The sequence below is a fragment of the Lissotriton vulgaris genome, chromosome 10, assembly GCF_964263255.1.
Source record: "Lissotriton vulgaris chromosome 10, aLisVul1.2, whole genome shotgun sequence".
In the NCBI taxonomy this organism is placed as follows: domain Eukaryota; kingdom Metazoa; phylum Chordata; class Amphibia; order Caudata; family Salamandridae; genus Lissotriton; species Lissotriton vulgaris.
In genome coordinates, this window is record NC_141698.1 from 47,173,338 (window position 1) to 47,293,276 (window position 119,939).

The 119,939-nt window shown below is 43.0% G+C and overlaps 1 protein-coding gene across 1 annotated transcript; it reads right to left on the bottom strand.

The window, feature by feature from the left end:
* Positions 1–13,544: 13,544 nt before the first annotated feature.
* LOC147684562 (metalloproteinase inhibitor 1-like) lies at positions 13,545–71,760 on the bottom strand. Its single transcript, XM_086942365.1, has 5 exons — positions 71,634–71,760; positions 58,254–58,342; positions 41,029–41,143; positions 20,013–20,134; positions 13,545–13,694 (listed from the first exon to the last, which is right to left on the bottom strand). Exons 1-5 carry the CDS (start codon positions 71,758–71,760, stop codon positions 13,545–13,547), a joined length of 603 nt encoding a protein of 200 aa, XP_086798491.1.
* Positions 71,761–119,939: the final 48,179 nt, after the last annotated feature.

Here is a 119,939-nt window from a genome sequence, read left to right on the forward strand (position 1 = left end):
TAGCTCTCCGCTCTTTCAGATACAAGGTGCTCTGCCAGCACTCTCTGTATAAAGATGGTGAACTAAGTGGGCCATAATTGATCTTTGGACAATGTACTTTACTCTCTGGTCTATTGTTGGAACGCAGCCGAGCCTGTAAACGATTGTGCGTGTATTATTTCTGTTTTACCACTGAGCACGGACAGATGTAAGGCCTGCACCTCTCAGATTTCATTGGTTTCGTTTCGTGTAATTGTATATTTTTGTCATCTTGCTTTGAGTTTTCAATCTTAAAAGCCGTGGTATTATTTATTTCAATACACAGTGTGCAGACTTTGAGGTGTGTTATGCAATCCTTTCTGGGTCATTGCTGGGCGGGGCATTCGAACTATTGTGCAATTGTTGTACGCTCAGGTCGGCTTTTCTCACAGAGCACAACTGGATACAAAGCGCCTATTTACTTCAGTTAGGTAACCTTGTTTGCACAATTTTTAATGAATCCAGAGGAAGCAGTCTGATGCACACTGCAAAGTATTTAGGGCATCCTTGCCCCTAGGGAACAGGGTCATTGATTGTGTCACTGTATCATTGTTTCGCGACTGCCCAACAGGAACATTGCGATGCATTGGGACACTTGTGCCTTTCTAGCTAGTCTTTCTGATTGCAAGTGTCATCTAAGAGAGGAAAAACACACCCACAGCCTCTGGCGGGATTTGCTTCATCCTCTTTGGCAAAGCAGTGTTGACCCTGAGAAGGTACCGTAGCATCAGCTGGGCTTGAGGCCAGGACCAGGGCTGCACCCTTTAGTGTTTCACACCATTCTACTCAGCTGACCAGGTGAGCCTGGGGTGTATGAGCCAGGGTGCCATGACCTTCCCTGCCAATGACCAGACCATCTAGAAAGAGCTCATCCAAGAAAAGAAAGAGAGGCGCAGAAGAACACATGGTTGGTCCCCACCCAGACAGAGGCGGTTATTTGGAGATTAGCAGACAATGTGCACTGCCATGTTTGTAGTGGAGTCTGCCTAACTGACAGTCCGCCGGCTGTCATGTTTCTGCTGGCAGACACCTGAGCCCGACTACCCGGCAGACATTTGGCTATTGATGTAAATACCTCAGACCATCTTCTCTATTTAGAGTGGAAATTCTGACATGCTTGTGAAAAGGTTGGTCTGGCATATGCTGTCCACTATTCTAGTGGGCACCTTGCACCAGTCCAAACGAACCTTATTGATGGTAGGTTAAAGACAACCTTTATTGAAAGCTATCCTAGAGGTAGCTGTGGAGAGCAGTCTTCAGGGTATGTAAAGCAGCTTGTTTTACCAGTCTATAATCTTGTGAATGACCAAATGAAAGGAGAACCACACCAGGTATATATGTAAAATATATGTATTTATTTCAAACACATCCCACTAGTCTCTTTAAGAAGCTAGAGGCAAAAGTACATATGGAAACAGCACCCAGCAAATTAGCACAATATACGATGAGCCCTAGGGGCGTACCAAACCATATATTTAGAACGTGGTATAAGAACCACAACTTGACTAGACACAAGGCCTAGAGCCTTTGGAAGTGCTGGGGCCACAAGGAACCACCCAAGGTAGTGACACAGGGGACCGTGAAGAGTCTAAACACAGCCGCCGATCACCATTAACTTCTATGGGGAAAGTTGTGGTTGGAAATTTGAAGATAAAGGACACGTAGGAGAGGACTTTGAGCAAACCCCTTTAGACTTAAGGGGTTCTAGGGCCAAAACCCACAGGAGCACCAGAGTACTCGAGTTACCTCACCCAGGGAAGCCGGATACATAGGTGCCTTTTGGTATCAGGAATCATCGTCATTTCCAATGGCGATCTGCTGCAAAGTGCTGCTGCCGAAGAAGTGGAAAGTGTCCGGCGTGATCCAAGCCTTGATCGAAGATGTGAAGAACCTGAAAGCAGAGGGGACAGAGTCTGGGTCACTAGCCAGTGACCAGGGGCACAATAGTCGAATGCCCACCGATGTTGGGTGATTTCAGGTGAAGAAGGTGAAATTGGACTCTTGAGCCACGAGGACCAGGAAGCGTTGATGGCAACCAGGTTCTGAAATCGAGCTGTTCCACAAAGGATGTTGAGACTGCGGTGTTGGTGCCTGGATTGGATCCAACAAGCCTTGGCAACAGTAACCCATACAGGAATCAAAGAAATGCTTCAATGCAGACCAGTAAGGTCTGAGGGACTTACCACTCAGTGGGGAGTCAGAGCACGTCTGGAGCAACCAGGGAAGCTCAGGGAAAATCAGAGTTGCCTTCACAAGGACTACCAGTCAATGGACCAGGGATCGCGAAGGAGCCTTGAGTGGAAATGCAAGAAGTGGGCTCAAGGAACACTCCTGGAGAGTAGGCCCACAATTTTCGGTGCAAATGGTGCTGGGGGCTTGGGCTACAAGTAACCCAAAGCACAACTTCACGAGACGTCGAGAAGTCAATGCACTAGCAAATGTGCATGGTTTCCAGGAGTTCCAGTTTCCACGTCACTCACGAGGGCTGCGGGTCTCAGCTTTGCTGGGGACTCGGGTTGGCCTCTGAGAAGTCTGGAAATCCTCTTCCTGTGTTGCAGATACTTCAGAGTCCGACTGGAGTTTCGGAAATGCAGACTAGCAAGATGCTCTGTTGGTGCCTGCCAAGCAGGGGAGTCACTCCTTCACCTCAAAGGAGATTCTTCTGTCCTCTGGTTTTTAGTAGATAGTCGAAGTTCCAGGATTCAGTTTCAGAGTTTTGTCCAGGTGTGATCTAAAGTCCTGTTGCCAGGGGTTCCTTACTTATACTAAAGAAAGGGGTTGGACATACTCTGGGGATCCACCTCTGGGAGGGTCTGAAAAGAGTGGTGGCTACACCTATTTCCTTTGCCCAGTTTCATGCCAGAGCAAGGGCTGGTAGCCCCTGCAAACGTTTTGAACTGGACCATGCACAGGGACGCTAAATGTGCCCCCAGTGCTGACTTCAAAGAACTCTCAGAGTGCACCCACCCAGCCCAAATACACTGAAGCCTGTCTGGGAGGTGGTTACACCTCCCTGTGACAGGAAACCTATTGTCCTCCCTGCCGGAGTTTCGGTCAGCAGAAGGGGGCAGCATCCATTTTGTGACGCCAGGGCTCTTTTAAACTATTACCGGTTAGACCAGTTAGTACATGTCTCTCACTCTTGAAGGGTGGAATTCTACCCCCACTGCCAGGACTGGCAGCGGGGTAGAATTCCAAAGTGTTTGACACCAAAATACAACATTTTTCCATTTAGCCATTCTAAATTTAGCATTTATCACAAGGTTATAATGCACTAAAGAGTACATGGTGTGGCTGCATCACTGAACAGCCCCATAGAATAGATTCCGAAGGCTGCAGAGGGGTCCTGCTCATGCATGGGCACCCTCTCATACAAAACTAAGCACCCTGCCTTCAGGATTGATAAGGCCTGCCATAGGGGTGACTGATAGGTTTCTATGTGCAGTGATTTTGGGTAGATGTAGGTAACCTATATCTTAGTAAGGGGTGCCTGCACCACCTTGCCCAGGCTGCTGTAGCAGTCCTGCAGTGTCATTTTAGAAGGCTTCCCAGGGTGACATAATACATGCTGCAGCCCCTGGTAGGCCTCTGGGGTACCTTTGCCCTGAGTACCGGGTGTACCATTTACTAGGGACTCACAAGGGTACCCCAGTAACCAACTGGAATGTACCTAAAGTACTTGCAATCAATTAAGAGAGGAAAGCAGATAGGCTGGGGTCCTGAATAGCAGGATCCCAGCCAAACTAAGTCAAAAACCATCAAAACACCAGGAAAAAAGTCGGGGCAACCATGTATTCACATTCAACCTTCCTACAATGCTTTTTTTTTCCTTTTCAGGGCTGCCAGGAACATTCTGGTGTTCCAGACACAGGAAAATAAGAATGACCCCCAGATGTGCATTCTGAATATCGAAATCAGAATATCAATGGCACAGAATATCGAGAGCATAGTATAGAATCTGAAATATAACCAGGTACGTATAGAGTTTCTAGACCTAACTCCACATACAATTAACTTAACAATATATATATCTTCAAGATTCATAAATCTGAAGTTAAGAATAGTAAACCTATACTTCCATATAAGCGCTTACCTTTCAAAATTATGTCTCTCAATTTGCTATCGATAATATTCTTGTAGGTCAATACTCTGGGGTTCATTTTTTAGTAGTGCAAACTGAGCCCCACACCTTAGAGAAAACTCGCAGGGTGTCAGAGCTTTTAGTTTTTTTAAAACACAAACTTCCACTTTGGGATTATATTTTTGGAAAACAAATATATTTGTAGAAAGAGGCTGCATGAAACATATTGGCTGCTCAACAAACGTATCGTGCCTACAGAGGAGCCGGCGTGATGTTGTCTCCTCTGAAAACATGGAGATCTCTGCCAAGTTGGTGGAGATGACAAAATATGGTGGGTAGGTATCAGCCAGGAAAGGATTTAAGAGGTTATAACGTCCACCACCCTGACAAAATTCTGACCACTAATCCTAACATGGTAAAATTGACTAGCTCCTTATTGGCCTTCCTAACTTTCTAGTAAGGTTCATGGTAGGAAAATACACCAATGGCATGGAAGAGTGAAATGCCACTTTGGACTGCAGCATAACATAGCTTCCAGCATACTTGTCCAGTCTGACTTTTGCAGTTTTTAAACCTCCTAGCAAACATGTCAAAATAATCATTTTTGAGAGGTAAGGACTCTACATTTAAATACTAATTCAACCCTAAGTATGGCCTATAGCCCATAAGGTAGGGTGCCTAGTATTTAACTGTGGTACATACAAGAATTTAGACTTGGTATGTCTCCACAGTGTGCATAGATGCCCTGGGTATGCCCCAGATGAGTTAGAATAGTAATTTAGCCCCCAGTCACTTTCCAGCACCTGCCCTCTGTATGCCTCCAGAGGAGTTAGAATAGCAGATTAGACCTCAGTCACGGTCCAGCACCTGCCCTGAGGTGTGCCCCTCAGTGGAGTTAGAATTGTAATTTGCCTTGATCAGTCACTGCCCAGCAAGTGCCCTGAGGTTTGTCCCTGCTGGAGTTAGAATACAAATGTGCCCCGGTCACTGTCCAGCACCTGCCCTGTCACTGTCCATCACCTGGCCTGAGGTAGTAATTTTGCCCCCTGTCACTGTCTAGCACCTGACCCGAGGGACGCCCCTAGAGCCCTAGAGGAGTTAGAATAGAAATGTCGACCCCGTCACTGACTAGCACCTGCCCTGAGTTATGCCCCTGGTGGAGTTAGAATAATAATTCAGTCCCTAGTCACTGTCCAGCACCTGCCCTGAGGTATGCCCCTTGTGGAGTTTAAATAGTAATGTTGCCCCCTGTGACTATCCCGCACTTGCCCAGAGTTATGCTCCTTGCGGAGTTAGAATAGATTTTGCCCCCCCCCCCTGTCACTGTCCAGCATCTGCTCTCAGACAAAGGTACATTTCAAAACATATGTATTTTCATGTACTTCTTTGAAAAACAAAAAATGGTTACCAAATCCTGGTAAATTTCAGAATTAAAATACTTTAAAAAGTTTCATATAATGCCCTGCATTAATAGACTTCCAGTTAATGCACCGTAAATAAGTTATGTGTGAATCTGTCAGTAATCTGAAAATTTAGAAAAAGATAACATATTATATGTTTATCGAATTTAACTAGTTCATTTTAAATGTGTTTTGTGTTAACGTGGTCCTCACTTCGACTGATAAATGGCAGTGTCTCCACAGCAAACTGCTGTCTTCTCAGAGTCTCCCAGTAGCATGTGTTCAGAAGGAGACCCAGTGTACCACTGATCACAAAATGGGGACTATTTATTTTATATGTTTTTACTGGTAAACCATCATTCAAACAAACAAAAAAATTTGGGAAATGTGTATTTTAACGTGGGATTGATTCTGACAGAATGTGGATTTTTTCATTTGGTGGACAATAACATCTATTAGACTTCCTCATGTACAGTGACAGCATTTTTACTTGTGAGTTAGCTGCACTCTTAGGTTTAAATAAAGGAATGACAAATTTGGAAATGGGATAATTAGAATGTGTTTATTTAAGTTGATTTGTTACAGGTCGATTAATAATGTTTATACCTAAAATGTTTTGAGTAATATTTATGCTCTGGATTATTTTATCATTTAAAACAAAGGTCCTTACATTTTGATTTTAAAAATACATTTCTACGTATAGTTTAATGGTGCGTTGAAACAGGGATACGTGGTAATGGTATGCGAGGTAATGGTACTTTTAAAGTATCCCTATATTTATGAATGGCGGTGACATGCCTGGTTTAGACGTGAGTTGTACTGCGAAACACTTGGTTGAGACCATGCTGTAATGTCCTGCGTGGTAAAGTCATTTGTTTTTCCATCATACATCCACCTTACCAGATAATACCAGTGAATTTGAATTTATTTTATTGTACAGTTAATAAAAACTCACAATATTAAGCAATAGATAAAAAAGACTTAAAACCAGTTTTTCACATTAGTAAAATCACAGTGAGTCTATAGTAAATTAGTGAGTCTTTTCCTGTTGGCTAGGCGTTTACTTGTTGTTCTATAATACCAGTGGATGTGCAGGCCAGCTTCTTCTTTGTCGACAACCTCATTAGGGAATGTGGTCCGCGGGAGGCAGTCAAATTATTTTGCAATTTTAATTTAGTCTACCTTGCCTAGAGGGATCTACAGCATTGATTTCAACACTTGGTGATTGCCCCAGAGGAACAGTAGGTTAGATTATGCAATGTCTTTATTATAGTCACCTTTCTCAGTGGGATGCTGCTTAATTAAGGCAGAGTGGGTTTAATGACTCCAAGGTGTGGCTAAGCGTATTGGCCAACCATTTGCTGAAATGAATCAGGGACAGGCGCCAGGAATACTCACCATCCAATTATCTCTTAATCCAACCTTTTGCACCTCTTAAGCAAAAGGAGCATGCATAATCTAGAATTATATTCCCAGACACCTCTGTATGAGCATGCATTATAAGAAGTGTCAGTGGAGATTGAATGAGCTTGCTGGAAAGGGAGATCCTTGTGAACTTTTGGCACCTCACAATAAAGAAGCAACCCACCTGTAGGTTTTGTCCGAGCATGGTGTATGGCTGGCAATAGTTTTTTGGTGAAGGGTCTCACTCATACCAAAAGGACAGGAGCACTTTCACTAACAAGCATCCACCCCAAGATCATCTTGGATGTCTCAATTTAGTGGGTGATTTGCTGCCAGGCTAGCAAAAGCAGAGTTACCCATCTCTATAGAACACATTCACATACATACCAACCGGAGTATTACAAACCAAATACCCTTCCTAACCGTACTTATAGGAGGGTATTGAATCAATCAATCAATCAGGGGTTTATATAGTGCAGCAAGTTACCTCTGAGGGTCGCAAGGTACTGATGGTGATAGAGGGGGGCTGCTGATCCGTCTGGGGGCAGAGGTTCAGCCAAAGACCCAGGTCTTGAGATCTTTCCTGAATTGGGTAGGCAACAGGAATGCCTGAGATGGAGAGGGAGGGTGTTCCAGGTATTTGTGGCAAGGTGGGAGAAGGATGTTCCTCCAGTTTTAGGTTTTGTCGATGCGTGGAACGGTGGCCAGGGCCAATTGGGCAGAGCAGAGGTGTCTGACTGGTAGGTGTAATGAGAGGCAGTGGTTCAGGTATACAGGTCCTGCATCATGGAGTGGGGTGGTAGTCCCCGGGGCTGGGTGGCCCCTTTGGACCTCCCATTACATTACACAAATTGCCCCCGGGGGCTAATTAACAACGAAGCGCAGGAGCCCGTGAGTAGTTTTTTTTTATTTCGGACAAAATTTGCGATAGGTGCGCGAATCTTGCAGATTTTTTTTTTAATGCTTTTTTGGCCTGGCTGTCCTTGTGGGATCCCCTGAGCAGGCCTAGGGGGTCAGGGTGTTTCTGCCCTGTCCCCTTGTTTGCATTTTGCGCATTTGTTTTAATGTTTTCTTGTGCCTCGGTTCTACCGAGGCACAAGAAAACTTGGCAACTGTGGCAGGAATCCCTCCTAGTTTGAATTGGCAGAATCATAGAAAATAAGGAAAAATCATACCTTTTTTGGTGCTTCCCATTTCCTTTTTCCATCTTCTACCCCATCATCCAGGTCCCTCCTTTGGTGCACCGACTCCACCATGACACCAAATGACTCCACTTTCAAAGATATCTGTGGTAAGCTTCTTGAACAATTGTCCTATGTATTGTGTATTGACAATTGTTATTGCTTGTGTACTTCTGCATTGCTCTTAAATGCAAAATGCTTCTTAGGTGTAATGCAGTAGTGTTAATCTTCCTTCCCATCAGGTAAAATGAACACATCTGTATCGAAACTTAAAAAAATATATTGTTGAGGAGCTTGTGGGTATTTAGCTTGTGGTGCCTGTGGGTGTGCATTGATAGGGTGTGTATGAGCTCTGGCACATGGTCCAGAAACAGATGGGCTGAGAAAATAGGATTATGCAGCATACACCACTCTGGGATGCAGAAATACTTAGGACCATGAGCAAATATTAGGGCTTTGATAAATGGGACCTCATAGGGATATCCCGGGTGGGAGATTTGTGGGTGAGGGGCGATATGCGATCATTTGAACTTCTTCAGCAAGAGTATGAACTATCCAATACAGGAACGTTCCACTATATGCAAATTAACACGCACTGCAGGCAGCAATTCCTAGGGGCGCAGCGCTACCAAAGTCTTCTCTGTTAGAAGATAGAATCCTTATACATCATATGGATAAGAAGGCCATATCCCTGATGTATCAGAAACTGGTAAATAACTGTCCAGGCCCTCCCACCAAACTCAGAGAAAAATGGCAGACAGATATCGGGGAATTAGATGAAGATGATTGGCAGGACACTCCATCATCACCCAAGGAAGTGGCTATATTGAGTAGATTCAGGTTGATGCCACTAAAAATACTTCACAGAATATATTACTCATGCACCAGCCTAGTCAAAATGGGCATAACAAAGGAAGCCACCTATGGGAAGGTTTGCGGACAGGGGGGAACATACTACCACATGGTGTGGGAATGCCCCCAGATACAACAGTACTAGATTACCATAATCCAGAAAATGTCAGAAATAGTAGGGGTGGCTCAGACTCCTGATCCAGCCCTATTATCTCCTCAACATATGGGAGCCAGCAGACCTTAGTGAAAAAAATAGGATCTGGGTCACACAGGGACTCATAATAGCAAAGCATAACATTGTTCAACACTGGGCGAGGTCGGTAGTGCAGTGCCTTTGAGATTGGGAGAGAGACCTCGAATGGTGTATAGAAGCCGAAAAAAAGGTATATGTAGGCAGAGGATGCCCCAAAAAGTGGGAACAGATCTGGACCATGTGGAATATGTATCGTGGTAATCTGTGTGCAATCCCGAGTGGGGGGATACTGAAGAAAGGACACTGGAAGAATTTCCATAGCAACAAGGATGTAAGCCAATACTTGGTCGGGAGGGGGGGTAATCAAAAGTAAAACAAGGGTCTTGCCCTAGAACATGGAACGGGTACAAATGATTATAACAGGATCTATGTATTGTGAACATTGTTTTGTGACCTGTCACACTTAATACAATAATTGCAGTATTAACGGACGGGGTTGAGTTGAAGGAAGGTCTAAGCAGGCGTTGATTCCGAGAACGCCCGTACAGGTCCCGCCGGTCTTAATGAAAAATACGAAAGCGTGTTGAGATTTATTCTCCCACCCCCCGGGCATATAAAGACTTCAACATATACGCTGCCGGTTGGCTAGCAAGAGGTGACATCGTTTGTACCAAAGTTGCTCGTATTATGGTTCTGTAAGAACTGGATTTTAAAAGACTACTCGACAGATCTCATATAGAGTTGATTCCCTGGAACCCCTGACGAAGGGACCAGAGTGTCCCGAAATGCATTGGGTGGACATGAATTTGCTGAATATCATTATGTTTTGATCTAAAATGTGATGCGTTTATGTAAAAAAATGTTTTGGTAAAGACAAGTTTGAAGTAACATGCAATGAAATAAATGTATGTAATGAAGAAAATGAATAATTTGTAAAGTGTTTAAATTTGATTAAGTAGTGCAGGTTGTAGTCCCTACCACCAGTTTGGGGTAAGGCCACTTACATTGTAATTGATCAATGCTTAGCAGGTATTAATACAACTGTGCACACACAGCAAGGTACACTGATTTACTTGGGGTTCAGAGTGCAACACCCACCCACACCGTTTTTTTTTTTTTTTTTTAGAAAGTTGCCATTTTTCTGCCCTTACTATTTAGTGCCTGTTACTAGGTCACATGACCGGCGGCAGTTGGCACTTTGTCTTTGGTTATTCCTCCAAGGCAGTTACAAAACAGAGGGATTATGTTTGCCTGGATGAGGGGGTAGAACCGGGCACAGCCTCACTTGCAAGTGAATTGGCTGTGCTCTGCTTTCACACAAAACACTTGTAATCACTGTATTGTTCATGCAGCTAGCTTTGAGCCAGAGCTTCAGAGGCAGGAAACTACTAGAACTCAAAACCAAAATCTCTTTCCGCTTCTCCTCCTCCAAAAAAGACTCCAGGTATTACAATAGGACAGTAAGACCCACTCATGAGTTCACTTTCTGAGAACTGCCTGCCTGCTGCTGAGGCCTGCTGCATACTCCACAAGACTGCTTGGCTGCGCCTGGAAGGACTGCTTTGCTGCATGAAGTCTGTCTAAATCCCTCAGTGGATTTTACTGCTGTCTGAGTTCTGTTTCACCACTTGAACCCATGACTACCACATTGACTCCAATGGCTAGTGGGATGGCCTACTTATCAGAGCCTTGGGGAAAGAAAGGCTATAACCATCTGAGCCCTCTCCTGGACCTGGCCTGGATGAGTCCTAACTTCCCCAAGTGGTGCCCAGTCCTTGGCAAGATAGCCAAAATGCAAACTTTGGACTTTCATTTTTTGGCTAAAAACTGCTTTGAGAACCAAGAGGAGAACGGAGCCAACTTGCTCCTCTATCCACCCAAGATATATCGCTGCTCCACCTGACTTCGTGTCAGATCCTGCTACATTATTCTCCACAGCAGAACATCCTGTTAAGCGGACCTTTCCCAAAAAATGAGTGGGCCTCATGGAACTCTTATCAAATACATCTGCAAGCCTTGACTGTTTGAACGATGAAATCTTCAACATGACATTGCTCAGCGACATCCCGACAATGACACTCTTTTCAGGTAATGCCTGCAACCTTGCCCTGCTAAACTTTTCCTTCTCAGAAACATTTTCATCAAATTTCTTCTACGTCTAAAGGTAGGCACCAACATGGCCCAAGCCACTTCTTGTATTTGACTCGCACCCCACCGCAGTTGGCCATATTTTTTTACTTTGACCCGCTCTCGTACAACAAGATGTCTGCAGTTGGTGCTTTGATCTTTTAGATTTTTGTCTTTTTGTTCAAATATTTTTTTGAAATGTAATCTATTTTTCTTGGTGCAGGATGTTTCTTGTGTAATATTTAACACATTGCCTCTCAGTCAAGCCTCATTGCTTTTGGGCCAAGCTACCAAAAGGTTGGGCACAAGTTAATTCAGAGACTTTTGTGGTTCACCTTTACAGGCACTGTGGCTACTGCTTTAGCAGGTTAACATCCCTCTTATCATCAACCCAACTTCTCATGTCTCTGTATTGGTATGTTTTGTTAAGTAGATTTGTAGAGGGTGCTAGACGCCAGGAGGGTATCCTGACACTGGTTTAAAATGAACTGAACTGTCTTTTAAATTAATTTAGGTAGGATGAAACTTTTATTTGCTTTAATGGGGTACCATGCAGAGGCTAAGAAGCTTCAATATTGGCATATGCTTTCACAATGGAGGGCTTGAGGCAGAACAGGTAATGAGAAAACAGAACACCGTCCTAGTTCTTGCTCTTTCAATTGCTGTAAATTTCATACATTATCACAGATGAACTAATTTCAAGAGGGCAAGTCAATTTGGCAAAACGCTTACCAAGACAATGAACTATGTAAAAGACTTGGAGCCTCATTTGCGAGGCACCTAGTGGCACTTTTGCATTGCCGGAACATCCATTTGTGACTCTCCGGTGGCGCAATGACCCGCAGCATATTTACAAGGCATGGCTTTTCATAGTCTTGTAAATATGTACCCCTTTCCTACAGAAAACTGCATGAAAGGAGCGTTTCATGGGTATTGCTGTGGATGTTCCCACGCAACACCCATGGAATCTTAAGCTTTCCCAGATTTCAGAGGAATTGCAAAACTGGGAATGCGTCAGATTCTAACGCCACCCCAGGGTGTCATTAGGGAGACACAATGAAGAGAAATATCCTTATGTCATTTCCCCTCTATTTTTTATCTTTCAAAGTGTGCAGCATCCTGAAGCACACATAGAAAGAGGTAAGCACCTCTCATGGTTGTTTTTGTGCAGGAAGGTGTCCCTTCCTCCACAAAAACAAACACCCGTACAAACAGACACCCTTGCTCCATGGCGCAAGGGTGCCTTCATTGGCGCATGGCAGCCCATTGTGTACCAGAACAGGGGGAAAGGGCAGGAATGCACCATATTTGATAGATATGACTCATTCCTGCCCTTTGCTTTTGACACAGGGCAGTGCAGCAAGGTTCCTTGCTGCACTGCCCTGCACTTAAACCTTGTAATTGAGGCCCTTGGGTTGTTAATAGAGATATAGAAGACTATTTGTCATCTAGCAGGAGGGCAAAAGTTAGAACCTCTGCGACCCTGAAAAATTTAGAGAGTAGCCACCAAGTTTCATGCAACTCTCTAGTGAAATAAAAAATAGACATATTCAGAAAAATCAACTGTAATTACCCTGATACCCTGGACGTTTTCTCCCAGGGTGTGAAGTAAATTTTTATTTTTCCTGTTTGAGACCTCTAGGCTTTTCTTGACAGTCTGGAATGGAAAAAAATACCTTAGATCACATGCTCAAAATAGGCAGCATGTTCATCTGGGCATTGGTGTAAGGTTTCAGCTAGTGGAGCCAAAGAAGGCTCCACTGATGGAAACATGACAGTCCACCTGACCTTAAGTAATGTGGGCGGTAGATCAGTTTGAAAACAGGGCCGTCCACTGCCTGCGTGTCGGTCTATCCTGTTTGCCAAACTCTAAATGAGGCTCATTACTCCTATGTTGATTAATTATAAGGAGTGACTCTTGTTTTCATTCCAAAAGACTTCTTTTATTGCTTAATTTTACTGGAAGTTGTATAAAGTGGGAACCAGGTTCCAAAGTGCTTTATGAAACAAGTTGCATAGCTAAAACTTTGCAATGTGAGCTGTGGACAGTAAATGTGTACAAGTACTGAAAGGATCAGAAATGCGGCAAACAGTCTGCAAAGTACAAAGGTATATTACAGCGGGCATCCAGAATAGTAGTTCACCCACTTTCTTCTGACTACTTTACTCAGATGTAAGAGCTGCCTTTGTTTCCTGATTATTCGTCATCTGCAAGATGGATGGTGTAGAAGGGCTTCAACCATCAGTGGGTTGTTAAACATCAAGATGGCTTCTCTGGTCAGCTCGTCCTATTTAATATTCTTCCATACGCATTCGTCGCTAGTCTTAGTGACGCAGACCTGGTTCTTTTTCTGATTCTCAGCATCACCGCCTTCATACTGCTCAACTATGCATGTCTTTGGCTCTGATGAACAAGGTTGAGAATAGCACGTCACAATCTGTTGAAGATATAAAAAAAAAATAGCCTGGTCACCCAACAAGCACAAAAGTAGCCAAAAGTAGTGTAAAGGTTTTAAAATGTACTTTATAGCAAAGGTGATGAAGAAACTTCAAGCAAAGTTAATGCCAAAGTTGGCTTTAATTAGAAAATATAAAAATAATACTTTTGTCTTATTAGAATATTTAAAAAATGGGTCCTCACTCTACAAAATGAGGCTATCAAAAGAGCCGGAGCTGGTCTGTAGTACAAGTGCCCAAAAATCATGGAATCAAGACATGAGTTTTGAGATCATTTACCTAAAGATCCACCTGAAAAAAGAGCTAATTACGTTCAATAACTAAGAAATGTGCAATGGAGTTGTGGCTCTGAAATCATGTGATTCATTTTCAAAGTGGCAGGAGATCATTTAGACCTAGGAAAAAGTGTTAAAACGCTTTATGTCCATGTTTGCATTGATTCCCGTTTGGAGATGAGCATCAATCCCAATCTCGGTCTGCCTGGGCAGTCACACCCAGGATTTGCATTTGTGGAAAACACTGTGTCATGGAGTTTATAGATCAAGTAGATGCAAAAGTCGTGTGCACATAGTAATCCTCAGTTTTTACTCCTAGGTGTAAATGTGCTGCAAAGAACTGGTGCCTCCCATCACAAATTAGATTCCCTCCATGCTGTTTTTTGAAGCCGTAATTTACTCGCAAGTGTAAATAACGGACAAAGAGGCACGCCGTTGTGATTAAGACACAGTGCTCAATATGAAGTGATGAGGATTGAGCTTGCTATGGTGATGAAGATACTGCAGGAATATTTATTTATTTATGGAGTTTTTTAAAGTGCAAATTTATACCGAGGGCTAGGGTGACCAACCGTCTATAAATTACACGGACAGTCCGTAATTTCGGCCGTCGGTCCGTTGTCCATGAAGGATTCTTTAACGGACGTCATTTGTCCGTAATTTTAACCGGCACCGGTCGGACCTCCCTAAAGCCGGCACAGCTTCCACCCACCTCCCTTCTTGACTCCGATGCTGTTGAGGTCGGGTGTAACACCTCTGATGCAATACCAAAGCTCAGATACCCAGCAGCATTGGAGAGGCACAGCGGGATGGCAACCCTCTAAGCATGGGCGAATTTTCCGAATCTGGCGTTTGCGAATTTGCGTATTTGCGAACTCACAATCCGCAAAATCTGCGAATTCTCGCGAATTTGCGGATTCTTTTGTTTTTATAGTGTTCACAAGGGTTTCTGCCAGTTTGCGAGGATTTTGTACCAGTTCGCAATTGCGAACTTACTTGTCGGCACGCAACAGTCGTGACTATGTTGTTTCTACGTCTGGTTCATCATCACAGGTTCACAGCACCCTCTGTTTCAACACTGCCACCCTCTGTTTCACCCAAGCCACCCTCTGGTATATCAATGCCACCCTCTGGTTCATCATCATCACTGTAGATTATGGGGGGAAAAAGCAAGCACACCTGCCCTGCTTCAACTGACATAAATTAATTTGGGGTTGATTTATTAATGTGTCACTGTTTTTAAATTCCAGTCTGGCACCTGCTTCCTTATCTGTAATTTGCTTTCTGTTGCAGTGCAATTTTTTTTCCAAGACCTTTGTGGCCTACTTGTAGCTATTCTATGATCGGCTGTGAGGGTCAGAGCAGGGTCATACAATTGTTGCAACTAGCAACTGAACTCTGGAGGGGCACCAGTCAGGAAGCACTACAGGGAATGGTTACTAATGATGAATTTGAACTTTTGCACCTGCTGCGTGATTTCAGTTTAGCAAAACTCGTTTTTCTGCAGAGCAGCAACTGTAATGCCCCAAAAAAACTTACTTGTGACAGTTGATTTCTAATCCAAAAGTGATCCAAAGAAAGTCAAAAGGCCTCAAATCCAAATAAGTGCAGGCAAATGTCAACCTGAGGAGTTATTCTGATAAAAATCATCATTTTCAGAAGGTCTATGCTGCTTGCTAGTGGATTTCTTGTGCAGAATTGCAAATTTTGTAATTTCGAGAGTGCGAGATTGTTGCTGCACGCCGCACCTACATGTTCGCAATTGCGAGCTTACGCCGCACGCCGCAAAATTGTATCACCAAGAAAAAAAAATCCGCTGCGTGCGAATTTGCGGATTTTGGGTAAATTCGCGAGCGTTCGCGGATTGCGAATTTACCGAAAATCCGCAAAATCCGCGAGCGGAACGGATTTTCCGCCCATGCTTACAACCCTCACACCTTCAGCCCTTGCTGAGCTGTTAAGAGGTGCTTGAAGGTGACTGAGAGGGAGGGGCGGCAGCTTCAGGAGCAGAGGCCTCTATTCAGATGCAAACAGCCCTGAATGCTTCATGTCTCTGCAATTTAGAGGGCCTCATACATTCCCTTTCTGCCCAGGGCCCCAAACATCCTAGAACCGGCCCTGATTATACCAAGGCAGCAAGTGGTTCTCTTCACAGAGATTAATTACTGTCACTAAATTGTAAACAAACCTGGGTTCTTCAAACATTCAGTCTTTAATGTAATAAAGAAATGGCACAATCGCACCCACACTGATTAACAAAGTATGGAGGACAATCAGTTAAATCAGTTCTCTTGGAGTATCTCCTGTAAGTATTGCACATCACAGTGGGGAATGGCAAAACTAACATTTTGGATAGAACCTGTCTTCTCGTTGTCTAGTCCAGGAAGGGGTGAGGAGCCCTACCCCACCCTGGAAGAGACCAAGATGATACTAGAATACTGCATGCCCACCCCTGTTCCCACCTGGTGGATCCTGTTTCCCCTCCAGTGAAGGCTCCTGCCCCCCCCAAAGTGATGGCTCCTGTCCCCCCATGTGGTGGCTCCTATTTCCCCCGCCTGTGATGGCTCCTGTCCCCCCTGTGGTGAAACTTGTCTCTAGCCTAGGTGTCTTCTGTCCCAGTCCTGGAATGGCTCCTGCAGCGAGGGTGACGTTCTTGATGGGCCTCTTCTCAAAAAGGCTCAGCTCAAAATTAATACAAAAAGGTGGGCTAGTGAGTAAGTTAAGGGATGGGTGGATGGCTGGATGAATTAGTGAAAGGGTGAATGGATGAATAAAAGATTGAATAGATGGATAATGAGAGAGGATGGATTGATGAGTGACTGGAAAAGAGGATAGGTAAATAGCTGGATGTATGGGTGGAAGGGTAGCTGGATGGGTAAAAGGGTGGATGGATGAGTGAAAGGATAGATGAATGAAAAGGTGATTGGGTGGATGGATGAGTGAAACGATGGATGGATTGATGAACTGATAAGTGCAAGGGTGAATGGATGGACGGATGAGTGAAAGGGTGGATGTAAAGATGGATGAGTGAGTGAAAGGGAGGGTAGATGGACAAAAGGATGAATAGATGAGTGAAGGAGTGAAAGGATGAGAGAAAAACTGGATGAGTGATAGGGTCAATGGTTGGATTCATGAGTGGATGAGTAGATGGATGGGTGGGTGGATGGATGGAAGGAAGGATTGCTAAGTGAAAGGGTCGATTGAGAGAGAAAGGGAGGATGGATGGATGACTGAAAGGGTGGATGGGTGGGAGGATGAGTGACTGGGTGGATGGATGAGTAAGTGAAAGGATGGCTGGATGGGTAAAAGGGTAAATGGCTGGATGGATGAGTGAATGGATGGATGGGTAGAAGAGTGGATGGATGAGTGTACAGATGGATAGAGTGAAAGGGCGGATGGATGGATTATGGATGGATGAGTGAAAGGATGGATGGAGGGATGGACGAGTGAAATGATAGATGGAAGGATGCATGATGGATAGGTTTGCAAATGGTTGAATATGTTTGGATATGGCTGGGATTACTTATATACTATTGCGTGACCTCTGATGTGTCTGTAAAACGTATCCAATTGTCCTGAAGTTTTGTCCCGAATTTGTGCCCTGAATGTTGGTCCTTTGTCCTGAATTTTTACACTCACTGTCCTAAATTTGCACCAATGCCAGTTGGTCACCCTGCCAAGGGCATCAGAGGGCTTTACATAGAAGATAGCGGACACAAAATTTACACATGGGGTGGATGCCGTTACATATCGACTATGTGGAAAAACAAGGTCCAGGCAATTACATGTGTTTCAAATAAAATAGAAGCAGGTACAGGAGAGACAGACTTTAACATCAAGAGATGTGCTTTGGTGTGATGTGAGCATAGATAAAGGCTAACTAGGGCTAACTAGGGCATAAATATAATCTGTGGTGTTGGCGGGAGTGTGCATGAAGCATATAAGCACAGTATACTACATAGTTGAATGCCAACAATTCGAACCTCGGATACGAGGGGCGTGACTTATCTAAAAAAGTAATGAAATAGAATCTGTTGTATAAAATAATCCAAAGTGCAGCACATTTATCTGAAGCACTGTGGGCTCATTGCTGTTCCAATGAATTGGAGTTAGCAGATCGTCTGATACCAGCTTAGGGTTAATAGTGTTTGATGCTAAAAAAAAAATCAGGGTATATTCGTTGGCCCCAGTTGCTAGTCTGGTTCCATCGACCAAATTGCTTGAAAGACTCGTCCTGCACAGCAGGAGAAAGCGGGGTATCATCCAGCGTGACAATAGACAAGAGGGGTTACTCTTGGGAAGTCTAGAGGCATCAGAGGATATTATTCATACAGAATATTCATACAGAAAACAAAGCTTTGCTTTCCTCCACTAATGGTGCATGAGGCATTACAGTATCCTCTGGAAACCATATATATACTAGAGATATAGCCCTCCCCAGTTTTGAAGCCATTAAGTATGAGGGGCCGATTCACAGAACTAACTTAAGACAAAATCCTAAACTTACTAATTTTGGTATTCACAGAAGTTAGGATTTTGTATTAAGTTTGTCTTAAGATAGACTTAAGACAGACTTAGGACAAAATCCTAACTTAAGTCTGTCTTAAATTTGTCTAAAGACAAACTTAAGACAAAATCCTAACTTCTGTGAATACCAAAAGTAGTAAGTTTAGGATTTTGTCTTAAGTTAGTTCTGTGAATCGGGCCCACAGTTATTATGCATGGATGAATTTGTTTCTCCATTTTCGGTTTTCATTTCCTTCTCCCCATTTCTCCTCTTCAGGTAGCAACCAGGTGCGTTGGGCCCCTTTCTATCCTGATGATGACCTGATAAATTACAAAAGGTCGAAATGCTCTAAACAAAATACCACCTGAAAAATATATTAATTGCGCAACGATATATACATGAAATTTTGATTTATATCTTCATTCATACACAATACTGCATCAATATTTATTTTTGCCGCTATTTTATTTTTATCTGTATCAACTTGTGCCACCCACATGAATTTCACAAGCACTGTGTCTTCACTTTGTACCTCAAGCACTTTTCCTTTAAACAGTATTTTATGTACCTATTCATTGAAAATAAGATAACAATTTATTGTTATAGATACAAGCATTACCCTGGCCCTTCTGGGTCTATGGGTGGCACCTGTGGTATATACTCTTAGGGAGATTTTCTAAAGTGCAGACAAGTTCAGCTCACTATAGAATGGATCCAGAGCCAGATTCCAGAAATGGTTAGAACATTAAAAGATCCTATAGGGAAATAGTTCTGGTCAAGTGCAGAGAACAACATTATTGATATTCGAACAATTGAGGTAAAGAGATTTGCATTTCATTCAGAATATTCTCTTGCATGTCCTATGTTTCGTCCTCTTAGTCCATTCTCTTTCCCTGATTCTCTCTCAATCCAGGTATTCTGTTCCCCTCCATATTCCTTTGGCTAATATTTTTTGTCCCCTGCTCCCTCTTCTGGTAAGCAGCTGGGGCAGTGAAGGTAAGAGCGGAGGGGCCAGGTGAGAGGGGATTTCGAGGACGATGAAGGGGGAACATTTAAAAAAAAATGATTTTTCCTGTTCATTGTCTGTCAAAACCCCCCGTAAATGGCTCCACCGCCCCACAGCTCTTACCTGCATGGGCCGCGACTGCTGGTAAGACGGATGTATGATGTTACCACGCGATCAAAAAGATCGCGTTACATCACAACGCAGCTTTTACAACACAAGTCGTTACCACGACTTGCGCTGTAGGGTGCTGGATTTAGGAATAGTTTAATTTACTATTCCAACTCCAGCCTACGTAGATTAGGAAAGGTGTTAGAATAGTAAATCTACTCATTCTTAGTCTAGAGCACCCTCCAGTGCAAGTTGTGGTAACGACTTGCGTTTCAAAATCTGTGTTGTGATGGTACTGCAGTGTTTTGACCGCGTTGTAAAGGTTGTTTACCGGTAAGACTCCAATTTGCTGTGCTACTTATTTGGTGCCCTGGACAGGATCCATAACCCAAGGCACACTTACTTTACAGTGACATCCTTCGAGGTAGGCTCCCTTTACACCTTGGATTTGCTTGGAAGACAGCGCACTCCAGCGCATACTGTCACTGCAGCCACTCACTCTGAGGAGGCCATTGTCAATGGAAGCTGGTCAGAGAGAGCAGAGAAAAGACAAAAGCTACCATTAGCATTCATTAGAGTAATCACTCCCACTAACAGTGTGTCAACAGGTGAGCTGTAAGTTTCTTCAATGCATTTAATTGCAGGTGGAATCTAATGTATTAACACTACTTCAATGGAAATACCCTGGTACATTGCTTCCTCTGGTTAGCACAGGGCTCCTCCACAGGTTGCGAACACATGACGTTTCCTAAATGTGAGCAGTTGGACATCTAGTTCCATGGTGCAGCTACTAACATCCTGCAGGGCCTTGAATGCAGTTTCGGGCCAACAATAGCTGTGAAGAGCCACATTAGTAATTCATATGCACTCTTGTGAGGACCAACACAACCAGGGAAAACGATTTGAATGAAATCCGGCTGTGGACTCTATTGCTTAAGGTGAGAATGCACAACCCACTCCACAAGCATACAGACTCTGAACACACCAACAACAGTAGCGTGCAGTCTTCTTTAAAAGGGAAGAGGTGTGGCGCAGCGGCTAGGACAGCTGACTCTTGAACCCGGGGGCTCACAGTTCGATCCCCGGTGGCAGATTAGCACAGCACCATGTGACTCTGGGCAATAGCTCGCTTAATCTTCCAGACGGCCCCCAGTGCCTTGACACCTTTGGGTAATTGTTTGCGCTTTACAAATCCTGGACATTTGCAAAAACAACTTAAATGACAGCAGAACAATAAAACTACTTCAGTTCAGTCTTCCTTTTTATGTACCTATAACCTCAGAAATGCTACTGGGGCTCCAACTCTAGCCTTAGGGAATACATAGCTATGAGTCCAGCTGATGTCTTATATTACATCCATGATACAAAAGGAGATGATGGACGGAGCGTTTGAGCAAATCAAACACTCACCCCAGTCAACTGATCTGGGTTTAATCCATCACCATTCTTTAGCTCACTCTGCCACCCCAGTTCAGACACGGCCATATGCAAATCAGTCTGACCCTGTGCCTCATGGGAACAGTCCAGCCCGAACTGCCAAGCCATGTCTTCCCTAGACCGGAAACAAGCATCCTTGGACCGGTTTCAGATTCATAATCCTCATCAGGCAGGCTATCTTGAATCCAGTGGCAAAATGAGCAAGGGACTTACGTCTGAGTATACCCTGCCAACTTAGGGCGAACAAAGCGATACAAAAGGGGATGGAGCGTTTGAGCAAATCAAACACTCACCCTCAGTCAACTGATCTGGGTGTAATCCATCACCAATCTTTAGCTCACTCTGCCACCCCAGTTCAGACATGGCCATATGCAAATCAGTCCCTGTGTCTCATGGGAACAGTCCAGCCCGAATTGCCAAGCCATGTCTTCCCTGGACCGGAAACAAGCATCCTGGGACCGGTTTCGGGTAGGACAACCTGTCAAATGCAAAGTGCGACACCGACCCAATCCCCATGAGTGACCCTCGATCCCCAGAAGGCAAGTGGGGCAATGTGTGTCATTGCTGCGGATGTCAGCTAATGGACATGCAAACACATTTTGCATTAGCAATGTCGCCATGCGAATTGCATCACACATCACAACTCATTCGCCCAAAGTGATTGTTGCACCCATGTGTAATGTTGTGGGCCATAAGGCACACATACATATTAATTAACCACACAGACCCCATACTTGTATGGGAGAACTGGCCTAGGGTATGTGTGTCCCGCACCATCTGTTTCCAGGGTCCCATGTCCAGTGACACCTCTGCTGGGTGGCTGTGGGGTGGGGTGGGGACAAGCCAGCCCTCTGGGAGTGACTGGTACATCAGAACAACTAGAACAGTGACCAGCTACACTGTGAAGGTATGAGAGAGAGTGACCTTTGAGTCAAGTTTCCACACACATGGTATGTCCAAGAAAATGAGAGCGAAATTACATACATAATCAAGCCTCATGGCCAGCATGGACTGAAATGAGGGCAGGAGTCAAAACGGACAAAGTTTGCTTGCACCTTACCAATGTTGTGTAATGAAACATCCATCCTGTGAGTATCGCTTGAATATCCCTTGATATCTGACTTGTGTCTCTTGGCCAGGGTCCGACTTGCGATGGGCAAGTGACATAGGCAGACAGTCAGGGGTGTCCATTGTCTGCAAATCAGACATAGTTGTAATGACTAGCCCTCTCAACACACGTACTGGTGTGGCATGCAGTGTGCCTAGTTGCCATTGCCTGTAAATGTTCCCACACATGTCATAGGAGTGCACATGTGGAACAAACAAACAGAGCTCTGACCGACATCATCGGTCATTGTCAGCCATCTGGGCATGTATACACAATCCATGTGCATTATGCCTTATTCAGGTGAGCATTGCAATGTCTGGCACGATATTTCCACACACACTCATGCAGGACTGACCCTATAACATCCACATGTCTCTGTCTACCTTACTGTATATCCATGTTGAGTTGTCCAGATGACACACACTGCCCTCATCCCATAATGTTGTTTTGTATTGTGGGACTAGAGCTTGCGCTTGTGCAGTGACAGCAGCTACATGCAACTCGGCACTGATGATGCAAAAAGTGCTGGGTCATCTAACCACAGGGCAACTAATCGTTGATGTAGCAGTGTACCATATGCCATACACATCGACCTCTTTGGATGTTGTAGTGTCAGTATGTCGAGTGAGTGATGAAAAACAATGTCTGAATGGAGGTCACTTGTGCAATTCACTTGACCATGAGTCCAGTCAAAGTTGTGGTTGTGTGAGTCTCTGGGTAAGCTGTTCACCACATCTCATCTATACTGTCTCCGACCTAAGGACAATGGAAGGCATTGAAATCATCATGAAATTTAGGGGCACATTAGGATGGCCATCCTATCGTGAACTGGGACTGCCCGCCATAAGGGCGGGGTCCTGTGGGGGCCATTAGGATGCGCCCACCACAGTGGCGGACACATCCTGCATTCCTGACATTGTGGCAGGCGGTGCACTCAGCACCGCCTGCCACAATGCAAGGAAGGCATGTTGTGCACTTCCATGCACAACATGGCAGGCACCGCGTGGTGCCTGCCATGTTGTGCATGGAACTGCAAGGGGGTACCATAGGTAGCCCCCATGTGCACCTCCCACCCCCCAGAATTCCTGAAGGTCCGCTATGGTCCCCAATGTCAAAAAACGCTGCCTGCATACAAATATGGATGGCGGTGTCTACCAGACACTGCCACCATATAAACAGCTTTTCCGCCCAGTAGGCAATCGGGCGGATTGCAAAACTGGCGGACAGTCTTCCCATTCGCTGGGGTCCCCCCGCCATGGTAATGTGGTGGGGGAAAATGAGAAGCGGGGGAGGTTTTTGGCGGATTGCCACTGCCATATGGGCGGTGGCAATCCGCCCGTTATCCTAATGTGCCCCTAAGTTTCGATCGCCTCACACTACGGAACCCATGTGCCCATTTGGATCTCCATTTGAAGCCCAAAATAATATATCTGCCTGATTTGTCTGCTACACTGAAGGTTATGGCTGCACTGCATTCCGTTGCTACTGGGTCTTACCTGTACACTGTGGCCAGCGCCGGCAGCATGTCACAGCCAATGTTCAGCACGGTGTTGCATGACATCCTTTCAGCATTGATACTTTACAAGGTCGGACATGTCCACTTTCAGAGGAGGGATGACTTGGCTGCTGTGAAGGGGGAATACTATGACCTGGGAGGCATTTCAAATGTTGTGGGAGCCATTAATGGCACCCACATTGCCCTTGTTCTGCCACAGGCAAGTGAACACATCTATAGGAACCGCAAACACTACCACTCCATCAAACTGCAAGTGGCATGCCAGGCGGATCAGATAATTCCACACGTGTGTGCTAAGTATCCTGGGTCAGCACATGACTCTCACATCTTGCAGAACAGCACCATACACCAAATGATGGCCAATCTGCAGCCCAAGTAGGACTGGCTTGTTGGTGAGTGGGCTGTGCCAATGACTGTGATGTATGTGTGACATGCTGCTCTCCGCACTTATTCAGATCACACTGTTTGCCTGTTTGTCTCACAACTGGGTGACTCGGCATTCCAATTGTCCGTGATTGCTGTCCCCACTGCGGAATCCAAAAATGCCGGGGGTAGGCCAATACAATAATGCACATGGTAGGAGATATCCAGTGGTGGAGCACACTTTTGGACTGCTCAAGTCAAGATTTTGGTGCCTGGACAAGACTGGTGGTGCACTCATGTATTCACCACAGAAGGCATGCCAGACAGTAGTCGACTGCTGCATGCAACACACCCTGGCCCTGTGCAGCAGAATCCCCCTGAATCTGGATGATGATGAACAGCAGCAGCCCCCCGCTCCCAACCCACAATTGCCCGGTGATGATGAAAGTGGTGAGGAAGAACGCCTTGACCAGCATGAACAGCTCATCTTCAGTTGAGAATAAGGTAAAAATGAGCAACTATAACTGTGTCTGCATGCCTTGCTGTCGTCTCACAGATTTGATATTTGTTGCTGGGATTTTGTACACATACAGGACTATGCGCAGGATTAGAGAACTTTGCCAGGCAGGGAATGAGCCCCCAGAAGCACCCTGAAGCACAGGAACCAATTGTTATGGTGCCCCACTAGCTCTCCTACTCACTCAGAGGTATTCAGGTGCCTGTACATGAGTGGATAAATTGAAGACCAGAAACGCTTCGAAATGTGCATTTTTGACTAGTGTCGAAACATCCTACGTATGTGCCACAACAAGCTGAGAATGCATGAGTACAAAAGCAGTTACCATAGTGACACAGCCATATCACATCAAGCTAGATGTAACATCAATAATCCATCTGGACGGAGACCCACGAGCATATCCCCCACCCCTTGCATAAAGGAGTTCAATGGGATGTCCCTGGTCTCTGGGCTTTGTCAGTAGACCCCATTCCTCAGCCTATATATACATGGTGAAATGTACCTCCCATGTGCTGAGTCGCTCTCATCATTGGATGGATCACTCTCCAGGTGTGGGGCAACTAGCCCGCCACCCCATGACATCTAAAAGGCACCCGTGTCCCCTAGCAGCTGTGACACTTAGTTGAGTCGGGCTGTTAGGCCCAGAACAGAACAGAATGACAAGAGACAATGTTTTCCGATCTCAGGCAGATTTTACAGCCAGTACTCCGGGACCACGCAGACTACAAGCTCTGAGAACACTTCTCATGTGACAGACATATACTTAGGGACGTGCAAAACAACTACACCATGTAATATTCCTGTGCTACAGCTGCATAATGTGAGCCGGGCTCATGCAGGTCGACAATGTCCACGAAGGTTAGATGACCGCCTCTCCTTGCTCAGTTCCGTTGTACCAAGCGAAACAGACCACCGAGCTCAGCAGAGTCAAAGCTAATGCAGACATTGCAAAAGTTAGAGAGCTGAATGACAATTCCTGTCAGTAGGCGTTAAAAAGGCAAAAGGATATAGAATTAGTCACAAACATTTCCCATTGCTGTTAAGTAGTTACGAATCCAAGAAGGCTCAGGCAGCTTCATAGGCTATCAGTAGCAAAAGACGGTCCAAATCATCTTCAGCAAAAAGTACCAACATCCAATCCAGCAGTATGAAGGAACAGATGTGACCCTCGCACCACGATGTTGAGAGGAGCATCGCATGGCAACCTGGGAGAGGTTCGATGTAGGCATGGCACAGGAGCCATTGCGCAAATGCACAGGCGCAGCTGTCAGCCTGTCTGACAGATTGAAAGGCATCCCACAAATGCGTATCACCAAAGCAGTCCTGGTAGTGGACCAACAAAGGACTGATCCACAGCTCCTGATCCAGGGCAGCAAAGGAAAACATCCACGGACCACTGAAAGAGGCATCTGAGGCAGTAGAACACAGGTTGCACACAGTTGATATATGCATAGGGGAAGGTTAGCCTAAATCTGATGCAAAGCACAGCTAATGGGTGACATCCGAAGAGAAGCTGCATGCTTTTACAGTAAAGTTGCAACTGATGGGGTTTGTGCTGGACCACTGGACGGTCAAACATGGCGTGAGAGCTATCTCAGAACTATCGTTCAGCTGTACAGCCAAAATAATGATCTGAAACAGCTAAATGCAGTATGTAAATTGGAGGAATGACACCCGGTACGACACAGGAAATAGCATGAAACGAAGAGACAAGGCCAGAGCCCACAAGTTCGAAAAAAATGTGCAATGGCCTTCAGTGTCAGACGCTATCAATAATTTGTATGTCGGTTCCCTGAGAAAAAGGTGGGAGTGCTGTGCTCAGCAGTGGCTGAACTGCACGGGACGGTCAAAACACCTGGAATTCGAATGTCTCCAGGCTGATGCGGGAGTGCTTGCACACTGATTGAAGTCTGCTTTTGCTGTGGGAATATGAGGCCACAAATGAATAACCACAATCGCATATGGGGGAGTGAGGAGAACATTGCTACAGCAAGGAACACAGCATGCAACAGTTCCCATCTACGTGCTGCCTGCCCTGTGACCAGCAGTTGTGCTGATTCAGGGAAAGGTAACTTCGGTTGGTACATAGATTTAGCATGGGTATGTTCTCATGGACTGGTGTTCATGTGGTTCAACACGCATGAATCGGACGTCACATATAAATCCCTGTGCAACAGTATTTGAGTGTATGAATGCAACAATGTCACTATCGTCCACATGACAGGATGTGTTGTGATGCTGGCTTTTGTGGGCACGCTGCTCAGGATTTCATTGGTCCGCACTACGTAATCTGACAACTGCTGTCATATCCATATTGATGTTGTTGGGGGATGGGAGAACACTGCTTCACCTCCCAGCACAGTTCATCCCTTAACATTCAGGTAAATGCAGTTCAGTCATAATGATTACTTGCCATTCGACTGCAGTCTTTCACCTGAGTTGGACAGGGGGAGGTACAGAGATCCGGGTGGATTGTGGCAGTTTCCTCAGCAGACACGACCACAATGTATCTAACCCCTCCTGATGTAGGAGGATCACGCAACACACATGTGTCTAGGGATTGACAGCACTGACCTGCATCTGGCTGTGGTGACTCACTTTTTACAGAAAAACATGTGACCATTACAACTGCAGTGCATTTACCAGGATGCTGATGGGTAAACTGTGCTGGGAGGCGAAGTTGTGTGCTCCCACCCCCCTTCTGTCCATGTTGATGATGTTGGCCCTGTGTTAACTAATATGCATCTTGTACAGTGTTGCCTAGGATAGTGATTTTCCTGTACTGCTATCATATGTCAAACCACTGTCTTCTCCTTGTGGCGTTCCAGGTTCCTCTACTCTGTCAATGGAGTGTCGCATTCAAGTCTCATGATACATTGCAATGTGAGTTAACATGCTACTTACCATGATAGATATTCCTCTTGTCAAAAAGGCATACAGGTGTGATTAGTGTTTATTTGTAAATGAGTGACAGGTGAGGGTTGAAGTTGAAAGTGATGGGACATGGATGGTTTGGGTAGAACACACAATGGTGGGATTCCACAGTCCAATAGTACTCACCCATCCTTGTGGCAATGTGGGGTCAGATTTACAACAAAGTCAATTTTCGGTGTGACACTGGTGACATCAACGTTGGCTCCGAGAACTGGTACGGCACAGTGCTTTGTTACGTGATCCTTACTGGTAATTTTTCAGACGCCACCTCTGCCGTTTGGCCTGAGGGGAACCTGCTGCATGATAGGAGGTGTCTGAGTATTCGCTGTGATGTGACTCACCACTCTCTGTGGCTGCTGCTGATGTGCTGTGACTATCATCCGGCTGGCCACGGCGGTTGGACAGCTTTTTGTGCTGCATGCATGTCCCTCAGGACACCCACAAGCTGGCCCATGTATTTGGCAACTTGTCCCAAACGGGCGTCCATGGACCTCTGCAGCAGGTCGTGAAGGACCTGGCCAATCTGTTCCTTGTTCTGCGGGTATACACCAAGGATAGTTTGCATGAAGGACTGGGCCTCTGTCTCATTGTCAACCTGTCACTGTCCCCCTGTTTTCCTGCCACCTGCCCTGCTGCCAAGGACCTGTGGCGGTGTCTGGTGCTGCCGCTTCAAACTGTTCCCGGCATCCCGAGGCTGCCTGGTGGTATTGACTGCAACTGGCACAGGGACAGTGTTGGAGGCAGCAGTGGTGATGGTAGAGGTGGCTGCTACACAGGTCAGTGCTGCAGGGCTCAGGGTTGTTGTTGCAGCTGTTGTGGGAGTTGTGGTGGTGGGGAGGACAGTGAGGGCTGGAGATTTTGCTTTGCAGTGACATGTGACTTCATCAATGACACTGTCATTCATGTGAACTCTCAATGGTATTTACTGTGTGCGCACTGGCTGCAACTTATGCAGTTTGACTAAGTTGGCTCACTTATGCAAGTTGTGCTGGTCAGATAGCTTCCTGCTGTTTGAGAAGGGAGACAGAGGGCCTTGTGGAGGTTGTGGTCTCACTGCCAGGCCCGAAAACTCAATCCCGAGTAAGATGGCTACCTACCTGTTCAGTGTAGCAGAGGAAGAACATGCTAGCCTTATGGGACATCCATGTATACAATGTGCATTGTACATGAGGTTGATTTTGTAGGGCAATTGAGGATCACTTGTTGTGCACAACAGTACATTACAGTGGGGTGTGGTCATTTTGTTTGTACTTACCAGCCTCCACTCCCCCCTAGATTCCTGTGAGACTCTCGGGATGCAGAATGGCAAGCAACTTTTCCTCCCATTCAGGGAAGGTTACTGGTGGTATGTGACGGCAGCTACCAATTCTATGGGCCGGCTCGTGGTTCCTCTGGCGCCGATGCTTGACCCGGGCCTTGAGGTTGACCCACAGCCTTTTGCAGTCACGCAGTGTGCTTAGGGTGGTGCCTACAGCATTGACTTTATTGTAGATCATTGTACACATCTGTCTTTTGCGCATAAGTGAGGTGTGTTGGACCAGGCTCCCATACAAATGTGTTTCTACCCTTATTATCTTGTCTACCATCACTTTCAACTCAGTGTCAGTGAATTTGGACATTTTCCTTTTGGCCATGGTACAAAGGTGAGAAAGGGGCAGGGAGTGGTGGAGTGTGTCAGGTGTGTGGGTGGGAAGTTGTGTTGTGTGGAGATGGGTGTTTGTGATGTTGTGCTGTGTGCGTAAATGGTGTCCTCTGTCTTTGTGTTGGCTTCTGGTGTGCAAAGGATGCTGGTCCAGGAAGGGGTTGTTTTTATGCTGTGGTATGTGGGTGTGTCAACATGTGTGATGTCCTCCAGGTGTTTCTTTCATGCTGGGCATGGCTTACATTGCCAGTGGACTTTTGGGGTGTATCATTGTCTCCTGTGCAATGTGATTGTGGGCAGCGTCGAGTGCAGGCACACTTTGTGCATCGCAGTTCAGTATGTTACTGCTGCCTTTCATTTGGCTCTGTGTGCGTACAAGGAAATCGGTATGCAATGCTCCGTCCTTCAGCTCTGCAGCTTCATCGTAATTGGCCATGCGGCCTTTTCAGTCTCTTGAAATGCTTCCCCATCTGCCACGGTTGGATTTGCAACTTTTCCGGGCATGGAGGACCGTCATTTGTGTGTTCCATCCTTCGTGGTAGGATTTTCTGTGCATTGCGGAGTTGCCGACGGTCATGCGGGTGGATTTTTGGCGCGAGCACGGCGGACGGGCGCCTTTTCCATCCGGCATCGTAATGGGCCCCTAAATCCTAAACTCAGGTGAAGTTCATGCCATAAAACAGACGTTTTGTAAGACGTCATAATCCATTTGCATCTCTTGTTGGCTCTGTCTGCCAGCTTGCCCTTAACATTACTGGCAACACAATGCCTAACATGAGAGGGAGGAAACCCCTGAGGATTGTCAAGTACAACATCTGTGAGTGGACTGATTCTGTGACCCTTTCCTAATTCAATGAATGGGTTTTCAGAACACTCAGATAAGACAGCCTGTGCAGGTGCCTGAACCCACTCATGGCTCAGAGGAGATCTCATCTGTATTTCAGTGGGGTGCACAGCTGAGGAAGAAACTCCCAATGTTGGATTATGGGTGCATGCACTCAGAAAATGAAGTTCCACCCTCTGCCAAAATGCTGGACCTGGCATGTCTGGGAAGGATTTTGGGATTAGCCAGGTCTCACCACCAAAGACTGCCTGCTTTGTCACTTAACACTCTGTCCTGGGCTCACTGAAAGGAGATCGTTGGCTACAGGACTGTAAGCACCAGTCTTCTGCTGATGTGCACAGCTCGACTAAATGGGGTTTAGGTATTGCAAGATAAGTTTGAATGTCAGTAGGAAACTTTCCGCCAGTAGCTGCATAAATTGTCCTGAGGAAGAGGGCGGTATCTTCTGTCTCTCCGTTAGAACTGGAATTAGTTTTTTTTTTTTTTTGAGGAATGATAGCTGAGCTGGGGGGAACTCCCTTAACAGGAGTCTAAAGGACCAGTCCAGGACATCGGCAGACTCTTGTTTGAAAAGGCAGCTGCAGAACTTTGGATAAAACTATAGACGTGTTACTCCTGGAAGACTAGGTCAACCTGCCAAACCTTATTCCAGCTTTCGCCAGCTTCAATTTAAATTTTCCTTCTCTGATCTTTTTTGGTGGGAAACGTGCAGCTGGATCACTTGCCAAATAGCCGTTATTCCAGAGCCTTTTCACATGACAGCTTGCCATGTTAAAAAAATATGAATATCAGAAAAGCTTCTAAGTTTAATGGTACAGAAATTCCAATGGGACCTCCTGCCAACTTCTCCCTGACTCTGTTCACTAGCGGGTCAGTCAGAGTGAGTGTCATTTTTTCAAAATATTCCTCATTTCCAAGGAGCTTTTTTCAATGCTTTTTTTTAGCACTGGTTTGCGATTTTTTATAATATATGAAGCATGAATACTGGCATAGGCAATCTAACTGTGTTTTTTGATAACATCTAGCCCACGTGACATTTTGTGATTAATTGTTTGGATTATTCCTCTAACAGATGGGCATTATGTATCTATTACTGTCAGTATCATGAGCTAGCCCACATTGGCGTTATAAAATGTGCTTTCTGACAATTTACGATCATTACAATTGGGGTCGGCAGAATTGTATTGTTATCCATGTATCTGCGAAAACGTGTGCTCACATTTTCAAATGAAACTTTATTGTTTTGAAAGTTGGACTCACAATGCAACATAGTAACTTGTCTATGTCGTTTGATCACGTGCACGGAAGTTTTTTTAATCAAGCACTTTAAATAGAATGGCCGCCAAAGTAAATTTACTCGTGAGCAAGAAGTTCATACTTCGAAACGCGTAGGGTTTGTTTTTTCGTGTGCCTAATAAATACAGCATTGAGCACCATTGGGGCCCCGGTTCCGGTTTTTGGGAAACGTACTCTGTGAGATACCTGGAGTGTCACATTTGGAGGGGGTGGTGATCTCACCGAGAGCCCGCCGCAAGGAGTGGCTTAAGCACGCTAAATCAAGTGTGTTTTATTTTTATATACATCATCCAATTCTCTCTTTATATTTTGACTTTTTTCCTATTCTTTGTTTGTGCTTTATCTAATGTGGTTTAGGTCTCTTGTGCTTCTATTGATAGAATCAGCATTAGGCACATTTCTGTAAATGTACAAGTTATTAGGAATGCATTTGTTCTGGAGAAGCCATTTTCTTCCAAGCTACCAAGGATGATTCTAGTGTTTCTCAGAGAAACCAGTTTGTATTTGTGGGTCAAAGTGTTTGGTCCTTGTGGAATCCTAGTCACACCACAAGTCAAGATTTGAGACTAAAGCACCTACCTTAGCACTGTAGTGTTTCCTTGGGGCCCAGAAGGACATGGTTATAACATTCTACAATATAAGTAAGGACTAGAAATGCAACAGCACCTTTCCCTTTGCAATAGAAGAGGTTTCTTACACACTTGAGGAGGAGGAACACATTGCAAGGCTCTGAAAATGATGCTGTTACATAAATATTGTGCCAAACATAGCCTTTGTTGTGAATATAGGGATTTGTGAATTTCAGACTGCGAATGCGAAATTTGAAAGCAGAGATTTCAGCTTGTTCATCTTTGGTGCAGAGACAAAAATCGACATGAAAATATTGACATGCATGAATATCGAGGTAAAAATATTGTTAGTGTTAAATATCGAAGGTAAGTAATATCAATGTAAACAATATCGAATTTCTTGTATCGAGGTAAAATATCGATGTATTATCAATTTAATTTTTTTGATTTTGTTAATGTTACATTTTTATTTTTTGTTAGTTTTTGTAAATTTATAATGTTTAAATAAAAATATTTTGTTTAAATAACTCATTTTTATTGGTTTTCATATTTATTTTAGGAGCAGGATGTTGGGTTTATAAGGGATATGGGGCCCGATGTAGGTGTCCATTTACCGACTGGTAACGGCTGATTTCGGCCGTTACCGACCGGTAAATGGTCATTTGAGATGTAGGGGCCCTTTTTTACCGAATCAGTAAATTTACCGAATCGGTAAAATACTGAATCGGTAGTATTACCGATTTGGTAATATTGAGATGTAGGTGGGACTCTTCTGAGTCCCACAGGCCTTACCGAATCGGTATTTTACCTCCCAATCCAATTGGGTGGTAAAATACCGATTCCAGGTGTGCATGCACATGTGTGCATGCACACCAATGGCATGTGACAGACAGACATGCCCTTAGGGCATGTCTGTGTGCCTCATGTCCCACATGCCTAAAATCGGGGTGCTAGAGGGTGTCAAAGTGACACCCCCTGCACCCTTGCAACAATCGTTATTTACTGAATCAGTAAATACTGATTCGGTAATGCCCATTGATTCCTATGGGCTTCAATGCCCATAGCAATCAATGAGCATTACCAAATCGGTATTTACCAATTCGGTAAATACCGATTCTTACAGAATCGGTAATTCAATTACCGATTCTATCTACATCTCCCCCCTTCTATTTTACCGATTCATAAATACCGAATCGGTAAAATTCGGTATTTATGAATCGGTAAAATATACTTACCTACATCTGGCCCATGGATGGGTAGTAATTTAAAAAATGTTGTTTAAAGTTTAATATACGTTAATAATTAGTATATATTTTAGGAGTGGATGTTGGGTTTATAGGTGATAAGAGTGGGTAGTAATTTAAAAATGCTGTTTAAAATTTAATATATTTGAATAAATTGTATATATTTTAGGAGCGGGAAACGGGATATGGTTCGGTACTGAATTAAAACTATGGTGGGTATTAATCATGATTAGTGATATTAAATACATTTTTGCTGTGGTATATAGAGTTTTTATGGTATTTAGTTTTGTTTTATTGAAGAATATTTGTGTAAAATAAAATTAAAAAAAATGTTTTTAAATATTTTTAAAAAAACTAAATTAAATTGTTTTCTAAATTATAATTTTAAATTCAGTTACATGAACATTATTATTATTAATTTAATACATTTTACGAAATAAAAAATGGTTAAACTTATTTATTAGTTTAAAATGATATTAAAACTTTGTTGAAAATTATGTTAAGGATTATTAATTATATTAAAATATTATTTTTGATACAAATTAAAAAAAAATAGAAAATTATAAATTGCATTTGTGGCAAAATTATAACTGGTAATTTAGTAAAACATTAGGAATTTTGTAAATCTAATAATGTATTTAAAATAATCATTATTTTTTATTTTTTTTTATAAAAATTGTTTAAGGAATTGAATTGTATAAAAATCTATTATTATGTGTTTGAAAATAGTGTGAAGGATTATGAATTATAATAGAATATTGTTTTTGATTTTTTTTAATGTAATATAATTTTTGAAAGACAAATTACATTTAATAATGTATTTTTATTTAATCGTTATTATTTATTAATTTGAAAGATCGAAAATGGGGTATTAATATTTTATTTAGACTTTATTTTTATTTGGAGAGTTGGAATACTAAATAATTATGGTTTACTATCTAGTACTTTTACCGCGTTTAGTTGGATTTGGAGTTAGAATAGTAAATTATTATGGTTTACTATACAGCACATTTCCCGTGTTTAGTTAGATTTGGAATTAGAATAGCAGATTATTATGGTTTACTATCCAGCACTTTCCCTGAAATTAGTTGGATTTGGAGTTAGAATAGCGGATTATTATGGTATACTATCCAGCACTTTGCCTGAGTTTTATTGTATTTAGAGTTAGAATAGCAAATTATTATGGTTTACTATCAAGCACTTACCCTGACTTTAGTTGGATTTGGAGTTAGAATAGTAAATTAATATGGTTCACTATCCAACACGTTCACTGAGTTTAATTCGATTTGGAGTTAGAATTGTAAATTTTTATGGTTTACTATCCGGCACTTTCCCCGAGTTTAGTTGGATTTGGAGTTAGAGTAGTAAATAATTATGGTTTACTATCCAGCACATTCCCCGAGAATGTATTATAATTTTTAAAATCATTTAATAATTTGTATATATGTTGTTATAATTTATTATAAATATTTTGGATATATTAAATAATTAAATATTTGGATACAGTGTTTATTCAGTCTTAAATGGCATTTCCGATATTATTTATATATATTTTAGCGATATTTGTGTAGTCAATATTAGTGTGAACGATTTTTTTGTTGTGTTTCTTTATGATTTAATGTTATTGATATTTTTGTTATCTATATTTTTGCTGCCAATATTTTTGCAATCAAAATTTAATTAGGCAATATTTTTTATCAATATTTGTGTAATTTCTTGTTTAAGTATAGGGTATCGAAATGTCTGTTTACAATATTTTTACCTCAATATTTTCGTAGGTCGCTGTTTTGTCGTTGATATTTTATCAGTGATCCATAGCTTTGCAAGCATTAGAACACTTGCCATTTAATGGAGGCGGGGACTGAAAAGTAGGTGGTTTCCTTTGTCCAATATTTTGAAACTAGTCTTCTCAACTTCTGACATATAGCTGCAAATCACTAAGCCGTTTACAAATCTTTTATCTGCGGATGGTGGCTAGATACGTTTATTTAGCTGCAGCGACAAAGCAGTTCTCTTCCCTTCCTTCTGGAAAGGGGCGACCACTCGGTCCCCCCGAACGTATGGCGGAGTACCACGATCCCCCCGGGAAGCCATCTTGGGCGGGAAGCGAGTCTCGGCTGGTATGCCCGAAGCGGCGTAGCCGGGGTGCGCTTTTTCCCGCCCTAGAGTGGGCTGGCCTAGACACTGACGCGGCTGGCCACGCCCTTGGGGCAGGCAGGGGCGGGTTTACGCCCGCCCTGAAGACGGATAAAAGGAGAAGCAAGACCAGAAGGCATCCTCTTGTTCCTGTGCTCTGAAGCTGCACCTCCTCGCTGCACGTGAGCTCGAGACGGAACGAAGAGCCAATTTTGAGCGTTGTAATCGTTCTTGTTTGTTTTTCAGATACTCTGTTGGAGAATGCCGAAGAAGGCGGGAAAGCGCATGACTACTGACCAGATGCTGCGCGTTCTCATGAAGGAGGTGACCGACCTAAAGAGGCGGATGGATAAAGACGAGGAAGGGGGGCCGAAACGTCCTTTGGCTGGAGCAGCCCCGGGAGGGAAAAACAAGAGGCCCAGGAGGGGAGCAGCTGGGGGAGACATCCCGGGTGGTCACCCCCGTGTCCAGGGAAGATATGCCGCCCGAGCTGGCAGCACAACTAGCAGCGTGGTTGGGTGAAGGTAGCGAGGGCGCCACGGCTGTCGAAGCGCAGGTGCTGATGAAGCAACTGCGTGAGAAACGGGAAGCAGCGAAGGTGTCCACGCCGGCTGCAGCAGTAGACAAGCCACAGGGGATGAGTTCGACCGCAGAGGCAGCGTCTGGTTCAGGTAAGCGGCCATTGCCGATTGCGAGGGACGAGTCAGCACCCTCTCGTAGGGAAAAGTTGGGTCAACATGTTCCTTTGGCTATTAAAGAGAAGATTTGGGCAGGGGAATATGTAAACATCTTCTCGTTGCTTACTGACAATTATGAGATGGAGCATGTTAAGGGCCAGAAGGACCTCATGCATCCGAGTGTTTGGCGCGCAAAAATGGCCGCCTTTAAGGTAAATGAAAACATTGGCAATTGGGGCAAAGCGTGGGGGATTTTTACGTCAATCTTGGGGGAACGAAGGCCCGATTTGCTACCCGAATTGCCGACTTATCAGTCACGAATCATGGGGTACTCGACATCACACGAGGGTAATCATTGGTTTTGCTATGATAATCTTTTTAGAAAGGCTAAAGAACATGATAAAAACTTAACTTGGGATTGTTATGATTCTGTGTCATGGTCTAAAATGAAGGATACTGGTATGTTGAAATTGCCATTAGTAGGGAGTAACGTTGGCGAATGCTCCCGCCAGTATGCGGGGACGCCCTTTCGATCAGGTGCAGGTACCGACAATTACTCGAGGCCTGCCGGCAATACGGGAAAAAGGGGGGTTTGTTGGAATTTCAACAGGGGTAAATGTACTAGGCCCCAGGGATCGTGCAAATTTAGACACGAATGTAGTGGGTGTGGGCAATCATCCCATCCTGAGTCCACGTGCAGAGCCAAAACGGGTGATAACGGGGGTAGAGGAGGCGCCAAACAGGTCTAACATAGTCCGAGGGGCACCTTTACCTACCCCGATTGATACCTTGGCAATGATTCCCTGGCTCAGTGAATACCCGGATCGTACTTCTGCTGGGGTGTTGCGGAACGGGTTTTCGTATGGTTTCCGCATCCCAGTGGGGGACTTTCAGGGTGTGGAGAGATGTAAAAATCAGCTTTCGGTCCTGCAGCATACGACCGTGGTACAGGATAAGATCCGGAAGGAGGTTACTAGAGGACGAGTCGCCGGCCCGTTTAGTGTACCCCCGGTGCATAACTTTGTTTGTTCTCCTTTAGGAGTGGTCCCCAAGAAGGACCCGGGTGAGTTCCGGCTGATACATAATTTATCAGCTCCACGTGGTCTTTCCGTAAACGAAGCGATAGACCCGGAAGTATGTTCGGTGCGGTACGCATCCTTCGATGAGGCCGTAGCCATTTTGAATCGCCTGGGGCCCGGGGCGCTGATGGCAAAATCTGATATCGAGTCAGCGTTCCGGTTGCTCCCGGTACATCCAGACGATCAGCGTCTCCTGGGTTTCATGTTTCAGGGTCATTATTACATGGATAGGTGTATGCCGATGGGGTGCTCTATATCTTGTGCTTATTTCGAAAAATTCAGTAGTTTTCTACAATGGGTCTTCACAAAGAAGACGGGTTTCCAACATGTCATGCATTACCTCGATGATTTTTTGTTCCTGGGGGCAGCCGGGGATCCGGAATGTGGTCAGGCCTTGGCCGAATTTTGTGTCTTGATGAATCAGTTTGGCGTGCCATTGGCACCAGGTAAGACTGTGGGTCCTTCTACTTGCCTCGAGTTTCTGGGGATCGAGTTAGACTCCGGAGAAGGTTGTTTTCGTTTACCAGCTGACAAAGTGTTAAAGTTCCGGGCATCCCTGCAAATGTGTATATGTGGATCTAAGGTTAAGCTGCATCAATTGCAGCAGTTAGTGGGTCAGTTGAATTTTGCCCTGAGGGTTATACCAATGGCCCGTCCCTTTTCCCGTTCAATTGCTCAAGCCATGGTCGGCCTGAAGGAGGGCCATCATCGCACAAGGCTCTCGGCTGAGGTACGCCAGGACATGCGCATTTGGTTGGCATTTCTGGCGGATTTCAATGGTCGAGTCGTCTGGAACAAACCGGCCGTGTCCTCTGAGGAGCTGGGGCTGTGGACAGATTCGGCAGGGAGCATAGGTTTTGGTGCCATTTTCGGCACAAGATGGTCTGCACAAAAGTGGCCGGCATGGTGGCATGACAACGGACTGACGAGTAACATCGCTTTCCTGGAACTTTTCCCCATTTTGGTGGCCCCGAGAACTTGGCCCGAAGGGTTCAAAGATCACTCTGTGGTATTTTGGTCTGACAATATGACCGTGGTCGAGTGTATCAATAGCCAGGCAGCACGATGCAAATTGATTTTGAGACTGCTCAAGGAAATTGTTTTACTGTGTATGCAATTGAATGTGCTATTCAAAGCAAGACATGTCCCGGGGGTAATGAACCAGGCGGCTGATGCACTGTCTCGTTTTCGTATGCAGGCTTTCTGGGGTTTTCTTCCCACAGCGGACCCGGAGCCGGCACCCTTTCCCGAAGCTCTCTGGTCTCTCGGTGCCCCGAACTTCGTAACCTCGTGGGAGAGAGTTTAGCACCCAGGACGAGGAAGGCATATGAAGGGGCGTTCCGGTCCTATTTAGCCTTTTTGGGGACTGATAGAGAGGGGCTTTGGGGCCACGAGGAATGGGTGGTGAATTTTCTGATGTCCTTACATCTGGCCGGGAAATCGGTGGCCACGGCTCAGAGGCATCGGGTGCCATTTCCTTCGTTGCTAGGGCTCATGGGATCCAGGACCCGACAGCGTCTTTCGTTGTACAAAAAGCGCTACGTGGGTGGTAACGCCTTGAGGGTCGCAGAGTAGATGAGAGGCGCCCGATAGGTTTGGATAGGTTGGCCCTGTTGTTATCCACACTCCCTGCTACATGTTCATCTCAGTATGAGACAGTGTTATTCCGAGCCGCTTTTACGCTGGCATTTCATGGGGCGATGCGGGTAAGCGAACTAGTGGCGAGGAACAAGCAGGATGTGACAGGAGGTTTGTGCCAGGAGCACGTTCAGATCAGAGGGGAGACAATGACTGTCTCATTTGTCAGGTCCAAGACCGATCAGAGTGGGATGGGTGACTGCATAATTATACGCAGGATTCCCGGGTCCTCCATGTGTCCGGTAAAGTGTTTAGAAGATTACCTAGCACGAAGGGTGGCATCATGGGGGGGGGACCTTGTTGAGACACGCTGACGCCACCCCACTGACAAAATTTCAGTTTCAGCGGGTGCTTGCGATGTCGATTGCCGCTGCGGGCTTGAACCCGGGCGAGTTTGGGACCCATTCCTTTCGGATAGGGGCTGCTACAGAAGCTACAGCCAGGGGTTTGAATGTGGAACAAGTTAAACGGGTGGGGCGTTGGTCCTCCAATTGTTATAAAAGGTATGTGCGGTTGCACATGTTGTGAAGCTGTAACGATGTACTCACGCTTCTTGTTTTTGTTTGGTTTTCAGTTGCGCAAGCCTACGAGGCGGGGCGGACTATGCAGTCGACCCAACACCAGGCCAGCTGTCAGACATCACCGGCTGTGAAAAAGGAGGTGTGGGTCGTGGGCCACTCATACGTGAGGCGTGCCGCGGACGTATTCAAGGCAGGTGACATGATTCACGTAGCTGGGGAATACGGGTACAGGGTGTCCTTCTACGGAAGAGGCGGTCTCTGTATTGACCAGTTTCAATCATTTTTCGAGGGTTTGTTAGGGCGGACGAGGTCACCGCCGTCTATAGTCATAGTACATCTTGGGGGCAATGATTTGGTCACCACTGGTAGACGACTTCTCCTCGAGGCGATGCTTTCCACTGTAAGTTGGTTAGCGCGGAGAGTTCCAGGGTGCACAATTGCGTGGTCCCATATGATCCCACGAAAGGTGTGGCGGGGGGCTATTTCTGTTCCCGCTTTGAATCATTCTGTTAGAAAGCTTAATAACAAAGTCGGTAGATTGTTCCGTTCCAAAACACTGCATTATATCTCGCATGGGTGTATTAATGATGACAGTATGTATTTGGGGGATGGTGTGCATTTGTCTCGGGTGGGGAATGAGGTACTCATAGGAGACTTCTTAGCATGGCTGAAAACGTTATAACATGACCTCTAGGTAGGAGTTTTGTGGGGGGTCCGGATAGCCGGTCAACTATCCGGCCTGTGGCGGTAAGGTCATGATCGGTGAGCACTAATTGGAAGATCCCTATGAGTGGGCGTCACCCAACACGGATGGGAGCGCTCGGGGGAGGTGGCCATTGGCCCCTCAACGGGGAGGCGGTCCCTTCTAAGGATGGGTCGCCGAAAGAAAAGGAAAGGCGGTCAAGGCCCCTTCCTGGGTAGGAGGGGTTACAGCCCCCTCCTGGGGAATTTCCCGGGGCCAGGACGTCTGCGACGGCAGATGTGGTAAGTTGTGTGGGGTTCGGGGGGGGGGTCTACGCTACCTTCTAGATACCTCACACGAGTCCTCGTACGACCTCTAAGTGGCGTCGAGTTTTAGTGGGGCCCCCGTCAAGTCAAGGGAAATTGGTAATTGCACTTGAGGTACGCCTCTGGGCCGCCCCTCACAAGTGAGGGCGATATTTCTGGGTTAGGGATCTTGACACCGGTTACGACCTTGCCGTTGGCCCTTAAACGTTAGGATGTACAATTTCAAAATTTCAAGTAAATGTTTTGTAGGATGTTAGTTCGGCTAGGAGAACCTTTGTATTAGAGAATCTGTTAAGGTTAGCCAAACATCGCAATGTGGTAATGAAATTGTACATTAATATGAAACTGTTGATTTAATGTTTTAATTTTGTTTCATATTTTAATAAATACGGCCGGGAGGGTCACTCCCTCCCTCTTCCAAAAACTTCAGAACTGTTTCCGGTTTCCCATCCTTTGGGGATTGTGTTGAGAGGGGGTGGCGGGGATCTCAGCCATATAAAATAAAGCGGGAATTATCTGAATTATTGATGTATATGAGACAACTCTTGGACCACATGCTCACTAGACTAGCAAACTGTATTGCCGCCAAGACCCCTTGTATCTCCAAATTATTTTTTCGAAGTCTTGGATGTCCTTCAATCTACTAATAACACTTTAGTAAGCTTTGTGTTGCACATATGTTATTATTGGTGCTAGCAAACCTGTTTGCATGTTGGATGAACATGAGAGGTGTGTGGTCAAGGGTGCACAGGGGTGTACAAGATGGGTGCAGATGTTTCAGACTGGCTTCTGGGGAACATCCCAATAGAACAGGTGCAGAAAATGAAAAGGTTATTTCTTAAAAACAGCTTAACGCTACAATCTTCAGCACCACACCAGAGATTCCTGACCTGAGATCAAGTACTCAACTTTGAACCCATTGGGATCGTGATTGTATTCGCATGTGGTCCCGTTCATCGTATCGATAAATGTCTGTGACTTCAATGCCTGAGCACCTTTCAGTACCTAGAATAAGAGGTGAATAATACGGTTGGAGTTATTTGCACATTAACTGTATGCATTAACACATTATTTGCATACAGTAAAGTCATAAATCTCTTTTTTCAGTTTTGATTACCTTTATTTTTTATATTGAGACATATGCGGTTGTTCCAGTGGTTTGAAGCGGTGAGCAAAAATCAGTAGAACAGGCAGCAACACTGGCTCATTTCTCTGGACACCTGAACATGTTGCAATATCATTTGATAAACCCTTGCCCTGGCTACAGAGGCTTAATATTCAACCATTTCTCATCTCCAAATGTCTTCCCCAGTACTCACACCTCCAAAGTGCCCACTCCATGAGTCTCCTGTCTACCTGATTCAGTTCCTTGTTCCATCCAAAGCCTGATGTTCACTTTCATTTCTTCAGGTCATTCTCCACAAGAAGTAGGATTTATGTGGTATTTTCAGTAATTGACCAACTCTTATAAGACCTTAAACCTGGCACACTTCTAATAAAAGGAAGTACCTTCTTGCATTTACGAGTTTTATGTTTGCAGGCACAATGTTCTGCTAAATGCAGTGTACACACTCAGCAGTTGTGTGATGCTCTGGCACCATTTGCATCCTTTGAGTGGTTTTGCAAGGCAGAGAGGCGTGTTACTGGTGAGTCAGAAGTATAGAAATGCGGCCTCATTGTGCCTAAAAGCACAAGACCGTGCAACACCAACTTCAAGATGGCTACCCTGTTCCTTTGCAAGCTGTTACTGATTGTGGAATGCTTTATAGGTATTTGCATGATTAGGTTTGCATTTCCATGACCTTTTTTTAAAGTAATAGTCATACTTAACAAAATGTTTATGTTGGGTTGGAAATGTGTGGTGTTGTTGGCACCATCTACATGAACGCACATACAACCCCCCACTAATGATCACAATGTAATCCTATTAATTTAATCTACCACATAGAAACTGGATTGAACGCACAGAATGGTGTGCTTGAGCACACACGAGTGAACCCAAATTATGGACTTACCACTATAGTCGGGATACGGTGCAGAGTGCTGCCCAGCATAAATATTGTCAACAAGTCAGTATTGGTAGGCAGCGTATATATATATATATATAAATGACAGCTAGTCTTTCTCCAGGTAAGGACAAAAGAACGAGACATCTCCGGGATAAACTGCAGCTGACTTTTATTAATTCCAGCGCTCTGTGTACAGCAACCTTGAAACGCAAGGCAGACGTGTTTCGCATAAATAGCTTCCTCAGTGCCCGTTTCAAAGTTAAAACAATGTCCTGGGGGTCTGCTGATGTTTAAGCTGATATTGTGACCACGCCCAGTCAGGTGGTTACTTGCCCCTCCTCCACCTGCGGGGTTGCAGGACATCTCGCGCTCCACCTCCCGGCTGCTGCATCTTGGGAGTTGGAGTCCTCCATGAGTGCCTATACAGTGATAGGGTCTCTCAGGCAACAGGTGAAGCCCCAAACCAGGTTGGATGGTGGGCCCCACTCCTTCGCAGTTCCTTTGAGGTGTGTAAGTCAGTTCCAGTCTCCCTTTTCAGGCAAAAGCTTTGCCTCCTCTCTCCCCTTGTGCTGGTAACCTCCGTTTGGAAATGTAGAGCGTCGGGGGGGGGGGGGGTATCGCGGTGTAGACAATACTTCAACCAAAGGTTGCAGGTGTCCCACGATACTGCCAGAACGAGAGGGCATCTCGCTAAAGCCAGCCCCTGCAAGCTGGCAAAAGACGACAGCTAGTCTTTCTCCAGGTAAGGACAAAAGAAAGAGACATCTCCGGGATAAACTGCAGCTGACTTTTATTCGTTCCAGCGCTCTGTGTACAGCAACCTTGAAACGCAAGGCAGACGCGTTTCTCATAAATAGCTTCCTCAGTGCCCGTTTCAAAGTTAAAACAATGTCCTGGGGGTCTGCTGATGTTTAAGCTGATATTGTGGCCATGCCCAGTCAGGTGGTTACTTGCCCCTCCTCCACCCACGGGGTTGCAGGACATCTCGCGCTCCACCTCCCGGCTGCTGTATCTTGGGAGTTGGAGTCCTCCATGAGTGCCTATACAGTGATAGGGTCTCTCAGGCAAGAGGTGAAGCCCCAAACCAGGTTGGATGGTGGGCCCCACTCCTTTGCAGTTCCTTTGAGGGGTGTAAGTCAGTTCCAGTCTCCCTTTTCAGGCAAAAGCTTTGCCTCCTCTCTCCCCTTGTGCCGGTAACCTCCGTTTGGAAATGTAGAGCGTCGGGGGGGGGGGGGGGGGGTATCGCGGTGTAGACAATACTTCAACCCACTAATGATCACAATGTAATCCTATTAATTTAATCTACCACATAGAAACTGGATTGAACGCACAGAATGGTTTGCTTGAGCACACAAGAGTGAACCCAAATTATGGACTTACCACTATAGTCGGGATCCGGTGCAGAGTGCTGCCCAGCATAAATATTGTCAACAAGTCAGTATTGGTAGGCAGCGTATATATATATATGTATATATATTCACTGAAAAAAACCATAGGTTTCACACCAGTTATAGTTAGGTGGAAATTTTACTCGCATAAAACCATTGAAATTCCCACTTTATAGTTAGTTGGACTCACTATAACTTGCGCGTGCAATGAACTGCTGATGACGTCACATATTACATCACCGATGACAACATCCTTGTGACAAAGTAGCAGACCTCCTATCAGCATAAAATAACCTTTGACACACATATTCAAAAATAGAAACTAACATTTTCTTAAAAAAGGAGAAACCAATACCAATTACAACAACTTATTAGGTAATTCGAACATCTACATGCACATCCACTCATTCACCAACAGTTCTATATAGTCACTTATGCATGTACTTACTCATCATATGTACTCATACACCTATACATCCTGTTACACACTAATACTCATCCATATAGTTACTCACACACAAATTCACACATGCAAATAAACTATCAAAAAACCATTTACTTGATTATACTGCTATATGCACACCACTACACATACTTCTACAGAAACGGAAACATATTTACTCTCTTAAACAATCAATTATAAAAACACATACTCACTAACCCACCCATACACAAAATCATCCACCCATACAGTCTTGCACACATGCTGTCTTCAAAATACATACAAATAGTGAGTCACTCATTCATGCATCTGTGCTCTAAGTAATATCCCCCACCGAACCATACAGACAGTGATACTGATACTCAAAAAAACAACTAATAATCCATATACACACTCATGTAGCTACTCACCAGCCCATGCAGCCACTTATACACAAAGTGAGACACAGATACAGATATTTAAATATGTAAACATCACTCGCTAATATATGTATTCACTAAGATACATTTAATAAGTCGGTTAACCAATCAATTTTACACCAAAAAAAAACATCCATTTAGACATTTATTTACCCATTTATTCTTCCATCAACCTTTAGATATACATATATAAAAAATATTTATTTTTCAGAAAGAACACATTCACTGGATGATGTCGTCAGTGATGTCATTTGAGATGTCATCAGTGATGTCATGAGTGATGTCACTAACCATGTCATGAGTGATGTAATATGTGACGTCATCAGCAGTGCATTGCACGCGCAAGTTATAGTGAGTCCAACTAACTATAACGTGGGAATTTCAATGGTTTTATGCGAGTAAAATTCCCACCTAACTATAACTGGTGTGAAACCTATGGTTATTTCAGTGAATGTAATAGGTTTTTTAAATGCTAATTCCTAACTATAACTGGTGTGAAACCTATGGTTTTTTCAGTGAATATATATATATATATATATATATATATATATATATATAAAATTTCTATGGCAAAATGAACCCCCTCATTTTGTTCCTTTTCAAATTAAATGTATTAAGTGTTACCACTTTATTCCAATCAAGATGACTTCAGGTGTGCCATACTTTTGTCATAAGTAAGACTGTTTGCGTTCTAGTTATTCTTTAGAACACTCTGGGACATTCTGTCATTGGGCTATAGTTGGGCTACATCTGGCTGATATTTGGGCTACATTTGGGCTCTTTTGTCTCTGGTGGCCATCTTGGGAGACTGCGTATCAGAATTTTTTTAAGGAAATATAAGAGGATTTGAGAAGTCACTCAAAATGTGCCCTAATTTTTCTTTCTTCAGCACTAATCATAATTTCTACGGCAAAATGAACCCCCTCATTTCGTTCCTTTGCAAATTAAATGTTTTAAGTGTTAACACTTTATTCCAATCAAGATGACTTCAGGTGTGCCATACTTTTGTCATAAGTAAGACTGTTAGCGCTCTAGTTGTTCTTTAGAACACTCTGGGACATTCTGTCATTGGGCTATAGTTGGGCTACATCTGGCTGATATTTGGGCTACATTTGTTTTTTTTTGTCTCTGGTGGCCATCTTTGGGCTACATTGGGCTACATTTGGGCTCTAACATATATATAGCCCAATGTAGCCCAATATATATTTTTGCAAAGTTAATTTTCGTAAAAACCACTGGAGCATATATCTTGAGACATAGCAAAGGCACATCGGGGTACCAGTCCCTACAATTTTGCCAAGTTTGGTGGAAATCCATTCAGCCGTTCGGGCTAAAAGTGAGTTTGACCGCCCTATGGAAATTAACATGGAGAAAACACGTTTTGGGACCCCCCTTTTATCTCGGCCTCGCTTGACGAATCTCCCCCACATTTTCAGGGAAGGAGCGGAGCGGGCCACGAACTTTGAGAAATTTGCCAAGGTTCGTCCACCGGCGCCAAAGTTATTCCCAATATAATGTTGCGGATTTCCTATGGAAAGTAGATCCTAACTATAACTACCTACTGGCGACCGCCAGTAGGTAATATATATCACAACACCCAATACAGCGTTGGAAAGGGTAGTTGCAGCAGAAGGACATAGGCTATGCAGACTCCCACCATATACATTTAAAAGATAAAAGAACCGTGCCAGCAAAGTAGTCCCTTGTGGGCGTGTCTGCGTTGTGCCGTGGGCGTGTGCTAGGGGCATGACAAATGCTGGGGGCGTGTGGTACGTTCCGCCCTTCATGCCATGTCTCATATTGTGTGCTAATCCCACCCTGCTCCCTTTAAATACCCCTGCGCCCCATAATCATAGCCCACCCTTACTCCTTAAAATACCCCAACACCCTTAAACACTAACCGATCTTAACCCCATAAATATACCCTGTACCCCAAAACCCAAACCTATCCCTAAACCCTAAAAATACCCCTGTACCCCAAAACCCTAACCTACCCCTGAACCCTAAAATATCCCTGTACCCCAAAACCCAAACCTAGCCCTGAACCCTTAAAATACCCCTGTACACCAAAACCCAAACCTACCCCTGAACCCTAAAAATACCCCTGTACCCCAAAACCCAAACCAAGCCCTGAACCCTAAAAATACCCCTATACCCCTAAACCCAAACCTAGTACTGAACCCTAAAAATAACCCTGTACCCCAAAACTCAAACCTACCTCTGAACCCTTAAAATTCCCCTGTACCCCAAAACCCAAACCTACCCCTGAACCCTTAAAATTCCCCTGTACCCCAAAACCCAAACCTACCCCTGAACCCTAAAAATACCCCTATACCCCAAAACCCAAACCTAGCCCTAAACCCTGAAACTACCCCTGTACCCCATAACCCAAAACTCTATCTGAACCCTTAAAATACCCAAACACCCCAAAACATATACCTCAGTACTCCAAAACATATACCCCTATACCCATACTTACTTTATCCAAACATTTAAAAAAAACATGCTTTTACCATTCATGCATTTACAATGAATTTCGTTGTAAATGTATGCATGGTAAAAGCATATAAAATGTAATGCCATGCTTTACAATGGCATTGCGGTGTCATGGTACTTTCGTAATGAAAGTATGTGGAGTGATGGTATGCGGAAAGAAAGTTGCGGAATAATGGGCAGTTACCCTCCCCCGGTAAGTACATTGGTGGCACGGCGGGCCACATCTCCAGCAACATACTCATATATTTTCACCACCCATTTGAAAAATGCACAGGTCTCTCTCATTGATGGCCAGCACCGACATACAGTTTTAGACACACCTCCCGCCACAAGTTCTAGAATTGCGAACTTTAGAGCTGGGGAGCTACGTTAGAATCTCGGCATCAGCTCAACATCCTGTGATTCCAGGCAAAACACTTTGTCTCCCCGTACCTACCACAAATGAATGTGTTCTTTTGTAATGTAAATTGTGCTCATGCCATGTTGTCGAGTTTGCGCTATATAATATTGCAAGGAAAAATAAAGTAGGGAAACTCAAGATCACACACTACTGAACGCGCACTCTTAAGTGCATCAGCTGTGCATTGTGAATCGGAGCGTTTCACAGGCCTGTCACAGATAAGAAATGCTATCAAAACGAAATCCTGCAAAACCAAATACTACTGGCTGGCAGCAATTCATACCCGGACAACGTCGGGACGGGCTGCTAGTATATATATATTACCTACTGGCGGTCGCCAGTAGGTATATATAGTTAGGATTTTTTTGAATAGGGATTTCTGAAAATTCTATGTTGAATAACTTTGGCGTTGATGGACGGAATTGGTTGAAATTTTCAGGAAAATTGCAAATTTTGTTTCTGAGCGTCCCCTAAAAGTTTGGGGGGGTTTCCTGAAGTGGGGGCCGAGAAAAAAGGGGGGTCCCAAAACGTGTTTTTAACATTGAGTTTTCCATAGGGCGGTTGGACTCACTTTTAGCTTGAACGGCAGAATGGATTTCTATGAAACTTGGCAAAATTGTAGGGAATGGTAGTCCGATGTGCCTTTGCTAGGAGTCAAGATATGTGCTCTAGTGGATTTTGAGTAATTTAGGTTAAAAAAAATATATATATCTGTAAGCGCGCCCCGGTACGCGCACCGGGGAGAGCACCGGGCGCGCCACGCGACTTGCGCATGGAAAGCTGATTGGCTCTCGGGTGTCTGTAAACATTCAAAACAGTCCGGAGCGGCCGCCATCTTGTGTCTGGGTAGGATCGAGACACAAGAGGTGGCCAAAACAAAGGGGAAAATGACCATAAGGGGGCAGAGTAGATCCTCCCAGAACCCCTAGGTTTGATGTGGGGGCTTTAAAAGGGCCCTGCGGGGCAAAAAAAAACATTTTTTTTTTTGCGGGGGGGGGGGGCGCCCGGTACGCGCTCCGGGAAGCGGTCCGGGGAGCTTACTATGGGGAAAAAAGAAAGATAGACTTTACAAATATTGTATGTTTATTGATTGTTCTTTTTGTTGTTTTTTTTTTGTTTTTATTTATTTAAGTAGCAACATGACGGTACCAATACAGAGTCTAAAAATTAATATACACCGTCTCCTTTGTAGATATCTTGCATGTTGTTTCAGAAGTTATTGTGGTATATGGAATTCATACCATAGTCTGTCAGTAAAGCAGAAACAATATGGAGGCAGGCGATGATAAAGAGATGTTAAATACACATTGGAGATAATATAGTTGGAGAAAGGAAGTAACTATGAGCAAACTTACTATGTAATACAAAAAAGTTGCACAGTATATTTTAAGTCTCACTTTATATTATATCTTTTTGGGTACTATTTCATAATTTTCATATAAAAAAGAATAATGTCTAAAACAATTTTAACTTTTAAAATTATTGTTCTGATTTGTCAAAATCTAAAAGAATTTGTAACATTAATTCATCTGGTATGTCCTCCTTATCATTTCATGATTCACATTCTTCAACACATTGAATTAATTCTTGGTCTACAGAGTCATCCAAAAAGTCTATTTCTTCATTTTCTTCCTTAGGAATGTTTTCAATCTTAATTTCAAATGAAATATTATTTTCTTTTTGTTGAGCTTCCATTTTCTTGCTGTAAATTTCATTAAAAAAAAAATATCAGTAGAGATAGGGCACTGTTGGGTTTAAGTTCCGACAGGTACTTGTGAGTTTTTAACAGTGAAGTTATCTTTGGGCACTGTATGGTTTCAGGCAGGAAGTAGAACTATTAAAAAGTGCCTGTGATGAAGCCTGAGTAAATTCATAATTATACCACAGAAGCCTAACTCAATCAATATTTTAAATAATTAAGCCTTTCTCAATGACTAACTCTTATAGAGGGACAGTATATAACTCTCAAAACGTTTTCCTCAATTAATTTAAAGTGCATAACATAGTTCTCCTTTCAAATTGTTAAATTAACATCTTACCTTTCAAAAAGAAGTTTAAGTTGTCAGTGAAAATGCTCTTGAAATGTACTTCAGGAAGTAGTAGTCAAAATGGCTGTGTTTCTCTCTCTTTCTTTATATATATATTCAGGTACATAACCAATCAAATGTCATGAAATAATAGTAGAAAATGAAAGTAACATTTTAATTGGTTGTCAATTCTAACACTTCATATGTTTTTGTCATGTAATTTACCTCAGGATATCTAGTCAGGCATACAGCATAAATGTCTCAATGGAATTCTATCAAATTTGGGTAAATGGTAGGGACTGCTATGTAGTAGGGCTTAGTCTATATTTGATGAAAGTGTCTCCAGTGGTTTTTCTGTAAATTACTTTCCCACCTTTTTTAGCGAGTGCTTACCGGTGCGCGCCCCGGTACGCGTACCGGCAGCGTTACGGGAGTCCTTCATTTTGAGTTACGGTAGAATTGAGACACAAGATGGAGGGCGAACAATGTTCGGAATGGGTAGAAGGGGGCACGGTAGACACTTCCTGACCCTCTAGGTTTTCTGAGGGGGGCTTAGGACGCTCAAATAGGCAAAAAAATAAAAGAAAATTAAAAAAATTTAAATTCGCGGGGGGAGCGCCCGGTTCGCGCACCGGTAAGCGTACCGGGGAGCGTACTGTGCTGAAAAATAGTGAAAAAAGTTAGAAAACGATAAACGTTTTGAATGATCAGAGGTAGGGTAGCTCTGAAAAGAGTAATTGGGTTCTGTGGCTCATTTAGGTACCTACAAGTAGGTTCAAATGCACAGTCTTAAATTCAGGAGGAATATTCCATTCCCCTCATCTGAGAAGTGCACACCTTCTTCTCTGTAGATGTCTTGCATGCTGTAACATAAGTTATTGTTGTATATTGAACCCATTCTAAAGTCTCTCATGTAAGCAGAAACAGATTTATTCACACGTTTCCGTGCTTTCTCAAATTGTGGACAAATTGGTTGGACCAGTTCCATTTCTGTCTTTGGCATATATTGGAATATACCAAAGGCAGTTTGGGGAAAAAGTGTCAACAAAAGATGAAAGGTGTCCTTTAAAAGCATTTCCAGACCAACCCCAGTCATAGTGCCCAAATCATTTCCACCACAGTGCACTATTAAGAGGTCAGGGTTTGGCAGATGCATAAAAAATTATATTAAAAATATATAAAATATATTTTTCTTTAAAAGAAGAATACATTTCACAGCTTTTGATATCTGCTATTAAAAAAACATTGAAATTCACTGAAAAAACCATAGGTTATAGACCATATATAGTTAGGGATTAGCATTTACAAAACCTTATTTTACTCACACAAAACCATTGAAATTCGCATATATAGTTATTTGCCCTAACTATATATCGCGCACCAGCAATCCACTGATGATGATGTCACATATTACATCATTCATGACATGGTCAGTGACATCACTGATGACATCACTGTTGACAACTCAAATGACATCACTGATGACATCATTCATGTGATAATACGATGAACCTCTTAAGACTCTAATATAACCTTAGATACACTCAGTGTAAACAGACACTCACAGATTGTCACTCATCCATGGAGTTACTCATACACCTAGTCAGTCATGCAAAGAATCAATCACACCTCCATTTCCTCAACTATACAGTTATACACACCTTACTTATTCAAACATATTCTAACACATATTTACTCTCTTATACAATCACTGATACAAGCGTTCAATGATCCATGCAGCCACTCACACATTCACTGGCTCTTATACACAGTAATTTATATATGTCAACTCTCACATGAACTGTCTTTTACATATGTACTTACTTTGACATGTAGCACTGAGATATCCATTCACTCACCAATACACTCATGCACACAGTCAACCACCCATACAGCTGTTTCCACATGCAGTTTTGAACCAATACATCTAGTGAATCAACTGTTCACACATCTATGCACAGAGTCACACACCTCCCAGCCACCCACACACACACACTCACTCTCCCATACAAATACGTGGGCAACCAATCAATAACCCATATAGTTACTCATATAGCTACTGCTCAAGACATTCAGCAGTTTACAGAACAACAGATATAATGATGCACAAATTAAAACAGTTTAGTCACTAACCCATGCTCTCAGTGAGACACATTTAATCACTCTCTCATACAGTCAGTCATGCACCTACTAAATCCTTCATCCACACACTTATACATCCACTCATTCTTCAATATGTAAGACATATTTTAACTTTACAGAAACATACAGTCACTGGATGATGTCATCAGTGATGTCACTGACCATGTCATGAATGATGTAATATGTGACATCATCAGCAGGGGATTGCGGGTGCACGATATATAGTTAGTGCAACTAACTATATATGCGAATTTCAATGGTTTTGTGTGAGTAAAATAAGGTTTTGTAAATGCTAATCCCTAACTATATATGGTCTATAACCTATGGTTTTTTCAGTGAATTTTCAAGGTTTTGTAAATGCTAATTCCTAACTATATATGGTCTATAACCTATGGTTTTTTCAGTGAATATATATATATATATATTTTTACATACACAGACACGCACACTGCTTACCACCCCTGACTTGTTGAAATTCTTCACGTCGGGCAGCACTCTGCACCGGAACCCAAGGATAGTGGATGGTGGTGAGTGAGATGAACAATACATATTTATACATGCAATTATAAATAAAAAAATGTGTGTCTTATATATATTCATATATATATTCATATATTTACAGTTCTGGCCATCTGATCATTGGAGCAGATTTAATTTTTTTTACAGGAAACCAATCTGGACTCCTCTAGAAAAGATAAGTCAAATCCAGAACCACAAGATTTATGTCATTTTTGAATGCAGAATATGTTTTAGTAGATCTTAGCAAGTAAATAATCTGGCAGTTAAATGATACACTTGCTACTCCAAGGGTTTTTAATTCAGCTGCTCGAACTGCAGAGATTCTTCAGATAATTCCACTATAATTTTGTAAATTTTGACCTTCCATTGCCAGGTGGTTATTTAAGAAAAGATTACTACTGGAATGGGTAGAATCTATGTGTATCTTTAGTAAGGAGTCTTTCCTATTCAATTATGGAACAGCAGGGCTATTTATGCATTTAAACTCACCTTGTGGGGTGAATCATCACTGACATTGCTATTGTGAGAAAAATAAGGAAATACATTTAATAAATGCAAACAAAGTTATGTAAAATACAGGCTTTGGTCGCAGGCTCACCTCAGAGTAAAAACAGGGCTGGTAGTGAAAGGTCCTTCCTCTGCCAGCCTATCTGAGAAAGCTTTCTGTCAACAAAGGCAACAGGCCTCCTATGAATCAAAACTTAAGGTCTGCCCATTAAAAAATGAGGCAGGTGGACTCAAGAACTGGTGGACAGGGGACTCTGTGTGTTTGAGCCATTGCTGTATGCTTTGGTGAGTGGAAGCACAAGGCCATCAAGACATTGAAAAGGTGAGTGGAAACAAAACATGTCTGGCAGTTTACCAGATTAGTTGACTGACCCAAAGCCCTTCTATGCAAGGGTATATGTATGTGTTAGTTAGGTGAGAGCTTTGTATATCTTTGTTTTCACCCATCACACCGTAAAGCATGGAGGAAGCAATGACTTTACCCATTGGCTCTTGTCAGACACTATTTGTCCTCTTCACTTGCACACATTTGTGTACATTCACCTAAAAGAAAAGCGTTTCAGTGTTTGTGCTGGTGGGCCAATACTTGATTTTGCCAACATTCTTTCCTTTCCATTTTTTAGCCATACTTTAAATTCTGTCGTCATCTTTGTGTGTTTAAACTATGCCTTCTCGTTAACGTAATTCAAAACCATTACCATCTTTACATTAAACCAATAAGAACCATATTTTTCTCTGACATCCATTAAAGGCTTTTTAATCCTATTCTAACTATGCCTGCCTGATCTGTGGTTTCTCTACCTTTTTTCACATATAAGCAACAGATACTTATTATTATTTAGAATTTGTATACAAAGCATTTGACTGCCATGTCTTTTAGTCTCTTTGTATTTTACATAAAGTCCAAGCAACTGCAAAGTGCCACCAGGGTACTTGCTCCTTCATTTCACTCCATGCAGACTTGTTTTTCAGTATTTTCTTTACAGTTAACTTAACTGTTCTAATATGGCCATATTAGAACAATAGATCAAAAATGGCAACCATGCATCCCACTGCATGTGTATGCAACTTTCATGCCCCATGTATGTGCATGTGTCTACACAGGCATGTGCATCGGCATCCAACTCTAGAATGAGTTTTCTTTATTAGAAACCCATTGCAAGATCACCAGCTGAGAGTGCACATGCTTCCAGCGGTTGGCACAAATTATTTCCAAAGTCAATAGCTCGGCCTTTTAAAGCCAAGAGGTATTGGCTTTTCTAAATCCTGTTTTATATGCTGGTATTGACAGAATAAAAGGACCTTGATGTAGTGCTTTGAATCCAAATGTTCCACTCTAAATTTTTAAATGTTGGCTGTTTTTTTGCTGCCCGTCACCACCGACAAACCCTTGAAGAAGGTAGTTTTTTTTGCCAAAGGACAAAGTACATTTCTAGAAACCTTCCTGGCAGCGGTTCCTGTGAATGCTACAAGCATCTGTCGGCTCGAAGGGCATTTCTAAATTTGGCAGTCGCGACCTCCACCAGGGCAATGGAGTATTTTACTTCATTGCATGGCGGAGGACAGCCCGATTGACAAAATTTAAATTGGGCCCGTAGTTTTCCATTATATGTGCACCCCAGTCAAATAGAGGGCTTCTTTATTCTAACTCCAAGAGGTTTAGTAAGATATTATCAGCAACAGGGACTTGCCAGCTGCTTACACACACGTATCGTGCTTTAGAATGGCCACACTGAACTACATCTGAGTTTTGATTGCTTGCTTCCATTTAGTGCAGGAATTTACTGTAACTCCTTCACCGGAAAGTGTCAGGTCATTCTTACGTGTAAAGTGCTACTCTTGTAGTGCCTCCGACCAGTAACCCAGTTGATCGGGAAAGAAGACAACTTTGAACCAGTAAGAAACATACGGTGGACTGCAGACCACCAGGACGTGATCAATGAGAGGATAGACCACTTCCTGGATAAATTGATACAAGGTTGCAATGAGCCATTGACTGCAATATCATGGGAAAATACAGTGGATGAACTAAGAGAAAACCTATTCATAAATAAAATCCCAGAGCCAAATAACGCCATAACGAAAACCCAACCCATTATTGAACACAAGCAAATCATAGTGAAAATAAAATGTAAATTAAATAACCTTCTGCGAAGACACAACTACGATGACACCGAATACACATCTCTCTGAGAGAAGGTATTGATTACTTGCAAGGAGGACAGGAAAGGAAGAGTCACCCTCCAGAGGTTGAAAGAAGACCAACCCTGGACAACTGTTCATGAAATTATAAAAATCAAAAGGTCAAAGGAGATTTTGGAATTGTGTAGACAAATATGCCATACCTGCCAGAATGGCTGACAGCCTCTCAGGCTTTTCCACCAAAATCCAATCTATGCAATACACAGACTAAATGATTCTCCTTGTCCAAACCCCGCAGGGTCTCCAGAGGCTCTTTGTCTCACTGGCCTAGTACTCCAAGAAAAACACTTTAACACCTTGGCTGCTAAGGCAATTCCCCTCCTGTGCTGACATTCCATGAATTCCTCTATTCATGACGAGCTCAGCTCGTCATAAGCACAGCTCCAGTGTGCCTCATGACGAGCTGAGCTCGTCATGAGCATGGAAGGGGATCAACATCGCAAAAACTAAGGTGATGATGGTATTGAGACAACGAGCAAGAAAATGCGTCTGGTACATCGAAGGAAAACCTATAGAGGTAGTGGTGGCATATAGGTACCTGGGAGTCTGGATAGATCACAGAGGAAGATTGCACCACATATTACAGCAACACAAGGAGCAGGCCACTGCCTAGACAGGGCTTTCTTAAGAATAAGGAAATCCCTGTACTCTCCGGATTTATCGCCGCTAATTCATGTAATCACCATCGCACACAAACACAACATGAACATCATCTCCTACACCGACGACACCTAACTGATACTCTCCCTCACCAAAGACCCATGCACCGACAAAACCAACTTCCAGGAGGGAATGAAAGAGGTCACAGAATTGTTGAAGCACAGCTGTCTGAAGCTCAACTCGCACAAGACAGAGCTTCTCATCCTCGGGCAATCCCCATCCGCCTGGGACGACTCCTGGTGGCCCACGATGCTGGGCACCCCACCGACACCCACGGACCACGCACGCAACCTGGGATTTATCCTGGACTCCTCCCTTACGATGACCAAGCAAGTCAACGCAGTCTCGTCCTCATGTTTCAACACCCTGCGTATGCTCCGAAACATCTTCCGGTGAATCCCCACCGAAACCAGAAAGACGGTCACCCAGGGCCTCGTCGCCAGCCGACTGGACTACGGGAACGCCCTATACGCAGGAACCACAGCCAAACTTCAGAAACGCCTTCAGCGCATACAGAAGAGTCTCCGCACGACTTATCCCTGACATCCCTCGCCACAGCCACATATCCGCCCACCTGAGAAACCTGCACTGGCTCCCCGTCAGCAAGAGGATCACATTCAGGCTGCTCACCCAGGCACACAAAGCGCTCCACAACATGGGCCCGAAAAACTCAACAACCGCCTCTCATTCTATACCCCCACCTGCCAGCTCCCCTCCACCAGCCTCGCCATCGCCACCGTCCCACGGATTCGCAGAACCACCACCGGAGGAAGATCGTTCTCCTACCTGGTAGCCAAGACATGGAACTCCCTTCCGGCACACCTACGACTGACCCAGGACCATCTCACCTTCAGGAAACACCTCAAGACCTGGTTATTCGAGCAATAGCGACACCCCCACCCCTCCCAACAGCGCCTTGAGATCCTCACGGTTGAGTAGCGCGCTCTACAAATATATTGATTGATTGATAATGGGTGCTAAATGTTTATCGACAGTAGCCTATGGTGTGGTAACCTTTAAAGATATAGGGCTCCATTATGATGTCGGGCGGATCGCCACCGCCATGGCGGCGGTGGCGATCCGCCCGACAAATGCCCGCCCGCCACCCTTTTCCCCCCGCCACATTACAATGGCGGGGGGGACCGCAGCGGTGGCAAACACCGCCCGCCACTTTTCCGCCCCGGTCGCCTTGCGGCCGGGGCGGAAAAGGTTTCTGTTATATTCTCCCATCCTCGTCGCCAAAATGTTATAAACAAATGACGAGGCCTAACGGCCGTTATTGCCCGTTTGGTCCCGGTCTTGCTGGTCGGGTTTTTCTACCCCTTAACTTGAATAAACCATCTGACTGAATCAACTTCACTACGTGGCCTCGTCATTTGTTTATAACAGTTTCATATGGTGGCGGTGTCTATCAGACACCGCCAGCCATATTTGTATGTGTGGCCATATGTGCCTTTCCGCGGCGGCGATCCCGCCACGGAAAGGCAGGCGGTCGTTGCCATTGGGGGCCCCTGCGGGCCTCCATGTTGAAGGCCGAGGTGGGGGTGCACAGGGAGGGTACCTATAGTACCCCCCTTCATTTGCATATACAAAGCGGCAGGCACCGCGCGGTGCCTGCCGCTTTGCATACGCAAATGTGAAAATGCATTTTTTGCATTGTGGCGGGCGGTGCAGAGTGCACCGTCCGCCACAATGCTACAACTACAGGATGTGCCCGCCACTGTGGCGGGCACATCCTAATAGCCCCCACGGGACCCCTGCCCTTATGGCGGGCGGTCCCAATCACCGGTAGGATGACGGGCAGACAAAGTCCGCCTGTCATCCTAATGGGCCCATAATATTCACATGGCTAGATAGAGCACAATCAGCCTGTTTCCTCAGAGTGTTCCATCTTCCAAACTCAACCTCTCATGCCTTGTGGAATTTAACCTGTCATCTCAAAACTGGATCTTGAAAGCAAGATGTATAGTCTACAGTCTAAAAACTAAAAACGCCTGAGACTCTACATTAAAGAGCTGCATTTGGTCCCTGAGAAACAACCTTAGATCCACTAGGAGTACATTTCTAATGCACTGTATGGTTGCATTTGAAGCCCATGAAATCTGGTCAAGCTTGTTACCCACAGGTGTGGCCGCAAAACTGTTAACCAAACAAGCAAAGATCTTGTCAGCTGAACATGGTGCGCTAGCTGTGAAAAATCTTTCCCGAGTGCAGGTGGGCATCAAAACTTTAAGATCGTGAAACCCTACCACACTATTTAATATCTCCTCTGACGCTTTCAGTGAAACACCATTTCATGAGACTACGCTTTGGTCTAATCCCTCTGAAGGGGAATAAGTATGGCCAGAGGGACAAGGGGAATAAACTTTAATTCACATTATATGTATATATAAGATCCTGCACCCCCTGCAAATCTTTGGGCTGCATCCCATCTGGCCCATCGTTAATGTACGGACATGCAAGAGGCACTTGGGGAGTGCATGAAGGGTGACTCAGCCTAGTTGTCCACATGTTTCGTGAAATTCATTCATAATTTTAGCCATGCCAGACATGAACTCTTTTTTATCAAAAATGAAAATAGTTTTTAATACCTTTTTGTAAGAATTGCAATGACTTCTATCTATCTATCTATCTATCTATCTATCTATCTATCTATCTATCTATCACTTCATCCAAGTGGAAGATTAGTGAAGCCATTTACTTGAAAGTTAACAGTGGTTTTTGGGGTTGTGATCAGCAGTGTGGCTGCTACAGATCACTGGCTCAATGAACAGGGAATTTGTCTGAGATGCAAACGCTGCTTTTCTTTTGTTATCCCTCCCCTAATAAAGTTATACTGTCAAAATATTGGCAATGCCCTTCACTCAAGCTGTGAATTATGAGAAACTGAAAAAAACATATTACCTTGATGATTTGAACTTTAAAGCCATTCACCACATCCGTAGGGCTGGATCCAGTCTTCTGGGAGTATTCCAAGAATTTAACTTGGAGAACTGTCAGACAAAAAACAGAGACAATCAGCACCAATTTACCATCCCTTAATCTATTAAGTAAGGAAATATTACCATCTCAAGGATGATGTAAATTACTATCTGCAAGGAAGGAAACAAGATGATAATTGTATCTAGCTTTCCGGCTTTGTTCTATACTGGCTTTGGAAAGAGATACTACTAGAACCTGGCCTGATTGTAATGAAGTGCAGAAGAAACAAGAAGCTCCTAGCAGGGTTCTCTTAAAGGGGTCAGCAGTCCTCTTTATCTAGTCCATCATCATAAACAATCACTGCAATAAGTATTCTCGAATGTTATCTTGTTTGATGATGTCATCTTGGGGTTTGAGATATATTGTGACATTGTTCACTGGATGGCCAGCTTTTAAATTCTCTCCCCTTGATTATGTGAAATTTTAAAACACTGGAAGACAACTGTAAGTAACATGCATGCTTCCCAAAAATTGTTGTAGTAGGAGATGTGTTTTCAAATAGATCCTGGAAAGCTAGATTCTTTCCAGGTGTTAAGGTCATGTTAAATATTGGATATGATAGCCTTCTTTTGAGTTTGGTGGACACGGTGCTTTATTTAGAGCCAGGCAAACCATCATGTTTCTGGTAGAAGAGCACTTGCTGCCTTTGCCAGCAGAAAACTTGGATTCATGGCCTCATGAATGAGCTATTAAGGATGAACGTTCTGACTTATGTTGTTCCTGTTCAGGACTCCCAGGAAAAGCCTTGCGATCCTGTACAGAAAAAGGCCAAATGAGCAGCAAACCCTGAGAAACAAAATTCAGGGGTGTCGGGTTTATTAGGGTTTTTATTTCACCCCTTTGGAATTTTGCTTTTGAAAACCAAGTGCTACTGAGGGGCCGTATTGTAGGGTATTGGGTGACTGGTGAATAGGTAAGAAAATGCAGCATTTTGCTGTGAACAAGTATCTGTGATTTTTTTTTTCATTCAATTTTTCACCAAAGACTGCCTCCTGTTCCCCTTAATCTTGTATTACTGGAGGGGGGATAGACAGCAATGAGGCATCCTTCATGATGAGATATCACGCAGTCAGAAATCTCCATCTCCCCCCTCTGTCTATGGAGTATCGCTATCTGTTTTGTCATTCCTCCTGGTACTAACATCTCAGTTAAGGCAAGACAAGACACAGAAGCCAATGGGGACATTATAAATTCCATCTTTCCAGACATCAATTCTATGCCTGCTCATCTCCATGCATCAGTGACGGACAGCAGGTCTACACTTGTCCATGTTTCCTCATCAAGTAATCAGTCCAAGACACCAGACACCACCAGTGCCCTCTAGAACATTGCGATACAGAATTTCACCAAGTCTAGAGCTGGGTCCACAAAGTTCCACAGATTTTTAGACTGTTTTTGTGTGCAATTTACCGGGCTCAATAGGCAGAGGACAGAGTGTTTAGGGATCAATGCCTGTAATATTAGTCAGGGTTTATGGTATTTATTCCCAGTGTATGGACAACTCTGCACTGTACCAGACCATGTGGAGGAAACCTGTCACCGCTATTGTACAGTGTGGTCAAATATGCATGAAGTAAGTAATTAAAGTGCATAAATTTTAGTCTTGCATTTCTGGAGACTGTTTAGACAGTTCCTAAACATTTCCCCCATTTGCCTTCTGTGACCTCAAAATCCAGGTGACTCAACCCCCTAAGTTTCAGATGGGGCATCAAGATGACTCCTCTCTTCAATATTGCTGTTTAGAGAACTGTAATGGCTTTGCTCTGGTTCCTGTGGGTGAGAAATACCCTGAGATCTGTCAAGACCACTGGTTCCCCAAGCGCGGTATTGCAATTTAGCTGGAGGTGGGTCTGCTGTGCTCAATGTAGTAGAAAGCTCATCTGACCTATATTATATTGGTTTTTCAATTCCTCAAAGTGGAACCACAGTCCTTTGTTAAAAAAGACTCCCAAGCTGTTTATCTCTTCCTCCCACAATGGTCTTGTGATTATGTGTGAGTCCAGAGCTGTCAGGGAGTGTCCACAGCGGAATCTCTGGTGGATATGGAGTCTTCCTGCACCGTGGTTGGATAAATGTGTCCCAGTTCCATTCTGCTACTACCATGAGTGCATGAGAAGGGTCAGCCCTCCCCATGTCAAGAGTCACCGCAGAATGTCAGAGCCATCTAATCATGTCAGGATGTCATCCCATTCTGGATTTTAGGTATCAGCTATCCAGTGCATCAGTCACTGAAACAGGACTACCCCATAATACAGCTCGTAGTTGGAGGTGCCAAGTCCCTAGGTGCAGGTAGAGTCTTGGTCATATCCTACATCTGACAGTGCAATATATTATTTTTTTTACAGTTCCCTGAAAAATGGTTGTCAGATTACCACTGGCAGAGCTGTGAAAGAATAAAACACATGAGGAAGAATTACCTTCTTGGAGGTATCGACTCTACCCAATGGTGACAGAGGCAGGGAGCACCAGAAGGGAGATGAGCATTGCACTGTCACCACTGCCTTTCCCAGATTACCATCAAATATTTGGCACTCTTTGTGGTAACTCCCAGATATTTTAATGTCTCAAAAAGGTATGAGATGCAATAAGCATAATTTCCCCTAGTTCATATGAAGGCCTGATAGTTCTCCATACTTGTTCATGGAGGCCATCAAGAGTAGTAAATTGTGGTGTTCACTGTGCAGGCATACTAGAGCATTGTCGACATACAGTGAGATTATATGCCATCTTCTAAGACTTTGATCCAGAGCAAGAAATAAAAAATACAAACGGAGGAAAGAAGGAGAATTTAGGAATACAAAAGAACCCTCAAGACTGAGAGAAAGGACAGGCATTTTCCGGATAGTTGTTCCACTCATGCCTCAGATTAAGAAGGCATGAGGGGTAATCAATACTACAAAGTCTGTGTATTTGGCACTGCAACCTTAGATAGTGCTGGCTCCAGCATTTAAAAAATCCACAACTTAAGCACTGTGTACAGGCAAGAGAAAGCCCAGGCAAAAAACACAAAGTCTGACAAAAACAGGAAAAAAGGACACACCATAAGGAGAAAAGATACTCAAAAGAGGATACTATATGATAAAGTACAAAGTTTAATTACATTGATAAAAAATCGATATGAACATATTCATTGATACACATAATTAAAAATAAAGGGATAAAAGTTGATTTTTGTAAAATAAGCTGTTACTCCAAAAGAAATATACATGAATCACAACAGAATAATAATGCCCAAAGATTGTTGAGGATGCTGATTTCTGTTGACGCGTTTCGACACACCTTTTTGTGTCTTCCTCAGGACAATATCAGCAAATTGCTAAGATGTGAATAAACAGAGTCATAACTTCTTCTTATGTTAGTGACAGTTAAAGCCGTATTACTGTATACAGTGGTATTACCATCCGTAGTCAGACATCGAAAAAACTACATACATACATTTATAACATGATACATCGCTAAAGAGGACATTTAAACAAGTGTGCTTCCTATATACAACTATCTCTATATGCATATAAACAGAAATTAGTACAAAAAATAATTTTAGAACATTCGTATAAACAAATCAATGACTTCTATACACTATGTTTTAGGGCTAGAGAAAGGAGAGCAAGCAAAACAGAAAAGAAGAGAAAAGAATAGGAAAGAGAGATGAAAGAGAAAAGAAAGAGAACTTATTAGAGAGAAAGCCAGAAAAACGAGAACAAAAGTAAGAGAGAGAAGAACGGGAAGGGAAAAAACAGAGAACAAGAAAAGAGAGAAAAATTATTAGAGAAAAAAGGAAAGGATTTATTTACAATCTATGCCATTCTTTTTAACATATCTAGATAATCATTTGGAAGAAGTTATCCTCATATCTGTCTCTCATATTATAACCTATCTGAAGTGCCCAAAGAAACTTTACAAAGAAGTGGGATGTCACCTATTATGGGAGCCTAACAGTACAAGAAGTTCCTATGCTTCCACAGTATTCACTTAGAGTTGTTTCAAGTACCCTGGTTCATTGGTCTAATACGTATCTTAATACTAGAAAAGAAGCTCTTTTATTTATACTATCCTGTATCTCTTATATTTCTTACCTCAGGTGGAGCCAAGAAATTCTTAAAAACAGGAAGCCAAATGAATGAAGGCTTCGTTGAAACGCTAAGAGAGAGAATAACATGGTAAAGGAATACACTGACATTAGTTGACTTTTTCAAAAGAGATATTTCCTACATTATCATATTGATTACCCTGAAATAAGGGGGTATTACCTATCAAATGCTGGGCTTATAATAATTCAGGGATTCCTTAGTGACTGAGGTCCTGTGTATTTCTTGGTTAATTTAAAAACAGGTTTCATTCACTTGATACTGAAAGGACAGAAGATAAGGCCCCTCATTAGATAAACTTTTTCAAAGACATGATAATCGTAGACCACAGAACACGAAAAAGTCTGTGTTATCTTAAAGGTTTAGGAAGTAATTACCTGCAAGCATGTGTAAACCCTTAGGTATTTGGATAAATCGATATAAAACCGGCTTCAGGCCCCGGATATTACTGGTAGAAAACAAACACGGTCCTTTTCTTATATCCCTGTTTCAAAATAGATAAAAGCATATAACTATTGTTAGCTTAGTTCAGGACGTGTGTAAAACGGCCGAAAAAAATAAACCAGCAAGGCACGCAAGATACCTGTTCGTAGGAACCAAACTGGTGAGGCAAACAGTTTTCCTATTCTGTCGTGCGTGCCAATTAGAGTTCTGAGAACGCAGATGAAGTCTGGAAAGCCCTTCGGTGGAGCCTAGCAAGGATACAAATTATCGAAAAGCGGTGCAGGTTAAACGTAGTCCGTTCCTGCGAGCACAGACTTTAAATGACTAAGCAGAGTCATTATGCGATTAAAACATACCGTTTCTGAAATTAGATGATGTTGCAACGAGATGTGAGCCTGATTTTCAACCGGAGAATTCTAGCGTTTGAGAGCAGGGGCGTTTTTATACGTCTGCTGCTCCCTAGAGAGTGCACAGGTGTGTGACTTCTCTATCTTAAAGGGCCTGATGCATTTTTCTCGTTGTAGCGATGTGGAGAGTAGAGGAGAAAAGGGAAGAAATACTAATTGGGTGCCAAAGGACACCACCTTTTCTTTTTCCTACCGAAAACAGCCTCAAAAAAAAAAAAAAAAGGGCTCTATGTTGCGAGGATGTTAAAGGAGTTTTATATACGGATAGGTACACCATTATAGAAATAATGGAAAAAAATGAAAAAAAATAAACTCGTTTTTTAACATAGTTAGTATAGAGGTAAATTAGAAAACAAAGCGGTGCCTAACATGTTCATCTATGGTAACCATTAAGACTATCTATTAACCGATTTATTCATCCTTCCTAATATGTACATAATTCATTTATGCCAATCATTAGAGTTAAGTTGAAGTGTCACAATTTTTCATAGTAGCTCATAATCCAACCTCATGAGAAAAAGGGACTATCTATTCACTAATCTTTCTTACTCCCTAACATACATGCAGAGGATCACTAATTCATTTTATGCAGATTATTTAAATTAAATTAAGTTATTGCATTCTCCCAGGGTAGCTCATTATTTAAACCTCGTGTAAAGGTGTTAAGAGAGAAGATCCAAAACACTGCTCTCTTTTTCCTGATTTTTTCCCCTCCTTTATCATTTGGGACATGGATTTTTTCTAGAATCCTCCATTTCGCGTCTGATGGGGAGTGATTATGTTCTGTAAAGTGTCTTACAAGAGGAGCTGTATATTTCAGAGTTTTAATCGCTGACCTGTGTTCAGTCATTCTTTTTTTTTTTTTTTTTTTTTTTTTACTGTGTTCAGTCATTCTTGTTTTGATGGCACGTGAGGTTTCCCCTACGTAGCCGAAATTACAAGGGCATACAATAAGGTACACCACGTTCCGTGTATTGCAGGTCCAGAGTTCTTTCGCTTTTAGGGTACAGCTGTTCAATGTCACAGTCTCACCAGGAATGATGTGATCACAGGATTGACAGGAGCCACAACGGGAAGTGCCCTTCACTCCATTACTCCCATCAATGGATTTCTGTATGTAGGGTGGGCTGATGTTTAACTTGTTGAAGCGTGATCTCACCATGAGGTCTTTCAAATTTTTATTACGGCGATGTGCAAACATAGGTTTGCTTAACTTATTCTGACTCTGATTCACATTTAAGAGATGCCAGTTAGAGTTGATTATTTGCCTAACCGTAGCGTCCATTGTTGAATGTTTGGTTATGCAAACAAGTTTCGGATCCTGTTTCTGTTTGTGTGTATTAAGGAGAGAATCACGGTCGTAGAAATGTGCTCTTTTATATGCCTCTCTTACACACAAACTACCTTCTAACTTGTTTTTTTCTGTCTCTAAACAATCTGTCTGTCTCTACACTATTCTAGATACCAGTGTCATAATATAAACCTTTTTGAATTTAGAATTAATGGCCAATCTCCAGACTTTTGGGTTCTCGGATGAGGATTTTGCGACACTTGTGGGGACAAGTGCATCTTTCGGAAATGACCCCACAGTGAACCCGCAAAACAATAGTGATATTAACAAACTACAAACACTACAAAAAAAGTTGGTCCGCATAGAAGCACATGGTGAGTTTATGCTTAATTATTTAAAAGTTGGCATAATTCCACTGGGACTTAGAGAAAAATTAATTCCTTTACTAAAAATAACTCTTGGCAGATAGATCAATTCTTGCTGATTTCAGGCAGATTCACTTTTCCCTGTGGAGTCAAAGGTATTAGAGGAGCTCATTAATGGGAAGCTCTCCAAATGCTTGGAACAGGGGCAGCTGTTACACTACTCACAGTCAAGATTCAGACCGAATTGGCACTACTGGAGTTAACAGATTCCATCAAGTTGGCAGTTGATCATGGGAAACAGGCTGAAAGGAAGACATTGGAGTCAGTGGTTCTGTTCTGGCATGGGTCGGCTCTTTTCTCACTGATGGAAGCCGATCTGTCCGTATGTAGGCTTCCGACCCTGAAGTAACCAATTTTGGAGTCCCACAAGGATCTGCCTTAAGCCCAACTCTTTTTAACAATTATATGACAACTTTGGCTTTTTAGTTGAGTCCTTTGGGGTCTGTATAGTGTCATATGCTGATGACACACAGGGACATATTCTTAAGAAAGTGTGATAACTACCGCAAAAGTAGCTTAACGCAACTCATCACATCGCAGTCTATCGCGGGAAAATAACTCTGTGTCAACTTGGTATTCTCAACACTGCGGTACCATGCGATAGACCCACGATAATACGTCAAATGAACACGTTAAAATCAACAAGGCGCCACCGAAACACAAAAGCGTATATAGTAGCAATGACGCCAATCGCGATACAAAAGTCACCGAAAACCAGCCACAGGCCTGTAATTCCCACGCGTTGTGTGGGAAAATGCACTATAAAAGTAGGAAAAAAACATACAAAAACAAAACAACAGCGAACCACAATGGAGGTAGCTGGAGCAAGTACAGAGGACAACCATAACCTCACAAGCCCCTCGGAGGACCAGCCTGGGAGCTCGGGGTCAGGGAAGGGCAAGGACAAGAAGAGTAGGAAGAAGTGGTTCAGTCTGCAGGAAAACAGGATCCTAATAACAGAGGTGGTAGAACACTATCAACTAATGTTTGTCACCTCCACTGTGTCACTGGTAACTTAAAATAGAATATGGCAGACTATCGTTGACAAGGTAAATGCAGTCAGAGTGCTGAAGAGGACAATGGAAGTGGTCAAGAGGTGCTGGAATGATGTGAAGCGCAAAACCAAGCAGAAACTCGCAAACAACCGGAAGGGAGCAATGCAGACTGGAGGTGGGAGTCCAGCACCAGAGGAGGAGCTAGACGAGATGGAAGAAATGGTGTCAACAGTCATCAGTGGGAAGGTGGTGGCAGGAGTTGGGGGACCGGACACTGCTCAACATGACCGGACACAACAGTAACAGGGTGAGTAACGACCAGGCACTGGGGGGACCGGGGGAGATGGGCACAATGGTACACATGCACAATTAAGCATAGCACATCTGCGGACAAACCATGCCCCAGACCCTCAAATCCCATCAAGAGACCAATGCACCCAAGTATGCAACATCCCAGCACTGTATAAACACAGAAGTGAGAGGCACACCGCTTTTAAGGGATAAGGGGCAGCCAAATCAGATCTGCAGGGGTGACTCCCCCAAAATGCGGCACACACACAGTACATGTAGAACACATCAACATTGACAACGATGTGGCACAAACTGCAACACGTCCACAACAGAACAGAGGACACAACTGGTGCTGCTTGTGTGTAGAAACTGTTCAACCACAAATGGCATTGCAGGGAAATGTGAGTTAACAATGTACAAGTACAAACACACATTCATAATGTTGTCGAAATATCCACTGTCCCGCATCAAATAGGCATCTCCCCCCAAACACACACAATGTACACTGTCATGCAGTCTGGATGTAAACATGTACAATGAGTCACTGCACATGTGAACACAATGTTAAACGGCATCTCCCCTTCACATTGAAGGGGGAAATCCAACACCTCCTGCAGAGCAAGCCAAAACTCTCTTCTCAGATGACGAAGAGGACCACCACACCTTCGACTCTGACGTCCTCCAACAGCTTGTGGAGAGCCTCCGCAGCCCACTTCCAGGAGCAGGGCTGCCCAGCTGCTACGAGGAGAACCCACCCCCTGAACAGAACACACAGCAGGCAGCACCCACCACCATGGCTGCCTCCCAGGACCCGCACAACAAACATATGCCCTTCCAACGCCGTGTGTTGTGGTAGCAGGAGAAGCTAGCTGAACAGGTGCAGGTGGGGTTCGACCGCATGGCAGACAAACTAGACACTGTTCGTGGGTGTCTAAGTCCCTTCAGGGACCACCCATCAGTCCCTAACGGGCCCCCACAGTCAGCTCCATGGGTTCTAATGAACCACGGCTAACATTGCCTCTGAGACAAGAACGACTGTCTAGTCAGAGTGGCTCCAGCGAGCTTGCCCGGGAGTTGGGACAAATGCGGAGGCTCAAGGAAAACATGGAGCGGACGGGCGGAAAGAGCTGCTGTCACGACGGCTGTACACCAGTGAGAGGTAGCTGGGTCCCTCAATGCCCTAAAGACCATCCTGATGGCATTGCTGCCACAAGGCCTGGTGCAGATGCATGCTGCTGCTTCCACTCCATGCACATCTCCGGACCCTAATGTGACAGTGCCACACAGTGCGACGGACATTCCACCTCTGGCACCTGAGGTGTCACTGCCACACAGAGCTGGAGACAGAACACCACCAACCACATGTGAGGCACATGCAACAGCAGAGGATGAAGATGCGGATCAATCTGCCTCCATGGTCAGAAGGACGCTGTAGCATTCATCTCTGCCATATGGCCTATTTCCGCTTGGTTCTGCCCTCTGCATCAACACCTTTCACTGTCCCCTGATGCACTCTGTAACACTTACCTTGGACCTCGACATGGACTGCCATATTCTGTTTGTTCACCAAAGACACAGCTATCAAACTGCGGACTGAACTCCTCCTCTTTTGATGTACCTGCCATTCCCTGAAGGACTCTGACTGGCCCACTACGGGCAAACAATGTAAGGTGTAGTTTGCATGGCCCTGTACTGCTCCAGCTTCAAAACTCCACTGACTTTGCAATAAACATTCATGTTCACACAGATGTACCATGTCTATGATCTTTCAAGGGTGGAAGTATGGATGAATTTAGGGTCAGTGATTCCCCGTTACGTCCATGTTGCTCATGTTGTGGGACTTGGGTCACAGGGTGACACATTACTGACTGCGGTCCGGGTGGCGCGGACACTACAACGGATACACACGCATTAGTTACTTCCTTGTCCAGCCCAGGATGGAACCATGCTCAGGGCCCTGGGGTCATTGTTCACACTCTTATGCTGGACTGGCATACACCAGGCCAGCCCACCCCATGTATGCTCACAGGGGGGGGGACAACGCTACCTGTCCCAGGTCTTCCCTGTAGGGATCTGCTGCTCACAGGTCTAGTTGTCAGCATGCCACAGTTACACTCTCACAGCTGGTTTACACCCACACCACACCCATCCAGCACAGCCGTCAAAGTACATGTGGCCCTGCCAATAAAAAGGGCCTGGCGCAGGTGCTGGATGACATTTCCACTGTCTGACTGGATGTCTCTGTGTGGGTATCAATTATGCTTGAGGGCCCAGGGCCCTGCCACCTCACATTGCCCAGTGCCAGGGTGATTGTTGCCTGCACCACAGGACTCAATCATAAAGGGTTCATGGCTTGAGGTGCACAGACTTGGTGGAACGGGATACACTGCAGCAGGCAGAGGCACACCGCCATAGGACGGTTTCTTTCGGGGCACTGAGGTAGGGGCACCTAAAGTGCTGAGCAGGTATGCAGCCTACGATGATGCACCATCCAGGCGGTCCGGAATGGTAGGATTAGAGGGAGCCCTGCTGGACCGAAGTGTAGGCTTGAGCCAGTATGCAATGCGGCCCCACCCACGTGGCATTACCTTGCGGTTCACAAACCTAGTGGCACCAAAAGGGCTGAGCGGGTGTGCAGCCTGCGATGAGCCCGTGTGCACTAATGTGATCTCTGCCATTGCGAAATCAAGACCCAGAATCAAGGGTGTTACCTGGTGGCCCGCTTTGTGGGGATGCATGATGTGGAGGGTGCCATGGTCGCGGGCCCCTGGCTTGGAGCTAGCACCGGCACGTGGTACTCCTTCTTGGAGACACGCCGGTGGTGGAAGTTGAGCAGTAAGGCCTGGTTGCGCAGGGGCGGGCAATTGCCGTTGGGCAGTGGGAGGGGCTGGGGTGCAGCATCCTGTGTGTGCAGGGGTGGGCAAGGGATGATGGTGTGTGCAACTGTATGGACTCTGCCATTCATGTTTCTGGCAACTGTTTCAGATAAGCGACCTGGGTGACTGCAGTGTATACCGGCACATGGTTGGAGACACACCAGTGGCTGAAGGTGAGCAGTGAGGCCTGGGTCTGCAGCGTCAACACTTTCTCTCCCTTGCCCCCTCTCTCTCTCTTTCTCTCTGCCTCGCTCTCTCCCTCTCTCCCACTCTCTCTCTCTCTTTCTCTCTCCCTCTCTCTCTCTCTCTTTATCTTTATCTCTATCTCTATCTCTCTTTCAATCTCTTTCTCTGTACTTTGATAAGTGCAGGACACACCTCCTCATCTAGGTTTTTGTCTTGCAGGGTGTGACTTACAGAATGTCCTGAGAAGACTCTTCAGAACTGTTGTTTTGGGTTTATTCTGTAATAAACGTATTATTTGGATATTCTGAAATGATTGTATGATTCTCGTTTTTCTGACCTCATGTATGTTAGGTGTTGTGGTTGTGCGACTTCAGGCGAATTGTTTGGTTCATGATTTTGTAGGGTTGATGTGTAATATCTGTGTCCAAAGGGGGCAGGGGGTGCCCGAGGTATGGTCCAGGGGGGTAGGGCCATTGTGGGGTCCTGGGGGTGGTGGTGGTGGGTGTTGTTGCCCTATTGGGGTTCTGGGCTGCATGTTCATTTGCTCCAGGGCATCTGTTGTTCTTCATGTGAGGCTCTGGGCAGTGTTCCCTTGTCTGGTGCTGGTTGTCATCTGATGCGCCTTATCGCATGTTTTGTCTTCTCATCTGGCTGGTCATTAAGAATGTTGCGGAGTGGTGTTGTTGCGGCTTTTGGCACGGGAACACCTACTCTGCATCTCATTAGCGTTAGTTGCCGGTGTCATCTGTGGCAATGTTTTTTGCGACTGTTCTCGCAGGTAAACTGATGATATGGGCTGTTAGCACCAGCTTGTGAATGGGGCGATACATTGATCTTGCCCCACTGTTTTCTCTTTCTCTGGAGAAAACTGTCCTGAAGTACCTAGGGCATGTAAGAGATATCTGGTGGCCGTTTTCAGTGGATGTGGGCTAGTATATTACGATCATTGCCAGAAAACCTAGAGATCTTTTTCTTTGGTTCCCTTCCCTCATATTGGGACATGTAGTGTTAGTCGGAGTGTGCCACTGCAGCGCCCCTTCTAGCCACTGTTGCTTTAAACTTAGGTGTAAAGATTGAATTACAGTTAACTTTAGGCCCCCAGGTAGTGACAGTAGCAGGTTCCTATTTGTAGCTCTTATATTTGGACCTTTCAGCCTATTTGTTGAAGAGGCTGCAGTTGGCTTAAAATGTGACTGCAACAACGTTACTAAGAGTCACTAGGTAGACACCTATCACTCTTCTTCTAAAGGCACTGCACTGGCTTTCTGCTAAGGAGAGCATAGAGTTCCAAATATTAGTGCTGACCCACAGAGCGTTTTATTGCACAGGCCTTGGCTACCTTTCTGCGAGGATTACTCACTAACAACTAACCAGAACTCTCCACTCCTCTGATGCCAGGATTGTCCAGGTACCGAGAGTCAAGCGGGAAAAATGGGGGAAGTCATCTTTCTCCCATCTTGCTGCCCTGGTGTGTAACACCCTTTATCTAAATGTGCTTGCATTGAGAGAGGAAAATAGCTTAAGGCATCATTCAAAACCTGCTCACTCAAGGCTGCTTTTCAATGAGGACACTAGTGTGAGAGGGTTCAGTTGAACAGAATCAGTTTTAGCACCAGGACACTCTCTGAGTAGCCTTGCCCTCTATAAATCCCTGATTGATTGATTGATTAATTGATAACATGCTAACCACCCAGAAAGATGCATCAGCGGCTATGCTCCAGTAGAGGGACCAACACAAGATTGACAAGCTTCAACACCGAACGCCTACAAATAAGAAGTAAGCAAATATGAGTGACATTAAAGCTAACCATTGGTAAGCAATGAGCAGTCTAAAACCCCAGGTAGGCTCTTGGTGCTCTTACAATAGAGCTTTTACAAGCAGACAGCTGTGCTGTCTAATAAGCTCTACCTAAAAAACATTAGTTAACAGCAAACATGATTTTTGGTCTGAAAAAGCACACACTTTAATGTAGTAGACCCTGGCATTGAAGGGAACTACTTTGTGTTTGGATGTGCTCCTTGTGAAAGAGCGAACTGTCATCACTCATGGTGATGTTAACCAATGGGTGAAGTGGGCTGACCCATTGTTCGGTGCTGAATGCTATAGCATGCAGAAGAAAATGATGAAAGACACAACAGCAGATTGAAGAGTACTGGCTGAGGACCCCTATATGGAAGTATATTAAAAATATAATTTTTGTAAAATCAAAAGGAGTTGACTAATGCCAGACATTAAAATCAACAATTTCTTAAAAACAGAAGTAAAGAATATAATTTTCTTTTATTTTTTCCAACTCACCAACAAGTTCTGTATCACAGTAAGAGGTCTGTAGAACTGATTGTAAACATGTACAAGCATTGACAGGGCTAGAGATCTCCAGGAACAGAAGACCTGCCACAAGGAAGATACACTTTCTGGGGTCCATGGATTTCCTGAAGGTCAGCTGTTGTACCTCTGCTGGGATTGTTCTAATGTAGACAGGGAAATAGAAGAGCATCACTGTACATTTTGAACAGTTGAGGTTGGGTACAGGTGGCAAGATGGTACCCTTCACTGCACTATGTCACAGAAATACCTAACATTCTTGGGAATAATGTGCTAATGTTATTGTGTGATGTGGGCTTGCGCTTCAGGAGTAATCAAGGTGGCCAGATTCACTGGAGCCTTTGATGTCACTGACAGTGGTCATTTTTGCTGCTAGCTCTTTATAATGTCTTCAGGCTGAACAGGCTAAAGTACAACTTCAGGGACAGCATGCAGTTCTGAGAGGTGGTGCTTGAAGGCTTGCAGCCTGAGTCTAAAAACTGCTGAGAGGTTGAAGGCTCTGATTCATGAATCTATGGCCAGTTGTTTGCAGCAGGGTAATTTAGTCCATTGCAAATGTTCAACTGAAGTTTCAGAGCCAACAGGTGCCAATTTTCGAAGGGGACCTGGAGGTAGAAGAAGGGCTAGGTAGCGAGTGCCTACTGCATTCTCATTTCCAGCTTGGCCTTCAATGCATAGTAAAGCATTGCATGCACCCAATGTCCAGTAATGCATCATCGCCTGTGCGCCGTAAAGGCTGGTGAGGAGGGCTGCTGACACCGTCCAGTGTACCCCAATATCCACTACACACCTGGGAACAGAGCTGACATGCAAAGGTCTTTCGGGGCCCATAAATGTAAAAGATTAGCTTTACATTTCTACCACTTTAGGAGATGTTGTAAGGTGAATCTATAGTCCATTGTTCATATAAACATAGACATGGAGCATGATATTGGAGAAGTGGAGAAGTGTGGCTCAATGGTTAGAGCGGCAGACCCTGATGCAGAGGTCTGGCCCGGACCAGGGTTCAATTCCCGCCTCGGCGGGTCTTGGGCTCAATTTCCTTGGACCTGACAATTCTCGCCTCGGTCCCTATTCTAATCATGGGTCCCACGCTGCAATTCTGGGCAATAGCTTTGCTTAATCTCCACAACGGCCCCAACAGCACCAGGATGTCTGGCCTCACCTTGGGGGGCCCAGGAGTGGGCACTTCACATGGAAAGGCCAGGAGGGGTTCCAGAGCGGTAGGTGTACAGCGCCGTGGTACCCCTTGGGGTGATTGTGCGCTATATAAGCACTAAAACATTTACATTTACAGATTGCAATGCAGACCGGGGACTCTTCTATTTCCTGCCAGCATGCCGTCGTCCTCAATCGTAGCCCTTTGGCATGTAAGATGTGCTATAGGAGTATGAGGCTTAATTGGGAATAAACCTAATGGTATATCTACATATGGATGGAAGCCCTGCAATCTGCCCTGTAACCACCCTCGTCTAAAAAAGAGGTTGGGATCTCATATATGCACTGAACCTTCCACACATTATAGTGAAATAAAAAAGGCACACACTCCCTTGTCCTTGATGTATAAGACATTTTGCATTAAGCTACATAATATTATACAACAAAGAATTGCATATGGGTCGGAGCCGCGTGTTACAAAGATAGAAAATCTAATATACACTTTTTTACTGATAACAGGGTGGCCAACAAGAGTTTGTTTAGAAAATGTGATATATTAGTGTCTTACCCAATGTTACAATGTAAGAGGCTTCATAAAAGATGTCGCCCATGTGTAACAGGAGGAAACTGATTTATTAATATTAATGATAGGTTGGCATCCATATATGTGTCCTATACACACCCACTGTTTACATATGAGTATGTCAAGGGTGAAGATGAATCCCAGCTGCAATAAAGGTTCCAGAGTCATCATCAGATGTTCAAGCTTTCCCTCTGTAGGAATTAATGTTCCATCAGAGTTGGCACCTGCCTCAATCTGCTTTTTAGGACTACCTCCCCTTAGCATATTTACATCTTCTGGCATGTGTTCATTGGTTCTTGTGTGCCCAAAAATTGCAGCAAACATGGCTACTACAATTGTGCCTACAGCAAGACTCCATTCACATACCTGCCAACTTAAAGAAAAATCTCACAGTGCGTTATGTTATGCTTATTTGTAAAGAGCATGGTTACCTTAAGGCTTCTGAGCATAGCCTGTTCACGGTAGAGCAGTACTGGCAAAATTGACTAGTGGGGATAAAGCATTTTCCTGAAGCGGTGCTCCTTCAGTTAGTTTCTAAGGTCAGCAGGCATAAAATTCCAGAGTTCTGGAGTCAGGTATCAGAAAGACCTGCCGCCCCATCCAGCACTTTGAATTCGAGGCACCTTTAACAATTGCACCTTAGAAGATCTTAAAGTCCTAGTAAGGGTATAGGTTACCAGAAAGTCCATGTCAAAGAAGGGCACCTCAGGTTTTTCCTCTAGGAGACAGACATAGGGTCTTGAAATTGATTCTTTATTTTACTGGGAGCCAGTGCTAAGTGCTAATGTACTTTTTGCTGAGGAATATTCCGGCAAATTGAGAATCAGCTTGGCAGCCGCATTCTGGATCAATTGCAGACTCTTGATAATATATTGATGGGCTCCCAGATACAGGGAGTTCACATGATCAAGACAGGACAAGAGCAGAGCTTGCACTACTGTTCTTCTGGAGAGAGTGGGTAAAATGTCAACGATTTTTCATATGGTTTTCATTGTCCCAAAACAGGATGCTTAATTTTTTAACCCGTGCTTCTATAGATAAGGCACTGTCAAGCCACATTTCTAGCCTCTTTATGGGGGAGATGGAGGTAGTCCTAAACTCCCAAGCCATTCTAAGTGGAGAAGTGTGGCTCACCGGTTAGAGCAGGCAGACCCTGAAGCAGAGGTCAGACCCGGGACCAGGGTTCAATTCCCGACGCGGCAGGGTCTTGAGCTCAAATGTCCACGGACTCGATAATTCTCGCTTCGGTGCCTGACCTAATCATGGGTTCACACTCTGCAACTCTGGGCATTAAGCTTGCTTAATCTCCACAACGGCCCCCCGCGGTGGGATGCCTGGCTTTCACCTTGGGGATGCCCGTTAGGGGCTATCTCACAGGGAAAAGCCAGGACGGGTTCCCAAGGCAAGCGCCGAGATGCCTCCGGGTAGTCGAGCGCTATATAAGAACATACAAAAAAAAAAAAAAAAAATTCATTTGAGGGTTTGGTTTATTTCCAAATATCATCATCTTTGTTTTATCTCTATTTAGTTTATTTGAATGGTTCTCCATCCACCATGCAACTTTCTCTAGGCAAGGAACAAAATGTTGTTGAACTAGTCCTGTCTCTGGTGAAGTGAGATAACACGTTGAGTGACATACACGTAAGACATGAGGAGCACTCCAAACTCCTTGACAATGTATGCTAAAGGGCTTAGATACATGTTGAACAATATTGTGCTCAACGAGGAGCCCTGTGGGTTCCCAGATTTCAATGCAAAGACATCAGAGTAACAGGGGGGCTCCCATATTTGTGTGAGGAGAGAGGCAGGGCCTTGAAGGGGCTGGGGCCTTGTGCCAGGAAGTACCTGTGAGGCACTTTTGAACCCCACCACGTTCACAAGCCCCTCCTCCCAAAATCTTGCTGATGCCGGTTACGATGTCCCTAATGGACATCTGTAGTTCAAAGTTTTGGAAAACAAGCTGGAAACCACTATTTACAGTGATTTTCAGCTTGTTTTCCCTGCCACCATGTGATATAGGTTCCTCACTGGATGAGTTGGTGGGTATGTATTCACATTCTGCTAATCCATGAGTATATCCACAGACATACCTTAAACATATCTTAATGCACCCACTCCTGCACCTTCTCTCTGTAGGCAGGGACACAGGAATTATGCCGCAGAGGAGGACCAAATTATGTGGCAGGGTTAAACAAATTATGCAACAAGAAAAGTTAAATATGCATCGTAATGCAGCACATTTTGTGGTTATCATTTTATTTAATTATTGTATCATTTTTTCACCTGGTAATAGTGGCTAGGAAAGGAGTTCACTGTGTTACTAAAAAGTTAACACCCGAATAGAGCAATAAGCTACCTAAAGATGACCAGCCAAAGTTTGTATGTTTTGTAACATTTGATCTGTTTGAGCTAGAAACAAACCTATTTTTTAAATTAAAATCTGCAGATTATACCTTGGGCCGTTTGATGGGAAGCATTGGAGACAGGCGCTTGTGTCGCCCAGAGAGGCTGCAATTACGCTCAGATTTAGATCAATTCAGCTTCGTATCCTACACCGCTCCTATCTGACGGGAATAATACTAGCAAAAATCGGGTCTCAACAAAATGACCTGTGTTTGAAGGGTTGCCAGCAGCCTGCTACCTTTTATCATATGGTGTGGGAATGCCCCTTCGTGCCGAAACTATCGGACAGGGCCGCAACTCATGTGCAATCTGCATTGGAAAAGACACTAAGCCTGACGCCCCGCTTGGGCTTGCTTAATGTATGGGAAGATACAGACCTAAGTGAGATGGAACAGCAATTGGCAACGCCAGGCTTCACGCTAGTCAAGAGGGAGATAGCAAGAGGGTGGGGCAGAGAGGCGCCGCCGGCAGTGGCAGTATGGCTGAAAGAATTCGATAGATGTATGGTAGCGGAGAAAGAAGTATGTATAGCCAGGTGGTGCCCGAAGAAGTGGGATTTGAAATGGTCGAAGTGGAATTTCTATAGGGGGGAGATATGTGTATCACCTGTGGTGGAAATGGAAAAGAGGATAAGTAGAGACAGAGAAGTAACTGTTTAATATATATGCTCTTCCGGCCATTGTCCCAGGTGCGGTGTTAAATGTAACTTGCAAGTACTGTATGTAATTACTGTTTATCTGTCTGTCATGCACTTTATGAATAAAAAACAATCTGCAGATTATGCAGCAGATGAAGGATTATGTGGTAAATGCAGAAAATATATAATTATGCGAAAAACGCAGCAATTCCAGTAGCCCTTAGAAAGTCTCATTTAGGGGTATGATAGTGAGTTTTACAGATGGAATACAGGACGTCAGGATGATGGAGTACATTGCCTCCCCACCCTGACAAACTGCCTTCTCCCAAGTTTAGAGTTGAATGCTGTCCCTGCAGTCATTACAGTTCCTTGCAGGGAAGTGCAGTCACAACGGTTCATTTTAGTGTATAAACTGTTTGCCAGAGAGCCATCATCCGATTTCACGTCTGTTCACAAGATTTTATTTTCTCAGAAATAAACTCTCAAACCTAGAGTTTGATCCTGAAAAATCAAAAAAAGGAACGATCCGCACACCTGATTTACAATCCTATTTGAAATATCCTGTTAGTATGATAACTGGTGGGACTTAGTTAAAGGACACACCCATGTGCAGCAGGGGTGTCCTAAATATGTTACCCGGCACCGCGGGTCTGGTGGTGCGTTCTCGCATACCATGTGGGCTGCCAGTAATAACTGAGGGCGCGGGCAGGTGAGGCCAGTTTGGGACCAACCTTACCTGCAGTGCAGCAGCCCACTTCACTCCTGTGTCATCACAGCGCCAGTCCAAACACCTTTCAATAACTACTACATTAAATATATAAGATGTTCTTGCCGGTTTAGTAAAATGGCAAGTGGTAAGGAAATGACTGGCAGGTGGGGCGGCCTATCAACTAAAACTTGTCCATCTTGTGGAGTGCATAGTGAAACTATTGTTCATTTTTTATTTGTATGTATATCATACGTGGAACGACAAGTAGTGCGGTAGCTTTAAGAATTATTCGCACTAATTAGTCATTGCCTATATTAATAGCTACTGCTAAATACCTGGGGTGGTCATGGTCCATTAGACAAAAACTTATAAGCAGACTATTGTAAATAACGTGCTATAAAAACATCTGAATTTTTAGTTTTCTATATTTTTACATTTTTAAACCTATGATTCAACCAATGTATTTTTAAAAGTTTATAGTTCTATTTTTAAGGAGCACAAATCAAGTTTTTTTAATGGATTTCTATGTATGAAAATGCTTTTATGTGTTTTATCAAAAATAAAGCAAGATTTGACTTGGCTGCTAAACTTGAATACAACTGTATAAGTTTGACCCACTTTCAAAAGCACCACAACAGCTTGACTGCCAGTATTGAGTCCTGGGGCTCAGGTGAGAAGCAGTACACAGCCTTCACTCAATCAGGGACACAGTTTAAGCCAATTTGCACTCCTCATAGGCAGCACTTATTAAATGCAATATACGTGTAGTCCTAGCACTCCCAGAAAACTGCCTAGCAAAGTTGATATCTATCCTTGCTTCATTCAAGCTGTTTTGCTGGTTTCTAGTCAGTTAATAAACAGTAAAGTCCATTACTACAGTATCCATTTTAAAAAGATATATACAGACCTTCCCCACCTGTTGCTTTAAGCTCGGGTCAACTGCCTCAAAGTCTGATGGTGCAAAAGCTTTGCGTTTTTACAAGAGTTGACTTGATTTTGAATGAGCCAGAAGTCCTTTTATAAGACAGTCAGCATTTAGCAAGCAGGCTATGTGCTTTCCAGTGGGAGCGGCTGCCTGGAAGCACCTGTCAGAGATCGACATACTTCTCCTTCTATATGACACATATCCAATATAAACTATGGACAAAGCCAGGAAAGCAGCCAGGAAAACAGCAAAGTACAGAAAGTTGGAGGCTGGAGGCTGGAGAGATGTGGGCTCCCCCCACACCTTTTTTCAAAGATCCTGGGGTCATGAAGGAGGAGGGCTCTTGGGACCCCTCCTAAGCTTTTACAAAGCTCTGGGGACTGCCCCCTCTCAAAGCAAGATAACAATTGAAATGTGAGGGGGCCTGCTCAGCCCCTCGCTGCCCAGAGGACCACCACTTCCCCAGAGCACTGAGTATTTGTTTAAAGAAGTGCGGGGGAGGCCAAAGGTCCATAAATTCCTCTGGGGACCGTCTATTACCCGGGCCACTTCACAATAGGAATGCGGGGGATATATATATATCTGTTTACTTTCTCCGCCAAAGCCACTACCATGTCTTGTCAGGACAGTCTTGCACACATGCCACAAACTTCCAGCCAGCAACGCCACACAGTCACGGGCTAGATAATCATAAATATTGCATCCAACCGAAAGAAACTGACAAACACGTTTTGGCCTACTAGCCTTTTACAATGTTAGTAAACCTAATTACAAATCAACCTTATATCATGGACTAATGTCATTGAACATCCGTGTATGTTAAAAGATAAATGAAGGACTTAAGTTCTATTATCGTCCTCATATTTGAAAAACGAGATGGGGGATCCCAGGTTTTACCACCCAATATCCCTCCTGGACTCCTCGGCTAAAAGTGTAGCGAGGATTGTCTTTGATCGGTTGGAGAATGGGATGGTGGGGAACCACGTGTTGACTGACAATAAGGTTGTCAGGAAGTTATAGAAACCATGGAACAATGTATAAATCTTCAGGTTATAGTTAGTAAATCCATCTAGCAAATCAGAGTTTTAGTCATCTCTGTTTCGCAGCACTCTCCAGTGCCATCGATTTAGTCAGTCATTCAACCCTATGGGAAACCTTGATCGATCTGGGTGCCCCCAATGATGTTGTTATCATCTTTCCCTGATGTACTCTTCAATGACCTCAAGGGTAAGATTTGGGTTGGGGGATAAAGTACACCTAGATATTGTGTTAAAAGAGGAATAAGACATGGGTATGTTACAGCTTTCACCTTCTTCTCCCTTTATGTGAATAGGGAGGACCTACACAAGCTAGTCACTACTACTCAAAAAATTAAACCCCTGAACACTCCGGTGTTCCTATATGCAGATGATGTGGTGTTAATGTCTAGAACCACAAAATGTCTATAAAAACTGAAAGATGGCTTTGCCGCATGTATAGAGCACAACTACCTAAAATTAAACCTGGCTAAGACTTTCAGTATGGTGTTCGGCAGAGGTAGACCCAAAAAGAAAGCACTCTTTGTTAGGAAACATAAATTACTAGAATTAAGGGATTTTTCTTATGTGGGCGTACTTTGTTCAAGCTTTGGCTCTTGGAACACCCACTTAGAATCACCAAAGTCCTGGCTTGCTAGATCAACTGAAGCTTTGTTTAGATTTGCAAGCAAAGTTGGAATACAACCTTTTTGTGAGATGTAGCAACTCTATGGGAGCAAATGCAGACCTTCAGCCATTTATGGAGCAATACTTTGGGGGGGGTGAGGGGGCAAACATTCTGAAAACCCAGGAATATGTATTTCTGGCTATGCTCCATGCTTAACTGCGTACTATATCTACAATCATTACTCACACAAAATTAGGTGGTACCTTTGTGAAGGACATAATTGAGTTGAATGCAAAAACCAGTTAGCTAACATTTGGGGTAAACGAGGCATGAAGTTTTCAAGAAAAGTAATCAATGACTGCCTTGCCCTCGAGCATTGTAGTAAAGTCCCCTGACTGGTGTATGTCACTAGGCTAATAAAGGAAATTGACATGGAACTCCAAATTAAAAATCCAGCGAATATATTACAGTTTGGTAAGGGAGAACTAAAACCCATTTTTACCTACAATGGAACAGCTGAGAGGGAATTTAAAGAAAGGCAGAACATGTCATTAACCACATTTTTGGATGAGCCTTTAAAATTTGGGCTACGGGGTTACGTTACAATTGTTACAGATGTTCAGAAAATATTTTACCCTACCAGGCTTCGATTAGGTATTGTGAAGAGAACAAAAATTCCCCTGGGAAATCTATACCATACACACTGATATTCACACACAGGCTCACTTTGGTTACTTATAACCTGTAAATAACTTCAACAAGAGGTTACAGTGGAACCCACCCTCCAGGCTTGTATACCACCAGTTATGAGATTCAACAACCGAAAGAATTTTCTTTATATTAAAAAGTTGTTTTAATAGAAAAGGTGTTCTACTTTATATCATGCAATATGCAATTTAAAAACATATGTGCAGTATATAAAAAACTATTTTTGAAGTATCTGAAAAAAACGCTATCTTAACAGGGACCCCTTATATATTCCAGCTCAAATCACCTTTTTCGGAGCACTCTTGAATGGGTGCTTTAGTCGTGGGGGTGTACCCACGAAATAAATGTAAGCTCCCTTTTCCTTCTTTCAGCCAGAAAAGACCACTCAAGGGGGCAGTTGCAACAGGTTATATTAACCATGCAACAAACAGACGCGTTTCGGCATGCACTTTTTTCGATGTTTGTCAAACACGCCAGAAACAGTTGTTTTTAAATTAATCATGTGAAAGTCATGAATATCGAAAATGGACAAAAGCACAGAATAAACAAATCTGCTATATTGGAATGGTCTCAAATGTTTAACTTCATCAAGCCCTGAATGGGCTACTGCGCTTTGCACTCAAATATTTAAGCATTTCAATTCATTAACTTTGCTATTAACAACTTAATCGTTAGTATACTGAGGTCTATCAGCATGTCCCGTAGTTTCAAATCCATGATATATCATTTCATAAATCCATTTTATTATTCAGAGTCTGCAATGAAAATGATGACTTACGCAATAATTCCCACTCATTCATCAATATCAAGCCGTGTGTCTGCTAACATAATAATTTCTGTGCTCAATTTGCTGAAAGTATTTCGTACATTCTTTCATATTTCAGAAAAATCAATGTTCAATCTCCTATTTGTTTTATTTTTTTATTAGCTCAATCCATGTTACAAATACATATCATATCCGTTATGATCAATACTAATACGACTCCATTGATAAATACGAAGTAAATCGACAAGAGCAACACCAACAAAACAGATTTCAATCATAGTATCATTAAACAACCAATATCAACTCATTATTCCATATATTGTATCATAGATTCCCATATCTGCATCCCAAGTTTTTGACGTTTAACTGATTTTATGGCATATAGACTATATTCCATATTGACTATATTCCATATTAAAAATATGATGACATTTTGCCCTCCACATCTCAAATGTGGGAGCCTCACTTTGAAGGCAACATGAGGCAATTCATAAGTGCCCCACAGCTGCAGCAATAAATTATATGTATCTAAATTTATACAATGGTTGCTCACTTGAGATATTTGCCCATATCCCTAAAAACATCATTGCCGTCGTTAATAATATAGCGAACCTGTAACTTCTTGCAAAAACAACTCTATTTGTTGCTTAAATTGCGACAGTGCAATACAATCAAAGAAAACGTGCACACTATCAGCTCTATCAAGGCACCTAAAACATTTACCATAATTATTTCCACCCCACTTCATCATACGTTCGGGTGTGTGATATAAATCAAAAATGGTCTTAAAATGTTGCAAATTTGATGATAGCAAAATTTTCCCTGCAATATCAATAGAAATCTGCATCACCTCTCCATCGACCCCTAAACATGTGGCTCATTTAAGATCATGAGCCGCCAGATCGTCCTTTTGAGACTCAATTAGCATAGAATATAGTACCCCTATCTTAGCCCTACTCCTAATAGCCTCTACCATTGGTAGTACCGTAATTCTCTCATATAGATAATGTCTGACAAGATAATAAGGCAATTGCAAATACTAAAAAAATTAATGATGCTGAAGTTCATAGCTTTCAGCTCATTCCAAAAATGGGCATAACACCCCCCCCTTGTGTAAATCGCCCAAATATCTAATCCCCTTCATCTTCCAACACAACGTTTTATAATCCCGGAATATTTCCGTGAGCCTAACAGCTGAATCGAGAGGAGCATAATAATTCAGATGTGGCATAGTCAGCCACTTACATGCCCTTTTACAAACCTTATAGGCTGAAATCATAACCTTGAACCTTGTTTTTTTTGTAATAGCTTGATCAGAGAATTTCAGTAGCACATTTCTAACCTCTTCCCCTAGCAATAGTTGATATATTGATGGAGCTTCAGCCTCTATCACATCTTCCCCTGTCAACAAACAGAATACGTATATTTGCAATAGGCAAACATAATAGTAAAAACAAAAGTTTGTACAGACCAACCTCCCCTATCCAGCAGTAACATCATGAATTTAAAAGCTCACCTCGCTTTACATAGTCCCCACATGAATCTGTCACATATAGAATGAATCCCTTGTAGCTGTTTGTTTGTTAACTCTAGTGGTACTGCTCTTAAATAATAAAGTACTTTGGGGAGGACAATCATTTTTAAAACTTTTTGTCTCCCAACTAAAGTCAAATACAAACACTCAAAACGATCCAACTGCTGCTTTACTGCTAAAATAATACTGAACCGAATTAACCTCAATTAATTCTTGTAGGGACATTCCGATTTTTATACCAAGATATTGAGCTTTGTCCAATACTAATCTCTCCCCTGGACAGGCCTGATTGGTGCATACTATCTGAATTTTGGCCGCGTTAAGTTTGTATCCAGACACCGCACCGAATTCTTCAGCGACTTTTCTATCTCCCTTATAGCCTGTGCAGAATCTGCAGAGGCTACAACAATATCATCTGCATATACTAGGACACGTACCCAATAGAGCCTGCATTCCATTGACCTTATCATGCTGCTTTGTTCTAGCACCCCTGCCTTGCGCCCCTATTTATGTAAACAACAAGAGAGTTTCCCTGGTAAACCCAAAAGGACCGGGACTGACAAAGTAACAACAATTATTTTCCTTTCGATGTTTTTCTATCTAAACGTGACAACTGTCCTCATATTAGTACTGAACCATAGGGAGTCTATTAGAGAGTCTAGCAACAAGTAGATTGATAATACTCATTTATTATTCATTTGGTGGCAATAATGTTAAAAGCATATAAATCTTTATATAAAATAATAACAATTAAAATCGCATAATTGCAAATTATTACAGATCAATGTAAGTCCATACACATCAATTCAAAGCTTTGAGGTAAATTTCAATCCCAAAAGTTTTTTTTTCTAGTAAGGGATTTTTTTATACAGTCATGATAAGCCCTTGAATTGTGCACAGTTTATACACAAATGTATACATCACTGATTTAAAAGCAATTCAATACAACATATGTTTATATCCTTATGTCGATGTGTTTCGGTGTGTCCAGTTATTTGAAAACACCTTCCTCAGGACAAATACATTAAAAAACGAATATTCTTGACTGTACCAGCCAACAAATCTCAAAATAAATACATACAATTAATCATTTAACATACTTGTGCTAGATTCACAGTTTTAACTTTTGACCATAGACAAATACAAGAATGTAGTTGAATATATTGAATAGGGGAGTATAAGTTAAAACTGTGAATTGTTATTATTTTATATAAAGATTTATATGTTTTTAACATTATTGCCACCAAATGAATAATACATGAGTATTATAAACCGATGCAACAGTCATTGGTTTATTAATCAATGGCTTGAAAATGCATTTATCAATGCCGCTTGGATCACCAAAACGTCGACTACTGAGTCCCATTCCTGTAACTGTGATTAAAACATACAGATGACGTATTTATGAAAATGTGATAATACTAATCCTTTTTGTATCATAGTGGACTGGACTCCCTTCATGAATGAAATATAGGCTGATTTCACAATTCTTTATTTCATTTGTTTTGAGCTGTGTTCATGACCTGGAATTGTTGATCTGTACCCTGTTTTTGAATTAAAGAAGCAATCTATAAATCAACCATTTTTATCAAAAGTTTTGCTACTCCGTGTCTCTTTCAAATTTCATGATGTATTGATTTAAGATAGTTGATTTATTCTGATTACCTTTTGATACCTATTTATTATTGCAGTTTCTGATTAGTCAGCCAAGATTATTGAGAATTATTTTTTAATCCTGAACTGGAAAGCAATTATCCAAAATAAATCCCTTGCTGGCACTGTTACCTATCATTCATAGATGCCCAAGCCCGCAAGGGTTGATTGGGTTTTCCTACTCCCCCCTCCTTTTTTGAATATTCATCCCTTTGGGCATTTTTATTTGTAGGTCAATGATGTATTGTGACTGTATCCTGCAAAGTTTAGTAATACAATCTCTTCACCCTATATTTGCCTGTACATTGTTTATGCCAAAATATTGCAACAGGTCCCTATTACTTTGATGTTTATTGGCAAAGTGTCTGGCCACTGGATACGTAGTATTATTCTTAGCTATGGCTCTCATATGTTCCAGAATGTGGATGTTTATAGGCTGAATCATACTTCCTTTATAGTTAAATCCACATGGACAAATTAGGTAGTAAACTGAATAGACAGTGTTGCGGGTGAGGAATTTGTTAATACCTTGCATTGTTGGAGACCTGATAACTCATAGGTTAATGTGTTTTTGCTGCTAACGCAGGCCTTGCACTTGCCACATGGAAAGAAACCCCTCACTTCTTTTAGGGTACCCATTTTAATTATTCTTTTCTCCAAGTGACTATGCACTTGTCTATCCCTTATTGTCCTCGCTTTTTTGAAAGTCACTAAAGGAACTGATGGTATATCTGAGCCGATAATACCACCTGCCTTCAGGATATGCCAATTCCTCCTCAATATATTTCTTAGGCAATTGGCATCCTCCGAAAAAGTTGTGACCATCCTAAACTTTGCTGTCTCTTCATTTTTTTTGCCTTGTCTTTGTCTTTCAGTAGCTGTTTTCTTGGAATACTATCTACTTTTTTGAGAGTTATGTCCAACAGATGTGTATCATAACCCTGTGCCATGAAACTAGCGAAACTATTCTTTACAGCTGTCTTGAAATCACTGTCCCTGCTGTTCCTCTTCAATCTTAGGAATTCACCTTAGGGTATAATTTTGATTTGCTTGGATGGGTGGCTTCTTATAGCATACAGGGTAGAGTTTCCTGCTGTTGGAGTCCAATATAGGATTCCAATATAAACGAAGATGTGCTGAGTTTTCCTTCTAACACAGTGACCTTCAGGTCCAGAAAATTAACTGCTGAGGAGCTAACTTCCCTTGTGAACTTTAAGTTCACTTTGTTGTTCTTTAAGTGTGCAATAAAGTCCAGTGCTGATTCTGAGGACTTACTTCAAATTAAAAACAAGTCATCAATATATCTAAGCCAAGATATCACATTCTCCATTCATTTTGCATTTTCCGACGACCATGCCACCTGCTTCTCCCAACAGCCACAAATATATTTGCATAGCTGGTGGCGAATCAGGTGCCCATCGCCGTCCCGGACATTAGCATCCAGTAACCTTCCTGGAAAAAAAAAAGTTATTTTTCAAACAAAATTGAGTGAATTCCAAGAGCATTATATTATGTTCTACAAACTTCAGGGGTCGTTTGCTCAAAAAAAAAGAATTTACCGCATCAAGGCCATCCTGGTGGTCTATGCAAGTATAAAGTCTTGTAATGTCCAATAAAATCAGTTTATATGCGGGATCCCAAGTTAATTCTTCCATTTGACACACAAAGTCCTTGGTGTCTTTAATATAAGACGTCAACTCAGTCACAAATTGGAGCAGAAAATTATCAATAAATATAGAGAGATATTCAGTTAAACTTCCCTGAGAAGAAATAATAGGCCTGCCCGGGGGATATTCTTGATCCTTGTGAATCTTGGGTATGTGGTACAAGGTTGGTACTATTGGATTTAGACATCAAAGAAAAAGATATTCGTTGGTTCCCAACATTGCCTTATCATACCAGTTTCTTATTACTAAATGGTATCTCATCATACTTTCATTATAACTCTCTTTTGTTATTTTTCATAGCATTTGATGTATGGCATCTGTCTCTGTGCTTCAGCACAATATTGTTCTCATGTCTGTAGAACAATGTTCCCTCCTTTGTCAGAAGGTTTACACACTATACATAAATCTTTTTGCAGATTTTCTAAAGCTTCTTGTTTTTCTTTTGTTATATTGCATGTTCTTTTATTGTTTCTCTTAGGGCCAGATGTAGGTAATCCCAATTTACCTATTCTTAAATACCGAATTTTACAGATTCAGTATTTAAGAATAGATGTAGATACATTTTCGGTTAAAATTACCGAATCAGTAAGATTCGGTATTTACCGAATCAGTATTTACCGATTCAGTAATTGCCATTCATTCCTATGGGCCCCCAGGCCCCTAGGAATGAATGGCAATTACTGAATTGGTAAATACCGATTCTGTAAAATGGGGGAAACATTCAAGGGGGCCAGGTTGTCACTTTGCCACCCTGTTGCACCCCTGAATCGTGCTTGTGTGCAGATGTGGCACACATACATGCCCTAAGGGGATGTTTGTCTGCCACATGGCACAGTTGAAAATGCACAGATTTGCATTTTCAAAGGTATTCCTTATCTACCCCCAACTTATAGTTGGTGGTAAATAATGTATCCTAAAATGGGAAAAGCACTAATTTGAGTGCTCCCAACATTGCAAATTCGGTAATTTACCGATTCGGTATTTTAAGGAATCGGTAATTCATCGATTTCTTAAAATACCGAATCGGTAAATTACCGAATTTGCAATTTAGGCCACCTACATCCCAAATGCCCAATACCGGTCGTTAACGGCCGAAATTCGGTAATTTAGGCCGTTACTGACCGGTATTGGGCCACCTACATCTGGCCCCTAGTTCTTAAATAGAGTAGATCCTTACTTACCGCATCAGCAATTGATGAATGAGTGGGAATTATTGCGTAATTCATCATTTTCATTGCAGACTCTGATTAATGAAATGAATTTATGAAATGTGATATATCATGTATTTGAAACTATGGGACACACCGATACACAGCATTATACTAACTATTAAGTTGTTAATTGCAAATGTCATGAATTGAAATGCTTAAATATTTAAGTAAAAGTGCAGTAGCCCATTCAGGGCTTGAAAAAGTTAAACACTTGACACCATACCAATTTGGCGGATTTGTTTATTCTGGGCTATTGTCCATTTTTGATATTCATGATTTTCACGTGATGAATTTAAAAACAACCGTTTCTAACATGTTTGAAAAAACATTGTAAAAGACGCATGCTGAAACGCTTCTGTCTGTTGCATGGTAAGTAAAACCTGTTGCAACTGCCCCCGTGAGTGCTCTTTACACATATGGATTTACTAATGTACCTTTGTGAACAGGCGACTTAAACTTAGTGGCACTGTGAAATCCTGTTTTAGCTGCTGAAGTGGGGTTAGCCATAGGTAATTAGTAATTATAGTGGCCTCTTTTGCCTGCAAACAAACCTCCTAAAAACACTATTAAGGAATACAAGAGCAATGCTGAGTGGTGGACATATGTTATTCGAGAGATTCAAAGAACGATAAGATGAAAACATGGAATAATTAGAGAACATTAAATATGGATGGATGAATGGATGGATTCATGAAAAAATCAATGGTGAAAGGATGGATAAATGGATGAGCAGAAAAGGTTTGAGTGTGATTTGATGGGTCGATAGAAGAGTGAGGATATTAATTGATGGATGAGTGAGGTATTGGTGAAAGAAACTGTTTTAGGCAGTATCAGACATATTTGCTATACTATCAGACTTTCATTAAAGGCTTGGCTCAATGTAGGGGTATTTCAATTTCCTGGTTACATCAAAAGTTGAGGATTTCCTACCAGTGGTTTTACTCTCTACATTCTGAGTTTTGGGAGGCCAGAAAAGGTCTCATTTGAGATATGTATTTTACTACGTTGTAAAACAGCATGTGTTCTCTCACCCTGCTCTGTAAAACTAAAACTCTTTACCTTTTCTTTGTGAAAATTCCTCCAGGGGAAAAATGAGTTTGACTGACTTCACTTTCAAACTTCTAATCTGAAGCATGTTGTGTCAATCCCAGATTATCTGCGTATGTTAGAATGACAGGCTTTCTGTCACTTGCAATCCAATTTGCCAGTAAAAGAGCTGTGTCCAACACAGGTCTAGGAGAGATGAATATATATGGCAGCTTATCACGATCGGCCTGATGTATCACACATGTTACCTGTGTGCCCTGTGCACCTCCACTTTTTGTTTGCTGCCTGGTGCCGGTGGTAACTGTCTCTGACTGTCCCTGAGCTCTGTCTAACTAGGACCAGGGTCAGTGATGTATTGAAATCACTGTAAAAACACACACATTCATGAGGTACACTATATATTAGGGTACACCTATTTTTGGCATGACCTACCCTATAAGTCTCTAGTATATAATAGGGGAGGGGGATTGAAACAACCTATAAGTCCCTAGTATATAATAGGGCTGGGCATTTTAGAGGCCAGCAGCCTTTTCTGCACTGGCATGTATGCACACTGCTGAGGGTCTGAGGTCATTTTAAAAACAGTCCTGTGTTGCAGCACTGCTTTTAAATGTAACTTTTGCCCCAAACTCGACTTTGGTGGAAGGGGCAATTAGAAAGTGATATTCTACAATACTGTGGCCTATTAGGTATGGCCAGGGTCTCTCCTAGGTATCCCATGTGTGGGGGTCATGTAATTTTAATAAGGTTCCTTATAAAACATGGGTTGTATGCCCTGGGGGCACATATATTGCACATTTTAGTTTGCCCATTGTCGTAAAGTACCTTCCAAAGTCGACTTTGGTGCTAAGAGTACTGTAGAGTGAGAATCTGCACTGCCTTTGCAAATTCAGAACCCCCGAAGTCTCCCCTAGGTATCCCAGTTGAAAGGGGTCATGTAACTATAAACAGGGCCCTTATATATGATACTGAATTAATGCTCTTGTCCAAGCCATTAGCATGGATCCTAAACATACATAGCCCATTTGCCTTGCCCTCGCAACCCCCTGTCCTGAGAACAAAAGCCCGGGCGTTTGGTTTGATAACTCCTTTAAATTTTACCACTAAGCAGTGAAATTGGCAGGGGCCTGCTTTGGCATTTTCAGATTGCTCAGGAAAGTTCTTCCTCTCCTTCCTATGGGGGTCAGGCGAATCCTGATCCAGTCTTTGGTCCTCTCTTGTTTGGACTATGGCAATTCTCTTTACCTAGGAGCACCTAAAGCAACGACAAAGAAACTCCAAATCACACAGAACTGCGCTGCGAGGCTGTTGCTTGGGATTCCTAAAACTCATTCGGCCAAGCCAGCCCTGAAGACCCCACACTGGTTGCCAATTCTGTAAAGGGTAAAATTCAAATCTCTGTGTATAGCCCATAAGACCCCATAAGAAAAGAGCAGGGCAATTAATAGCTTGCTTATTACCATCTACCGCCCCCAAGAAATGTCTTTGTTCAGCTAATCCTAACCTCACAATGGTTCCTAAAATTAAGAGGGTAAGAAGCGGCGCTTACAATGTAGCTAGACTCTGGAACACCCTGCCCCTACACTGGAATCCCACCATCTCCCCTTTTAAACATTTCTTAAAACTTGGTTATTTCAACATTCTGCCTTATAATCTCTCAGTCTCCCCCCCTGTTCGGCCACTAGCGCTGAGATGCCTTAGGGTAGCTATGCAATTAATAAATGCTGAATACTACTACTAATAATAATAATGATAATTTCATGCCCTGGTGATGGAGAAATTGCCAACTGCAGTTTCCTCATTGTAGATGCCTATCCCTTTAGAATAATACGGCAATAGTTTATGAATGCACAACTATCACCACTGGGGAATCCTATTGATAAATTCAACAATATGCTATTCTTAAACTTATCCTAAAACATACAGAAAAGAAGTTATGAGATTTTCTTGTCTGTAAGCCAAAATTCAGTCATCCTGTGGTCTCCCCTGATTGTTCAGAGTTAACAGGATTAGCCAGGGTGCTTGACGAAGTGTTAACTGGCTCACCCAGAGAGAGGCTGTTAGGGAAGAAGGTTCATAAAGCACGAATTTCAAAGGAGGAATATAGGACAGGCAGAGAATCTAAGGTCAATCTACCTCCAGTCCCTATCACTTAGCCAGTTGACAGGTTAAAATCAGGGATTTTAGGGTAGGAAAGTGTAGTAGCTTCTTATGAAGGGAATTCCAATAAATCCAAGGAAACAAGCAGGAGAATAAATAAGGTGTTTTTTCTCATCAGTAGGACCCACAACTGACCTTAGCAAAATCCAACCAACATCTGTCCACAACTTTGAACATTCTAGAATCAGAGATGTCACATAGAACAACATATGACAAACACTCTTCAAAGTAATATCACACCATTGTAAAAGAACAATAAAATAACTCACTACACATCCCCCTTTTTTACGGGAGATTTTTTTACGGGAGAATAGACTAACCCTAAAATATGAAGGATACATAATTAAAGGATATTAACAAAGGCTAAAAAGTACAGAAAATAAAAATAAAATAAATAGGAAATTGATACAATGATATGATACAATGATATAAAACTTACCGTCTGGGTGAAGGGGGGAGGCGAGGAGGCCCCCACTGCAGCCGCCACCGCCAGGAGTCAACTTGTGCAGTCCACAGCGCCGCCGCCCCGGGACTACATCTCCCGGCAGCCCTAGCGGCGGCGCTGCTCTTTGACACGACGGAAGCGCCAGGAGGCACCTAAAAACAGCGCTCTGCTCGGCGGAGCGCGGGGGACTTTAAAACTTACCGTCTGGGTGAAGGGGGGAGGCGAGGAGGCCCCCACTGCAGCCGCCACCGCCAGGAGTCAACTTGTGTAGTCCACAGCGCCGCCGCCCCGGGACTACATCTCCCGGCAGCCCTAGCGGCGACGCTGCTCTTTGACACGACGGAAGCACCAGGATGCGCCTAAAAACAGCGCTCTGCTCTGCTCCGCGGGACACGAGCGGGACACCGGGCTAAGCCCGGGCAAAGGGCGGGCCCTCTGTGGCCCTCAGAGGACCTGAGGAGGACGGGACGGGCCACGCCATTTGGTTCTATCGAAGGAGGAGGTACAGAGACGTTTTTATTTTCCTATAATTTCTGCTTTGTTCTTCCTATTGTCGCTAGTGGAGTTGCGCTTCCAAAGAATCATGTCCATCTGGGAGGAGCTGAATGCCCTGTGTGGAACAAAGTATGTCCCGGACGTATCAACCCCCCCCATAGTGGGTAGAGACGCTGACCAAATAAACTGCATTCCCCAGGATGTACTTTCATCCCCAAACAAATCCTTTTCTCAAGTCAACATACTGTCCCAGGGTTCTACCAATAAAATGAATCATGCTGGGGAAAAAGATACCAATGAGAATCTATCCAATGCCGATCAAATGTGCTGTAGCCCTTCATTATCCCCCTCTAACCCAACTTCATTAACGCCGGATACGGTTGGGACTAGAATACATGACTCTGTATCGCCCCTTCAATTGACCTTACTGGCTCAAATCGAGCGATTGTTAAATTCTGCTATATTACCCCTGGTCACAAAAATCAACGATCTGGGGGACAGGTTGACCAGTATTGAAAAAACAGTAAAAAGGATCTATCCACTAACTGCAAATACTGCTATGTCCATTTGCCCTATTCTCTCTACTAACTATGAAAAGCCTAAGCCCACTGCACGCAGGAAATTTCAAACTCTTGAACCCCCTCTTATCACACCCATTCCAAGTGGTTGCAACGTTATTTCTAAACCTGCACATGTCCCTCACAGAGCATCTAGGATCGTTCGAGAAAGAAGGCATCGAATTAATCTACCCCCTGAAGCCGCCCCATTCGTGACCGTTCTCTCTGGGGTCCCTGCACCTAGTCAGGACAAACCTGAAACACACCAGGACCTGCTGAACAAAGCCATCTTTTGGCTCCAAAAAACAGACCTTTACCACCTGCCCTAGATGGTGGAATCCTGAGCTTCAGGAGGGTGGGGTGGCTAGGTATGTTGCCCAAAGACATTCCGGGGGACTTGATATTAATTCAATTCAAGAACAGGAATATTGTCCCCTACCTTCGATCTTCCAAGCCCAAAGAAGGAGATGGCCCTATCCGTATCTGTGACTTGTATGACTTTTATCCTGGCCCCCGATACGATCCGTTACCAAGACAAATGTCACTGAATTATAATACTTGGTGAAAGGGGATTCCGTGTACCTTGTGTTCTTACTTTGATTAGTTGATTTGTCAAATTGATTTTAGTTAGTTTTAAATAGCCGGTTTTCTTTTTACTTTGGAATGAATTGTTGAGATATCTATGTATGTATTTCTTTTTGTCGCTTTTATGGTTTTAAATTTAAAAACCGAATAAAGCTTATTTTGATTTTATTTTGATTTGATACAATGATAATACAATATTTAATTCATGACATAATCACGAAAACGGAGTGGTACTTACCTGACTCTTCCTTCTCCATTCATTCTACCTCTACCATCAACCTCCCATTTATAGGATACTAAGGGGTGTGAAACCTGGTGAGTAATAATAGAACTAGAATCACCTTCACCAGATAATGAGGGAGAAATAGTAGAATGGTCAGAATGAGAAGCAGAACAGATGAGTTATCAGATGCAATGACATTGTCACCCACTCCAAACCAATCTGAATTAGAGTTGTCTAACGGCTGGTCTATTGGTTATTTTAACCAGAGCATTTTTGTTCCACCAACCCCTGTCCTGGAGAAGCACAGTCATACATGAAACTCTTAGAACTTGGACAGGCGCAGAAAATGTTGACTGAGCTTTTGAAACTTTCATGGGTTTTTGATAATAACCCAATCTCCAGGATACAAAGGTTTGTCAGAAACATAATTATGTTTGTAAATGTCTTGTTTTTTTAACATAGTCTCTAACTTTATTCAATTCTACAGGAACTTAAGTGGACTTCTCAAGTAACAACGCAGGATTAAGTTGGGAAGATGACATGCGACCTCTTAACAAAATAAATAGTGATACACCAGTTGTACTGTGATTTGTGATGTTGTAATTCCGAAATTTCTGGAATAAGGAATGTTTTGCATACCCTCCTTTAGTAAACGATTAGCACGCTCAATAAGTCCATTAGAGGATGGCCTGTACAATGCAACTAGTATGTGTTTGACATCTAATTTACTTAAAAACGTGTCTATTTCATGAGCAGTAAAGTGTGACCCATTGTCAGTTATAATTTCTTTAGGTGTACCCTCAGTGTAAAATAGACATTGTAAAAACAAAACAACAGAGCTGTTAACAGCATTTTTGACAAATGCAAAATAAATCCATTTAATTAAATATTTCTTGTCTGTACTCAAAGCAGAAAATGGACCAGAAAAATCTAAACCAATTTTCTTCCAAGCTCCGCTAGGCCACTGAAAAGGACAAAGAGGAGAGTTAGAAGCTTTCCAATGTTTATCTGAACAAAGACATTGGGGATATTGGTCAAAATGTGTTCTAACTTGATTGTCAATCCCAGGCCATCAATAAGTTTGTTTGATTGTATTAATGGTGGCAGTGATGCCTGGATGTCCCTCAAGAGCTAAATAAATTATAGTGTCTTTAATACCTCTTGGTGGAACAAATTTATCCTGGCGAAGTAAAATATCATTAGAAAAAGACAATTCAGCAGCAATTTGAGCAAAAGTTTTTTCTTTTAAAAATAAACTCCTTTCCATGGGCCAGCCATTTTAATAAATATTTTTTTACATTTTGTAAACAGTCATCCTCTGCAAAATTGCGAATCCAATCATCCTGTGTAATCTTATAGTTTTGTATTACATCTTCAATTGAATACACACACTCAAAATCATCCTCTGATTTGAAGGACTCATGACTATGTGGAAGTGGAATACGTGAGAGACAGTCCGCACACACATTTTTGCCACCAGGTAAATATTTGATATCAAAATTAAACTCTTGAAGTCTTGCCAACAATCTAATAAGTCGTGAAGATACTTTGTTAGAAAAACTATCACAGAGCATGTACATTAAAAGTTTATGATCGGTGTACAACTGAAACTTTGTTCCCCAAATATAAGTTTTACATTTTTCCACAGATCAAGTGCATGCTAAAGCTTCACACTCAATAGTACTACAATTAAGTTCAGCAGATGTTAAAGTACGAGACGCAAATGCAACGGTACCTTCTTGGCCATTACCAATTTGGCTTAGAACCGCACTGAGTCCTTTTGCACTAGCATCTACTATTATAATGCTCTGAACACCGTAGGTAAATAGTTTGATTGCAGGAGCATTAACAATTAATTCTTTTACAGAGGTGAAAGTATTTTGTGTTTCCATAGACCATTCAAATTTAGCATGTTTTTTCAATAAGTTTCTAAGGGGTTGTACAACTAAAGCATAACCCTGAACAAAGCGAGCATGTTATTCGCTTAGCCCAAGGAATGCTCTTAACAAATCTTTGTCAGCAGGGGAAGGAGCATTTTTAATTGCCTCAAGTAAAGAGGTTTTAGGTTTAATACCCCTAGATATATTATGCCCTAAATAGTCCACATTTTGAAAATGAAAGTTGCATTTTTTATATTAACAGTCATGCCATGTGTCTGTAAAATACTCAAAACTTTTTTCCCCAAAAATATAATGGTGTTCTAAGTTTTCTGAATGTACAAGAATATCATCTTGGAAGGATCGAATACTGGGACAGTCATTAAACATTTTGTCCATCAATCTTTGAAATATGCTAGCAGGTGACGCTAAGCCAAAAGGTAGGCTCTTATACATGTAAACTCCAAAAGGAGTTACAAAATTTGTGAGGGGTTGTGATTTGGCTGATAAGGAATCTGACGATAAGCCAAATGTAAATCGATGGTGGGGAAGAATTTGCTATGGCCTAATTTTGCTAACATGTCGTGAATTTTAGGTAGAGGGAAGGCATCCACAATAATATTACGACTCAGAAGATTCAACAGGGCAAAATATATCTTGAGAACATGATTGATCCAGATGTTTCTTAAGATCATCCCTGATGGAGAGAGGTACAGTCCGTACTTTCTGATAAAGAGGAATTACGTTATCTTTTAACTTAATCGTGTGTTAAAAGTTTTTAACTAGACCAATATCATTACTGAACACAGCTTTGTACTCATCAAATAATGTGCTTAACACAGAATCTTGTGTTCTGCTGTCACTAACAGATAGACCTGGTAGATCCCCAAGAACAACTGGTTCAGGATTCCCCGGTTTAAGTATTATGCCTAAACTAGCTTGGTCACGCCATCCCAAAATGTCACTATCATTCAAAGCTATGTAGATTTTTTGGGTGAATAACTCTATTCTTGAAGTCAATTATATCATTAAAATATCCTACCGTGATAATATCATAACCGCCAAACGCGTTAGGATTAACATCTGGGGGAGATAACTTGGTGTTAGGCCACAAGTTATGAAACGTTTTCTTATCCAAAATGGTTATTGGCAAACCAGAATATGCCATAACATCAATGGCAATGGGACCAATTAATGCACTGCAATTAGGTTATTCAACCATATTACTATCAAGAGAATTGATATGAATAGATAAAGCAGCAACATTAAGAGCATCATAAATTTCATCTTCAGTATAAACCAGATTAACTTTGCTTTTGTCTTTAGGTAGTTTTCAAACAGTGAAAAAATGTCCAATCTATTTACAATTGTTACATCTTTTACCTTGATCCGGTCAGTTAGGGTTATTGCCAACATGGAATTTAGAGCCACATCTGTAACAAAAAATTTTACATTTGCGTTCAACAGTTTTTGTATCCCTAAAACGAGCGGTGACTGCATTAATGTTACATTCATTATAATCATTTGAAAATAAAGACATGACATTAGTACTGGAATTTGTTGTAGAAGTCTCAGCTAAAATTTTTGATGATGTGACACTCAATACTTCTGGCAATGACCATAACTTCATCTAAAGTAGGATTTTTACATGTTAAAATGTGTTCCTGTATCTTCTTGTTGTAGCAATTAAACGCTAACTGATCACGAAGTGCAGTGTCAAGATAAGAACAAAATTTGCATTTGGAAGCAAGTACTCGTAAAGTGGCTAAATAGTCCTAAATAGATTCCTGTGGCAACGGTTTGCGTTTCACAAAAACATGATGTTCAGCCATTATAGATGGCTCATCTTTATATCGTTTCCCTAGACGACCTAAAGCTTTAGTGAAAACATTCCATGTATCATCAGAAGATGGATTTTGAATAATAGGTAAACTGTCAAATAGTTGTTGTACAGCATCTCCCAAATGATTAAATAAAATTGCTCTTTTCCTGGAAGGGGAATATTCAAGAGCATCTATAGCTTCCAGATAATTAGTAAAAACTCTTAACCACTTATGCCATGGAGTAGGAGGCTTACCTGGAACTTTATAAAAACATGGTGGAGACAAAATACTATTATTCGAGATGGCCATTATGAATAAAAAATCGCAGAAAATAATTGAGTTTAAACTATATTAGCAAAGAATAATAGTGAGAAACTTGAAAAAAAAACTGATGTTTTCCTTTGAATTCTCCAATGTTTTCATATGCCGGTCACACAGCATGAAGTGAATAAATTACCACAGTTGTCTCGTTGTGCATTAAAAACATTAAAATGTATGGAGGCCTGACCAATGTTTATGGATGGCTGCTGAAACGTGCTGATGTCATCACGTGGTCCACGATATCTGAAGGGTGAAGACGTAACGTGGCATCCGCAAGAAGTCAGCATGCGCAATATGGAGTGTAGACGAAGGAAGGCACCGTGCACTTGGAATGAATGCACAGTTTAAATAGTAGCAAAGCCCATCAACAACGAACGGTAAGGTGGATCGGTGTGTGTTTTTGAAAAACACAAACACGGAGATAACGATAACGCAGGAACAAGAACAAAGCAATAGAGAATAAAGTACTTATGAGTTCACTGCTTAAATCATTATTGTTGAAATCATTAATATTGTCCATACATCCAAAGTGCTAATTATTGATCTTAGATGGTCGGTAGGTCAGTCCTAAATCCAGGAATTGCGTAGGTTTAAAAAATGAATGAAAATCCAAACGTTGCCAAAATATGTAGTAGCTTCTTATGAAGGGAATTCTAATAAATCCAAGGAATCAAGTAGGAGAATAAATAAGGTGTTTATTCTCATCAGTAAGACCCACGACTGATCTCAGCAAAATCCAACTAACATCTGTCTACAACTTTGAACATTCTGGAATCAGATATGTCACATAGAACAACATATGACAAACACTCTTTAAAGTAATATTACACCATAATAAATAAGAACTATATAATAACTCACTACAGAGAACTATCGAAATTAATCGTACTGGTGTTTGGTTTAACTAGTTCTTGCTCCTCTGTGGATAATTCAGTCATACTGAATTTTGGAGGAATAGTGCTTTCTGGGAGAAGATTATGCCACACTTTGTAGGAAGTGGTTATGCTCTGGGTATGTTGCCATGAACCTCATTGGACAGGACTGCTCTCCAGCTGGACCCCAGAGAACAATCAATACATATGTGAGATTTGCAGAGACTCTCAGACATGCTGCTTGAAACTGAGAGAAGAAGGAGGCTTGCCATGCTGGAAACTTGATTTGCCCCATCAGGCCTTGCATTCTGATTGACTGTGCCTGCTGCATTATCTGGAATTACAGCCCTTTGGATTTACCTTGCCCCAAGAGGTATAAAGAGTGTACTACGTACAAGCTACAAGTAACAGAGATCGCCTGGAACATTACTACCAAGTATCCCCTGCCTGGAGTGCGTCCAGCGGATTTGTAAGGATTTTGTGCAGGTACATTGTAGGAATTGTCGTCTCAACCTTACAAAGACTATTGCGGAGATTCCAGATCTTTGGATTGTATTTTGGACACTTCAGACCCTCAAGAGGAACGTCAGGAAGAAGTTGTAGAAGATTGGAGCAACTTTGGAAAAATGCTCCATAGTGGGACTGGTTCAAGCGAGAGAGCCAAGCCGTCCCACTTTAATTGTAGTTGGCCTGACCTGCTGGTTCATCCCACTGAAAAACTCTGGAGGTCTGACTTCTAGAATTTGACCAGGAGCTCCCTGGAAAGGAACCTTTGCCGAATCCGGACTGGTGAAGAACATTGAGAGACCCTGGCAGAAAAAGCTCCAGAAACGTTTCTTAGCCTGAAGGTAAAATCTTGACTGAGGTCTACTACAAGGGGTATCCGAGCAGGGCTCCATCGCAGTCAGCCTGAAACTTTGACATTGTCCCTTTCAAGTGTGACCAGATGTCCTACGGTGGAGCTATAGCTTTATAACTGCTACTTAATCTGAATAACATCATATCTCCAGGTCCTTTACATCGGATTTTTGTCATTTAAGTGTCATTTTAAAGATACAAATATTTCTTATTGTCATACATTTGTGTTGGATTTTTATTGTGTGTTGTGTCACAATTATTTACTTAATTGGTGTACTTAAATGCTTTACATTCCTGTCTCCTAAAGTACCCTGCCAGTGCTCTTCAGAGCTAACAAGCATTGAGAATTTCAATAATTTTTTGATACTTGTACTGAGCCCTAAACTGTGTTAGTGGCCTACTTGACAGTGATTGATGCATATTTACCACTTCTAATAACACACTTTTCAACATGCAGAATACCACCAATTTCAAATTGGATGGTAAGCCACTTGCAAATGGGAAGAGGTCCCAGTGGGGGTTCTAGGCTCCATTTAAAAAGAAATACTGTTTTATTTAAAAAGCCTTCACAGACATGGTGTCTGCTGACCCAAGCAGGTGACCATCCCTGTGAGTGCTGGCAATTCCCTATGGGCCGTAAGTTTCAACTTGCCTCATGAATATTAATGAGTTAGGTTCCTTCCGACCCAATTTGGGAATAGTAAGCAGTGCCTAAGACACTGTTGTACATCAGGGTGTGCAAATGATGGTTGTACATATGGCCCTATATCCATTATTCTTGCCTAAAGTGAACATAAAGGAAAACAAGTTCCCTAGTGTGTATATGTGCATTTTGTAAACTTAGGATGAGGTGATCTCCAAGACCCACCTTGGACACCCCTGCCAATCAAATCTATATTGGCAGCAGCACCACTCACATCTACTCAGATGGTGCCAATACCAGAATCTGAAGCAAGAAACAAAAAAAAATGTTTTTTCCAAATCTGAAATAACCCTCCACGACCTCTACCTCCTACATGTGATTCTAGTTCTTAAGGAAAAATATGCACCAAAACAGTTTTTTTCCCCTCAATGCATAGCAGCCAGATTTAAACGTAGAGACATCCTTTTGGCATTTAATTTGTTCACACGGTACACATGTGTAGTGCTGGCAGCTCTCTCTTCTTAGTCTTCAAACTATGAGCTAGTAGTCCTGCCCAGTGCTGCAATATATGCCAGTCCCAGTAGTGACACACCTTTTAATGTATTTGAGTTAGTGCCCTACTTATAGCACCAGGCCATTGATTGACAGACACCTTATTGCGAGATAAACGATCCAAAAGATAGTACTTTCTGTTGACATCACATATGGGAAGACATCGATAAACACATTTGTCTCCTGGTGTTTATGGTTTCCAGCTCCCGGCCTTTGGTCCCAGCCTGTATTACCAGCGAGTAGACAGCAGTTAGGGCTGGGCAGGGCAAGGCTGAGTAGAGGGTGCTTCAGAAAGCCTAGAGATGCCTTGAGGAGCAGGCAAAGGAGGGCATGGTGTAGGGGTACAGGTGAGGCGCTAGACTTGTGGTTGTCTCCCAGCAGGCACAGAAGCGGCCGACGTTAGGCCAGTGTGGCTTGCACCTCCAGAGGGGGACCTGCAGGCTGCACTTCTTCACCTGCATTTCCCTTATTCGGTTGGAAGTGTCCTCTAGACGTCCACACCTGTTATTCTGAAATAATTCTATGTTGGGCAAGCTGAGAATGATCCTCCCTCCTTTTAAAACCACTGGTACAAAAGCAGCTACAAAACACTGCAGTCTATTTACTAATCCAGAGAAAGCATCACCCAGTTTGTGGTGTGAGGGGCACAGTTGCTGTTTTTAGAGAGTGGTGAATGGATTGGCAGAAGAGGTACCTTCTATCATGTCACTGATGTTGCTGTCGGAGTCCAACCTTGAAGAACCAAAGTAAAAGTGAATAATGATAGCAAGGAAGCTGAGATTGGTCACTTTCTCCAGGGTAGAGCCTGCCTAAAGACTAAATCAAACACTCTCCGTAACAAAGACACCCAAGTTATGATGCTGAAATGGAAAAAATCTAATATTTGGCCTGTGGGAAAAGAAGAAATCACTCCAAGTGGATCCAAATGCATTGTTTAAATTAATCAGGAGGTCTAATGTGAATACCAATAGTTTTGCTGATGCTTATGTTATTGCCACTTTGCATCCTATGGTACCTGGTGTGAAGGGGTGAGAATTGCTTATATTACAGAATGTCCTGCATAGTGTTCTGGGGGTATAAATAATCCACCAATCCCCCTCCTGACCTCTCCAATTCTAAAGCTGTTAGAACAATTTGTTGGTGGTTCCGGTTGCATTTTAGATATGGTGACAAAAACATTAGAGGAGCTGGTGGACAATAAAAAGAGAACGGAGACAGGTCCCATTGAATCAATAGATATAGAAGGGGTTTTGACAACCTGTAAAGGGAATGCTCTGACAGTTATTGGTTGTCAAACTGATTCTTGCTCTCAGATCACAATGTAAGAAGTTGGTTAAAAAAGTTTCAGATTCAGAGAGTTTACTTGAACCCATACAGTCTATTTTTAATACTACGCCAAATAGAAAGAGTTTGGATTGTACATCTAGGGGGTTTGAACAGGAAGTTTTTCCAGTCTTTAAACACCAATCTAGATATGAAATAAATGTTGGTGATGTAGGGGCTCCTTTGGTAAATGAGAAGCAGAGGATGGAAAAGCAGAAAGGAAAAAAGAAAAAACTTTGCGTAGAAAGATAAAAGAGACAAAGGAAATTACATTTTAGAGAAGACCTTGAGGCTATCTAGTACAGGGGGTGTAGCCCAACCTTCATAAGTATCTCATCAAGTCATTGTCCCTGAAAGTGGTCACATTGAGATATCGGCTGAAGGGTCTGCAGCGGAGTCTCCCCATTCCACATTAACTCCATTGAACCCAATGAACCCTGATAGTGTTCATGCTAATGTATTGCAAGAGGGTTTTGCAGTGGCGCCAATGATAGATCAAAGGGCGTCCCTATCTAATATTCCATCTTCACTGAATCCAATGGTTGCTCCTTTCCTAGATTCTTGAATAAAGAGAGGCTCCTCTGAGTTAGCAGGATTAGAACCTTCCTGGTGTAATGTAGACACATATATTAGATTTAATTTCCCTGTTTAATGGTTATTGAATTTAAAATAGGGCCTTGCTTGCTGAATGTGTTGTGGAGATTGGGAATCTGAAGCTTATCTAAGGCAGTGATATTAATTTAGTGTCCCTTTTACCCTCTGATGTGTCATTTAAATTAAGGGTTATTTTGTGTTCTAAAATTACTACAAATTTGACAGTAAGATTATCCAAAAGTTTACAAAGCAGGGGGATTGATGTAATCCCAATTAGGACATTGTCCTGTGGATAAAATGTCTATGCCATACCAACATCTACCTCGTAGTAGGGGGTCGTAAACCAATGCAAAAGGGATAAAAATACATCTAGATAGTCACTGAAAACAGGTGTGGGTTAGAGAATCCTCTGCTTTCTATTCTCAGGGAATCCCTAACGATGAGATCCTTAAATGAAGTTAGTTGCCTGGTGCATTATCCAGTGTTTCCCAGAGTAACCATTTGCAATGCCCTCCCTTTTAATGATGAGTTAAAAATTATATATTGGATCACAGAAGGAATAAAGAAGAATAGGGAGGAGTTGGATTATTTGAGCTCTTTAGAGGCAGATGTTGTTTGTATTCAGGAGACTTGGTACGTGGGTGAATTGATTTGCGATGATTTTATTGTTCTAGATTGTAGAGCGACACCTCAAGCAGGGGATATGCAAAAAGGAGGTTGTCGTGTGCACTCTCTTATAAGTTTCAATGGAGAGAGGAATGTTATAAATATCCGAGCAATTTATTCCTGGCAGTAACTTTGTTGTAATTCAGAGCACAACCCATTAATTTACTAAACTCTTGTATTACCCCTGAAGCCGTTTATAATGTCCTGTTAAGCAAGGATTTCTCTTATAGTAAACAAGTGTGCCACAATTAGTTTTTCCAACACTTAATTTTGGTTAGGGATCTGAACTGTAAAATATCAAATTCAACCTTAGATCAACTACGGGAGAGAGAAAAAGAGGAAGCCATGCGGATACCACAAACTCCTTTCCCCCAAAAACATAAGAACTAATAAGTGATGGAAAATCTTAAGGACTGGGCTGTGAAAAGTTGATGGTGTTAGGCAGAATGGGAGGTTACCCTCCGACTCCCCGGCACCATATATACATAAAACTTCAGGGTGAATGTCTATTTTGGATTATGTGGTGGTAGGAGGTGCTTCCTTCTTTTTACTGAGGGACTTAAAGGTTATTGATTCCCTCCTTAGTGATCATAGTCTCCAAACTTTTTTAGTACATTTTAATACATCTCTCATTACTTGGAGGTTGGATGGTTAGTTTGTGAGGCTTAATAAAAAAACAGGGAGAAGTGATTGGGATCATAAGGCAACCGTGGACCTTAAAGGTACCTTTGAAGCCTCTCCAAATAAGCTGTCTGGTTGGGCAGGAAAAGAACTCAAAAGTTTCAATACCTTTATTCAGATGCTAGTTAAAGCAGTAAAACAAGTGAACCCAATGGAATGTTTGAAAGGGATTCCCCGTCCGCATCTCTGGTTCATTCATGAAATAAATATTCTGCCTAGGGAGCAATATCTTGAGTATTCGACTGAAAGAAACACTAGAATGTTGCTATTAAAACAACAAGATGAGTCAGTTGAGGGTTAATTAAGAAAAGAGTAGGAAGATAGATTTTGGCTAAAACTTAGGGTAGCACACCGGTCCTGAAGTAGGCCCACTGACCCACAAGGGCAACCTAGGGCTGCAACACATCAACCTACCATGACCAAACACCAGGTGCTAGGGATCAGTAGCTCATACCTAAACGCACAACACACACAATTTTAATGCTGCCCCTTTCCTGCTAAATAAAACAATATATGCAAGAACGGAGGTAATTTTATATCCATTTTCTCTTTTCTGTCACCTCTCATTCATCACTGTCGTTAAACCAGGTGGTCCTCTCCTGGCGGAGGAATGCAGATCACCTAGAGAACCGAACACTCAGGTGATAAAGACCCGATGATGATGCTAAGGAGTAGTGGAGAATCAACATGTACCACACCCTGGGTTAGTGTGAATGAGGGTCTCTGAATGAGAAATCGATAGACCCTGGAATTTTTAAGACAAGTATTTCATTCTCCCTTGATTATGATTGTACACTCTATGGAAGCCGACTCAATCTCTGCTGAGCTTTCCCTCCTTGAAGTTCTTGGAGGCCTAGCAGAGAGTGACCATGGTACACTTAGAATCTGAAAAGAATGTTAGATGGCCCAAAAGAAAATTCATCAATCTACAGACATTTTATGAATGCAACCGATCTGCTGCAATTAGACCCTTCTATGATTCCCACTTTGATTCCACACCAACTAAAAGTTACCTTAAAACAGGCCACCTTAGGTTTCCATATCAACAGGAAGGCCTGCATCTTAAAGAGAGGTTACCATCCAACTATTTATTCCTGTCTGCTAAAAAAAGCACAGGCTGATATATTGTGGAATCTGCCTTATGGGGTGCCATTTTTGGATACTTCTGAAGCAGGGCATGCTTACCTTCAATCCCCATCCAGCTAAATGGTGTGGTTCCTCAGCGATCTGTAACCTGTTTAACAATGTTTACCAAGATATTAACCATGTTTTAATTATTTGTCCTGCTTTACTATTATGTCGGCGGAAATGACTGAGGCCAATATGTTTGCAGGTATCTATTCTCTCAGCATCATCAGTATTACAATCCCTTTATGCTCCTCCGAATGAAATATTTTGTAATCAAATCTGTAACTTTTTAAAGTGTGTCTCTAAATTATATTAAGGTGTATTTGTTTGTACTTTGTAGAGGGTGATAGTTTTCCTGAGTGAGCATACTTTTACATCTTTTGAATCAGTCACTTGTATTGTTTTTTTTGCCACTTCGTGGTATAATTATACATACATTTTTTGAATAAAATTCTACAATTCTTGCATTGATGGCATGAAAGACCCTTTTTATCCTGTCATGTGTAACATGTTGCTTCTTCTTGGAACTTTTGATAAATGAAAGCTTTGATATCTTCAATGATTGTTAGATCCTTTGGTAGGGTGGTGTATTTTATTATGTGTATTCAATTGTAAACTAGAATCTTATTTTATTTACACACTAGCAGCCCGCCCCGACGTTGTCCGGGAGCAATTAGGCTTCAGGGCCCCCGCCCGCCCCGACGTTGTCCGTGGGTCCCCCAGAGCCTTCCTCCATATATTGCAGTATTATACCTCTATGTTTACTTTGTACGCTTTTGTAACCTGCACATGTAACTTTTTCCTCCTGTAATGCACCGTTTGGCTCACTTTTTTAATGCTCCGTTTGCTTCCTCTTGCTACCTGCACACATCACTTTTACCTCCTATACCTCTATGTTTACTTTCTACGCTTTTGTAACCTGCACATGTAACTTTTTCCTTCTGTAATGCACTGTTTGGCTCACTTTTTTAATGCTCCGTTTGCTCCCTCTTGCTACCTGCACACGTCACTTTTTCCTCCTATACCTCTATGTTTACTTTCTACGCTTTTGTAACCTGCACACGTAACTTTTTCCTCCTGTAATGCACCGTTTGGCTCACTTTTTTATTGCTCCGTTTGCTTCCTCTTGCTACCTGCACACGTCACTTTTTCCTCCTATACCTCTATGTTTACTTTCTACGCTTTTGTAACCTGCACACGTAACTTTTTCCTCCTGTAATGCACCGTTTGGCTCACTTTTGTAATGCTCCGTTTGCTTCCTCTTGCTCACGATTTTCATTTTTGCTTCATTTTTCCGCCGCTCACCGCTCCTAAATAAATAAATAAATAACCTACCTCATCCGACGCTCAACGCTCCTCCCCGCCTGTCCGCCGCTCCTCACCGCCTGTCCGCCACTCCTCACCGCTCCTCCCCGCGCCATGTCCGCCGGTCCTCCTCGCGCTCCTGGACGCTGCTCCTCACGTCGGGCACGCACGTCGCGGCCGGCGCTTCTTCCAAGGGACTACTTTTTTTTGGGGGTACATTTTTTAAATTACGTATATTTATTACGTTTATATAGCCTATGTCCATCTGCACACCCTGACGATTACAACAATGTATCGGATGTGTGGATTGGCGCTGTGGTTCCCGAGTTTACCCGCCTCAAAGGTTCAAAGTTCTTCCTTTATAATAGTAGTATAGATATATAATTATGTGATTGTATGTGGAACTCTTCTGAGTTCCATAATCATAAATAAAAATAAACTTGAAACTTGACAGATAACTTGGCATTACGAGTTTAAAGATGAGAGGCTGCTTGGAAGGACCATCATAAATGTAAACATGGAAACAAGTTTAAAAGGGAACAGGAAGGATTGTTAGTGTGAACAGTACACACTTATGGGCCTTCTTTGCCTAATGAAATGAGCATTTCTTCATGGCATCTCATCTTAAATAGGCATGAGCGGGAAATCCGTTACGCCCACGGATTTTGCGGATTTTTGGGAAATCTGCAATCCGCGAATTTTGCGGATTTCCCGCAAAATCCGCAAAAAAAATCCGCGGACGTAACGGGTTCAAAAGTTGAACCCCCACTCATGTAACTATTTTACAATGGCACCAGCAAGCTGCTATCGCCGTTGTAAAATAGTTACAAAGTTAGCTTGCACAGGAACCACTAGATAAAACGAAGCAGGTGCTGCTTTATTTTATCTAAGTGCTTCCTGTGCAAGCTAACTTTGTAACTATTTTACAACGGCGCTGGCAGCTTGCTGGCGCCATTGTAAAATAGTTACATCATACATGCCAACATTTCAGAAGAGCAAAGTGGGAGATTTAAAAAAAAATCGGGAGAATGGGGCCTTGAATCGGGTTACTGGCATGTACGGGCTTCAATGCGCGCAATGGCAGGCAGAGAGAGGGTGATGCAAGTGCTGTGCACCCCCCACCCGTGGGCTTTCCAGGGCGCACACACAGCCGGCATGTCTGTTACATGAGTAGGCTGGGCACATTGTGTTCGCACGGGTTTCTGCAAGTTCGCGAGGGTTTTGTACAATTTCGCAATTTGCGAAATTGTACAAAACGCTCGCGAACTTGCAGAAACCAGTGCAAACACAAAAAAAATTCGCAAAATCCGCGAGAATTCGCGGATTTTGCGGATTTTCGCAATCCGCAAATTCGCGAATCCGCAAATTCGCGGATTGCCAATCCGCAAAATCCGCCCATGCCTAATCTTAAACAGACGTCTTGTTTCTCAGGCTGATGCCTGCTCCACCTTGAGGCATCGCACCAATTTTTGTTCTTGCATATTTCTCTACCTGACTCTGAAATATGTACTTTTCTCAAATTTATCCAGGATACTGATCAAAAGAAGCTGGCAGAAATGTGATCATGAGTTGATTTATTCATAGTCCCTGTCCCATGTTAGCTTTTGGGACAGAATTCAGGTCATGGTGTCCTGCCCCACCATGGTGAACCTGGTGGCATGACCTTGTTTTAACCATGTTTTGGGTGTAGATTTGTCAGCCTAAATTTATTTCCAGAGGACTGGTGAGAGATAGAGATAGAGAGGGAGAGGGAGAGGGAGAGTGAGAGGGAGAGGGAGAGAGAGAGAGAGAGAGAGAGAGAGAGAGAGAGAGAGAAATGGTCCCCCAACTAGTGGCCTTAGGAACCAGGGTCAGCCCCATCCCCCATACATCTGGTAAAAAACTTAGGGGTGAAACTTGACCAGAAACTTACATTAGAAGAACACAATACCTACACCGCAGGGACATGCTATCCCTCACTGGGCTTCCTCCGTAGGGTCTTCCCCCTCTTACCAACATCCATATGCAAAACTCTGGCCCAGGCCCTAATTCTCAGCTGCCTGGACTATTGCAACGCTCTACTTATCTCTGCCAAGGAATCCTCCCTAAGTAAACTGCAAGTAGTTCAAAACACCATGGCCTGATTGGTGAACAATGCCCCTCCCAGAACCTCAGCGACTCTTGTTACTTTGAAAACTTCACTGGCTTCCAGTGAAACAAAGAGTAAAATTCTAAATATGCTGCATGGTTCACAAATCCCTGAACAACATGGGATCCAGCTACCTGACCCAAAAATTGGTCAGATATATGCCACCCAGAACCTTGCAATCAAGTAACCAAGGATTTCTCCATGTTCCACGCTTCAAACTAGCCCGCATGGGCGGTAAACCATTCTCCCACCTTACCCAGCATTATTGGAACCAGCTCCCTCCCCAGTTGCGTCAATGCCCCAACTTCCTGGCTTTCAGAAAACTGCTGAAAACAACACTGTTCTAACTCTCCTTTGGTTGGCCATTAGCAGTCACAGCGCTGAGATACCCTGACGGGGGTGATTCAGGTGCTATAGAAATCATAAATCAAATCAAACCAAATCAGAGAGAGGAAGAAATGCGGGAGAGAGAGTATGAGAGTATGCGCGTGCACATGTGGCATGTGTATGAGTGTGCGTACATGCATGTGTGTCCGTGTGTGTGGGTGTGTTTGTGTATCTGGGTAACCAAAAAAAAGAGGTCGAGGTACCAATTTATACTTGCTTGTATTAGATCCCAGGGCACCCTTACTAGGCCCCTGGGACACACAACAAGTTTGAAATGTCATGGCCATCATTCTTCCACTGTTTCAAATGCTCATAACGCTGGTTATATTATAACCATGGTGGAGGTATAATGATCAGAAACTTAGTTATGCTTAATAGTTGAGGATACTAATACCTCTGACTGCACCCTTCAGCCTAGCGCAAAAATGGCCATTATGGAGATTTTTGGTCTCCTTTGTCCCCCTCTGGATCTCTCCATTTTTCTGTGTCCGCCTCTGTGGTTGCCTCTAGCTAAAAGACTTTCCTTTGCACTCTCATGTCTCCTGTGGCTCTCATACTCTTCCAACCTGCCTGTCCCCACCTCCCCCCTTACATACCCCTGCACTTGCAGTCTCATCCAGTCACCCCAATGCCACTTTCAATGAGACCCCTATTTCCTGCTTCCCTTCCCAGCAGCTAGCTCTCGGCTCTTTCAGATACAAGCTGCTCTGCCAGCACCCCTGTATACTGATGCAGCACTAAGTAGGCTATAATTGATGCTTGGACAATGTATATTGCTCTCTGATCTATGGTTTGAACACAGCCAAGCTTACAATTGTGCGTGTATTATTTTTGTCTTACCACTTAGCACTGACAGTTATGAGGCCGGTACCTCTCAAGTTTCATTGCTTATGTTTTGTGAAATAGTTTTTTTTTGCCTTCTTGATTTGAGTTTTCAGTTTTATATATGATGCTATTGATATTTAAAATATTTGAGGGTGATCTCAGTGTGCAGACTTTGAGGTGTGTTATGCAATGCTTTTTGGGTCATTGCTGGGCAGGCATTAGAAATAGTGTGCAATTTTTGCGCAATCCATTCACCTTTTCTCACATACAAAGTACCCATTTTATTCAGTTAGATACCCTTTGTTTGCACAATTTTGTATTGATTCCAGAGTTAGCAGTCTGATGCACATTCAAAGTATTAAGGTCTTCCTTGCCCCGTCATTGATTGTGTCAATGTATCATAGTTTTGTAACTGCCCAACGGGAATTTATTGTTACAATTGTGCTTTTCTAACTATTCTCTCTTAGTGCAAATCATCGAAGTGAGGAACAGGACACTTGCAGCCTCAGGCGGTATTTGCTTCATCCTCTTAGGGTAAGCAGTGCGGACACTGAGAAGGTATCATAGCATCAGCTGGGCTCGAAGCCAGGACCAGTCCAGAGCTGCATCCTTTAGTGTTTCTCACCATTCTCCTTAGCTGATCAGGTAAGCCCAGAGGAGTATGACTCAGGATGCCATGACCTTCCCAGCCAATGACCACACTATCTATCAATCGTTCATCCATGAAAAGGAAGAGTGGTGCAGAGGAACACTTGGTTTCCCCCCAGACGGAGGCTGTAATTTGGAGATTAGCAGACAATGAGCACCACCATGTTTGTAGTGGAGTCTGCCATACTGACAGTCTTCCAGCTGTAATTTTTCTGCTGGCGGACACCTGAGTCTGACTGCACGACAGACATTAGGCTACTGAATAGTTCAGACCATCTTCTCTTTTTAGGGAAAGCTTCAGAAATGTATTTTATTTATTTATATGTTTACTTACCTCTAGTCGGCCGTAATCCGTAGTTTACTACCCACCACCCTGCCCCTCCCATCGCCCCACATCAGCACGTGGCAGCACTCCCACCACGGGCCGCAACTGAGGGCAACCTAACCCCCACACGTTAGTAGTAATCCTGCAGGGTGGCAGGGCATCTTTGGGTTTTTATTTTTGAAAAACAAATATGTTTGCTGAGCTGCTGCATGAAACTTGTAAGCCACTCAACAAACTTATAGTGACTACAGAGAAGCCAGCATGATGGTGTCTCCTCCGAAGGCATAGAGAACTCTGCCAGGTTAGTGGACATGTCTAAATATAGGGGGTGGTATTCTGCCAGGGTGGAAGAGCTTATAACCACCACCACCCTGGCAAACATCTGACCACTAAACATAGCGTGGTAAAATTAGCTAGCTCCTAATTAGCCTACTTAACTTTCTAGTAAGGATCATGGTAGGAAAATATACCAATGGTATGGACGAGTTAAATGCCACTTTAGACTGTAGCACAATTTGTGCCATCCACTAGGCTTATGAAAAACATTGCTTCATGCCTACTTGTGCAGCCTGACTTTTACATCTTTTAAACCTGATGGCAGACATGTAAAAATAAAGAAAATTGATAAGTTGGGATCCTACCTTTAAATACTAAATAACTCAAACCTAGGCATGCCTTGAGCCCATTAGGCAGGGTGCTTAACAATAAAAAGTGGTACATACAAGAATTTAGACTTGGCATGTATCCAGAGTGACTTCTCCCAAAATATATTTCACTGTGAAGGGTTGTCGATGTCCTTAAAGCAAACCACTGGATTAAAACAAACACTTTTTAAAATATTTATTAAAAATCCAATTGAGTAGTGGTTGGATTTTAATAAATAATTACAATAATTGAATTTCAAATAGTTAGCCTTTTGTTTGCTTGAACCTCAAGTAGGCTAATTGGCATGTGGCTGCCAGAAGCCAACATGTCTGTGCGCCCCTTTAATGAGGTCCCAAAGCAGAAACAACGGGCTTAAGCATTTGAACATGAAGATCTTGGTGTTGTTGTATAGCATTTTAGGACTCTAGTGTATTTTTCCTGATTCATGCCCTTATATAGGTATAGAGAACCTTGTCCTTATATAGGCATAGAAATCATAACCATATTTAGACATAGCCCATGCAGTCTAAATACAGCATGGCTACTTCCACTAGTTCTGAAAATCCACAACGATGTCTTGTCCTTGTTACATTTGATGCAGAGGGATCTGGAGGCAATGAGGAGCAATCTGGCTGGTGCCTGTATTGTTTGGACAGAGTTTGTGCCACAAAGGATTTGGAGGGGGGCACTTAAGCCTGCTGCCATTGAGAGGGCAAAGCGGAAATTGAATAGGGTGATGAGACTTTTTTGTGTTGCTCACGAAATCAAAGTACTGGCACATGTTGGGCTCCGGCTTGAGGAGCAACGACGGTGTGCACCTTTCGCACATGGGAAATGCTTACTATCTAATGGAAATGCAGGATAACATCATTCTGTTGTGGAACAAGTCTATCTGGTGTAGGCGAGATTGAGTGCGAAAGGTGCACGATTGGTGGGGCAGGTAACCGCCCTCCGGGGGTTCCCTGGGTGGCAGGACTTGGGAGGGGTGGGGAGTCCATGACGGGCAGAATCACCCTTCCGGGGAGGGGGTTACATGTGCAGGATGGGGGGTGTGGTAGATGAGGGGTGTGGTAGATGGAGGTAAGATGACGGTAGATGCTGGAGGAGGATGAAGGGTAAAGGGGAAAGTGAATGGTATGCGTGAAGAGGTCGTGGTATGAATTGGAGTGAGTAGTGGAGTATGTGAATGGATGATGTTTGGAGGTCATGATGTTGGGGGGATTGTTAACTGTTATTGATGTTATGTTGAAATTTGGTTGTCATACCTGTCCTAATAAATGGCCTTTTACGCTAAGACATGCGTGGAGTGGTTATTGCGCGAGCCAAGAAGAACCAGGACAAACCAGGACAGCCACCGGCTCCACTAAGGCAGTTGCTCCTCACTGTATATGTGCTGTGTATACTCCCGCACTCCCTGCCAACCCCCACCGCCACTTGCGAGTGGCAACCTGTGGGGGGAGCGAGGAGGGTGCAAGCGCTGTGAACGGGTCCGACCTTAGCCGCAGCGGTGGGAGCAGCGGCAACAGGGGCAGAGAGCAGGCTGGCAGGTCGAAACGGCTGCTGTCGCTACCTGGAAACCGCCGGTAGAGCCGCAGGAACCAGGTCCACGCATCAACCAAGCCGAGGCAAGCACTTCAGCCTCCCACTCCTCCCTCCTCTTGCAGCCGCGGCTCTCTGTAACCGGTGGTGCGGCGTATGTCCTCGGGTGGTCTCCGCGCGGTCTGTGGCGTATATCTTACCACTTGCTGATGTTGCTTTCTGCGTGCTTACTCCAGTGTGTCGGCGACGGCAGTGGCATGTAGCAACCAACTGGCAAACTGCAAAACCGGGAACAGGAACAGCGTGACAGCATGACAAGGAGGCTCGTAGCCCTGGCCTATGTGCTCACCAATCACAGAATAGCTGCAACATGGACCGCAATGTCTGCAAACCATGGTAGAGAAATGCTGGGACCTGCCACAAATATACAATTGTCCTCTGCCTGCTCTTCTCTAAGTCGACGATGCAGTACTAATGGCCCGAATGCAATTGGATCTTCAACGGGATATCAATAATTACACTAAATTCATGAAACACTTAGGCCTGAGAGTAAACACAAAAAAGACCTTTATAATGAAATGTGAAAAAGGCAGCGCGGTGTGTAGAGATATTTTAATTGACAGTAAAAAGGTGGAAACCACCACTACATACCCCTACCTAGGCACATTATTGACTATAGTTGATTATGGGCCTAGGCCGTGAAGAATCGAAAACTGCTCTTCATGAAAGCTACGGCGGCCCTGGCTAATTTTGCATAGAAATTAGGAAGAAGACCCCCAGCTGAGATGCTACACATTTACCGGGTTGAATGTGTTAGCACAGCCATATACGGTGCCAGAATTTGGGGATTTTGTGATGTAAAACCTATACGGCAGGTCGAGAACGCCTTTTTAAAGATTTCTTCAGGCAGTTCTGCGCTGTACCTCAGTACACACCTGCCATGCAGGATTGGGGATTCCCTATATCTCGGATGTAATTAAAGTTCAACTGGTTCTTCTATGGCATCGGATCTGTATTTTAACTGAAACCTCCCTTAATCTTGACATTATAAAAGACAGTCTTAATTTAGATCGAGCTGGCTAAAATACATAAAAGATTTCATGACTGATCTGGGCCATCCAGAATACTATGATGCGTCTATGGGTTCCATTGCCAGAAAGGTTTTTAAGACATATTGTATCACGCATTTGGAGGCTATTTGATTTGCCATGAGGTATCAAGACCATCAGTACAAGCCAATCAACTGATACTAATAACCTCAGGCATGCAGCCCTACCCATTTAACACAGCAAGTGGGTATGATAGATTTGTTCTGACTCGGCTCAGAATTGTCATTTTCCATCGCTTTGAGTCATCTTTCCCACAATACATGATTGATTGAATATATTAAGTTAATGTCCGTGTGACAAAGTGTCTTCACAATCATCAGTGCATGTAGTTTTATTCTGTAAATTTTACATTTCACAAAGGAGAAGGTGGAGCAAACCTATTTTAAAATTGTGGGGTCTGATGCAATGCCGACCTGCATTCTTGGATATTTATAGGGGGGTATACCCAGTTAGAGTCACGGGGACCTGGGTATTCAAATTAGTGAGAGGATGATGTGATATTATAAAAATGTATAGCAACTACATCATGTTCCCAATGTATGAACCTTTTTGTTAACTATACGCTCAGTACAATAATCATCTGTTGGCCTTGCGATGTGGTCTTTACCCTCTTGTGAGAGGTACGCTACTCCCGGTTTTAATGTGTTATCCAAAGGAAAGCCCGCGTTTTGAATGTTTTACCCACCTATCCACGTGATGGTTACTCAATTACTATTGTTAATGTGTCACGCGCTTTTCGCTAGCTGAATTTTATTAACTGCTTACAACAATGCATGTCCATGCCACGCTATTTACGCTGTATTTAGGATTAGATCATGCATTCAATACACATGCTGTCCATGGAATGATGAGGCTTGTTCATTGTTGAATCGCTGAGTCCAGTGTTACCTGGTAACGCAAATAGTCTTTCCACTATGTTCATTGTCAAAACGCTGGCTTCAGTGTAACCTGGCAACGCAAATAGTCTTTCTACCATGCCGACACGGGTAGTTTGTACCACGTGACCGCGTTCCCATGGTGATATCACCAAACCCGGAACCCAACCTCGCCATTGCGACTTGGAGCAGTGATCAGGACGTGATTCATTCCGTGCTTGGTAAGCATTATCCCAACTCCCAAGGCGCTTACCTACTAGCCACTGCCGATTTACTTTTCGTGCTGGCTTAGTCCCTAACTTCACCTTGAACCTTTTTTCCAGACCCGTCAAGAATAGTCTCCCAACCAGACTGCAACTCAACACGATTCCCGTCGGACGTGTTTTTTATACGGCGATTGGGTGAGTGTTCCCTCCTCCAGTGCATCAATAAGTCCGATGCCTTGAGGTTTTTTAAGGTTCCCTAAATGTCGACTCCTATTATATTTGACAGATTTCACATTATCGTTGGTATCCTGGACCACGACTGGCTTCCGAGCAACTATAATCAACATATGTTTTATATTACGGTGAGTCATCCACCACTTGCCACCAAGTCCCGCGCCCCCCTCCACCTTCTCTACTGAAAAATGTACCGTCTAATTGTACATTCTAACCCCATAGATCCTTCCTCAATATCGACCTTGAATATACACAACACCGGGTCCTGTCCATACCACGTCTGTGGTAAGTTCAACAGTCGATGATCTTATGACTAGCATTAACCAGCTCTAACGCATTAAACATGTAATTTGGCAATTGCACTTTGGTCCTAACCTTTCGGGTTAAAGGTGGATTACCATGTCCCAATCAGCAGTCGTCTTCAATAATTCTTGACTTTGTCCACCTATGTCGGTTCGGCTCATCCTCAACTGCTCGTGACTTCACGGTCTTAAATATGTATTAAATAGTTGTGACGTTTGAGCGCAACTTAAACTATCGCATTAAATGTCCCAGTAATTTTGGCGGGACGCTGTCAATTCATAACCCCAACTGATCCCACTATGGGCTGATGTGCTTTTTTGTCCTTGATAGATCTAGGGATACACTTTCCCGTGTCTAAAATATATATTTATATATCGAATAGGTTATGTGTCCCAACCTTCCAGTCCTGATGAAGACCCCGCAGCAAGATTAGTACTACTATCTGCACATATGAGGGTCGAAACGTCGACAACCATCTGCCCTTGAATATCAACTCCACGCCCCATTGTTTTCATTTATTGAACCTTGTGGAGTATGATTTTTGCTTGAAACATTTGTATGAACCTGACGGTCCTGTTCTTTGTACATAGTTTGTAACATAGACAAATGAGTTATATTTGTTGATTATACTGTCACCTAAGAATCTTCCTCCTTTCTTTCATTACTTCCTCACACTATCACACACCACCCTCCCCCCTTTTTTCATTTTTTTGGGGCACTGTGAAAACCACTAATTCATTGCTCTGAAATACTGTATATCCAATATGCACTCCCATTGTGAATAAAACAATGTGGACTAAATTTATGTTTGGTTGATTTATTTTTATTTTTGTGGTTATTGTTCTATGCTACTGGGACCCCTTCCTCTCACTAATCTGACCTGCATTCTTGGCATTACAAATGCAGAAAGTGAATGTTTTTCAAGACCTATTGCACTATTTCTTAAAAGCACAATTAAGTGCACAAAAGCTATTTGTACATGAACTCGATCATTGTAACTGATTTGCACAAAGTGTTAAGGAATTTTATTATACTAATCGCTGAGGAATATTGTTTTCTTAATCATATTTTATGATACTCTGCAATGTGTGTTTTGCCTTTTAAAACTGTATGCTTTTATGTTTTTTATCTGAAAATTGAATAAAGCTCATTTGATTTTGTTTTTATGTTTTACTCAGCTTGTAGTTAAACCTTTTAGGTGCTTGCAGATTGCAAACATGTCAAGGATCACATCAGGTATGTAGTGCTATCTGGTGATGTCTTCTTCCCAGCATTTGACAAAGTTGCTGATACGCTGCCTGTAAAACTTTCATCTCTTCCTTAAAAAGTTTTTTTCTGAAAATGAGGAGCAGGGCAACAAAGATATTCACTGACAGCAGAACACATTCTGAACTGATGATTATTGAAGTTGGCCCTCTTTCCAGGGGGATCTCACACATTTTACCTTTACCCTCCACTTTTGGCTGAAATGAATTTGTGTTGACTCTAGGACCTGCTAACCAGTGCTAAAGTGCTTGTGATCTCTCCTTTAAACATAGAAACAATTTACTTACACCTGATTGGCATATTTAATTTACTTATAAGTCCCTTGTAGAGTGCTATACAATATGCCCAGGGCCTGTAAATTAAATGCTACCAGTGGACCTTCAGCACTCATTGTGACACCCACTTAAGTAGCCCCTAAATCATGTCCCAGGTTTGCCTTTGCAATCTGAATGAAGTTTGAAACTGCAGCTCGACTTGGCATTACAACCCCTTGCCAAGCCTTAATCTTCCCTTTTATCACATATAATTCACCCACAAAGTAGGCCTTGGATAGCCGATAGGGCAGGGTGCATAGTAACTGAAAGGTTATACGTATACTTTTAAGACATACCTTGTTCTGATAGTGAAAACCTCTTGTTTTTCTCAACTACAAGGCCTGCCTGACCCATAGGGTTGCCATATTAAATGTAATTAGTGATAACATTTTATTGGGAACAGCTAAACATTTAGGGGGTCATTACGATTGCGGTTTTTCCGCATCCTCGGGGCCGGCGGAAGCCACCGCCGGCCCCGAGGATGCGGAAAAACCGCAGCGGACTGACCAAAGACCCACCGCCACATTAGGATGGCTGGTGGGTCCTGGTTTCCGTCCGCAGCTTTTCCGCCGCGGTCGGATTACAACCGCGGCGGAAAAGCTCTAATATGGTGACGGTGTCTTACAGACACCGTCCACCATATTAGGATGGCCAGTGAGTTATGCTTTTCCGCGGCGGGTTTTCCGCCGTGGAAAAGCATACGGAACTTCACTGCGGGGGCCTGTTGCGGGCCCCCTAGGTGAAGGGGGGGTGGGGGGTGCACATGGGGGGTACCTATGGTACCCCCCTGCATATGCATGCAGAAAGCGGCAGGCACCGCGCGGTGCCTGCCTCTTTCTGCATGCAAATGCAATGCGTGCATTTTTAACATTGCCGCGGGTGCAGCTTGAAGCTGCACCCGCCGCAATGTTAAAAATAGAGGATGTGACCGCCAGGGTGGCGGTCACATCCTAATTGCACAGGAGGGAACTCCGCATGCCATGCGGAGGTTCCCTCCTGCTCTGGGGTCGTGGACGGACGCAAGTCCGTCCGCGGTCCTAATCGACCCCTAAATGTTTTGTGTCTGGGAAATTGTAATTAATAATTCTCTTTAATGGTAAAAAGTCAGATTCTGAGTTACCATATTGGAAATTATAATTTTAGACCATTGAAACAACACACGATGGACAGAATGCTGCACAATATCTAACATTCACCCCAGTACAGCGATCTGGGCCTTAATCCATCATTTTTTTGCTCTCCATGTCATTCCAGTTCAGACCCAGTCATATGCAAATCAGTCTTGACGCTGCTCCCCATGAGAACAGTCCAGCCCAAACAACCAGCCCAGGTCCTCCCTGGACTGGAAACAAGCATCCTGGGACCGGTGTCAGGGCCTCACCCTTCATCAGCCAGGCCAGCTTGACTCCAGTGACATGGAGAGCACCAGACCCATGTCTGGGCATACCCGTCCCACTCAGAGTAACAAATGTAAAAAGAACAATTGATGGACAGAATGCTGCACAATATCAAACATTGATCCCAGTACAGACATCTGGGCTTAAATCCATTGATGTTTTGCTTCCCATGCCATTGCAGTTCAGACTTTGCCATTTGCAAATCAGTCTTGACCCTGTTCCCCATGGGAACAGTCCAGGCCAAACTTAGAAAGTTGGCATTTCCTTCCCTAAATATTTGATGCTGTTTCTAGGTCACATGACCAGGTGCAGTTGGCAGTTTGACTTTGTTTATTCATTCCAGACAGCCACACTATAGAGGGATTGTGTTTGCATGGATGGGCCTTCAACTGCCAGGAAGATGGGGCAGAACTGCTCACAGACTCACTTGCAACTGAAATGGCTGTGCTCTTCCTTCACACAAAGGATTTGTCAACACTGCATTGTTTATGACGATACCTTAGAGCCAGAGCTTTGGAGGCAGGAAACAATTAAAACTTCAAAGGGAATTCTCTTGAAACTTTTTCTACTTCAAAGAAGGATCCAGGTATAAATAAGGGCACTTAGACGCAATATTTAGTTAACTTTCTGGAACTGTAGAAGGACTGTCAGAGGACCGCCTGCCTGCTGCCGTGGCCTGCTGTGTACTCCACAAGACTGCTTTGCTGCACCTGAAAGGACTGTTTTGCTGCCTCGAATCTGTCCTGAGCCTTCGGTGGCATGGTCTGCTCTTTGATTCCTATTTCAGCACTTGAACACTAGACTGCCAGAGCGATTCCAAGGGCTAGTTGGCCGGCCTCCTAATCATAGCCTTGGTTAAAGAAAAGGCCATAACCATCTAAGCCTGCACCTGGACCCAGCCTTAGTGTGTCTAAGTGGTGCCCAATTCTGGGTTATATAGCCAAAATCCAAAAGTAGGGACTTAAAATATTTAGGCTAAAAACTGCTTTGAAAACCCAAGAGGAGGTCAAAACCATCCTGTTTGTCTATCCACCCATGATACATAGCCAGTCGGCCTGACTTTGCCGCAGGTCCCACTTTATTCTTCTCCTTGCAGCAAGTCCGGTAAGTGGACATACGCTGAAAGGCGATCCGGCCTTATGGAACTCTCATCAGCTGCAGCATCCAGCCTTATCCCGGTGGAGATTTTGACTTTCAAAAAAGAGGCTAAAACCAAATGAAGAAATCTTCAATGTGATATCGCTCAACAGCACACTGACAATGACACTCTCTTCTTAGAAAATACCTGCAACCTTACCCTGCTGAACTTTACCTTCTCAGAACATTTTTAATCAAATTTCCTAAAAGTCTAAATTTATGCACCGACTTGGCCAAAGCCACTTCTTGTATCTAACAGGAGCTCCATCGCGGTACGCAATGTTTTTGGACTTTGACCCGCTCTCACGCAACAAGATGTCTACAATTGGTGCTTTATTCTATTAGGTACTAGTTTTTACTGTAAAACTTTAAAAACTCATAACTCTGGTTCTGCCAAATAGATTTTTGTCATTTTGTTCAATTTGTTATATTTTTATTGACTCTGTTTTTCTAAATGAATGTGGGATTTTTCTTATGTAATGCTCTACACATTGCCTCTCAGTTAAGCCTCATTGGATTTGTGCCAAGCTACCAAATGGTTAGGCACAGGTCAATTTAGAGGTCTTCGTGGTTCACCTTGACAAGGATTGTGCTTGTTGCTTAGCAGGGTTAACACCTCACTTAATCACTGCCCTAATTTCTCACATGGCTGTATTGGTTTGTTTTGTTAAATAGATTTGGAGAGAGCGCTGTTGGTCAGGAGAGTATCTTGCCTCTGGTTTAAAATGAACTTGACTATCTCTTAAATTAATTTAGGTATGATGAAACCTTCATTTGCTTTAATGGGATGCGATGTATGGCCGCACATGCCTAAATAATGGCATTTGCTGTTACAATGGAACGCTTGAGGCTGAGCAGGAAATGAGAAAACTGTGCTCCTTCCAATTTCTTGCTCTTTCAATTGCTGTAGAGTTATTATATTATCACACATGAACTCATTGTAAGAGGGCAATTCAGTTTGGAAAAAAACGACCAAGATAGTGGACTATGTAAAAGACTCAGGGCCAGATGTATGAAAGTGTTTTACCCATTCTGTGCCTATGGGAGAATGCCTCAGAGCATGTGACTGTTAGATTCTTAATAGAGATATGGCAGGATGTTTGCAATCTGAAAGGGGACAATGTTTATAACCTCTGCCACCCTGTCAGATTTAGAGGTTAGCCATCAAGTTTCATCCAGACGTCTAGT

Excerpts from the sequence above, each read along its gene's own strand:
- LOC147684562 (XM_086942365.1), bottom strand. The coding sequence starts at position 71,760 with ATGGACCCCAGAAAGTGTATCTTCCTTGTGGCAGGTCTTCTGTTCCTG. Across the intron at positions 41,144-58,253 it reads TTAAAGTTCAAATCATCAAG|GTACTGAAAGGTGCTCAGGC; the intron begins GTAATATGTTTT and ends CTCTTATTCTAG. Across the intron at positions 13,695-20,012 it reads TCGAAGGATGTCACTGTAAA|ATTGTGACGTGCTATTCTCA; the intron begins GTAAGTGTGCCT and ends TATCTTCAACAG.